Here is a 144,179-nt window from a genome sequence, read left to right on the forward strand (position 1 = left end):
AACCAATGAAAGCCTTTCTACTGCCTCTAGTTTTATTATACTGGTGAGTCTCCCTTGGAAAGGCAATTTTGTCTGTAGCAATAAGGCCAAACTAAGATGTCAAATCATTAAATATATTTCAGTCCCCTGACTCTTCAGGTGATTTCTTTCGAAAAGTTTATTTTCGTAGGAATCAATTTTTCCTCCTATTGCCTTCCCTACAACCCCATCCCCTTAGCGTTCCTCTCATGCAGGTGCCTGGCCCTCTGCAGAATGCGAAGCTCCCTGCTGTGCTCCAGACAGCACCTGCCTCTGCTTCCACAGGAGTCAGGCACTAGGTAGAAGAAAGAGCTTGTACATGAGACCCAGCTCTACCCCATCTGGCCTGTCCCCTGCATACTGTGCCTTCTCTGATACTTGAAATGAAAATACGTTCCCTGTACCACATACACCACCCCTTCCTGGCCTTCTCCTTCCCAGGTTCATATCCACCTTTGCTTAATGGAGTTCTACTCATCTTCCAAGATAACTTGTCACCTCTTATAAACTGTTGGCAATTCTTTTTGAGAGAATGTATTCATTTTGGCCTTCCTTCACCACGCTATGGGCAGAAACTAGGTAATATTCACAGTAACATGTAATATTTTGTTTGCTCATACCACCATCTACATGATGCAAAAACTCAGCTCCCTGTCAAGCATTCCCACCAAGACTTTCTGGAAGCTTCCCATGCCGTGTCTCACTGTGGCTCACATATTCCCTTGGATAGGTCTGTTCCCAAGGGGAACTCCATCTCTACATCTGTCTTGGCAGTGTTTTCTACCAAGCTACCAAGCTCCATTGCTTTCTCTCTGAAAACTGGGGTCTCCCCAGGGCCAATTATTGCTCCTGTGGCCCCCAGAGCTTCCACCCTGCTCTGAGGACACTGTAATCTCCACCAGGCCCTGTCTATACCTCCCACAACCCCATATACCACCATGTGCTTATTTTATAAATGTTTCCAAAGTGTACTCCAAGGATAAGAGTTCTGCAGAATGCCAACATGTGTTTCATAGATTAACAAGAACATGCTAGATTCCATGATTAAATAAGGAACACTACATTGTTGCTTCTCAAAGTATGGTCCTTGAACCAGCAGTATCAGCATCACTTGGTAGCTTCTTACAAACGCAGAAACTCAAGTCTCACCCCAGACTTGAATGTTAACAAAATCCCCAAGTGAATCGTATACACACTGAAGTCTGAGAAGCACTGATCTAAATTAAACAAAATTAAGCAGATTTCTTTATGCAACTTCCATAGAGCTTTTAATATGCTAGTATGTAGTATAAACTCCAAGAAGCACATAAAGTATGCAAGACGAGTGTTCTGCAATGCACATTTTCAGAACGCTTGTATTGGAACTTCACCATGCCCAATTGTACTGTGGTCTAGAGTGGCTTGGGAGATAAGATCTTCTCTCTTTCAGCCTGTTGATTATATTCCAACAGTAGTATGCTGGCAAATGTTAAATCAGCAGCTCTCCATAGGACAAAACAGTCCTGATTTATAGGACTTGCCAAATTCCATGGTGTAAATATTCCCACCATGGCTGATTTCAAGCTACCATGGTGGTGTCACTGGAGAGCGATGCATACAGTCAGCTCTGGAGAGCAGATAGGAGCCAGCTCCAGCACTACACTAGTGGAGAGTGCCTCAGCCATGTGCCTGCCCCCAGCAATTCATACATGTTTAAGTGGAGTATCTAGTCCAGTTTGTACTTCCCCCTTCCATCTCTTCCATTCACCCTTTAGTGGCAGACACCAGACTGTACTCAGAATTATCCTTCCATGGCTAAGGTTTTCTTAGTAGGACCAACTTCACCACATTCTTCCTTCATCATCCTTCCCTCAGAATGAGCTCTCCCACCAGATGCCTTATTCTTCCAAAGGAGTGATTTCTGATACACTAAACCCACCAACTTGCCAGACCTAGTCTAAAAATTCAATGCAGGTTGAGAAACATACAGAGTTGGTGCTCCCATAGCATCATGTCAAGGCTTCCACAACAGCACACGTTTGGCATATTGTGTTGTAATTGGCTGCGCTTCCCTTTCCCCTGGATACCGTGAGTTCCTCCGGGCAGAGTCCTTGTCTAAATCACCTTTATATCTACAGTGCCCAACATGATAAGTGTTTGAGGAGTGGTAATAAACACAAGAAATCATGCTTATGGGATAGCCTGAAGGTGAAAGGAGATGGTTTACTCCTATTGGGTTTACCTTCCATCCTCTGAGCCTTGCCTTTTCAACTTTATGAGCCATGAGGAGTCCACTCCTAACTCCTACTGTAGCTGGCACTTAACACAAGTGCGCTGAGCATCTACTATGGGCTAGACCCTCTGAGCTAGGCTGAGATAAGTAAGAAGCAGTCTCATTCCATAGAGAGCTAGAGTAAGAAGATGCATGGCCACATTCACATAGTAAATAAGTGGAAGGGTTGAAATAAAAACCAGATTTCCATATTCCTAGCCTAGAGTTCTTTCTTTACGGATTGCTCTTGGGAGCTGCCCTTTGTGAAACTGGTAATGTTTCTCAGTTTGAATCTTTGCTTGTGCTAATCTATGTCATTTTGGATCTTCCATAGCCTTTCTTATAGTCCAAATATTTGTGAATTGATTTACTGAAGATATTTTCTGCTTCCAGCCTTTTGATAAAACTGAAACTGGAATTACATTACCATCTTTCTTACCACAAGAAGAGAAACTGCTGGGCACAGAAGCATACTCCTGTAGTCTCAACTACTTGAGAGGCTAAAGTGGAGAATTCCTTGAGCCCAGGAGTTTGAGGCCAGCCTGGGCAACATAGTGAGACCCTGTCTCTAAAAATATATATTAGAGAAAAAAAAAAGAAACCTTTAATTTACTAATTATATTCACTCAACAAGTACATATTAAGTGCCTACTATTGCCCAGTACTGTTACAGGCCCTTGAAAAACAGCAGTGGGGAAATCAAAATGAGTCTATGCCTTCCTGGTGTTTGCCCTCTAGCAAGGACAAATAGAAATAAACAATAAACTTAATTTAAAAGTCGGTTGCCTGTAACATCAGAAAATGATAAGTGCTATGGTTTTACTATGGTCACTTTGCCGATCCCATCCAATCATCCAGCAATCTGCTTTCAGAGGAACCTTTATAAAACACAGATCTCACCATGCTAGTTCTCTGATTAAAACCCTTCAATTGTTCCCATTGCGTCGAGGATAAAGCCCATGGCTCTGATCTTTTGTTACCCCTCCAGCTGGGTCTCTTATCACAGACCCCCCCCAACTTGTCACCAAACCTGAAAGTGTGCAGGGCCCATGGACACACTATGCTATTTCATGACTTTCAAAGAATCTGCAAGAAGAATCTGTCACCCCTTCTTCTGGGTCTTCATTGAACTCTGTTCTTCATGGATCCTTTGGAATATTTAAGGAACTGTACCACCATGACTCACCTCTGCTTCTGTATTAGCCCCTAACAGCCATGATCATGTTTGTTTACCTTTATATACCTAGGACCTGTAGGTTGAATACATATTTGTTGATTGAGAAGACTAGCCAATTTGTGATACCAGGGACATGACACAGAGGGTAGCTAATTCCAGGCCAAGGAGGACAAGTAGCCATCTCATTTCTTATGTTCTGTATATTATATAGGTTAGTGAATGGCAAAATATCACCTGCAGGCCAAATGTAACCTAACACCTATTATTGTAAGTTACATTTTATTAGAATACAGTAACTCTCTTTTATTTACATATTATGTACGGTAACTTTCACCCTATCATGGCAGAGTTGAATAATTACAACAGAGACCATGTGGCCCCTGAAGCACAAAATATTTACTGTCTGCATCTTTAAATAAAAAGTTTGCTGACCTCTAATCTAGTCAGAGTTGGTTTGATCAAACTTTTAAAACGTACACAATTTACATAACTTTTCCCCTGGTTACTCCAGAAAAAGGTGCAGGATAGGCCCATAGTCAAGGATTGCTGGGCAAGTGAATATAGAACAGTCCAAAGGAGATCCATTAAAAGATACAATACCTCATGCTGAGCTTTTCAAAGGAAGGCTTTTTTTCTTTCTGACAGGATTTATACGATTCTGTTTAATATCAGAGCTTGACATGTTAAATGAATACTCCATTAAGGAGATTATAGCAATGAGCATATTAAAATGTCCTGCAATGACATTCATCACTGCTTCAACATATATTTATTGAGCACCTAATATATAAATAATCCTTATTATGATGATAATAATTCTTGTATCAAGCTCAATATTTTAAAAGTACTCCTGTAAGTCAGGGTCGACAGAGAGTGGGCTCTGAGATACAGAGTAGCCTACAGGAAGTGTCTTGGGCAGTGCTCTCAGGATTAATATCTAGAGGGAAAGAAAGGCAAACAGCTCTGGGGAGAGGAACATCTTGCAGTGTTGATCTTCAGTGCAATCACAACAGTCTCAGCTGACCCCACAGGGAAATCTGGAGCTGGAATGCTCTTCCAGAATTGTCTGCAGTTGGGGTGAGGGTGGGCTTTATGTCTCTGCAATGACTGGCCTTTGAGGAAGACTGATTGTAGGAAGGGGGCTCTTCACAGCCAAGGGCAATTCCTGGAAAGGGCAGACAGCTGTGGGCTGTAAGGTGTAAGCCATAAGCTTGCCTTAAGGGGAAGATCACGGCAGTACAATCTTAGGTCTACTATAATCTACTCTTGTGCCACCTAGAGTCCTTTTATAAAAGTTCCAACATCAGCTCCTCCAGGATTCATGGGGGCCTTCTTTTCCCGGGTAAACTTATAATAGAAACTATAGTCGGTCAAATTACAGCTTCTGCTGCTACAGCTGGTCTCAGGGCCTCAACTGATACTAATCATCTCCATCCCTATTACCCATTCTCAATTGCCTTACCCTCCATCAGCACCTCTGCTACCTAAGTGGAATGATCCAGGCCCTCCTCTCTGAGGAGTCTGAGCCTCTGGACATCATGCCTTTCTCAGGCCATGGCTGCCATCTTTGTCCATTTACCATTAAAGTTAGGCAAAGGGGTGGAAAAAGTATTTTCCCTATCCTCATTATAAAACAGTAGCCTTACCTTCTCCTGATTATCAAGGTCACTTGCCCCTGACTTGATGGCAACTCCTTTCCTTGCCTACTCCCTTTGTACAAAGAGCCCACAATGCCTGGTAGCAGCTGAAACTCGATGTTCAATGGAACTCTTGTCAAGTCCACTGGTACAAGCACATCTCCTTTGGAAATCAAGACCTAATTTTCTAAATCCACAGAGCCCAGAGTTGTGGGAGCAGAAAGCCCTAATTCCAATTCCAACAAGTAGTTTTCTGGGAATGATGATGAAATGGGCCATTTCTTCTTTTACCTCTTGTTTCCCAGACTCATGTATTCTACCTATTTGGGACACAGCATTCATTTACCACTCTGATCTTACCTCATTACCATAGTTTTACCTCTTTTCCTTCTGATTGTTAAGCACTATCACCCTACTTTTATTATTTGGGGGATCTTATGATACTATTACTGTTAGTGAAACTAGTTCTTTATTAGGGACAGTCACCAATAGGTCCTGGGAGATGCTGGTGCCCTTTTTATTTTTTTTTAATGAATCTCATATTGCTTTGAGAAAAAGAGCATCTTCTGTGTCCTCTCACTAAATATAACCACATGGTGGACTTTCCACATTAAATAGTACATAGTATTCTTACATGCTCATTTTTCTGAGACTTTTGATCCACCCTCTGCCATAGCAATTCTGGTATTTCTGCCTTACATGATTTGAGCCATCAGTTTCTTCATGCTTTTCAGAGCCATCCTAACAACATGTTAGAACCCTCTCCTGGGGGTCTTGCCAGGTTGTTAAATTCTGTATCACAGATGAGTGCATTCATATTAACAAATCCTCCCTCATCCAACTTAATGTTGCATCCCCCTCACTTCAGCACTTTCAGAATCCACTCACATATGTATGCAGCTCTTCTGGTTCCTGGAGATCCATACTCCTCCTACATTTGAATTAAGAAAAAAAATAGTCCCTTTACATGTCTAGCACCTTCTTAGCCAATTTGTTCAAACTTTGGATGAAGACATGAGATGAAGTCTGCCTCCAGGGATGCAGGTAGTAACTTCAGGAGAGGGAGCCTTTTGCAGCCAAAGGTGATGCCTGAAAGAGCTCACAGCTGGGGGCCATCAGCCAGCAGAAGTCCTGACATGTAGGGAAATGAGTTCTTCAATAGCAAAGGGAGCTGGCTCTGAATGGCACAATCCAGCATCCACTACAAGTGTTTTCCCAACACCCTCCTATATGCCTGGATGACGATAAGACCTGTCTCCCAGGAGGTTAGTTCCTGGCAGCAGGAGATCTAACAGGTATGAAACTTCTCTAAGGGAAAATTGTGCAATCAGACTATTACAACAGAAAGGGATTTCAGAATTCCATTCTGTCATAATGAGGAAACCGGCCTGGTGGTCAAGTGACTTACCCAAAGCTCAGATGGTTTATGGCTGAGACTAAAAGCTAGATTGATCTTGAACCCTGCTCCAGGCATCTTCTTGAGGTAGCTTTTAGCCTCAGTTTACCCTTTTGTAACACCTGTTCAATTCAGAGGTGGTACATAAATAGTAAGATGAAGACTTCTAGGAGCCCAAATTCCCATCCAGTAAACTACTTACACCAGGGTGAGGTGGGGGATGAAGTCCCCCATTAGGCGCATCTCACTAGTGGCACAAGCACTGCAGATGAGTCTAACAGTCAAAGCGGGTGTGGTCTAATGCCTGCCCCTGGTATGCAAGGCTCTGGCTCGTTGTCCTGCAGGGTGAAACGTTCCTATAAAAACAGGAAGGAACTTAGTGGTTGCCTTATCCAACCTCCTCACTTTACAGGGGCAAACAATTTGTCCCAAATCACACTGTGAATTGTGATAGAGCTGAGAACAAAATAAAAGCTGGAGACGGTAAAATACTTGTCCTGCAGGAGTTAAGCCTAACTGCTAGTGGGGAATAAACTTGTAACTTCTGTAACTGAGAAAGTAGAAACCCAAGAGCAGAGAGGACACACTAGAGCTTCACACAGAACTCAAATGCTGCCTCTCTCCAGCCAAAAGGCCCTAGATGGGGCAGATGGGCAGTTGCTGGTGATGCTTCACCAGAGAGAGGATGAAAAAGGAGAACAAATTCAGTTCAGTGTTTCCCATTGACTCTACCCCAACTGGTGTGTAAGTGTTTGTGTTTGCATGTGCTTACGTGTGCATGTGTGTGTTAGAGACAGACAGTGACCACTAGAGGCCCCAGAGCTGCCTCTTCCTGGGGCATTAGACCTCATGCTCTAGTCCAGCTCCAGCCAACCATCCGCAGCAGAGTCCAGACTTTCTCCTCTCTTCATGACTCCCCAGGATGGAAGAGCCCCTTTAGGATTCTCCGGGGCACATAGTCACGTCTTGATTATTGTATATTAGGGCCAGAAGTATGACATGTTTGTGGGAAAGCTCAGTACACAACTGGAGCTTGCTCAGGGGAGGGTTCCCAGGATTGGGGAAGATTTGAAGCCCTGATCTAGATAATCAACTTTGAAAAGGGAAGCCCTGGGGTTGGGGTAGGTCAAGCGTGTTTCAGTTTGTCTGAGGGGTAGCCACGGAGACCTGCAGATGTCTCCAAAGAGCATGCAAAGGAATTATAGCAAGGCAGCACTCAGCTTTTCCTAACCTGTGGCCTCCTAGTACCTGTAGAGCTACTTAGCAGTGCTGAATGGCATAGTCTGCTCTTGGAAGAAAGTAGTTTCTCAACCCTTGAAATGTTCATAAACCATATGTCAGTAACATTGCCAGTGGGGGTTCTAAATTGGGCTGGAGCCTTCAAGACATGGATGCTTAGGTGCCAGCCAACAAGAGATTCCCGAACACTGGCTTGCCTTGGTGGAGAAGCAAAGGGCAGAGAAGCAGCTCCATAAATAATACAAGCTCCTTTAGTCTCCAACTATTAAAAGTATAAGATTCTCCTCTATTTCTCACCCAGGCAGCATTGTGCTGACACTCAGTCCCACATATTTCTGCTTACAAACCCTAGGGGTTAGGATTCCACTCCCATCTCAATGCTGAAACAGTGCTTACGACTACAACTTCTCTACGTAGAACCCTGAACGTACCCCTGTGAAGTCACCAGTGATTTCTTAGACTTTCAATGTGTTTATTTATCAATTTAACAGGTATTTAAAATGACTATGATGTTGTCTCCCCTCTCTAACATGTACTGCAACTTAAGCTAATAAGACAGAGAAAATTCAGAGATCACATTTCAAGAGAATATGATGTCCTGGCTTCTGCTGACTGTGCTCATGTTAAGTGCTAGATGTTTATGAAAAGGAAGAGATGATCCCCTGGGGTCATTTCAGAGTCCTATACCTCCCTATTAAGAACGCTCAGAAAGAGAAACTGGACTCAACCAGGAACCCAAGATACCCTTACTCCCACCTTCCCACTTTCAGGGAAATTAGGTTAGGAAAAAGAATTAGCCAATCACTTTTGAACATTAAAGTAATTCAAATAAATAACTTATTAATTAAATTACTGATAAAAGGTCAATTGCTGGCAGTTTGAAAACTAGATTTGTAAGAAGGAATAAGAAAATAGAGGAGACCTCAATCAGAGTTTTGCAAATAACCAAATCCCTGGTACTTACAGAGTACAGAGGTGTCACTCCCTGCAATGGACTGAATGTTTGTGCCCCTTCAAAATTCATGTTAAATCTTTACCCCCAAGGTGACAGTATGAGGAGGTGAGGCCTTTGGGCCATGGTGATTAGGCCATGAGGGTAGAACCCTCATGAATTGCATTAATGACCTTCAAAAAAGGAATTTGCCCTCTTTCTGCCACATGAGAATACAACCAGAAGGAAGCCCTCCATAGAACGCAACCATGCTGGCACTCTGACCTTAGACTTCCAGCCTCCAGATCTGCAAGAAATAAATTTCTGTTGTTTATAAGCCACCATGTCTATGGTACTCTTTTGTAGCACCCCACACTGACAAAGACACCCCCACAGCCAGTGCCACAGGTAACGAGTTGGAGTGAATGCAGTCAGGACCCAGAATCAACTGCAGCTTGGGGTCCGGGCCAAGAAGACAGACAGTGTCTGCGGCAGGCAGCCCGGCGCCCAGTCTGGCAGTTTTATAGAAATATGGCTCCTTCTTAAAGTCATAAAACACTGGGATGCACAGGACCCTAAGACTCTGAGAGCAATTTCCTCATTTGACGAATAAGGAAACAGCTTAGAGTGGTTTGACAAGTTGCTGACGTTCCTAAGGAAGTAATTGTCAGAAGGTGACTGGGTCCCATTTTATCTGACCCCAGGGTCAGTGTGTTTAATCCATCGTATCCCACCATCTCTCTAAATACCTCTTTGGGTAAAGCTGGCACTCAGACAGCATTCTAAGGGGAAGCCAGCACTATCACCATCCATCACCAGCCTGTCTCCCCTCCTGTGACCCCCTGGCACCTCTAGAAGCAGCAGGACCAGCTCTGTCTTCTGACTCCCCTGCGGCTCTGCCCCGGCTGCCTCTTCCCCAGAGGACTTGCTTTCCTCACTCTTTAGTGTTCATCTAAATGGTTTTCTTGAAGGAAACTCACCTAAGCAAGATGATTCTCATAATTCTAAGGTGGGTGCTTTTCTGAGCTTAAGCCTCCCCAGAATTTAATGCAAAGCATCTCTCTGGGTAAAATGCAGAGCTGTTTTGAGCAGGAATGATTCCCCTGTGGCCCTTACATTCCCACACTATTCCCAAGTCACAGCCTTCAGGGTGTGACCCTTTTAAGAGATTTCCCTTCCTCGGTGCAGAGCCTCTCTGAGAAGATAAGAGCCACAAAACAGGCAGCTCCACAGACTAAGGCAGTGGCTCTCAGAAGCTGGCTTCTGCAAGACAGGAGCCACGGTGGAGGAGTAATCAACTCTCCCTCCCATGAGGCAGCTGTGCAGAGGTCGTCTCTAGAAAAGAAAAAATGTCATTACCGCCCATGGGAGAGTGTAATGACCCAAATTATGGCCTGTCAGATGAGGCAGCGCTTGCCCCAGGGAGGCCGCTGCAGCAGGCACAGCTTACAGAGGAGGTAGGAAAGAAATGTGCCCCTGGGCAGCCTGGGGGACATGGGACTTTGGTTTCAGCTGCAGACTTCTGCTTGCCCATTCTGAGGCTATGAAGCCCCCTCCTGGGAGACAGGGCTTCCTGGGCTAAGGGGAGAGGGAAGCAGGGTAATAGACACAAGCTACCCTTTAAACAAGGCCACTTGACGTGACTAGTAACCATCCTCTTCACCAACATCTTTAAATAATTCTTCTTTTATTGTTTATTACAGATTTTAATCTTCCAGAATTTTTATAGAGGATAGAATGGTATAAAAAAAATCACTGTTACTTGAAGTGATGTGGGGAGTGGAATAAAATGGAAATTGAATTCACACTAGAGACAAATAGGGCTGAGTCCCAGGCCCAGTTCCATCACTGGCAACCTTGGGCAAGTGAGTTTCCTCTCGGAGCCTCATTTTCCTCATAATGTTACTTTATACAATGGCTCTGGGGATTGCGCATCCATTCATTCAAAAGATATTTACTGAGCACTCATTCTAGGCTGGGGCATACTCTAATAAGTAAATAGTAGTGATTTTATAATAATAGTAATAGGAGCTGTTACTGCAGTTGCTGTAGAAGAGTCGTAGGGATATGCATAGATTAAGCGTCAGACACAGTTCCAAGAACATTACATCATTAACCCTATGAGATTAACGAGCCTTTGCAAAGATATGGGGATCCAGGGACCCTCTTATACTTCCAGAGGGAATATAAATAGGTAGAACCACTATGAAGGGGCATTTGACATCACCTAGCAAATTTGGCAATGCACACACCCTATGATCCTACAATTTGGTTTCTATTTACATGCCCCGAGAAGCTCTTGCACAAATGAAGTAAGAAGCATATAAAAAGATGCTTATCATAGCACTACTTCAACAGAAAACACTGAAGACAAACTAATGGCCCACAAACCAAATGTACTGTGTTTACAGAAGAAAATACTTCTTCAATCTATCTGTCTATCTGTCTACGTAGATCTTAAAACCTAACTACAAGTGTTGCAAAAGGAAAGGTACATTATGACAGCATTTATGTAACTCTGTAAAATGCACATAAACATTATCATATATGATTTTATGAGTATATCTATATGATAAAAAAAGCAGTTATGAACATAGAATGATACTCAGGAAGCTAATGATAAAAATGACCTAATTTTAATGGAAAAAAAATAGACATAAAGGATTAAACCAACTTAATGGACCTAATCCATTGCCAGGCACAGGTTTGGCACTCAGTAATAACGATTATTTCTCCATACAAAGATGATAAAGGAATCACTCTGTTGGGATTTGACAGAGGTGTAAGGAAGAGCTAGATATTGACCAAGTAGCTGAGATGATTATCTTTGACATCGACTTCTTCGGCTTTTTCCACCTATGCTTTGAGGGGAAAAAAATCTTTTTGATTTTAGTTCTGTTTCAACTCTAAGAAAATGATGATCTAAGAGAGTGTGATATATCACCCCAAAGAACTTTTCATTGTTTTAATGCCTCTGTAGACCTTTAATAAAGTGTCATTGCTTAGATTTTGGTCATATTGGCAAAAAAAAAAAATTCTTATTATTGTGTCCAAAGCCTGACAGAATGTTTCCAGGGACAAACTTCTCCTTTTGTTATAAGGTGCAAGATTATCCACAAATATGAAGTCCACTGCCAGTTTATTTTACAGGCTGGTGATGAAGGAACATTTAAATTTATGAATTCTAGTGCCACGAATTCTACAAACACTGGAAGCAGAATGCTGTTCTCATCATTTGTCAAGTGGAGTATGTTCTCAAAGATCATCTAGTTTTTTACTCAAAGTTTAGTCTGCAGATCAACAGCCTTGGCATTGCCTTGGAGCTTGTTAGAAATGCGGAAAATTAAATCCGGCTACAAAACAACTGAATTAGAATCTGAATTCTAACAAGATTTCCATGTAACGTATGCACACTAAAGTCTGCAAAGCAGTGATTTTGCCCAGAGGTTTCCAAACCTAGCAAGGAATGACATGGACTCTTTAGCATACAGATCCTTGTGCCTCACTTTCATTAATTAATATTCTTCCATAGGTCTATAACGAGGTCTAGGAATATCTTTTTTAAATTTTGAAATGATTTCAAATACACAAAATAGTTCCAAGACTATTAAAAGCATCGTTCCCCACTCCCCCATCCTCACGTTTTCTACTCGAGATAATTTGAGATTAAATTGACAACATAAAGCCCCATCACTCCTGTAATACTTCAGTGTACATTTTCTACAGATAAAGACCTTCTCTACAACAAAAGTGCAACTATAATAATAAGGCAGCTAACATTAATTTGTTACTAATTATTTCATCATGTGACACAATTTGAGCTTCGCCAGTTGTCAGTACAATGTCCTTTATAACAAAATCATCTAATCCAGGAATATGAGTTACATTTATTTGTCATGCGTCTTTAGTCTCTCTCCTTCAATCTGGAACTGTTCTTCAGCTTTTCTTTAATTTTTATGACTTTGACCACTTTTGAGGATCACAGGCCAGTTATTTTGCAGAAAGTCCTTCAGTGCAGGTTTGTCTAAAGCTTCTTCAACATTAAATTCAGGTCATGCTCTTTTCCCCAGAAATATCACATAAGAAATAAAGTGTTCTTTTTCTTATGTGCATATGTCTTATTGCATCTTATCAAAGAACACATGATTTCCATGTGTCTTTTGACTGGTGTTATTAAACATGATCTCTGACCATGGGGATGATTGCCAGGTTTTTCCACTATAAAGTTACTCATCTTTACTTTATAATCAATGAATATTTTGAGGAAATGTATCCTGAGGCTACCATATGCCTCAATACATTTTTACTCACTAGTTTTAGCATCCATTGATGTTTCCTAGCTGAATTAATTAATGCAATGATTGTTGCTATATGGTGACTTTCAAACTCCATAATTCCTTCAACATTTATCAGTTGCCATTTCACTGTAAGGAAACATTTTCTCTTCTCTCCATTCATATATCTGTATCAGGACAGATTCAAGAATATATTTTATTCATTGGGTTATAATCTTTTGCTATCCTTACATATTTTGTTGCTCAAATTGTCCTAGATTTGACCAAAAGGAGCTCTTTCAAGCTGGGTCCTGTGTCCTTTTGACATGTTTCATCATTCACTGAGCACCTCTTTATTTTCTGGCACAAAAATATGTTTTAGCTCATCTAGTACTTTCCCTATCTCAGCCCTAGAATCAGCTATTTCTCCAAGGAGCCATGGTTCCTTTTAGTGAAGAATGATGTTTAGATACCAAGATATCAGTTTAGGTGTGTTCATTGTTATTGAGGTATCACTGCTACCAGTTCTTCTCAGTGGTAAGAAATGTATGTGTGTATGTGTCTGTATCATATACACAGGTATGTATATTAATTTCTATACCTAGAAATTACATGTATCAATATATCTATAGATTGACAACTATGGATTCACATGTCAAACTCCAATTACAATTCAAGAATCCTGAGTCAATTCTAGTTTGTTTGTTTATTTGTTTGTTTCCTTTTTGTATTTCTAATTTTCTTTCCTAACAGTGAGAAGCATGACTCCCATAATCCCACATGTACTTACTTATTAGGAAAATCCCCTCAGTATGTAATCAATACACTGTTGCTGGTCACTGGCCTTTTTTTTTTTTTTTTTTTTTTTGTAATACTTGGGCTTTTTGTTGAATACTCTGTCACCTGTGCTTAGATAAGAATTTGGGTCACTATTTTTTTCTCACTGCACCTTGACATATTGTATTATAGCACCTTGTTTACCCTGACATCCTTTTCATGTGCCATCTCCTTCTCAAGACTATCAACTTTTCTAAGCCTGAGCCCTAACCTTATTTTTCTTCATATTCCCAGATCCCATCACAGACTCCTGCATGTTATGCTCCCATCCCCAGCCCCCACTGCGGAAGCTCCTCCCACCTTACTTAGGCTTCCACACCTCACATTGGGCTGCCACAGTTGCTGCTCCCCTGCAAAGACACCCCTCTCATCATCCTTCTGCACTGCCTCTGCTCTGCCCTTTAGGAACACACTTCTCACCATGCCAGGCTCTAATACCCACTGCCAGGCTGCACGATGCTTTCCTCACCCTGTTCGGGCTCTAACACACATGCCAGACTGCCATCACTGCCCCCAGCATTGCTCTTCACCCTGCTTGGGCTCTGACACCCCACACTGGGCTGCTGTAACACATTTGCCTGTTCAGGTTTCCTTCTCATCCCACTCGGACTCCAACATCGGGCTGCCTCCACCTCCACCCTCATCTCCTCTTGTGCCAAAACCTCCTCACTCCACCTGGTCCCTGCTATTCCATGTCAGATCATGGCACCCTCTCCACCAGCATAAAGGCACACATCGCTTTGGCCTTGATTGCTTGGGCCCACCCTGAATTCCTATTTTTTAAACAACCTCATTTGGATGATTCTTATGAACAAGCCCAGCAGTGAACTTGCACTGGCATGTTGAGGTCCAGTTGGTAGTTCAACCTCTTACCCATTGCCAAGATTCTCTACACCATGCTTAAGATTTCCTGTGGCTGCCTTTTGCCCAAAAACGAAGCTCACACAGTTCCATTCATGGGAAGGTCCTTTACACCTGAAGTTTTATTCCTTCTCATTTTCATCCCTATTCCTTAGTCTACTCACTTCAGACAGAGTCTAAATAATAACATTTTTCTCTAAATCTTCTCTTTTTTTATTTCTTCTTCTTTTTTTTTGTTTTTGTTTGTTTGTTTGTTTGTTTGTTTGTTTAGATGGAGTTTCACTCTTGTCGCCCAGGCTGGAGTGCAATGGCATGCTCTCGGCTCATTGCAAACTCCACCTCCTGGGTTCAAGTGATTCTTCTGTCTCGGCCTCCCAAATAGCTGGGATTACAGGCATGTGCCACCGTATCCGGCTAATTTTCTATTTTTAGTAAAGACAGGGTTTCTCCATGTTGGTCAGGCTGGTCTTGAACACCCAACCTCAGGTGATCCACCTGCCTTGGTCTCCCAAAGTGCTGGGATTACAGGCGTGAGCCACCACGCCCAGCCTCTAAATCTCTTTTACATTCCTAAAATCTCTAGGCTCATAAACATTTTCTTATATGTCACAGTTTTTATATTCCTTGATATTTTAAAGCTTTTTATTGGGAATATTCTAGGTTGTGAATGTTCTTCTCAAAATGTGATTACTGTTATAGTGACCTCACCTCCTTTAGCTTGAAATACATACTTCTACTGATTCATCCTAGGATTCATCCAATTTTCCATTCTATATATTAAACAAAGAGCTCACACTGAGCTGGCTGTCCTCTAAAACTCTTAGGCCTTTCTCTCACAAATCTCTTTATTTTATGAAAGAGACAATGGATCTTCATATAATTCAAAGTGATTTGGCCTCAATGCATAAATAAGATGACAGGGGAAATACATAAAGTCACTGGCTTATTTTTATCTTATTCTAAAATTTTGTATTTACTTACCAAAATATCATGTTCGTATTTCTCAGGTATTTATTGAGTACATTCTTAAAACAATCAAGCTTCTCAAAGTTCCCTTAATTATGGAGGTTATTGTCACTTTCGACAGAGCTACATTAAAAAGGAGAATCTCCAGATTAACTTACTTTGGGCCCATGATTTAGCAATAAGCCATTTCATTTAAATGAATTCTTAGGCATAGTCCCAACACATAAAACATATAAAAGGGATCTGCCCTTTTTGTAACTTGTAACACCATCTTAGCTTTATCCTTGTTTCCTGGAGTATTTCCCAGGTCCTCCACAGAATATAGAAGATTCACTGGATGGATTATCAAGGAGCTGCAAAATATATTGAACAGTCATTTTGCCACAAATAGCTGGCCGGAAAGTGCAGCTTCCACTACTAGCCTAATGGGTCCCCTGTCTGAGTGCTGGAAAATGTATTATAAACTCTAAACCTAGCATCTGTCAGAATGAATTGGCTGGTCCTCAATAGTAAGGTGATGATTAGAATCACTTAGAGATGTCATAGAGACAGGCCATCCATCCAACCATCCATCCATCTATTCATCCATCCCTCAAAATTATTGTAAGGAGTCAAGATCCTTAAACTGGTTGTAGAACAAATATCTACATTTTTCTAAGGAATGTCATTAGCCAAGTCCTTTGGTTTATTCATCTTGAGTCTTATGGATGGTGGACACCATCATATCCCAGATGCTTTCCTGTCATAGTGCCAGATCAGGCTTTTGTTGGGAGGGGCTGGGTGGTGGTCTCTCCCATTTGGGTAACAGCCAAGGTATTCCCTAGTTTCCTGAAACTGCAATCACATTTGCTCTTTTCTAATAAGGCATGTTCTCTAGTTCAAGGTAAGGCCTCCTCTGATATTCATCACTTATTTTTTCAGTCTTAGAGATAGTTTCCTTCACCATGATTTTAAAACTTTTGGCTGATATACATGTCAAGTTTCTATAAGAAGGGATTGACAAGGGAGGGGATATGAGCATTTATTAAATAACTGCTATGCATTAGTGTGTTATGTTCTTGCATTGCTATAAAGAAATAATTGGGACAGGGTAATTTATAAAGAAAAGCGGTTTAATTGTCTCACAGTTTTGCACATTTTACAAAAAGCATCCTGCTGGCATCTGCTCAGCTTCTAGGGAGGCCTCAGGAAGCTTACAATCATGGTGGGAGGCTAAGGGGGAGCAGGCACAATGCATGGCAAAAGCAGAAGCAAGACAGAGAATAAAGGGAGGTGCCACACACTTTTTTAAATGACCAAATCTTGTGAGAACTCACTATCATGAAGACAGAACCAAGCCATGAGAGATCCACCCTCATGAGCCAAACACCTCCCACCAGGCCCCACCTCCAGCACTGGGGATTACATACAAAATGAGATTTGGGTGAGGACAAATATCTAAACTATGTCAACTAGATAGTTTGCTAGTTGTTTTCCTACTTTGATTTATGCTTTTCTCATGGTTGGTGCCTGCTCACCTCTCAGACATAGCTTCAAAGTCACCCATGACTAAACGATCTAATTAGGTCTCTTTCATTCTATTTTCTAAATTTTAATCTAGTGTATTCCAATATAATTTTATAATTAACAGCTTATCTCCTATTTCCACTGAGATATAAGTTTGCTGAAGGCAGCAGTTATGACTGTTGGATAAGTTACTTATCTTGTGAATTTATTCATCTATAAAAGATGATGTACCATTAGGAACTCCCTCATAGAGTTATATGAGGCAGAAAATCCAGCTAAAAACACCTTTTTAGTATGTCTAGCCTCTCAAAATATGGGTAGACTCTAAGTCTAGACTTGGAAAAAAACAGAGGAAGGTGTAATTTGTAGCTGCCTATTTAATCCACATTTTCAAATTCAGGTTAGTGATTAATAAAATTGACATTAATCTAATCATTATTTCTGATTTTTTTTTGTCTATTTTCTTAATTGATCCTAAATTCAGACAAATAAAAAGATATACCAAAATATCAAGCCTGATCTCTGGCCTCTGATGTAGGCAAAGTAGTAACATAGATAGAAAATATCTGTCTTTTCACTGGGATCTCTGAGAAACAGGACATGTTTCCTAAACAAGGTGCTAAAACTTCAAGACCCACTTTTGGTGAGATTGGAATTAAACATGGGAGTTAAAAGGAACAGAATAGAAACAAGGATGACATCAAAAGTCTGGCTTTTAACTGAGTAATTGAAGTTTAGTTCAAATTAAGTTGTTTTTGTTTGGGTGTGGTAGGGGGCAATTGATGACTTCTGTAAGGAGACCCTCCTGATTCCCAGAGAGAGCACAACAGCAATAGCTCTTGCTCTACTGGCTGGGGTGTAAAACCAAGTTTGGAGTGTGGGTTCCAGCAGCAGGGACATCTAAGGAGCTCTGCTGGGTTGTCAATAATGCTGTGGTCTTTTTATCTAGGATAGTGGAAGGAAAAGCAAGATGACCAGGCATTCTTGAGACAGGACAGTGCCAACCAGCTTCTGGCCTCCAGACAGCTTGACTTTGGCCCCAGCTCTCCAGCAATTCTTCATAATCCTCCTACCCCCAACACGCATTGAGAAAGGAGATGGTGTGGGCAAGTTTCATAAAGAACTAACATTTAAGAAGGGCACAAGGAAGCAAGAAAACTTGTCTGGTCCAGGAAGACAAGAGGCATAAAGGATGTTCAGTGGCCATTGAGCAGGCATTTATGTTTGCAGCAGGCATTTTGAATAAGGAAGAACTGGGTGATCAGTCTGACAATGTATTTAGAAACTCTCTATTTTTGTGTTTTCAGAACAGCACATTATTATTTATTACATTCCAAATAGTCAAGTTGCATAATCTTCTTATTTCTTGCCACTCTGTTTTGTCTAGGTTTGAACAAATTATGTCTGTTACCGAAAGTCTTGCATAAAGAAAAAGTTGTGTTTTCAAGGAGTGTATTCAAATAAATATTTTAAAAATGCAGAAAACACCTTTGAGTTACCACTCAAGAAGGTAGTGCAGGTTCACTCTTAGCTAATATTTGTGAAGAACTTATGCATGATACATGTTGTAGAATTGACAGTAGTAATAGAGCGGGGTTTTATTTGATTTAACTTGCTCATTGCAAAGAGTCATGTATAGTCTTGTTGAGGTGCTATATAGCATTTTAAGTAAAATGGTGCTGCAGGGGAGACAGGATAGACTTTCCAATGTCTCCCAAAGGCAGCCTCAGCCTGTACCAGAAGAGTTCTGGGCATGAGAGGAAGACTGAACAAAGCCATGTGCAAGATGAGCCCATTTTAAGTGAAATGGCTGTGTGGAGAGTCCCATCAGCTCCTTTGCAAATGGACAAGTCATAAACCTGCCTAATGACTTGGAAACTCAAAATTGCCCTCTTCATTTTAGAGAATTTTTAATGTTGTCCTCTCCGATGGGCACCATTAACAAAGACACCCTTCACTCCTCCACATGGGTTGCCTGTTAGGCAAGTGTGTTTTCAGTAAGAACAGAGGGGAAAAGAACTCTCAGTGGGGGAAAGATTTGTATAGAGAGAGGAGCACTTGCTAATTTCTCCAACCCACCCAATCCATTGAGCCGGAGAGACTGCAGGGTGTGCAAACCACAGAGAAAGTAGAATTTATCTCAGCTGTGATTGCATCTTCCAACCATTTTAATCTCTCTTTCTTTTGACACTGTATAATAATACTTTCTTCAAGGAATGTTCTTTAATCTTATAATTTGAAAACAAATTCTATTTCAGCTGTCCTTCTGGTAAGCGACCTTTAATGGTTTTGCTATAGGTAAAACTGTCATTATGTTCTGCCTCCCTACTCAGCTTTCTGGATATCAAATTGCTCAGATGCTGCGGTTTTTGTCAGTGATAATATTGCCCTTTCAAAATTTCTCTGTAAGCAGGCTGAAAGGATTCATTCAGAGCAGTGGTTTCATTAATTTATTTAAATGCATTTCTCAAACAAAGCAGGTTAGTTGTTTCAAAATGTCAAGGTCTGGAAGCAGATTTGAAAATATTTTACAAAATACAATTGTCCAGGCTTTCTGGGGTAAAGACAGTAGAGACTTGTCAAAGAAGCAAACTGACATGTGGCCACATGCTCTTCCCAAAGGCCCCAGCAGTCTTGTCCAAGGAGATCAGCAGCATTCACGCTCGGCTCTGTGGCAGGATCGGGCTCCTGCTTACAAAAAGGGCTGTGTTGTAGCAAAATGGTTTTGCTGTGGATGAAAGTCAGCACTAATCTTTCTAATACAAATTGCCTCTCCCTTAAGTGAGTTGCTTGCAGCAGATTGTTTTAGCTTTGCAAAGTGACTAGGCCCATTGGATGGGAACCCAGGTGGAGTGAATTCTACTTGCTCAACTGGATGAATTGGGGTCTAGGGAGCTTCAAGTTGGAGGAAACAGAGGCACTGGACCAGGCAGAGGAAGATGAAATAGCATGTGTTGAAAACCTGCGTGAAATGCAAACAGGCAATTCTAAAGTATTGGCTGGAATATGTCATTTAAGAAAGGAGTAAAATATATCTTCTTCAAACATAGCTCTTATCACTCTGGATTTTCAATCACCCAGATGTTTTAGCTTTTCTCATTCCCCTACTAAAAAAGCAATGACTCCCTATTGTCTACTGAATAATATATAATCTTCTTAGCATGACATTCAAGACCCTCCACACTCTGGCATCAGCTTGTCTTTGAAATTGTAATTCCCATTATAACCCCCTCACACACATCGTACATACTCAAGTGAAATTAGATATCCCTCTGTTTCCTAATGATGCCAGGGTTTTTTTACCCACCCTCGTGCTTTTGTGACAGCTGGAGACCCTCTCCCCTCTTCACCCTCCTGTCAACCCCCATTGCTTCTTCATAGCCTGGCACAAATGCCTGGAAACTCACCCCATACTGCAAGGAAGGTCTTTACCTTCTGATTTTTCATGACACTTGGTAAGTCTAAGGCCCATACCATATCACAATGGACTGATTATATGATGATCTAGATATACACTGCACATTCCCTCTAGAGAATGAATGAACTCCCCACAGGCAAGACCAGTCCTTACCCACCCAGCATCTCTTTACTGCGGAGCTTCTCAGCCCTGCAGCACATCTTAGTCATCTGGGGGCTTCATGGAAATACCAACACTGGGCTGCAAATGGTCTGAGGTTGGGGTCTAGGCATTTTTGTTTATTTTTATTTTGGGGTGTTTCTTTTTTTTTTTTTTACCATCTGAACAATTTTTAAGTTTACAGTTCAGTAATGTTATCATATTCACATGGTTGTACCTCCAGAACATTTTCATCTTGCAAAACTGAAACTCTGTACCCATTAAACAATGACCCCATTCCCTCCAACCCCTGCCCCAGCCACCACCATTCTACTGTCTGTCTCCATGAATTTGACTACTTTAGATACCTCATGTAAGTGGATTCATACAGTATTTGTCTATTTATGGCTGTCTTATTTCACTCAACATAATATTCTCAAGGTTCATCCATGTTGTATACCATGCAACAGGATTTCTTTCCTTTAGTAAGCTAAATAATATTCCATTATAGTTATATGTTATACTGTCTTTGTTCATTCATCTGTGAGTGGACATTTGGGATGGTTCCACCCCTTGTCTACTGTGAATAATGCTGCTATAAACATGGATGTGCAGATGTCTTTTCAAGATCCCACTTTCTATTATTTTGGCTGTATTCCCAGAACTGGAATTACTAGATCATACAGTAATTCTATGTTTAATTTTTGGAGCAGTCATCATACTGTTTTCCACAGAAGCTGCACCATTTTATATTTCTACCGACAGTGTATAAGAGTTCTAATTTCTCCATATCCTTGCCAACACTTCTTATTTTCTGTTTTAGTGCTAGTAGCCATCCTAATGGGTGTGAGAGGTGTCTCATTGTGGTTTTCATTTGTATCTCTCTAATGATTGGTGATGTTGAGCATCTCTTCATGCTTATTGGCCATTTGTATATTATCTTTGGATAAATGTCTATTCAAGATCTTTGCCCATATTTTAGTTGTGTTATTTTTTATTGTTGAATTGTAAGATTTCTTTATGTATTCTACATATTAACCCTTTATCAGATTTGAAAATATGTTCTCCCAATCTGTAGTTTGCCTTTTCACTCCACTGATGGTGTTCTTTGATGCACAGAAATTTTTAAGTTTGATGCAGTCCCATTTGTCTATTTTTACTTTTGTTGCCTGTGTTTTTGATGACATATCCAAAAATTCACTGTCATACTCATTGTCATGAAGCTTTTCCCCATGCCCCTATGTTTTCTTCTAGGAGATTTATAGTTTTTGGTCTCATGTTTAAGTCTTTAATCCAGTTTGAGTTAATTTTTGTATATGCGATAAGAATGTCATTCTTTTGCATGTGGATATCTAGTTTTCCCAACACCAGTTGTTGAAAAAGCTCTTTTCCCTTTGTATGATCTTAGCACTTTTCACAAAGATTATTTGATCATATAAACCAGGATTTATTTATGGGCTCTCTATTCTATTCCACTGGTCTATGTCTATCTTTATTCCAGTACCATACTGATTTTTTTGATTACCACAGCTTGTAGTAAGTTTTAAAATTAAAGATTGTGACACCTCTAGCTTTGTTCTTTTTAAATATTTTGTTGTCTATTCGGGGTCCTTTGAATCCATATTTATTTTAAAATGAATTTTTCTGATTCTGAAAAAAATGCCACTGGGATTTTGATGGAGATTATGTTGAATCTACAGACTGCTTTGAGTGGGTAAGGTATTTATTAGAAGCTCCCCAGGAGATTCCAATGCATAATCTCCACCGAAAGCCAGTGATATGGTTTGGCTGTGTCCCCACCAAAATCTCAACTTAAATTGCATCTCCCAGAATTCCCATGTGTTGTGGGAGGGACCCAGGTGGCAGTAATTGAATCATGGGGGCCAGTCTTTCCCATGCTATTCTCATGATAGTGAATAAGTCTCACAAGATCTAATGGGTTTGTCAGAGGTTTCCGCGTTTGCTTCTTCCTCATTTTTCTCTTGCCACCACCATATAGGAAGTGCTTTTCACCTCCCACCATGATTCTGAGGCCTCCCCAGCCATGTGGAACTGTAAGTCCAGTTAAACCTCAGTTCGTTCCCAGTTTCAGGTATGTCTTTATCAGTGGCATGAAAATGAACTAATACAGTAAATTGGTACCAGTAGGGTGGGATATTGTTGAAAAGATTCCTGAAAATGTGGAATTGACTTTGGAACTGGGTAACAGGAAGAGTTTGGAACAGTTTGGCAGGCTCGGAAGAAGACAAGAAAATGTGGGAAAGTGTGGAGCCTCCTAGAGACTTGGAGGGCTCAGGAGACAGGAAAATGTGGAAAAGTTTGGAACTCCCTAGAGACTTGTTGAATGGCTTTGACAAAAACGCTGACAGTGATATTAACAATAAGGTCCATGCTGAGGTGGTCTCAGATGGAGATGAGGAACTTGTTGGGAACTGGAGCAAAGGTGACTCTTGTTATGTTTTAGCAAAGAGATTGGTGATATTTTGCCTCTGCCCTAAAGATTTGTGGAACTTTGAATTTCAGAGAGTTGATTTAGAGTATCTGGAGGAAGAAATTTCTAAGCAGCAAAGCATTCAAAAGGTGACTTGAGTGCTGTTAAAAACTTTCCATTTTAAAAGGGAAACAGAGCATAAATTTTGTTCAGAAAATTTTCAGCCTGATGATGGAGTAGAAAAGGAAAACTCATTTTTTTTAGGAGAAATTCAAGCCAGCTGCAGAAATTTTCATAAGTAGCAAGGAGCCTAATGTTAATCCCCAAGACCACGGGGAAAATGTCTCCAGGCCACATCAGAGACCTTCACAGCAGCCCCTCTCATCACAGGCCTGGAGGTCTGTGGTTTTGTGGGCTGGGCCCAGGGTCCCCGTGCTGTATGCCGCTTAGGGACTTGGTGACCTGTGTCTCAGCTGCTCCAGTTGTGGCTGAAAGGGGCCAACATAGAGCTCAGGCTGTGGCTTTAGAGGGTGGAAGCCCCAAGCCTTGGCAGTTTCCACATGGTGTCGAGTCTGCCCATACACAGAATTGAAGAATTGAGGTTTGGAAACCTCCATCTAGATTTCAGAAGAGGTAGGGAAATGCCTGGATGCACAGGCAAAAGTTTGCTGCAGAGGCAGGGCCCTCATGGAGAACTGCTGCTAGGGCAGTGCAGAAGGGAATTGTGGGGTCAGAGCCTCCACACAGAGTCCCTATGGGGGCATTGCCTAGTGGAGCTGTGAGAAGAGGGTCACCATCCTCCAGATCCAGATTGGTAAATCCACCAACAGCTTGCACCATTTGCCTGGAAAAGCCACAGACACTCAACACCAGCCCATGAAAGCAGCTGGGAGGGAGGCTATACCCTGCAAAGCCACATTGGTGGAGTTGACCAAGACCATGGGAACCCACCTCTTGCATCAGTGTGACCTGGATGTGAGACCTGGACTCAAAGGAGATAATCTTGGAGCTTTAAAATTTGACTTCCCTGCTGGATTTTGGACTTGGGTGGGCCCTGTAACCCCTTCGTTATGGCCAATTTCTCCCATTTGGAACAGCTGTATTTACCCAATACTGTACCCCCATTGTATCTAGCTTGCTTTTGATTTTACAGGCTCATAGATGGAAGGGACTTGCCTTGTCTCAGATGAGACTTTGGACTGTGGACTTTTGGGCTAATGCAGAAATGAGTTAAGACTTCGGTGGACTGTTGGGAAGGCATGACTGGTTTTGAAATGTAAGGACATAAGATTTGGAGGGGCCAGGGATGGAATGATATGGTTTGGCTGTGTCCCCACCCAAATCTCAACTTGAATTATATCTCCCAGAATTCCCACATGTTGTAGGAGGGGCCCAGGGAGAAGTAACTGAATCATGGGGGCCAGTCTTTCCCATGCTATTCTCATGATAATGAATAAATCTCACGAGATCTGATGGGTTTATCAGGGGTTTCCGCTTTTGCTTCTTCCTCATTTTTCTCTTGCTGCCACCATATAAGAAGTGCCTTTTGCCTACCACCATGATTCTGAGGCCTCCCCAGCTATGTGGAACTGTAAGTCCAATTAAACCTCTTTTTGTTCCCAGTTTCGTGTATGTCTTAGCAGCATGAAAATGAACTAATACAGCCACCGCTGTCTCTCTACAGTGGCTGACACAATGCCTTGAGAATAGTCATTAAATGAGAACTTGTTTTAACTCATTAATCAGTTACTATCATGCCTTTTATAACTACTTTGGTTCATGAAGCAATGTGACATTGTAAAATTTGATTTAAAAGGTAAACAACAAACAAACAAACAAACATAAAAGGCCAGCAAATGAGCCCATGATCAAAAACAGCCAGGCACTGTAAAATGATGAACGCTGAAAGCGGACCACATCTGTAACTAAGCCTTCTTCCCAAAAGAACATCCCTCACTGCAAGAAGAAAGCATGTGGCTCCAGTGAAATGAGCAAAGGGGAAGATAGACATGAAATCAGAACCCAGCCTGATCATGGCCAGCTGATTCTGAACTCTCCCAGAGATTCTTGTGAACCAGACACCAGTGGAAGTGGAAATGTCTTGTTAACCAGATATGAGTGGGATATTCCACCCAATATCCCATGAGTGGAATTTTCCAGAAGATCTCTAGCCTCCTATTCTACTCCCCAGGAAAGAATATGCAGCCTTCCACAGTTCTGGCTTAAAAATCAATATTTTCTCTTTCTCTCTTAACAGACTTCCCTTCCTTCTAGCAGCTTGCAGTGATGCACATGCTCTCTGCAGGCCTCCTTCCTTCTGGGAAGCCAGTACCCATAGAACCAAAGGCAGGGAAGTGGGTGGTAGAGACAGTGTTGCCTATTACTTCCTAGAGGAAGAAAAGAATATGCAAATATTACTATGAAAGACACTCAAAACCACTTATAAATTGTGAAACATTCTTTTACTTTAAATGTTTACTTCTTTTACTTTTACTTTTTTTTTACTTACAAAATACGCATTTTTCACAAAGATAAAAACTAAAAGCCTACTGCTAATATACTTAAATGCCCTGCCTTTCCATCCGTATTAACTGGGCAGGGTCCTGGAGGCTCCGGGAATTCACATCCCTCTGTCAATACAGCTCCCTCCAAGCTGCCTTGATGGAGCAGAGCTTACAGGTCACAGCTGCAAGTTAGTGAGCTCTCCAAGCAGAACCAGAACAATGATGCTTAGCAATTTGATTGTCTTAAAAGAAATCCTCTTGAAATACAGATCAGGCTCTCTTCTAAAAAGGGTATTAAGCCTTGACTTGGAGATAAGAAAGAGACAAAGAAGGTGACTTTCTTTGGAAGTGCCCCAGCTGGGTCTTCAGCCATTGGGAGTTTTTCTTCTGAAGATAGTGTTGAGGGAATTTCAGGAGGCTAGAAGAGATCAGGCTCCCTGGACAGGAGCCGATCAGTCACCCCAACCCACAGAGTTGCAGCTTCTTTATTTTACAATGATAGCTCTAACAGTCTAGTGTGTCCTGGTTGCTGTTGTTGTTGCCCTGGTCCTCATGACCTGGGCAGAAACAGGATGGAGTATAAATGGGTGTGTGTGGCATACATGCTCATAGAAGGAAAGTAGAAAGAGGGTAGGAAGGAGAGGAAGACGAAAGGAGAGTGAAGGGGGAAAGGGAAAGAAAGAAAAAGAGGCAAGGATGAGAAAGAGAGGTATCACTGGGGCACTGCCTCTGGCACATACAGGCTCATCTTTGGAGGGTTTGAGTTTGCTGTGGGGCTAGAGAATTCAACTGCAAACATGGCTGGAAAGAGAGAGTGTTTTCTTCTGTGTGAAATATTGATAATTTTCACAAATTTCACCTCAGGCTAAATAATCAAGATCAGTGGATTTCAGCATTTTATGCTGAAAAACATCTCTGTCCTCTCATGCACATGAGGGAATCTGCTCTCCTTACCTACCTCTCTATCTGCTCATCCTCTCAAATGCAGCTCAGAATATATCTTCTTATTACAGCCCTCACTAACCACCCAGCATTAGGCAGTGATACCACCCGCCTCCTTCTCTGAACTTCTAGAGTATTATCAACTGTAAAATTCAGTTAGCAACGAATGAGTCACGTACTACATGGAGCTATCTATTTCATTGTTCTTGCAAAGTGCTATTAAATAAAGGATGGACATATGTTCAGGTTTAGCCCAGACAGTACACGTTTACACAGGTTAGTCCAGATTAATAATTATCACCTCCTTTTACTCTCACAAGTGTCTCAGTTAGGGAAGATAAAAAACATGGTCAGCTTATTTACATGTTAAATTCTATATCATTCCAGACTCCTAATGAGAGTCTAAAAGCTCTTTGGGGCTCTCTGTCATTCTCTACACCAGTCTGGTTCCCTATATTCTGTGCCCAATAGTGTCTTTATTGTGAGCATGAACCACCCTTTTTGTTTTAGAAGATGGAAAATGAACGAGTCCTAAAAACTTGTGAACATGTTGAATAAAAAGAGGGGAGTTTTCATTTTAACTTAGGCCCTTGTTGTTTTCATTGTTTAAGATTTAAAACCCATCACATTCCAGAACTGAAGATGAGGGCAATTCCCAGACTTACATCTGACATTTAAAGATAACAGTGAAGGAGAAAGTGTCAGTTCAAAGGCAGACGGAGTGTTCTGCCTGTCCTGATGCTTGCAGACTGCTCACCTCTAGCAAGTTCGGGCAGCCTAGGCTTCCCGGTCACCTTGGGTTACTCAAAAATTTATTTATTCAATTTCATTCTTGGAGTAATATAAGTGTACTGGCAAATAAAATGAGAATTTAAATGACAAACGTTCTGAAAACAAAAATCTAGAAAATGAAATCTCTTCTCTCTTATTGAAACATTATGTTCTCCAGATGAAAGTGAAAATCACCTCTTTTGTTCTCTGTCTTCATTTTCTTCTAGTGGGAGAAATAGGGAGATGGTCCTATTATCCCCCATCTATTCATCTACCCATGGATCCATATTTATTAAGCACCTATCATGTACAAAACATGGAGCTCTGTGTCTGACAAGTGATAAATAGACACAGTCCCTTCCTTCAAGTAGCTCATAGTCTACTATGCAAAAGAGATACCAAATGCTAGTGCAAACAGTTATGTAATTAATGTCTAGGTATTAAGGATTATTTCAGCAAGAGCTTAACAGAAATTCTTACCTACACTGAAGAGTCAGAAAGGACCTCACTAAACAAGAGACATTTAGGCTGAGACCCAAAAGGCAAATAGGAATTTGGGTAGAAGAAGAACAGAGGAAGAAATTTCCAGGCATAAGTAGCAACTGGGCAAAAGCCCTCAGGTGAGAGTGACTTGGTGACTTTGAGAAGAAAAAATGTGCCAGGCTTGCTGAACAAGGTCGGTGAGGTACAGAAAAGGGGAAGACTCCACTAGGCTTGGCCCCTTACTCCAAGGTTCGGTTTCTTTCTTTTCCCTTTGATCGATTACCCCAAACCAGTTACCAAGGTCAACAACTAAACAGGTAGCTGAGTGAACATCAAAATCACTGCCAGGTCTTAGGGACTTTCAGTTTGGCTTACATCATTTTGGGAAACAATGACAAGAATTATGCTTAGTAGAACCCTGTGCCCTGGCAGTAACATTTTCGAAAGACAGGCATACCTAATCACCATCACTTCTGAACAAATTGCTCCACTTTTAAGCACTCCTCATCTCTCCAGGTCATGTTCTACTATTCTCTAGGAATAACCAACACATCAGTTATTAATTTTTGTGAATGCCAGCCTGGATGTGGCTGTGGCTTACTATGCTAAAGGCTACCAAAATAAAAGTGGAAAGGCACAGTTTCTGTCTTTAAGGAGCTTCAAATGAGCAAGGGAAATATTGAAAATAGAGTTCTGGCATGGTAGATAGAAAATAGACTTTGGAGTCAGAGGCTTGGGTTGAAATGATGCCTCTATCACTTGTGAATTTTGTGACCTTACACAATTTTATTAAACTCCCTGAGCCTCATTGATTAATTTGAAAAATGAAGATAATATCCACCTGCCTCCTAGAACTGTTGGGAAGATTGAATGAAGTAATATTTTCAGATACTGTGTGTGAATGTGTGTACAGAGAGTAATATTTTCAGATACTTTGGGAGGCCGAGGCAGGCAGATCACCTGAAGTCAGGAGTTTGAGACCAGCCTCGCCAACATGATGGAACCCCATCTCTACTAAAAATACAAAAAATTAGCTGGGCATGGTCGTGGGCGCCTGTAATCCCAGCTATTCGGGAAGCTGAAGTGGAAGAATCACTTGAACCTGGGAGGCGGAGTTTGCAGTGAGCGAAAATCGCGCCACTATACTCCAGCCTGGGCAACAAGAGTGAAACTCCATCTCAAAAAATAATAATAATAAATAAAAATAAAATTAAAAATATTTTCAGATTTTGTGTGTGTGTGTGTGTGTGAATGTGTGTACTCATTTCCAAGCAAGAAGAGAGATGGAGAAAAAATATCAACAGAAATTCTTCCCTACTCTTCAATATATAGACTAATGGGAACACAGACACATAGACAGACATCGTAATCACCATGTAAAATGTAGGTTCAACAATGCACAAAAAGATGATGAGTAAAGTAAAGGAGAGGCGGTGATGTAGAGGAAGGGACAGATTCAGGAGCCATCTCAGGTACATTCAATTATATAGATGTAAAAAAATTGAGATAAAATATTAACAAGGTTTTGTTTCATACAGACAATTTGAAATCATGTGAATCCCTGAATGCAAAATGCATTGATATGGTTCTTTTCTAAACTATTAGGTCAAATGAATTGAAGCTTTGTTCATACTCTAACCAGATGCCAGTGACATGTTAGCTGGCAAACAAACACGGCTACCTTCAGAGGTTTAGTCTTAACTTCTACAAGTTTTCAGCTATGTATGGTCTTTATGAACCATGTCCTTTCAGGAAGTACAAGTTATCTTGCATTTGGGGTGTAGGTGGGGAGAACTAATAAGACTTAGTCAATGAATGAGGGGCAAAGAAATGCTATAAGACAGAAGGAAGAGTAAAGTTTGACTTCTAGTTCCGTAGCTTCTGTGACTTGTTACCTGGCAAAACCATTTAATAAGATATCTTTAACCTGAAAAAAACAAGTTCCTCACTGAAAAGTGGTGCAAAGATGTGTTGGACAATTGTGTGACAGGAATATTATAAATGAAATTCATATGTCTCATCAGCTATTGGACAAGAGGAAAACTAAGGCTCCCTCCAAGCAAGAGATTTCAAGATGAGGACGTCTTCCCTGAACTTCTACTCAATTTCCATAATCCTCATTGTGAATACCTTTACTTTGGAACTGCCTGCATTGGTTAGCTTTTAGGACTCTCAGTGCTGCCTCCTTGTGGATTGTGAGCTCGCAGGGCTGCTGTTGTTAGTAATACTAACAGCAGCAGGAACAATAACGCTAATATTCATGTGGTCTTACTAGGTACCAAACACTCATATACTAACCCATTTAATCCTCTCCTAGACCTTTGTAGGAAAATAGTCTTATCCATATCTTACAGATAAAGACATTGAAAGGCAAAGGGATCAACTAACTTGCCCAAAATCACACATAAGAGCCAGGATTGAAACTCAGGGAGTTTCCAGCTGTCTCTGGAGTCTATGCTTCTACCCACTTACTTATCCCACCACCCCAGAGGAGAGATGGATCTTGGCTTCCTAGCTCTGCAGGTATAGCATATGGTAAGAGTGGGGGTTCTTTGGAACCCAGGACCCTGGAACGTCTTTTTCCAGGATCATCTTCTTCCCTGTGACAAACGACTCTGATAGCATCTCAGGACTGTGGTTCCAGCAGTACTTGGAGGGGCAGGCAAGCCCCTTAGAACCTCTGCTCTACTGAACTTTTCTTTTTGTGCTCCTGGTCTGTTAATCTCCTGGGACCCTGGGTTAGAAACTGCCAATTTCTGCAGCTACAACACCATTCCAGATTTTCTCTTATTCATATGACTAGGCTAGTTCTGACTACCTCTGGACTAAGAACATGTTACCTTTGTTTTTGTTTTTGTTTGTTTGTTTGTTTGTTTTTTCATTCAGCGGGAACTAACTCAGAGAAAGAACAATAAAATACAAAGTAATTTTTAAACTCATGTATCCACTCTCTAATGTCATCATAATGATGATGACCAACTATTTAGGAAGACCAGGTGGGTGTAATGTCTATTAGCAGTTAATATCAGCTAGACATCTGTGCTAGGCACTCTCCCTGGTGTAATATGTGCGGAAGAAGGTATTACTTAGAAAATCCAACTCTCCATAGCTTAAGTAAAAGTAGAGATGAATTATTAAAATGCTGCTGGATAATCTTAAAAAGCATAGAAACTGGAATACGACTAGATCTCAGGAATAAATGGAACAAGATATAACTTGGGATTCATTGCCCGGCTCATATTCCCACTCCTCTCGGCACATCCATTACTCATCTCTTCCTCACTTCCATCCTTACTTTCTTTCTTCTCTTTCTTCTTTCCTCCCTCCCTTTCTCTCCCCTTTCTCCCTCCTTCCCTCCTTTTCCCCCTTTTTCGTTTTCTTCCCTCCCTCCCTCCTTCCTCCCTCCCTCCTTCTTCCCTTCCCTTCCCTCCTTCCCTTCCCTTCCCCTTCCCCTTCTCCTTCCTTCCTTCCTTCCTTCCTTCCTTCCTTCCTTCCTTCTTTCCTTCTTTCCTTCCTTCCTTCCTCTTTCTCTCTCTCCAGGCCAAATTCTTGTGCTTCTCAGGTCCACATGGCAGGAAGAACGGCTACTCTAACATCTCCTGGACTATGGTTTTGACTGATATAGGTCAAAGAAAGAACCTCACCCAACTCCCTGGCTCCTAAGTCTGAACCTTGAGCCAATAAGCTATGGCTAAGGAAAAGAATCACTCTATCAGCACAGTGAGTCTCATATGGCCACATTAAGGATGAGGAGAGACAATTATTAGAGAAGAGGGGCTGAAGAGACAGCCCTTTGAGTGTCTTTTACAAGTAGCCACCACACCAATTAATGTACCTCGAAGTTGCCCTCTGTGAGGTGAAGTGTGCCAAGAAGCTTTGTCTAATGTACATGAAAACCACAGGCATATGCTTTGATTCACAAGTGCACAGCATGCATACATTTGGTATTCTGTAATAATAAATAATTATTGCATATTTAAGGCCTGACAAGAGCACTTAGAAATCACAATATTCCTCTAAGGTAGTAGTGCAATTGTCTCTACTTGAGAGAGAGGAAACGGAGACTGAGCTTTAGAGAAATGAAGTGACTTGCTCAAGTTTATACAGCTGGTACATTCAGGACTTGAATCAGGCTCTGTCTGACCTTAGACTCAGCACTCTTTGCCACCAAGACATTCTCTTTTTAATTGAGAAAACATAGATTAAGCACTAAGCCAAATGCCAAAATTTTATATATATATATATATATATATATATGTATAATAGAACCACCAGCTGTGTAGATACAAAATTTTGACTTTGATTCTTCTCACCCGATCAAAATGAAAAGCTGACACTGCCCACCTTATTAACTTCAAATGACCTCAGAAGGCATCCAGAAAAGAAATCCAGCTACTCAGCAGTCTTAAGAAGAATCCAACACCATGAACCTTTTTTTGCCTTGGCTTTCCAAGGAGGTCTTCTAAGTCCTTAAGAATCAGAGGTAATTCTATGACATGAACTGTCACTTACAGAGAAAGGTCAAATAGCAGCCTAACCCCTATTTGATACCACTCATGGCTCAGGAGGCATTTGCTGTGGTTGGAATTCTAAGTGCATGGCATGACTGAACTCAGGTTTTGCTATTTCTGTTTTATAGGTGAGAAAAATGAACTCGTGAATATTTAATTTGGCCTGTCTAAGACCAGAATCACAGACACCTTTCGGATAAATAATAGGGCAAGAGGTACCGGAAAATCCAGTGTCGGGTATCGACAGTCAACAGTGGGTGCTGAGAGATTTCAGAGGTAAGACCCATCCCGCTGGCCTGGCTCCTCTTTGTGCCACAGAACCCTGTCCTCTCCTCTATGGAGATGGTTATCAGACTGCCTTAAGCATGCCTGTTTCTGTCTCCCTCACCAGCCTGCGTCTTTGTCATCGTAGTATTTCCAGCATCTAGCAGCATCTAGCACATAGACACTAGACATGAAAGGCAAGGAGGGAAAGAGAGGAAGGGAAAGGGAGGGAGGAAAGAAGATAGGGAGGAAGAGAGGGAGGGAAGGAGGGGGAGGAAGGGAAGAAGGAATGGAGGGAAGGAAGAAAGAAGATAGGGAGGGGGAGGTAAGGAGGCAGAAGAAGGGAAGAAGGAAATGAAGTGAGGGAGGAAGAGACGGAGGGAAGCAGAGAAGAAAGGAGATAGGAAGGGAGGGGAAGAAGGGGAGGAGGTAATGGAGGGAAGGAGGGAATAGTGGGAGGGAGGAAGAGAAGAGGTATTGGGACATCCATACAGGCTTCTTGCAGGAGAAAGTACTCAGTCCATCCGTTTTAACATCAAGGCGAGTTTTTGAGCAAGGCATCTATAAACCTTGGTGAAGATCTAGTTGACACATGCAGACCACTAGCTCTGGCAAAGAGACAATACCCCCTGAGTGGCCACTGGACTCCTTGATCTTGGCAGAGAAGAGTGGGGCCTGTCCCTAAAGGCATACAGGCAGTGGCTGGCGCTTCCCCTCTGTGGAGGGAAGAGACATGAAAGTGGAATCACTCCCTGGCCAACATTGTTTGTGTGGAAACAACCGGCCGAGGAAAATCTTCTCAGCCTTCAAGGAGATCCTCCTAGTTATGCCAATTAAATTTCCATTTCTCATGTACCTTCAGCGACTGTCTTCAGAGAAACCTGAGCCCACAAAGCAGGCCCTCTGACCCTACCCAGAGAAAGAGTGTTAATTGTATATCTTCTAGCTGTGGGGCTTCAGTCATGTAAATTGAAAAAGTAAACCTAATTTGAGGGATATGTAAATGACAAACTGAAAGAATTAATATTTAGCTCTGTGAAAAACACAGCTTTCCTCCTCATTATGAAGGCTGATTTTTCTGTAACCAGAGGAAAAACGAATTGTTGGAAGCTCCTCAAAATGTGCAGCTGAGGATGCCTTTATATTAATGACGAAAGTGATGTTGATTAATAGGCAGCCCAAAATCCAGAAAGAAGGTTTCCTCCCTTCCTGCCAGCCTGGAAACAAGCAGCCTAGCGAGGTCTCCCGGCAGAACGAGAGCACAGTCCCCTGGGTCTGCTACTGGCTGGGGCACTTGGAATCTGATGATTCTCCTTTCAATTATACTGACAAACATGGCTAGGCTTGAACAAATTGGCCCCCATGAATTAGACTGCATTATTATAGAACTCCAGATCTTCTGAGCCTCCCTGACCATAATTAATCCGGACCCCCCTATTGTAGCCCACGGCTAGTCCAGGAAAATATTTTCTGAAAGTTTAGCTAAATAACAGTATTGATTTTTATCCTTAATACTTTCTTCTACTCATCAAATCTCTTACACGGACTTAGTGAATTTCACGTTTCTGTGGCTCTGTAGCCAGCATTGTGTAATACGTCCTTTAACACAATCAAGCAAGGGACTAAAATTCCCATCTTACAGAACAGGAATGTAAATCACAGGGAGGCAGAAGTAGCTTGATGAATAAGAACTTGAGTCTTCTGCCTCCTAGACTAGCAGTACTTCTCTCTAACAATGGCTTTGAAGATCGCCTCTGTCTAGGGAAAGAATTTCTATCTGATTTTGCCACCCTCTGGGTCACACAAGACAGGGGCAACTGGGAATGAAAGCAAAGTATTCATTTGTCTTTTTTCTCCCAAATAAGAAGGAAAGCAGCCTCCTCCTTCTGGTTCATGGTCTGCACACTGGCCACTCTTTGTTCTTCCCTATAAAAAGAGAGAGTTTACTGTCAAAGATCAGAGGCCAGACTTCATATGCTACCCAGCTCTGGGCACTGCAACCTGTCCTCAATTTCAGGTAGCCTTTAAAAGATTGGTGACCTCTGAAGCTCGTGAGACACATGGCCCTGCAGTGGATGAATGTCCTAAGCAAGCAAGAAAAGCCTTGGTAGGGTGTGGAAACATTCTTTGGCCAAGAGTCCAGCCTGCAGAGATGCAGCTATAGTGAGACCTGAAGTTTATGTACAATTTTGACAGCCCATTTTAGAAATGAATGCAAAGTTACAAAAACAAAATTTTGCATAAAAGTGAATATTTACTTATAAAGAAAAGACAAAGTATATCATAGCACGCAAATTTTAGAAAACTGACAAATACCACAAACATCATAAAATGAAGATAAAGCACACAATATTTGTATTAATTAACTGCCTAACATACTTTTTTTGGTACGTTTCCTACATTTTCAGCTGTACATGCCAACAATTTTATGACATCATTTTCAAGGCAGGGAAGGAACCATAACTTAGTCTTTTTCTCTTCATGTTTCTCCTCCACTGCCCGTCGGCATCCAGTGCCGGGCTGTGTAAGACATATTCACATGGCAGCATAGCTTCTGGCCTCACATCCTCCTGCCAGCACCAGGCAGGTCATCTCAGCAGGTGGCAAGAGCATCCTGGAAGCCATTCATGCAACAGGACAGTCAGCTACAACTTAACCTCTGCCAGGAAGTGACTTATGTGTGAATCACAAAACCCCAACTCACCGTAATTCCAATGCAACTCTCCCCTTAGCTGGATCCCAGAAATGTCTACAACTACTCCACCAAAAACAAACTAATAGGATTTGTCTGGAGAAGTTGGGGAGAAAGAAAGAGTGGCCTTAGCTGACTGCATTTAAAATATCTTAATGTCACAAATTTTGAAAAAATGATCATTTGATCTTATTGCTAAGACTCCTCCCCATATATTGAAAGGGACTCATGCAATTGCAGAACCCTAAACTGTAGCTTTATTATCTTCAAGGTAAAATTACCACTGGGTCTCTTCTTAGTCTTCCTGCCCCAGAAGCGGTGGAGAACAAGGGGGAACTCTGGAAGAAAATATCTCTAACAGATCTGGCATTACCTAAAGCACCTAGACTCTAATCCCAGGCCCAGCTGAAAATCTCACTCACGCATGTCTGGGCTGAACAGACCTTTGTTACAGTAGGTTGCCATCCTCACAGCAGATCTGGTATACATCCACAGGCTGAAGTTCTCACTCTCTCCCAGGACCTAATAGGCCCACTCACCTCTCTCACAACCACACTTTTTCTAGGAAGGAGGCATTCTGGCTGTGCGGGTTCAGTATGTAAACAATTTAGCCCAAAACTTGAATCTCTATTTGGTACCCAATGACCTCTTTTGTTTATATAATAGAAATGCATAGCTGGGCATGGTGGCTCTTGCCTGTAATCCCAGCACTTTGGGAGACCGAGGCAGGTGGATCACTTGAGGTCAGGAGTTTGAGACCAGCCTGGCCAACAGGGCAAAATCCCATCTCTAAAAAAAAATACAAAAATTAGCTGGACGTGGTGGCGTGCACTTGTAGTCCCAGCTACTCAGGAGGCTGAAGCAAAAGAATCTCTTGAACCCAGGAGGCGGAGGTTGCGGTGAGCCGAGATCATGCCCCTGCACTCCAGCGTGGACGACAGAGGGAGACTCCATCTCAGGAAAAAAAAAAAAAAAAAGAAGAAGAAAGAAAGAAAGAAGGAAGGAAGGAAGGAAAGAAAGAAAGAAAGGAAAGAAAAAAGGAAAGAAAGAAAGGAAGGAAGGAAGGAAGGAAGAAAGAAAGAAAGAAAGAAAGAAAGAAAGAAAGAAAGAAAGAAAGAAAGAAAGAAAGAGAAAGAAAGAAAGGCAGATGCATGATCCTCAGCCCTAGGGTTAGGCCCTGACTCCCACATAAAATGCAATATGTCATCCTCAATATGAATAAATACATGCACATGTAATACAGGTAGAGACATACCATTAAAACAAAAAGTACTTTAGGAGTCTCCACCTACCCGATGGTCCTCCCCATGAATTTCATAGTCTTGTTTAAGACAGAGGATTGAATAGCTGTACATCTACTGATATGCTTCTCTCTTATTTATGTCTTTAGTTAATTCAGTGGTTCTCATCCAGTACACAGGAATACTACTTAAGATTGTACATTTAAAACTTTGCATATTTTAATTTATGGGTAGCAGAAAGGTTTTAATGTGAAGTTTTAACGATATATGATTTTCACCTTACTTGTTGACTTTTGAACTTAACCACCACACAAAATGTGACTTCACAGTATTTTTGTTCATTAAATCAAGAAAGTAAATAATTTCCAATGAATAACTGTAAGATAGACACTTTGGTCCTATAACCTGGGGATGAGGAGAAGCAGAGTGGAAGTAATAGTGTGCAGCATTCTGATAAACCTCCCTAGACACAAAAAGGAAATTGCATCTCTAATCTCAGTATCTGATTAAATATGAAAGAGAGACGGGGTGGTGAGGAAACGTCACATAATCTTGGATAACTCTTGAAAGGAGGGCTTCAAAGCTCCACATCATAGGACTTTTAATTGAGATTCCATATTTCTCTTATGAATATGAACTTGTACATTACTCAAGGAAATTACATTTGGTTATAAACATTGAAAAGACAAGTTTTTTTAATTTTTTAATATCTGTGTTATTCAGATGGTAATGAAAATCAGAAATTTCAAGCTGGCAAATAACAGCTAAGAAGAGTACAGTGGGGAGACTAGAAGTCAATGTGTTTACCCAGTTATCTGGTCAAATCTCACTAAAGGCAACTCCAAGAGATCACCACCTGCTTCCTATTTTTTCCTTCTGTTTCTAGCAGATATTAAACTTAGATTTCCTTTCATTTTTATTATCAATTCTTCTTTTGTTATGGGTTGTTTAAATGTGATTTAACTCACATACGCAGTTATTCTACTTGTTTTTGATGATTGGTTTCCAATTTGATTTTATTCATTCATCCCATCAACAAATGTTTATTCAGTACCTACTATGTACCTGATGCTCTTCTAGGCATTGGAGATACAGCCAGGAGCAAAAATCTCAATGACATTCTATTACATTAAATCACATGAAACTGCCACACTTATAGGTCAATAATAGTCAAGAATCAACATTCTGACATGGGCCAACCTAATGTTGGGGAAACAAAAAACATAAATAGAATTGGTAAGGATTTCTGTAGTGTTTTAGAACCTCTTCTTAGGTTATAGGCTTTTACACAATGGGCTCTTATTAGACCCACCACACAAGGTGAACTCTTTGTATTGACTTCTTATCCCAGCCTTAAAATCTGAAGCTCATCCCAGGAAGCAGTAGGTGGCCTCAGTGAAAAAGTTACATTCTATAATTTTCTCACCCTCTCACTTCTGCTTTCATGCTTTTTGGGCCATATGAATGTAACTTTCTTATTGGCTCAATGATGGACTTTTAAAGCATTTATCATTCTTCTTTCAAGAGTTTTGTGGGTTTTTTTAATAGGAGGTTTGAGAGAAGACTAGTTTAATAATATCTGAAATAAAGTAAGCTGGCGGTGCATACTGAGAACATTTTTATTATCCTATTACTCTCAGTATAAGATATGCTGAGAGAAGACCACATGCCTGATAAACTAGACGCTTGTTCAGTTTTGATGGTTCTGGCTTTTGGTGGGGTGTTCCTTCTAACAGAATTTTAGAATTAAGTTCTCCTGAGAAATTTCAGGACCTTCTGTAGCCCACTGATGAAAGAACTTCTATGAGAGTTACAATACGCCCATATATTTCTAAAGGAAGCTATGTCTGGTATAAAAGGCAAAAGAGAAAACTGGCTTCCCAGAGATAACAGATATTTAGAGGCTCTTGCAGCACTGAGAGAGAGTGCAAAAAAATCCCTGAAGCTAGAGGGAGGAGGCTTCTCCATTTACCAGCTTCGTAATCTTTGATACATTCTTAACCTACCCAAGCCACGGTTTCTTGCGTATAAAATAAAGACAAGTTCCTCCATTCCACAGATTGTTAAATGAGAGAACATACGTTCAAGTGCTTTGAACACTAAATATAGTTTCTGCTAAATATATAGAAAGGCAATTTTCAAAATGGGAAAATAAAATTTCAAGCAAAAACAAGAGTGCAGTGGAGTGGGCAAGGGAAGGCAAGGGAAAAGGGACAGTGGTCGCAGAGCGCACTGTGTTGCTGCTGCCCCTGTGCCAGCCCCTTGAGTCTCAGTGAGGCCAGTGATGCTCCAGAATATGAGGCAAGCCAATTTGGGAGCAGATTGGACCCAGCTTCATTCAACATTACTACCAGTTATTTGATTACAATACAACCCAAGTAGGTGCAATTTACATTGACATGTCACGCCTTACATGGGAAGGACAGCTGTTCCAGGAGAAAACTAGCCTTCCCTTCTGTTCCAGAAAATCCAGCACAGCATTATGGTGCAAGATCATCAGCCTGGTAGAGTAGGCAGATAGCTAGAAATGAGCAGGAACGAAGAGCCCCTGAGAAAAGGGAGGTCTGGAAAATCTCACACCCCAGGGACCATCCAAAACATGCATGCTAGATATGAGCAGAGAGGAGGAGAAATACCTATGCAGAAAGGAACACCCCTTAAGATGCCCAGTAATCACTCACTCTGCAGCTAACTGGTCAGAATGTAGCTAGCTACATGCTGATAAGGCAGAAAGAAGGCAACAGAAAAATTCCTAAGAGATATGCAGGCAGAATACATACAGATTTGAATGCTACACAACCTTCCTGGGGTGGCAGTAATGAGCAATGCAGCCATTCGGTAGAATTCCTATCCAAAACTGGGCCCATGCATGTGCACCAACTAATAGTAATGATAAAGGAGACAGAAAGAAATTATTTAGGCAGATAGTGAGGGGGAAAGAGTCCTCGGCAGAACTTCCCTTCTAACAGAAAAGCAGCCCTAGACATTACTTCTTTTCTAGCAAAGAGCAGCCTGAAAGATGGAGCTGCAAACATAGATAAGGAAGCTGGAAGCTTGCACAAGGGGAGGCCTGCAGCTACATCAACAGGGCTACCTGGGGGCCAGGCATGTCCACCATAGGGGTCCGCCTTCCCTTTTTTGTTAGCATGTGTACAATAAGAAAGAACTAGGCAACATGGAGATGCTCAGACAGAGAACCCACCTGCATAATAAAAGATTGGGGTGGGGGGTGTCTGAGATTCACACCCTACGCAGATGGCCCTCTTGTTTTTTGCACCCTATGTAGATCAGACACTGCCTCCCCACTAGCTCACGTATAAAAACCCCTGCATTTCACTGTGGATGAGCAACTCATTTTCCCAGGACCCCTCTCTATAGCAGAGCTCTCCTCTTTCTTATGCCTATTAAATTTCTGCTCTTAACCTCATTCTTTGTGTGTCTGCATCCTTGATCTCCATGGCCATGAGACAAAGAACCTCAGGTGTTACCCTAGACGATGAAGCTGCTTCAGTAAGGAAAGGTCCCACAAGCCTGGAGTGGGAACTAGATGGGAAAACGGGGGACTTAAGGCAGAAGCAGGAAAATTAAACAAAGAAAAAAGGCGGAGACTTACAACAGAGGTGGGAACTTCAAGAAAAAATCTGGTACCATAAAAATCGAGTGCAGAACTCTCAGAGACTACTGGCTCATTCTCTTTCAGCAGCCCACTCTGCCTCATCTTTCAGAGTATCCTGTCTCTCTGAATAAACTCTCTGCTCTCTATTTTCCTTCAATAAATTATCTTTCTTTTGGAGGTGGGAGTGCTAAATTTTCTCTTGGCAGAATTTTTTTCTTCCAAGTAAGACTAAGAAACAAGGATTCCTGCACTTCCCAGTAACAAGCCTATACCAGATAGCTGCATCCTCAGCATGGTTGTAGGCCAACTTAAGGCAGATGAAGACTCCATCATAGGGTTCCACCAGATGTTCCTATTAAAGAACATCAAGAAGGTGTGGGTTCGCACCAATGACATGTTCAGGCTTGCCCTGCGCAACAAGGGCTGGCCTCCTCCCAGACAGGCACTCATGCTGTTTCCTCCTGCTGCCTCTTCTCAGTACTATTCACACTCCTCTAGTTGCTCCAAATATCATACACAAATGAGCAGGGCAGTTGTGGGAGTGGGTACGGTGCACTGCTGCCACCGACATGTTCATGATGTTTGGTTGCTAGACAACTTGCATAGGACTGGAGAAATTTGTATTGTACTAGCACATGCCTTAGAAAGGCTTAAGTAATGCAAAGGTTTGTCCTTTTTTAAAAAAAAAAAAAATCTACTGACAAGTTGCTCTAATTACTCAAGGAAGTGGAGAAAGCAGCTGCCTCACCAGCCAGACATTGATTTTTTTCAGATATTTCAATGTCTCATGATACAATAAAACCATAAGGTTTTTTAATAAGAATTAAAAAAAAAAAGAAAAACACACTCTGATCTTTTTAAAGATAGAGTCCCCAGACGGCTAGACAGAGAATTTCTAGGCAATTGGAGAAGGAAGGATCAGTGAACTTGAGCATGAATTCATAAAGAACAGCACAGAACCTGTATTTATACACTGCTGGTATTTTAGGGTTTGCGTTTTTCCACAGCAAAGTGGGAACAGGCCAAATGAAGAGAACACACTGGTTTGCAAACAAAACAGCTTGAGTTCACATCCTTGTTCTACCACCTCCTCAGAGTGCGAGTCTGGGCAAGTGAAACCACTTGGCAGAACCTCTGTTCTTCATCTGCCAACAGGTAATAAAAATGCACATAGATTCAACACACACAATCCATAAAGTGTCTGAATATAAAAGGGCTCTGTAGATGTAAATTCATTCTCCATCATACATAGTATCACACACAGTCTTCATATCAACTCTTTGAGTTGGATTTTTGTTGAAGAAACTGACCTGCCCAAGGAAACATTTAGGCATAAGTGGCAAAACCATGGTACAAACCTAGATCATTCTTATGTTGACTACATGTATTTCTACTATACTACTATGGCCCTCACAGTAATAGATCAAGACTGTGTAACTGGTATAAGGGTGGTGGTTTTAAATAGAGTGACCAGATGTCACCTTCCTGGAGAAAATGGAGATAGGCTGCATGAAAGTGTTATCCAGGTATTTAGATGATTCATCACCTGGCCCTGGAGTAGATTAATGACCTGAAGTCATCTTGCAAGTGATGTATTTTTCTCATCCTTTGGGTACAAAAGTTTCTTACCAATGCATCATAGATTATTGCAATATCCACTCATGAGGTTCAAACACTATGATATCAGCAATGTAATGAACTAGGATGATCTGCCTGAGAACTAGATTATAACAAATGGCTAGAGAGTTGATGTTGCCTGAGGTAGTACAGTAAAGGTATATTGTTGGTCTTACCAGATGAAAGCCAAACTACTACTAAAGGTCTGTACTAAGATGCATAAAGAAAAGGGCAGGTCAATAGCTGCACACCAGGTGCCAGGGAATGTGCTGATTTGCTTCAGCAACGAAATCACATCTGGAATAGCAGCTGCAATTGGAGTCACTATCAGATTGTGTTTGTGATAATTCACTGTCATTCTCCAAGATCCATCTGTCTTCTACACCAGCCAAATAGACAAGTTGAATAAAGATGTGGTAGGTAGGCCAGGTGCAGTGGCTCACACCTGTAATCCCAGCAGTTTGGGAGGCCAAGGCAGGTGGATCACGAGGTCAGGAGATCGAGACCATCCTGGCTAACACAGTGAAACCCCGTCTCTACTAAAAGTACAAAAAATTAGCTGGGCGTGGTGGCGGGCACCTGTAGTCCCAGCTACTTGGGAGGCTGAGGCAGGAGAATGGCGTGAACCTGGGAGGCGGAGCTTGCAGTGAGCCAAGTTTGCGCCACTGCACTCCAGAGCCTGGGTGACAGAGGGAGACTCCATCTCAAAAAAAAAAAAAAAAAAAAAAAAAGATGTGGTAGAACTCACATCTTACTTCCTTCAGGTCTTTGGTAGTGGCACCAATCTCTGAAATTTATCCAGGCATGCATTGTGCTTTAAATCAGCAAGCAGTATATGGTGCCGTTTCTTCCTTAGCCGTTTCATTCCTTATCCTGAGATAAGGGTTTTGAAAGTGGGAGTGATTTCTCCTATTGTCATTCCTAGTATTCCACAAGAGAAAGTTTTGATTTACCCACAACTTTGGCCCTCTCCATTCCAAAGAGAGGACTGCTTCCACCAATAGGTACAACAATGTTTACTTAAACTATAAGCTGACAGATACTGGCACTTTGGGTTCCTCCTGGCACTAATTCAACAGTGAAGATGGAGGCCACTGTATTAATTAGGATAACTGATGCTTTTAAGAGGATATAGAGTTTCTACTACTACATATTAGAGGCAAGGAGGCATTTACATGCAATTCAGGAGAATCCTTGGAGCATCTCCTAGTACTCCAGGACCTACAATTAAAGTCAATAGAAACTTTCAACAATCCAATACAGGCAGTACTATTAATATCCCAAACCCCTTTTGGAATGAAGTTTTGAATCAGCCTATCTGATAAGGAACCACAAGCAGCTGAGGTACTTTGTAGAGGCAAAGGAAATATGGAATGAGTAGGGGAAGAAGGTAGTAATAAATAGCAGCTAAAACCATGTAGTCAGTTGCAGAAACAAGGATGATAATAGTTATTCATACTTTTTTCTTATTTTAAGATGAATATGATTTGGTACATAACAACCAAATGTTTTCTCTTTTCCTCTTCTATTCATTCCCCTACCAAGTAACATAAGCTATGGTTAACTTTATATCTCAGAATCTAAGTCATAAAATATCAAAAAGGAATGTGACTCAACAAGAAGAAGAATAGACATCACCCAAAGATGAATAAAAGGAATTTGTATCCACTTTTTGGGAAAAGGATTATGTGTTTTTAGCTGTATAAGAGATAGTTGCATTATATTAGGCTGAAGCACAGTTTTTCCATTATCTTCATTTGGAGGGTAAGTATGTTTAAAAGAGGTATATATCAATTTAGCTAAACTGAAACTATGTTTCCCAGATTCCCTTCCCTGCATAGTTTCCGTTACTATAGCAAAAGGAGACAGATTGCACAAGATTTGAAAGGCAGAATGAAACAGCAGACATATTCATGTGCTTAGAAGGTCAGTGCAGGGCAGCTGTTGCAGGTCATGCACATCATTGCTGACCTGCTGGCTCACCTGGCTGGTATGGGGCAGGGGCCAGGCCCACAGCACCTCCAACTCCCGCTGCATCTCTCCCTTCAGGACCAAGGGCATATTTCTCTATGTGATAAAGGAGCCAGCTTTTACTACAGATCACCTGCATCATCAAAACTGGAGCCATGGAAGTAATGAGAGACTGATGTGTATTCTAATCTGTTCTGTGGGTTCTGGGACATCCTCACCAGTCCTAGCTTGCCCTTGTATTCCTCCAGTTCATATCCATCTTTTCTTCCTGACTGATCACCCTACTGCTTTAGGCTCTAACAATATACACTGAACTAACAGTGTTTCATATGTAACCAGCTCCCACGATCGCATACATCCAAATTCCTACAATAAATCTCCTATTACCTAGAACTCTTAGTGTTTCCTCTCTGATCTGCCCTAACTACAGAGTACACAATTTAAGTTGCAAAGCTGGAGCTCACACCCACCTTATCTCTAATACTGATTCCAGGTGCCTTCCACTAAACAAATGCTGCCTCCACCATAATCATTCGGGGCCACATTACCAGAGGGTATTGGTGGTTTAAAATGAGGTGTTGGCCATCATTCTCTCTCTTTAGGAAATGGAGACATAGAAGCTGTATGAAGAGCTACAAAATGGTAAGATGATTAAATGTCTGGTTCAAGAGAACAGATTAATAATCTGAAGTCAGCCTTCAGGGGAGGTCTCTGGGAGCAGGTCCTATCCTAGGGACTTCCTTCAACTGGACCATTCAGCACTTTCAGTTGCAAATTGCTTAATAAAGACAGAAGGTGTGTTGATCGAATTTTCAGATGACAGAAGGGTGGGCCAGCTAGCAAAAATGCTGAGTGATAGAATCAAGAATTCAAAAGATTTGACAGTATGAATAATGAGTCACAGCTAACAAGATGAAATTTAAGAAGAACAGATAGCAGTTTTTACCCTACTCAGCCCTAGCCTGGATAGTGGTGGTGCTAACAGCCCTCACTACACTGGAAGATGGTGCTGGGATATCACTTGAGCTCAGTGTAGGCAGAAGCACAAGATGCTAATGAGAGGTTTGCTTTAAGCAAACCCTCCAGAGTTCAAAAACCATCTCCACAAATACAGACTTAGAAAGACTAGGCTTAATAGCAGTCTTTGTGAAAAAGACATTGAGCTCAATATCAATCAATGCTGTGACGATGAAAGTATTCATTAGTACTTGGGCCTCATTATTCAAAGTATGCTGTTTCAATACAGGTTGAAGATAATTTTACTACTTGGCCCTACTCAAAATCACATAGCTGAGGTTTCGGATACAATGCTGAAGGCCACATTTTAGTGACAAAGTAGGATTTGACTAATGTGGTGTGGATATATAATTAAGTCATATGAAGAACATATTAAAGAGAGTGATCATAAGAGTTGGTTTTAAATAATTTGAAGTTTTCATATAGAAAAAATAGAATTTTCTTCATATTTCTAGATGACAGGTGAACAGAAACAATAGAAAGGAGCACTTCTGCTCACTATAAAGAGGCACATAACATACTGGTTATGTCTGGGCTCTGGAGCCAAACCACTTACGTGAGAGTTCACAATCCACTCCCCAGCCCTGTTGCAAGTCACTCAGTTTCTCTGGCCTCAGCTTTCTCATTCATAAAATGAGGAAGAAGAGAGTAGCCCCTCATATATTTGTTGTGGGGATTGAGTGAAAACAAATAGTATTTACCTCAAATAGCTGTTGTGAGGATTAAATGAGGCAACATATACTTGTTGAGCTTTGAGAAGAGGTCACATGGTCCAAGGTCAATAAATATTCACTAGATTTATTATTATAAAAATGTGCATTGTGATGTTTATAGGTATCCCCAAATAGAACACCCTGCAATTGAGCAAACTACGTCCTTGCCTGCATGTGTTTAAACTAAGACAGGCTGTTCATTGATCAGGGATATTGTAGAATGGTGTTTCTCACAATTTTATGTGTGTGTGAATCACCTTTGCATCTTATTAAAATGTGAGATCTGAATCAGCAGGTCTAGGGTGGGGGCTGGTATTCCGCATTCCTAGAATGCTCCCAGATAACGCTGAGGCTGTCCAGGTACCACACTCTGAGTAACCAGGTTGCAGAGGAATTTTTGCACTAGGTGTGAAAAACAGCCTTAAGGTCCCTTCCATTCTAGAACATTCAGATTTTGTGATGTTATACATCTGTGAATGGTAATTGTGTTGAAGCCACATTGTAACTGAGTTATCTAGAGCAAATGACCTAACCTCTTACCTTGCTTTGATAGATTCTGCAAAGCATTTTTGAAGAAATGAGTACTTTTAACAGCTAAATCCAAAGTCCTCAGATGGAAGCGGAACTACTTCAACAGAGGGTTTCATTTCCTAATTGGCTAAACATCTGTTCCAGTTCTGAGCACAGATTTATCTTTATCAAATACTGATTGGTCTCTGGCTCCTGCCGGCTGCTGTGTCCTGGTGTGTCGGGGAACAAAGCAGGGCAGCTGTGGGAAGTCAGGAAGCCTCAGGAGGAAGGCCACGAAGGGCTGAGAGGCAGAAAAGGAGAGGCATATGTTTCTGGCAAGCACAGGCAATAGAAAACTTGACTGGCTTAATAGCTGGATAGAACCAGATCTGGGACTAAGAAGAATCTTAAAGATCATCTGATCCATTGTCCTTCATTTTCAGACAGTGAAACAAAGGTTTTGTGGGAGGTGATGATCTTCCGGAGGTAACACGTGCAGATGATGTCAGAACTGGAAACCAGGCCAGCTAGGTCCTGGTCCAGCGCCCAACCCCAGCCATGCCTGCCTCACACCTCCTCCTGAGGACCCCCACCCCGGGAATGCTGCTCAGCCTTTCCACAGCAGGTTTTCTTCATGCTTCAGTTGCCCCCAGGGTACGGAGGGTTGAGGAAGATTCTGAGGTGACAGAGAGCAATAAACTATTGTTCACTCAGGTTAATTTCTCAGGTCGAAGCTGCTCCAAAAGATCTAAAAAGTATTTCCACATCATTCACCTTGCTCTCTGTCTTTGCTTTACAAATATGTCAAACAGCAAATGGGACCCAAACACCTATGGTCTTGACACCCTCTCATGAGCCAAGGGCCAGAGTTAAGCCCTGGTTCTCAATACTTCTCCCCTGTAGTCTCCTGGGTTCTCCCCTACATCCTTGCCCTTTTCTGTTTGTGCACGGTCCTCATCTCAATAAGAATCAGAATTAAAAGGTGTTCTGACATTAAAAGGCATCCCCACTTTTCTTTCTGTGAGGACTGGGTCACAAAAGAGCAATGGGGTAACTTAGAAGCTTTGGAGGAGAGAGGGGAAGCTTTCCAGAATTATTTCAGATCCAGAAATTCCCATTTCCCCCAAATTCTATGTCTTCCTGCTGGTTGAGAGCTTGGACACTTTTGGAAGAGAATCAAAAGTCATGAATCCACACTAACATGAAATGAATAGCATCAAGACCTGTCCTGAGAGGCTGGCCTCTAGGTGACCTCCACTTAACTGCTAAGCCTTTTCTACATAGGAAGGTTGTCTGTTTGAGTTTTTTACAATGTGCTGAGAACTTATGAATGAAGTTTTCCACTCCTGGCTTCCTATATTCCATACAGCAGTTCAGGAATGAAATCTTATCTCTGCATATGACCTAATGTTCTCCAGCACCATGTGGCTCTACTTCTCACTTTATAAATTTGCTGAAGAAAGAATCAACAGTAGTAGCCATCCATCATTTAAACAAAAGAAGATGCATTACTTTTTGCCATAAAGTTGTAGCAACAGATATTCAACAAAAGAAGAGTCCCTAACTAGTGGTATTATTGAGCGTCTTTTAGGATCATGCATTTATTAGCCACTATGACTCAGCTCTGATGGTCCAGCCTCCAGAGTACAGCCAAAATTAAGAATTCAGAGGCTGCTACTCAAAGATGAGGTGGCGTATGATTCTCTGTATTGAGTTGTTTGGGTAATTTTTCAGTTTCCATAGAGCTGAAGGGCTGCCACCCATTTATAAATGTAGCCAGGTCTGTGATACACAAGGGTGGGCAGGGAAGCCAACTGCAGGCAGCAGGAATAGTTTGAGCAAGCTATTGGCATTGTCACATTGATTATCACCTATAAGGCACTGGAAAAGCAGAAGGGGCTGAGGGGAACAACACATTGCTCTTCTCTGTCTTTTGCTGAGACATCTCTCCAACATCAGTTTATATTGAAAACTGGTTCCATGTTTAGACCAATGCACTAGAATACATGGCAGAGTAAACATTTTACCATACAAGTCGACATGGCAAATGAGTTAAGCATTGGAAACAGATCATATGGACCCTTCAAACATAACCTAGTAAATCCTGCTGCCAGCCTGCAGTCCTGTGCTTGTTACCCCTTCTTCAGCTTCAGCATCACAATGGCAGGCAATAACAGAGCCAATGTCAGAACACAGCACCCCACAGAGAGGAGAGCTCCCCAGAGGTTGAGTAAAAGAAGGATGTACGTCAATGTCTTGGGTATGACCAGCTGGGGCCGGTGTCATGGGTGGTAAAGGAATTTACCAAGATGAGTGTAGGTAAAGAAAGGCAGCTTTATTAGAGAAGGTATGAAAATATGTTACAAGATTGCAATGGGCAGCACAGCAGAGAAGAGTCTCCAAAGAGGCAGGGGCTGGAGGGAAGTTTTATAGGGTCATGCTTGCTTGGGGGATGACCAGAACATACAGAACAAGGCCATGCAGCTGGGGCTACTTGTGGACTTAGGTCTTGTGCCTGTCGGTTGTTTGTGATTAGCTGTTTCTTACAATAACTGTTCATTGTTCTCCCCCACCTGGGGCCCTCCCCCACCTGGGCCCCTTCCTCATTGTTGCTTACTTATCAGGACTCCACAGTCAAGACTACAGCTGTCCTCAGCAGTTAGAAATTCTCTTCAGGGTATTTTTCATGGAGGCCTTGGTACTTTTCCACTGCCTCAGAACAGGCCAAGTCCTAGGGGATGACCACAGAGAGGGAAGATTGTGTAGAAAGATCAATGAGAAATGACCACTCTGGTTTTGCTTGTGGCTGCAAAGTTAGAACTAAGAGCCCTCTTATCCATATTTGCATGCAATTTTCTGAGTTTGCTTTAATGGATATGACATTTCATTAATTCTGATTCATTGTGTACTCAAGCCAAAACACATGCAGTTTAGCTCCATTTACTGACAGAAAATAGATGCTGAAAAATCCTAAGTCAGAGTAATAACTGAAGGTGTGTAATTACTCATTACCCAATCAGCTACGAGGTTCAGGGAGCAAGAATGGTTTGGAGATAAATTGCAACTTTTGTGAGTGAATCTGACAGTCTGGGTTACTAGGTGTGTTTCTTGTGATTAATGACACAAGGAAGAAAGGTTTAGAAAAAGTGTTTCCACTGATTCTGCTACTTCTAGGCTGACCCTTAAAATGTTTTTACCAGTTACCAAGGAAAACATAAATTACAGTAGCAAAGTGTGAATTTTATAAAAAAAACATTAAAAAATATTACATCCATAACTTCCTACTCCAATTAAAAAGAAACTCAAAATAAGTTTTAGGATGATGCCAGAATGGGTCATTCAGCTACAGATCTCAACTTTCTCAGAAAATGCACTTACTAAAGAAAAAACCAACACAGTTGGAGCTATTTATCACGGTCAATTAATGTAAAAGTTTAAATATAGCCCAGTTGCTGCATGGGTTCTGACACTGTTCAACATTTCTCCAACTTTTATTATATATTAGTATATTAATAAAATAATAAATTATTCTAATTTAATTTTCTAATTATTCTAACTTTCAGATTTCTAGGGGTCAAGTGGGCACTTGGCAGATAACTCATGAAATGGGTCCCAGAGAACCTTTCCCAGGTTCCTCTCCTCCATTCACATTGTGATTGGGAATGCTGTGTTAAGATAACCACAGACACACACACACACACACACACACACACACACACACACACACACAAACCCCAAAACACTAAGAAGCAGAACCTGACAGTATCCTGCGCACTGACAAATGGAAGAGCCTGATGGGGCTGAGATGTAGGGAGAAGTCTAATTCACTAGGGATTGTTGAGGAAGGTTTCACACAGAAGGCAAGGCTTGCATCGGTCCTTGAGGATCAGCTGGGATAGGTTCCAGAGAGACAACAACTTGAACAGTACGGTGGCAGAAATAACCCTGATTTAGGGGAGAGGAAGTATTTCAGTAAGTTGATGGTAAGATAATTCTTATTCATAAAGATCAGATGAAGCCCCATTGGGGTCAGAGGAGGATGGAGTGAGGTTCTGAATGTGAAAACTGTGAATTGAATGCAGAACCACACGAGTTTGACTGGAGATATTCACACTCTACATGGTTCTTCAGAAACATTGGTCTCAAGCCCTCTCCTTGAAGGATTGGAGTGGTGGGATGATAGAGTCAGGAATATCTGTTCTGTGTTCATGGTAGTGGGGCAATGATTAGAACCTCAACAAGAGGAGTGGTAAAGGCAAAAGAGAGGTGTGAACCAGAAGCCACGAAAAGGGATCCAGGGACTGGATAAACAGGTACATGAGGTGAAGACGGGAGATGTTACAGCTGGCTCTGAGACCTTTAACCTGACCAGGAAGTCAGGAAGAAGAACCAGCTTTAAAGTAAGAAATACTTTTTTTTTTTTTTTTCAGGGAGATGTGCTATAGAGAATGGCAAGTGTGGGACAGCTGTGCAAGTAGGCGTCTGGATCAGGAAGCTGTGAATGTGGGACTGAAGCAGAAGTGAGCACCCAGAGGTAGGTCTGGGCACAGACAGTGACTAGCTCGGTGTGGTTACATTGAGTCCAGCACCACATACACTTCCCTCAATACCACTGCTGAAGCCTCCTATGTGCATTCTTCATGGGCAGGAACTCCTTTCCCAACCCATCCTTACTATGCAGCCCTCATTCTGAACAAACACAGGACGGGCAGCCAGAAAAGATGTCAGCATCTATTTATGGAGGACAAGTAGAGCCATGTGTGGAGAGAAATGGTCCTGTTAATATTCTGTTGAGAAGGTCCAGCAGATGGTCCAATGGGGCAGATGTGGTTTTAGGAGTCACTATAGTTGATTTGTGATTAATGTAAGCATCGAATTTGAGAGTCATAGGACCCTTTGAGAGCATTCAATCGGGTGTTTTAAAACATTTTTAGTCATGGAAATCATTTTAAAAATGAAAATTAATATGGAAATGTAAACAGCTAAGCTGCTCCTGTTGGGGGCTGGGGATGGGAGTTTGCAGAACCCAGGAGACACCTCCATGAAGTACTGTTTGTTCTGGTGCAGCTGTCCTATCTTAGAAAAGGGGCTACTGAAGCCAGATTGGGGAGCCCAGAAAATACAGCCCTACTGGGACTGTGACACAGAGCTACAGGCCCCCGGGCTAGGACTACCACACTGCTCCAGAAAAAGAGGGAGGGGCCCCAGCCCTACTCTGTATTACATCACCCCAGGATATATACAATAGAATATTGTTGAAAGTCCCCTTAAAAAGTCAATAAAAACACACTGCATATCTTTACCAACCATAAAAAAAATTTTAAAGGGCAGAGTTTATCCTCAGAGATGGGACAGAGGCCAGGAGGAGGGAGTGTCAGGTCAGGGCAGGTACTCTAGGGTTCAACCTCTTCTCCAGTGCCAAATCACAGGGTGAAGCCAACATCCACAGAATCTGCCAGGTGCCCCAGGGCAGAAGCGACACGTCTCTGGTTCCCTTAGCTCCACCAGGTTGTTTTCAGCATTCAGCTTCCAAGTAATCTTTGTGCATTTTGTAGCAGATCCCTCCCTGCAGTATCCCTGCTTGAAATTTCACCCCCAACAAAGTGTCCTGCAGAGCCTAGCACTGCACAGCTCTGGCTTCAGGGAGAGGTTGCCTGGGGGCTTCTCCCATTTTGAGAAGAAAGCAAGAGTCTAATTTGCTGTGAACTGTCATGAGCAATAAAACGTTCATTAACTTTAATTGTAAACACTTTAAGTCCCAATCATTGCAATGAAAGCATAAATTGAAAAATCAAGAGTTAAGTACCCTTTTAAAATTTCATATCTTCTATCTTCACCTGGCCTTTTAAACCAGACAAAGTCAAATTAAACAATGCATAGAGTGCCTCCCCGCAACTCCATCTGAAAAAAACCTCACCCACCCGACTTTCAAGGTCCAACTCAGATAGATGCTCTCTCATTTGGAAGGAATCTGCCCATTCGTGGTACCCAAAAGCACTTTTCTGGTACTCCTAATAATGGAACTTATTTTTGTCTTGTATTGTGTTTTATTTGTCCCAATTAGACTGAGTTACCTGTCAACAGATACCATACATCTTTCTCATCCCCATCATTTCAGCTCCAGCAGTAGTGTCTCCTGTGCATAGAGTGCTCCAAAATAATTGCAGATGGATCAAATGAATGGCTTATTTTTTGTTAGAAAATGTATTATGAAATACTCAAAAATGCATGAATTTGTTTAGCCTATATCTGAAACTGGATTACACATCATTCTGAAGAATTCTAGTAGCACATACGTCATTTTGCTTTGCAGTCTGACACCTAACACTATCCAGTTATATATTTGCTACCTTGATATTTACATACTGCAGTGGAGTACCTAAGTTAAGATACCCAATTTGACACATTAATTTAAATTCTTCCTTGTTTATGCCTATGATAATTCTTTAGTTCTGTATAACTAGGCTTTGAGAAAAGGCATGGTCAATGACTTCTGAAGAAAGAATATTTGAGACAAATACTTAAAATCTATGTGTTTTAATTCAAAAGCAGGTATCCAAGTCATCAAAAATGTCCATTCACTTTTCCATGGAAAAAATTAAGTGGTTATGTGCCCTGATTTGGGGAACTTAACCTGTTAGCCAAATCAAATGGCACAAGTCACATAATTTCTGCTTTATTCTTACTGTGATTAGAATAGCAATTGAAATGGCCCCTCCATAGATTACAAGGTCTTCATTTGTGCAAATGATGACTGACTCTTTCTGCCCTCAAACTACTAAGATTAATTATGTACAATGCCTTGACTGAATGATCTCTCACAAACCAGCCTACTTTTGTGCTGGTATATCTAGTCCTACAGCAGAGTCAGTGAATGTTATCAGAATAAGAACTGTGCTGCTTAGAAAAAAAGAAGGCAAAATGGCTTTGTGATATGTACTTGGGTAGGCTGAACTACACTTCCCAGAGTTCCCTTTATTGTACATGTCTGGATAGAATAGGCACAAGGGAGATTCTCAGGAAATTTTGGACACAGGGTAGAGGGAAAACAGCAGCCGTTTTGTAGCATACATACATGGTTACTGACATGCTGATGTGCCTCAGTGATGTGAAGCAGCATCAGGCCCAGATATATCTGTTTAAGTCTATTACAAAGGTCCCCAGCTTGTACAAGTTACCTCCTCACAAAAGGCAGAGGCAACAAGAACAGACACAGATTTCAGTGCATCATTGTGGGGATCTAGCTTATGTTTGTAGAGTTTCACCTGTGCTCATGGTATTCCGGCCTGCTTGTGATCTTCCTTTCCTGACTGTCTGCCTTGGACTTCAAGATCCAGCATGAGAGGTGGAGACAGTCTAACAAGGACTATTTAACCAGCCCCCACAATTAAAAAAGCCAATTCTTTATAATAAATCCGTACATTGATAATTGATGAATGATAGATAAATAGATAGAAAGATAGATGATAAATCGATTGGTCTCCTGGTTCTGCTGGCTCTGCTTTTCTGGTTGAACCTCGAATGATACAAAAGCTTCTTCAGAATTCCATGTCATGATGACCACATGGAGCTATATTTGCATATACATCATACTGGCTGGCTATCTTTTTATATAACTTATAAATAAAAATGTGTAATTGGATAAAGAAAAAAACAATTTAAATTCTATCTTTCTGATGGATATTTAAATTCTATTTTAATGTATTTGGAAAACAGTTCTATATTCAAATCCTGGCTCTGCCGTTGTTTTAATCTGTGTAAACTTGGAATCAATGCCACTTAATTTCCAACACTCGGTGTTCTTATCAGTACAATGGGGGATAACAATTTTCCTGCCTTATAGAGCTAATATGAAGATTAAGTGCCACAATATATGTTAAATTCTGAGTGCACTGCCAAGCATAGAAGGCACTCCCACAACCTTCCTTCCTCATCTTTTAAATCCTACCTATTGTTCCATTTCTTACCTAAAACCTTTCCCAAAAAACCCAGCCTGCAATGGCCTCCACCTCCTATTCTATGGTGCCACCGATGTTAACATCTTTATGTTCTATATTCTGTGTACCTCATCAGTCTGATGTTATGTTTTCAGATCAAGGAGCAAGTGTTATACTTCCATATCAATAAAAAGAATTGCAGTTGGTTAGCACTTTACCTCTCATTGTGTACTGTGACATATATTGCCAACTTGGACCCCCACGGTGAGAACAGTTAACATTTGTGGATATGATAAAGTGGCTACAGTCTGTAATCAAGGTATATTTTCAAAAGCATTAATCTTATTTTATTGCTTGTAGTCAGGAGCAATTTGAATGTCTATGAACAAGGGAAAGCTACTAACAGATGGGCTGGTTATTAAATAAATGCTGATAACTCAGCCAATACCTGACTTGACCCACAGAAGTTACATATCCAGATTTTGGAAAGAAGCAAATAATAAAAGGGTGGTGTAAAGTAATATCCTTGGTTTAAGGGTATAGCTGAATCGACCAGCAGTATCCTTGTGACCTGCACCTATTGTAGGACAATTCTGAGAAGCTGCAGAGTGGAATGTTGTCTTCCTCCTAGCATCAATATGGGGTCCTCCAGGTGACCCAGTATCTGTTACCTTCTTCCAAGGCAGAGATACCAACTTTTGTGGCGATTAAATCCCCTTTAAAATGTCAAGAAATGATTTTTCTCTAAATTTTAATATGTATTGATTTATACATTCTACTTAAAAAGATTCTATGAACTGTGCAATTCTTTTAAGATAATTTGTATTTTATAAATCACAAATTTATCGACAAATGTATGCATTTCAAAGATTAGTACATAAATGTGCAAGATTTTTTTTTCTGCCTGATGCTGCTTCCCATCACTGAGGCACATCAGCAGATCAGTAACGATGTGTGTATGCTACAAAACCAGAAAAAAATAATATGTGCCAGAAGAGTATATGGATTTGCACCCCTTGCGAAAGGCTCCATGTCCTTCTGGGGTCCCCAGCACCCTCACTGGAAACCAGTACTCCAAGGCAAATTACCCTGACCTGAGGTGCCTAAGACTAAATGAGTAGAAATACACTTTTTAAGCCACTTAGCAGTGTTCACATCAAAGGCCACTGAAAATGGATTAACCTTGGATTTGAAAGAATTGTTTGCCAAGGATCAAGGACTGGTTGTAAGACTGAAACATGGAGTAGGGATAGATGGGCAATTCTCTCTGTACACAGGTGTAAAGAGTAACATAGCCAAAAGATTGTACTAAGCACAAATCCCATTTAACATCCTATGAATGGTAATGAAAAGAAATTCAGTGAGAGCCTTGTGTCTCAATTGACTTTAAGTCTTTTGCTTTTAAAACCAAATTGATAGAAAGTAGAAAACATTTGGAGGCTTCAGGATTAGACAAAGAGTGGAAAGATAAATTCAGTGTGAAAAGTATTGCATCATGCAACTGGAGAAATTATTCAATTTTTAAAGAGTGACGAACTCTGAAACATCAGCTATGTCTTAAAACAAGAATTACGGAATTTCCATAGAACATTTCCTAAATCCTTTACCTTTACAGACAGCTCTAGGGAAAATAGTTAATAAAATGTTGGGCTTTGTCATTAAAAGGACCTGGAATCAAAACAGGAAATAGACTCCTGCCCAATCTGAACGGTCTGAGGCACTCACACCTAGATCCTGTTGATGTCTGCATTACCACATTCAAAAACTAAAAATTCTAGAATTAATCATATCAGAGAAAGGAGCCTAAAAGTTTCAGTCAGTCCGAGAAATCCACATATGAATACATCAGCTCTTCTAGCCCTTTCCCTCACTGGCATAACACATTGCCATGGCTTCAATATCATATCAGCATTAATATGTGTAAAATAAAGATCCATTTGTTACATAGTGGCTACAGTCTTTGATGAAATGATTTGCATTTGTATATTCCTACAAGATTAGTTTTTATCCCCCTGAGAAGACTAGACCTCTCACCAGATCTCAAATAAGGAAGGTAGGTCTCAATTCTCTCTCAGAGAAAAAACTGCACTGGAAAGATTATTTTTAATTTTCCTGAGTCTTAACTTTCTTTTTGACAAACACTTTTCATCACAGGCCATTATTTGCACAGGAAGTACATTGTCTGTCATGGCAGACAGAGAACTAGGCCTATTCAGATATGGAAAACAATATGCATTCAAATTCCTATTGAATATAATCAAGAGGGCTTGTTTCATATTATAGAGTGATGATTCTGAACCAACTCTGAGATCTCTGGAGCATCTTCTCAGGCCTTCTCAAGACATGTGTGGTCTTGAGAGGGCTCATTAGATTACCTTACTTGACCTCTCAACTTTTTCAGTGAGTGCTCCACCATAACCTAGTATTACATCTTTTTAATGGCCTCTGTTCTCCGACTGGCCCAAGAAACTCCCTGGGAATATGATATTGTGAGCTAGTGACCATTTTGACTGCTCAACTCTCACTATATGGCAAAAAAAAAAAAAAAAAAAAAATGCGTTAGCTAACAAAGAAGGTGAAAGCTGATGGATTCCAGGCCCATTCTGTGTATCTAGAACTATGTCAGGTATTAGAAAGTCTAGAGAAGAAGTGGGGTGAAGGGAGGTAAACACACAACAATTACATACAAACTTCCTCTCTCTATGCTGTGGATATAAACGGAGTTCTTCTAACTAAAAAGTCCTCTTCTCAAATTTCTGGAGATCCTCAGAGTTGTCTAGGACTCTAAAACTCTTCTCATCTAGTTCTCTAAATGTCTTCCAGCATCAACTTGAACTCCAAGTTCAGGGCCAGATCCTATCAGCATAAGACTTGCTATGTATGGCATGCTCAGAGAAAGGTGACTGTCAGGCAGAAGCAGAGCTCAGGGAGGCCTGGTAGTGACAGCTCAAGAGGGTGACTGCAAACTGCTTGATGAATCTTGCTGAGATCTGTCTTTGCTTTTGGACCAAACTTTCATTTAAAAAATGGCTGGGTAACACATTCAACACAGAGATGAGCACACAGATTGCCCTATCAAATGGTTTCGGGATAATGAAGTCTTGAAGGATAAAAGAGGCCAATGAAGTATAGCCAGAAACAGCAGAAGAGGCAAGGGGTGCAGGCTTCCCTGTTTTGCCTTGGTAGTGGTGAAAAGCAATAGGAATGTGGATTATTCAGTCTTACCGAGCAACAGATGGAACACTCAAATCGAGTAATTAAAGGAGGGATTAACAAAAGATTCTCTGTAAGAGAGCAGGCAGAATGTAGAGAAGATGCAAAGGACATTGCAGTAGCCTGGGGCTGAGAGTGAGTCTTCCCACATCCAAGCCTGAAGTGTCCAGGGGAGAGGACAGGTATAGGAACCTGGAGAAAGAGAAGCAGTGTGGAAGAGCTAACAGGAGCTGTGACCCTCCTGCCTAAGACCAGCGAACCTCAGGTGACCCTACAAGGCAGAAAGGAAATAATGCCCATAGCATGCACTCTCCTTCCTCCTCCTTCAGAATTCCTTCCAGGGTCCTCACTGGCTGAACCCAACCCAAAGCCAGAGAAAGAAGGAATGGGAATGAGGGGGTGAAGGGGGGCAGGATGGAGTCAGTCCATACAAGCCGGCCTCCAGGAGCACACAGCATGGATATGGAGGAGGGCTGCCAAAAAATGCAACTTGAGGATCAAATGGAAGCTATCCAGCCTGGAGATCAGGGAAGGACCATTTGTAAAAAATCCTCAGATAATCCTAATAGTGATAACCTGAGACTTATGCTAAAGTATTATACATGTATTCACTCATTTAATCCATTTTTTTAAGGCTCAGCTGGTGGAGTTGCCACCTTCTCTCTAGCTGACTGATTCCTTCCCTGAGGTTGCTCAGAGCCCTCAAAGCATGGGACCACATATTTACCAGGAAGAAGAACTGCAGCTACAAATCAGAAGTGAACATCACACAGCAAGGAACGCCTGCAGGAAACTAGACTGCAGCAACCATAGTTCAAAGCATCAATTCCAATGCAGAAGGGCAGCTCTGTAAAGGAGCAGTGGTTTAAAACCTCCACACATCTGCTGCCACTGTGGAGCATGTATTTGGTTTATTTAACACAAAATAGACTGTTCTAGACCATTCTTTTCACACTAGTTACTTTAAACAGTATGTTCTGGGCCACAAAGCCCCAGAGAGCAGTCACATATTGTGAACAATGTCATGTGAGCTTGGTCCTGTGTGGGACACAGCCAATAGGGAGTAGACATCAAGGGCACTGGCACTGTTGAGAAGTTGACCCCAGAAATGAAATCTTGATGGTGCGTAGCAAGGGCTGAATGGAAGCCCGAGCCCCCTTCAGAGCCATGCACAGGAGAAGACGGCAAAACAAGATCGACAGCTAAGGCTGGCCTCTGAAGCATGATGAGAAGCTCTTCTAGGAAAGGCAGCAGATCCATTTCTTATGTATCTGAAAAGGAAAATCTTGGCACTCCAAGACTAAAGCAATGTCGAGCAGGAAGTCAAAGAAGAACGATGAACTCAAGATAGCTGGTCTTTTCATTTTCCTGTTTCATAAATAGTCTTTGGGTTTCTGCAATAGGCCAGGAATGGTTCCTATTGTCATGACTAGAGATATGGATAATGCAGCTGGCCAGAGTATAAGCTGTGAAAACAACTCCAAGAGATGCAATTTACATTATCTCCCAAATCCCTGGACTGTATTTGGTCCCATGTTTGTGACTTTAATAGCCTGCATACTCACTGAGCAATGGAACATCATAAACTTCTTTTCAAATGAGAAAAATCATAATTGTTCTCAAAAGCATATATTCAATACTGAAATTAGACTTGCTTGACAATTTAGATGGATTTTTTCCACTGCCTTATGCTTTCAGTTTCCATGAAAAACTTTCTTACTCAACCTCCAGAGATTCCAAGCTTTTGCCATATTGCCCCCAAAATTATTAACATTTTAATCTTGCTTTAATTAACTCTTGCTCCAAAGGGATAAAACTGACAGAATTGGAGTTTGCAAACCAGAAGCTGAAAATCTGGCACACTTGATTAGCAGCTCAAAACAACTGTGGAGACAAGGGCAAACCTCTAAGCAAACACAACCACAAGGAGAGGAGCTGTATGAAAGCTCTGTCAGTTCTTCCCCTCCACCCACTCCCCACCTGCCAGAGCCTGTCCATCATTATTCCATAGTTGTGGAAAGCCAAGTCCCAGAACCCGAGCTCAGGAGACTCTCATTTGACAGGTAAGGGCACCAAGATGTTATCTATCTCTCAGAAGCTGAAGAAGCCAACACAGTTCTTCAAAAGATGTAAAGTATTAACAGAATTGACACTCTCTCCTCCACTTCTCTTTCAGCACACCATGTAATCTCCTCTCCTACTAACCTGGTTTTTCACTATTAGTCTCCCTTGCTGGTTCCTTTATCTTTCCCTTGGCTTCTTAACCCCCTGTGTCCCAGGGCTCATTCTTTGGTTTTTCTCTTTCTCTTCACATTCATTCCCTTGGTGAACCCATTGGTCTTCTGGCTTTAAACAGAATTTTTATATCAGTAACTCCTAAATCTACATCTTTCTTTTGGAAGATTCCCCCCCACCCAGATAGCTACATATGTACTTCTCAATTTCCTCCAATTGTTTTCAAATGCTACTTTTTATTGAAGACTACATTGACTACTTAATTTAAAATTTCATTCCCTTGCTATCCTTCAGAGAGTAGAAGTAAGAATGTTCAATATCACCATCACTATTCAACGTCATATAGGAGGTTCTAGCTAAGGAAATAAGGCAAGAAAAGTAAATAAAAGGCATCCAGGTTGGAAAAGAAAAAGGGAAATTATTTCTATTTGCAGATGACATGATTTTACATATAGAAAATTCTAAGTCCACAAAAAAATCTTTCAGTGCTAAAAAAAGAGTTGAGTTTTATTTTTATACACTAGCAATGCATGACCCAAAAATGAAATAAAAAAAATTTTAATTACAATAGCACATGAAAAATGTTTAATATTATTAGTCCTTAGAGAAATGCAAATCATAACCACAATGAGATACGTCCCATATCATTAGGTGACTATAATAAAAAAGATAAACAATAATAGGTATCGATGACAATATGAAGAACTTGAACCTTCATACATTGCAGCTGAGAATGCAAAACCATGCAATTGTTTTGGAAAACAGTTTGACAGTTCCACAAAAATGTTACAACAGAGTCATCATTTGACCCAGGAATCTCACTCCTTGGTATATACTCAAGAAAATTAAAAATTAAAAACATGTGGCCATATAAAAACTTGCACATGAAATCTTTAGAAACCTTATTCCTCATACCCTAAAGGTAGTAACAATCCAAACGTCCATCAGTTAATGAAAAGATAAACAACATGTGACACATCAATAGAGTAGATTATTATACAGCCATTAAAAGTTACAACAGGGATTAGCCATGAAAATATTATGATAAGTCAAGCTTGCCCAACCTGCAGGCTGCAGGCTACATGCACCACAGGACAGCTTTTTTTTTCTTAATTTTATTATTATTATCCTTTAAGTTTTAGGGTACATGTGCACAATGTGCAGGTTTGTTACATATGTATACATGTGCCATGTTGGTGTGCTGCACCCATTAACTCGTCATTTAGCATTAGGTATATCTCCTAATGTTATCCCTCCCCCCTCCCCCCACCCCACAACAGTCCCCAGTGTGTGAGGTTCCCCTTCCTGTGTCCATGTGTTCTCATTGTTCAATTCCCACCTATGAGTGAGAATATGTGGTGTTTGGTTTTTTGTCCTTGTGATAGTTTGCTGAGAATGATGGTTTCCAGCTTCATCCATGTCCCTACAAAGGACATGAACTCATCATTTTTTACGGCTGCATAGTATTCCATGGTGTATATGTGCCACATTTTCTTAATCCAGTCTATCATTGTTGGACATTTGGGTTGGTGCCAAGTCTTTGCTATTGTGAATAGTGCCGCAATAAACATACATGTGCATGTGTCTTTATAGCAGCATGATTTATAATCCTTTGGGTATATACCCAGTAATGGGATGGCTGGGTCAAATGGTATTTCTAGTTCTAGATCCCTGAGGAATCGCCACACTGACTTCCACAATGGTTGAACTAGTTTACAGTCCCACCAACAGTGTAAAAGTGTTCCTATTTCGCCACATCCTCTCCACACCTGTTGTTTCTTGACTTTTTAATGATCGCCATTCTAACTGGTGTGAGATGGTATTTCATTGTGGTTTTGATTTGCATTTCTCTGATGGCCAGTGATGATGAGCATTTTTTTCATGTGTCTGTTGGCTGCATAAATGTCTTCTTTTGAGAAGTGTCTGTTCATATCCTTTGCCCACTTTTTGATGGGGTTGTTTTTTTCTTGTAAATTTGTTTGAGTTCATTGTAGATTCTGGATATTAGCCCTTTGTCAGATGAGTAGGTTGCACAAATTTTCTCCCATTCTGTATGTTGCCTGTTCACTCTGATGGTAGTTTCTTTTGCTGTGCAGAAGTTCTTTAGTTTAATTAGATCCCATTTGTCAATTTTGGCTTTTGTTGCCATTGCTTTTGGTGTTTTAGACATGAAGTCCTTGCCCATGCCTATGTCCTGAATGGTAATGCCTAGGTTTTCTTCTAGGGTTTTTATGGTTTTAGGTCTAAAGTTTAAGTCTTTAATCCATCTTGAATTAATTTTTGTATAAGGTGTAAGGAAGGTATCCAGTTTCAGCTTTCTACATATGGCTAGCCAGTTTTCCCAGCACCATTTATTAAATAGGGAATCCTTTCCCCATTGCTTGTTTTTCTCAGGTTTCTCAAAGATCAGATAGTTGTAGATATGTGGCATTATTTCTGAGGGCTCTGTTCTGTTCCATTGGTCTATATCTCTGTTTTGGGACAAGTACCATGCTGTTTTGGTTACTGTAGCCTTGTAGTATAGTTTGAAGTCAGGTAGTGTGATGCCTCCAGCTTTGTTCTTTTGGCTTAGGATTGACTTGGCAATGTGGGCTCTTTTTTGGTTCCATATGAACTTTAAAGTAGTTTTTTCCAATTCTGTGAAGAAAGGCATTGGTAGCTTGATGGGGATGGCATTGAATCTATAAATTATCTTGGGCAGTATGGCCATTTTCATGATATTGATTCTTCCTACCCATGAGCATGGAATGTTCTTCCATTTCTTTGCATCCTCTTTTATTTCATTGAGCAGTGGTTTGTAGTTCTCCTTGAAGAGGTCCTTCATGCCCCTTGTAAGTTGGATTCCTAGGTATTTTATTCTCTCTGAAGCAATTGTGAATGGGAGTTCACTCATGATTTGGCTCTCTGTTTGTCTGTTACTGGTGTATAAGAATGCTTGTTATTTTTGCACATTGATTTTATATCCTGAGACTTTGCTGAAGTTGCTTATCAGCTTAAGGAGATTTGGGGCTGAGAAGATGGGGTTTTCTCGATATACAATCATGTCATCTGCAAACAAGGACAATTTGACTTCCTCTTTTCCTAATTGAATGCCCTTTATTTCCTTCTCCTGCTTGATTGCCCTGGCCAGAACTTCCAACACTATGTTGAATAGGAGTGGTGAGAGAGGGCATCCCTGTCTTGTGCCAGTTTTCAAAGGGAATGCTTCCAGTTTTTGGCCATTCAGTATGATATTGGCTGTGGGTTTGTCATAGATAGCTCTTATTATTTTGAGATCAATACCTAATTTATTGACAGTTTTTAGCACGAAGCATTGTTGAATTTTGTCAAAGGCCTTTTCTGCATCTATTGAGATAATCATGTGGTTTTTGTCTTTGGTTCTGTTTTTATGCTGGATTACGTTTATTGATTTGCATATGTTGAACCAGCCTTGCATCCCAGGGATGAAGCCCACTTGATCATGGTGGATAAGCTTTCTGATGTGTTGCTGGATTCAGTTTGCTGGTATTTTATTGAGGATTTTTGCAGTAATGTTCATCAAGGATATTGGTCTAAAATTCTCTTTTTTGGTTGTGTCGCTGCCAGGCTTTGGTATCAGGATGATGCTGGCCTCATAAAATGAGTTAGGAAGGATTCTCTCTTTTTCTATTGATTGGAATAGTGTCAGAAGGAATGGTACCAGCTCCTCCTTGTATCTCTGGTAGAATTAGGCTGTGAATCCATCTGGTCCTGGAATTTTTTGGTTGGTAAGCTATTAATTATTGCCTCAATTTCAGAGCCTGTTATTGGTCTATTCAGAGATTCAACTTCTTCCTGGTTTAGTCATGGGAGGATGTATGTGTCAAGGAATTTATCCATTTCTTCTAGATTTTCTAGTTTATTTGCATAGAGGTGTTTATAGTATTCTCTGATGGTAGTTTGTATTTCTGTGGGATCAGTGGTGACATCCCCTTCCTCATTTTTTTTGTGTCTATTAGTTTCTTCTCTCTTTTCTTCTTTATTAATCTTGCTAGTGGTCTATCAATTTTGTTGATCTTTTCAAAAAACCAGCTCCTGGATTCATTGATTTTTCGAAGGGTTTTTTGTGTTTCTATCTCCTTCATTTCTGCTCTGATCTTAGTTATTTCTTGCCTTCTGCTAGCTTTTGAATGTGTTTGCTCTTGCTTCTCTAGTTCTTTTAATTGTGATGTTAGGGTGTCAATTTTAGATCTTTCCTGCTTTCTCTTGTGGGCATTTAGTGCTATAAATTTCCCTCTATACACTGCTTTGAATGTGTCCCAGAGATTCTGGTATGTTGTGTCTTTGTTCTCGTTTGTTTCAAAGAAATCTTTATTTCTGCCTTCATTTCGTTATGTACCCAGTAGTCATTCAGGAGCAGGTTGTTCCGTTTCCATATAGTTGAGCAGTTTTGAGTGAGTTTCTTAATCTTGAGTTCTAGTTTGATTGCACTGTGGTCTGAGAGACAGTTTGTTATAATTTCTGTTCTTTTACATTGGTTGAGGAGTGCTTTACTTCCAACTATGTGGTCAATTTTGGAATAGGTGTGGTGTGGTGCTGAAAAGAATGTATATTCTGTTGATTTGGGGTGGAGAGTTCTGTAGATGTCTATTAGGTCCGCTTGGTGTAGAGCTGAGTTCAATTTCTGGATATCCTTGTTAACTTTCTGCCCCGTTGATCTGTCTAATGTTGACAGTGGGGTGTTAAAGTCTCCCATTATTATTGTGTGGTAATCTAAGTCTCTTTGTAAGTCACTAAGGACTTGCTTTATGAATCTGGGTGCTCCTGTATTGGGTGTATATATATTTAGGATAGTTAGCTCTTTTTGTTGAATTGATCCCTTTACCATTATGTAATGGCTTTCTTTGTCTCTTTTGATCTTTGTTGGTTTAAAGTCTGTTTTATCAGAGACTAGGATTGCAACCCCTGCCTTTTTTTGTTTTCCATTTGCTTGGTAGGTCTTCCTCCATCCCTTTATTTTGAGCTTGTGTGTGTCTCTGCATGTGAGATGGGTTTCCTGAATACAGCACATGGATGGGTCTTGACTCTTTATCCAATTTGCCAGTCTGTGTCTTTTAATTGGAGCATTTAGCCCATTTACATTTAAGGTTAATATTATTATGTGTGAATTTGATCTTGTCATTATGATGTTAGCTGGTTATTTTACTTGTTAGTTGATGCAGTTTCTTCCTAGCTTTGATGGTTTTACAATTTGGCATGTTTTTGCAGTGGCTGGTACCAATTGTTCCTTTCCATGTTTAGTGCTTCCTTCAGGAGCTCTTTTAGGGCAGGCTTGGAGGTGACGAAATCTCTCAGCATTTGCTTGTCTGTAAAGTATTTTATTTCTCCTTCACTTATGAAGCTTAGTTTGGCTGGATATGAAATTCTGGGTTGAAAATTCTTTTCTTTAAGAATGTTGAATATTGGCCCCCACTCTCTTCTGGCTTGTAGAGTTTCTGCCAAGAGATCAGCTGTTAGTCTGATGGGCTTCCCTTTGTGGGTAACCCGACCTTTCTCTCTGGCTGCCCTTAACATTTGCTCCTTCGGTTCAACTTTGGTGAATCTGACAATTATGTGTCTTGGAGTTGCTCTTCTCGAAGAGTATCTTTGTGGCATTCTCTGTATTTCTTGAATCTGAATGTTGGCCTGCCTTGCTAGATTGGGGAAGTTCTCCTGGATAATATCCTGCAGAGTGTTTTCCAACTTGGTTCCATTGTTCCCATCACTTTCAGGTCCACCAATCAGATGTAGATTTGGTCTTTTCACATAGTCCCATATTTGTTGGAGGCTTTGTTCATTTCTTTTTATTCTTTTTTCTCTAAACTTCTCTTCTGACTTCATATCATTCATTTTGTCTTCCATCGCTGATACCCTTTCTTCCAGTTGATCGCATCAGCTACTGAGGCTTGTGCATTCGTCACGTAGTTCTCATGTCATGGTTTTCAGCTCCATTAGGTCCTTTAAGGACTTCTCTGCATTGGTTATTCTAGTTAGCCATTTGTCTAATTTTTTTCATGGTTTTTAACTTCTTTGCCATTGGTTCAAACTTCCTCCTTTAGCTCGGAGTAGTTTGATCTTCTGAAGCCTTCTTCTCTCAACTCGTCAAAGTCATTCTCCATCCAGCTTTCTTCCATTGCTGGTGAGGAGCTGCATTCCTTTGGAGGAGGAGAGGTGCTCTGATTTTTAGAGTTTCCGTTTTTTCTGCTCTGTTTTTCCCCATCTTTGTGGTTTTATCTACCTTTGGTCTTTGATGATGGTGACATACAGATGGGTTTTTGGTGTGGATGTCCTTTCTGTTTGTTAGTTTTCCTTCTAACAGTTAGGACCCTCAGCTGCAGGTCTGTTGGAGTTTACTGGAGGTCCACTCCAGACTCTGTTTGCCTGGGTATCAACAGTGGTGGCTGCTGAACAGCAGATATTGGTGAACCGCAAATGCTGCTGCCTGGTTGTTCCTCTGGAAGTTTTGTCTCAGAGGACTACCCGGCCATGTGAGGTGTCAGTCCGCCCCTACTGGGGGGTGCCTCCCAGTTAGGCTACTCGGGGGTCAGGGACCCACTTGAGGAGGCAGTCTGCCCATTCTCAGATCTCAAACTCCATGCTGGGAGAACCACTACTCTCTTCAAAGCTGTCAGACAGGGACATTTAAGTCTGCAGAGGTTACTGCTGCCTTTTGTTTGTCTGTGCCCTGCCCCCAGAGGTGAAGCCCACAGAGGCAGGCAGGCCTCCTTGAGCTGTGGTGGGCTCCACCCAGTTCGAGCTTCCAGGCTGCTTTGTTTACCTACTCAAGCCTCGGCAATGGCAGGCGCCCCTCCCCCAGCCTGGCTGCCACCTTGCAGTTTGATCTCAGACTGCTGTGCTAGCAATGAGCGAGGCTCCGTGGGCATAAGACCCTCTGAGCCAGGTGCGGCATATAATCTCCTGGTGTGCCGTTTGTTAAGCCCATTGGAGAAGCACAGTATTAGGGTGGGAGTAACCCAATTTTCCAGGTGCTGTCTGTCACCCCTTTCTTTGACTAGAAAAGGGAATTCCCTGACCCCTTGCACTTCCTGGGTGAGGCAATGCCTCGCCCTGCTTTGGGTTGTGCACGGTGCACTGCACCCACTGTCCTTCACCCACTGTCCGGCACTCCCCAGTGAGATGAACCCGGTACCTCAGTTGGAAATGCAGAAATCACCTGTCTTCTGCGTTGCTCACGCTGGGAGCTGTAGACTGGAGCTGTTCCTATTCGGCCATCTTGGCTCAACCCCCCAGGACAGCTTTGAGCACTGCCCGACACACATTCATAACATTATAAGTTTATTTGCAATTTTTTTAGCTCATCAGCTATCATTAGTGTCAGTGTATTTTGTGTGTGGCCCAAGACAATTCTTCTTCCAATGTTGCCCGGGAAAGACAAAAGATTAAACACCCCTGAGATACGTGAAAGAAGCCAGATACAATAGGCTACATATTATATGATTCATTTATTTTGAAATGCCCAGAACAGGCAAATCCATAGAAACACAGAATGTGTACTGTTAGTTTCCAAGAACTGAGGGAAGCAGGAAATGAATAGTGACTGCTCACAGGTACAGGGTTTCTTTGGCAGATGATGAAATGTTCTAGATAATAGTGATGAATTAGCTGGGCGCAGTGGCTCACGCCCGTAATCCCAGCACTTTGGGAGGCCGAGGTGGGCGGATCACAAGGTCAGGAGATCGAGATCATCCTGGCTAACACGGTGAAACCCCGTCTCTACTAAAAATATAAAAAATTAGCCGGGCATGGTGGTGGGTGCCTGTAGTCCCAGCTACTCGGGAGGCTGAGGCAGGAGAATGGCGTGAACCCGGGATGCAGAGGTTGCAGTGAGCTGAGACTGCGCCACTGCACTCTAGCCTGGGCGACAGAACGAGGCTCCATCTCAAAAAAAAAAAAAAAAAAAAGTGATGAATTATATACTTTAAAGAATGAATTTTATGGCACATGAATATCTCAATAAAAACCACATGATGAAAACATGAAATGCATCAGGAAAAATAGTTGCATTTCTACACCTTAGTACACCTGTTTCCTTAACCCATGTATGGTTTACTTTTCTGTATCACTTAATCACCTCCTAAACTATTACATAAATTACTTATTAATTTTATTAAAAGACCATCTCTCCCCACTACAGACACTACAAAATAAACTATATAAGGACAGGGATTTTTGTTTCTTTCACTGGTATACTCATTTCCTAGAATGGTGCTTGGCATAGAAGAGGCTCTCAGAAATTGTGTTGACTAAGTGAGCAGGATGAAAGACCTTTGTTAATGTCTTTAGAACAATCCCATGTTCACTCGGAACAGAAGTATAATTGCAACTAAGCCTATATGGTAAAAATCATCAGGTGTTTGATTTACTTATTTTCCTTTCGCTGTCCTTTTCTTCCTCCAAGCATGACTGCTTGCACATAGTCATTTTGGTAGAGGGCAGTCACTCATAATTGATTAACTTCATATCCTTACCCATGGGGGCTGCCTGCAAGATGAATGAACTTGTTTTTCTTTTAAAGAACAATGATCCTTAGGTCATGCAGACCTCTGTGGTGGCATCCAGAAGTTTGATCACAGAAGGACACAAGCAGCTTTCATCATTGGGGGATCTCACCTCCTGCATACCTTCCTTACTCATAAAAGCCCCCAGTTATATTCAAAGGCAGGTTAGATTTGAGAGTTTGCCTCTCTCTCCTGCCCTCACACTTTGGCCAAATCAAATAAACCTTTCTCTACTCCTAAGCCCTGATGTGTCAGCATTTGGCATACTGCACATTAGGTACTCGAGCCTACCTTTTGGGGTTCTACCACACAATGATCACGTCCTTTCACGAAAGGAAACTGGGAAAAACACAGCTATAGAAACATGTTGGTGGGGCTCTTACAGAGGTTGTTTGGGGGTTTGGGGGCTCATTTTATTTTGGAGGATTTCTGAAAAATCCAGAGCATGCTGTCTACTATCCCCTGAATATACAAGGCTCAACAAATAGGTAAGCTAATATTTAATCAGCATTGTGGTCTGTCATACGCTAATTACTAGTGATGTAAACATGACCTCCAAGCAGAACTCCAGTGGTTTAAAGCCCCAATCCAGACTGTTCTCTCAGCTTTAAAGGCCCTTTCCACTTCTTCTCTGCCTATCCCACTTATCCTTCCATGCCCAGGCCCCTTACTCCTCTTCCAAGAAGCCTTCCCAGCTGCTCAAGTCTACAATGATTTCCCTCTTATCTGACTACCAGGCAGGATTAATGTGACTTACAGCCTGGCACCAATGTGCATCCATGTGTATGTGGGCGTGGGTGTGTGTAACCATGACACTCTCTCATTAAAAAAAAAAAGAAAGAAAGAAAACAGCAACTAGCCGTGAGCTGGCATGCAGTAGGTCCCTAACTGAAATGTATGAGTAGAAGGCAGTTGAAGATGGTGATTTGTATGTGTTGTGTTCAGGCAATGCAGGAAATCAGTCCTTTGACAGCAAAAGAAGAAAAGAAAAAAAATAAAAGAAGACGAATCTTCATGGTTTGCATAAAAGTGTAACTATTACAGGTGGCCCAATTCCCAGTTACTTTGTTCCTGACACCAGAGACCTGTTTTTCAATCAAAATTGCAGCAGCTGTGGAGCTGTAAGGCTGGGCTGGCACCTGGGTCAGAGGTTCCCCATTAGTGCTGGCAGATTTTTCATAATCAAGACACTTCTGAAATGCTGAACCCTACGCAGTGCCAAAGGTTAACGATTCAGTGTGCAGGGACTGAAGCGCAAAGCAGGGCATCAGACAGCTCGGAGAGTGACGCCACCGGTGGACCTGTTCTTGCTGCTCCAGTTGCATTCTTGAATCTATTGGACATTTGCCTCCTTGCCGAAGAGTCATTCTGCAGAGAACACTCATTAAGCAGGCTGCATTAATCCTGTTTTTCTAACCCTGGTTCATGTTTACGCATTTGACAGTCAACATTTTTGAGCAGTCCCTCTGTACACCATTGAGTCTGGTTATGCACACGCAAAGAGAATTGGAGAGTGAAGGGGTCACCTGCTGAGTTCAGTGTAAACTGGCAATCTAGACAGTTTTGCATAACAATTACAACTTGCCTGTTGTTGCAAAATATTAGTGGTATATGAGAGACTACTTCATTCCACTTCATCCCCACTGATGTGGGCTGTTTCAGATCATGATTAGTGAGCAAAGTAAACTAAAATTAATTTTGATTAAAGTTTGGTGACATTCCTTAAGAAAACTGGTGATAACTTGTGGTGTCAGAGCTGGGGATAATTGTTTCAAGAAATCAATCTCTCTATAATTCATTAGACTTTTATATCTCACTGCTTTTTTTTCCTTTCAAATAACATTACAGAGGATGTTTTATAAAACATATACAGCTCCTCGGCTGTTCTTGGATATCCTACTGTCATTTAAAACTCAATATATTCCAAAGAGAACTAGCCAATCCCCTCCTTCCCCTGCCCCATATCATTTCTGGCCTTCTTTGTTTTTCCATTTCTACTAATGATTTCATTCTGTAGCTTAAAAGCTTCAATTTCCTTCATTCAAAATACCAGCTTAGCCTTTTAAGTCTAATCAAACTTGAAAAATGGTTCCTATAGAACAGGAAACATTTCCTATGCTATAGTATACTATAGGGTTCTCCAGAGAAACACAATCTATATATATTCTATCTGTAGCCTATGTATATATATCCTCTATAAACACACACGTGTGCATGCATATATTTATATCCTGTATATAAATTTCCTATATTTTATATGTATATCCTATATATAAAGAAATTTATTATAAGGAATTGGTTCATGTCATTAGGAAGGCCAAGTCTAAAATCTACAGGGCCAATGTCATAGTTTAAGTCCAACAGCCAGTAGCTGTGATAGAGCTGATGAAGAGCTGATGTTTCACTCAAAAGGCATTCAAACAGGCTAATCCTCTCATATTTGAGAAAGGGTCAGCCTTTTGCTCTATTCAAGCCTTCAACTGATTGGATGAGGCCCACCATATTGTGGAGGAAAATCTGCTTTACTCAGAGTATTGATTTTAACTTTAATCTAATCCATTAACACCCTCACAGAAACTCAGAATGTTTGACCAAACATCTGGACATCCAGTGGCCCAGTCACATTGACCCATAAAATTAGCCATCACAATATGGCTCAAAGAAGTAGTATTTTATCCCTTCTTCTTGGGTGATCTCAGAATTTCTTCTACACTGTTGAAGAGACTTGGCTAGCATCCCTGCCTTCAGTCTCTCTCCCTCTCTGCTCACAAGAGTACTTCCAGACTAGTCTTTGACGTAATTGTATTGCACTACAGATAAATCACACTGACCTCTGACTTCCTGTCTCCACCTGGCTTCTGCTCCAGTTTCTCACTCCCAGAGACCTCCTTGATTCCAGCCTATAGTTTTTCTTCTTTTCTGGAGTTTTAGAACTTCTTGAAAGTGTGCTGGAAGCTAGGCCTTCCTTGAGTTCCAATGTGACCACCCTGTGCATTTAGTTTTCCAATATGAAACTAATACAGCAATATATATTTATTGTGATTATTGTGTATATTTCTACAGATACTAGATATTTCTCCCTTTATGGTATATATTTCTCTGTATATATAGTCATATACCTATAGGAAAATACACAGATAAAGTCTGGAAACAAAGACCACTCAAATGAGAACAAGCAAAGATCATTCAGAGCTTGCTAGAGCAAGGACATTACTTCCAGTTCAGAGACACTAAAGGTAGGCAGTGGAGTATAAAAGCTTTATAATGAACAAAAAGGGAAGATTCAGATATGCCACTACTGGAGGTTTTTGGCATAAGGGAAGCTGGAGGTAGGCTCACTAGAATCAGGGCATCCTGTGTAATTGGAAAGGAGAGCGTATTTAGCTTTCCCTGGTTAGTTCTAAACTGGAAACAGGGCAAAAGATAGTGCAGCTGGCAGTTATTGATTCAACTCCTGACTGTTTGGGGCTGATTGCTACAGAGGTTGTGGTTTGTCCTTCTGGACTGATTGCTACAGATTGCGAGTCAGAGTTCTATTTTTATATACAGTCTGGCCATTCTCTATTTGTAAAATCAGTTTCTCAAGAGAGAGACGAGACAGAGAGAAATTCTGATGAGATTAAGATAGTATTAGATCAAGGCTTAAACCACCCAATCCTGTCCTAGAACACTACAATGTGAAAGGTCTCCGAGTGAAATAAATACATCCAGAGGGTAAGGTGCAGCTAGATCATACTGACACCTGATGTTTGGTCCCAAGCCCTAACATATGGCTCTAACGAGCAAGAGGAAGGACTGTTTTTCCTTGTGCTGGGGAAACCAAAGGCCCTACCTTCTCTGCTTCTCCTAAGCCTGGATTGGGATCTTGCCTCCTACTACTTTAACATAAGGAAGGAGAGTCTGTGACAGGCTCCTGGCACCAGAGAGAAGGACAAAGAGAAAAAGATCACAGGAGAGAATACTTCCCCAATGGCAACAGCTTCTGCCCTCTTGTCCATGCCTGCTTTCTCATATACCCACTTCTAGGAGGAGAAGAAGAATTAGTCAGAGATACAAAGTGTCATTTTAATTCTGGCAAGACAAAAGCAAGAGAAGAGTCACCCCTATCTGAGCAAAACCTTATAATTACACAAAGTTATTTTACTTCCTAATATATTACTCAATAAAATATGCCCAGATTTGATTCCGCCAGAGAGTCTAGGGTGGTTTAAACTCCCTCTTCACAAAAGCTAATATATAAATTAATTTTTGCGGTTTTTCTGGGGTTTTTTTTGTTTTTGTTTTTGTTTTTTACTAACAGCACACACTTTTCCCTTGTCATTTTTTCTCTGAAAAGATAGTTTGTTAAGGTTTTACAGAACTACATTATAGAACTAAACCAAAATTTAAGCAATTCCCTACTATGAACATTTATGGTTTTTTTCCTAATTTTCACTATAAAAATAATGTAGTACTAGGAATCCTTATGCAATAGTCATTACACAAATCTCTGATTATATCCTAAAGAAAAATTCCTGGAAGTGGAATTACTTACTGAAAGTTCTGGACATTTTAAGAATACATATTCTTAAGACTTAATACATGCTTCCAAATTACCCTGCAAAAATGATTACGCGAAATTACACCCTCAACAGTAGAGTAGAAGAGAGGCCAAGTTACCAAAACCTCTTCACAGCTTTTCTCTTTGCAAAGTAAATAAATGAAAAATATATTATTTTAAGTTCACATTCTTGTTGGTCACTTACATTTCTTCGTTTAAAAATGGTTTATAAACTTTATATATTTTCTACTAAGGTACTCATTTTTATGTTGATTTATAAAAGGGCATTTAACTGAATTGGAATTAATTTTGTTACCTGAGGTAGAAATCTAACCTGAGTATTCTTTTCAAAGGTAAATCAACTGTTCTGGTTCTAATTGTTGAATAATTAATTTTTCCAAGGATCTGAAATACTATCAAATCACATGAATGTATATGTATTTTAGGGATGTTTTAACACTTTTTGTTTCATTCATTTTTCTATTCTGTCTTTTACAATACTTTTTCCTCTTGAAAGATATCACTGGATTTTTCAGTTTTGTACATTGTCATAAACAGTAGGGCAGGTAACATGTATGTCTTTTACACAATTTTCTTAAATAATCTTCACTCATTCTCCTAGGTGAACTTTAGAATAATCATATCAATTTTTAAATAAGCAAACACTGTGAGTTTATTTGAAATTGTGTTAAAACTATAAATTAATTCGCAGAAAGTTGACATGGTTACAGATCAGTCTTTCCTATCTATGCGTAAGGTGAATCTCTCCATTTATATAAGACATCTTTTATATTGCTCATTAATGCTAAGTGGTTTCCTTATACATCTTATCCTTTTTAATTAAGATTTCTTTTTGGGCTAGGCATGGTGCTCATGCCTCTACTCCCAGCACTTTGGGAGACTGAGGCTGGTGGATAGCTTGAGCCCAGGAGTTCAAGACCAGCCTGGACAACATGGCAAAACCCCATCTCTACTTTAAAAAATACAAAAATTAGCCGGGTGTGGTGGCACACGCCTGTAGTCCCAAGTACTTGGGAGGCTGGGGTGAGAGATCACCTGAGCCCAGGTAGGTGGAAGCTGCTGTGAGCCATGATCTCACCACTGCACTCCAGTGTGGGTGACAGAGTGAAACCCTGTCTCAAAAAAACAAAAAAAAAAAAAAAAAAGAAAAGAAAAAAAAAAGACATTAGATTTATTTTCCTTGCTCATGTGAATAACATCATCATCTATTATTTTTCTAATTGGTTAATGTTAAATTATGGGAAAGAGAGTGCTTTTTAAATGTTTGCTTTCTATCTTATCAACTTGCTAAGCATCCTTATTAGTTATACGTCAGGTGTCCTAGGCAAGAGACCCTAACATCAACAATAAATATAATTTTGCTAACCTGTTTAACACATATTCAGTATTCTGCATATACTACAAATAATTGAATTGTTCCCTTTACGTGAGCAAATTGCATGCAAATTATATCTCAAAGCTATGAAAAATAGGAGAGGGACGAGAGGATAAAAATGCAAGTTCCTCTTGCATTTTTCTGTCCTGTCTTATTTCATTAGTGAAAACTTCCAGAACAAATTTTAATGATTGTGAACATGCTTATCACATTCCTGTTTCAAAAGGAGTGCATCTAGTGTTTAATCCTTGACTCTGCTAGTAAAGCCTGGCTGGCCACACATTGCAGCACTTCCATTGCTCCCTCATTAGCTTAATAATCTCGGAATTGGAAATGTGTGTAACCAATAAGCAAAAGGAACGGATTCTCGGTCTGTATTGTTGCCATAGGAATTTTTCTCCCACATTTTAAGCTTACTGGTTTATTAATATACACAGCCTCTAGTTCAGTGGTTCTTAATCCTTGCAGCACACTGAACTCGCTGGGGAGCTTTTAAACTAGTTGATCCCTGGGGCCTCTGCATCAGGATTTTTTTTTTAAAGCTCCCCAAACAATTCGAATATGTAGCTAAGTTTGCAATCCACTGTCATCAGTTTTCAGACTTAAGTAAGCATAAAACTCAGCTGAAGAGCTTGTTAAAAAAGGCAGAATCCCAAGACCCAGCCCTTCCTTCCCAAATTCTGATTTAGTGTGTCTTAGGGAGGGTCTTTTATCTGTATTTTAACACATATTTTGAGAAACACCTCTTTTGATTATTATCTCTCTAGAGGACTGCAACCGTAGCTACATATGAGAATCATCTGGAGAGCGTTGACTGACTCCGGATCCTTGCGTGCCCACTTCCAGGCATTTTCATTTAACTGCAGATGAAAATTCCAGTTCCTGGAGTGCTTTCTTTTCGTCACAACCCCTTCCTCTACTTGCACTACTGAAAAAAGCCCCTCACTTGATCTGCTTCTGCCCGGAACCCACATATTTAAATTGGGGTTTATATTCTCTGAGCAGATAAAGAAAAATAAGTAGTAATTGGGTGAACTAAAACATTCTCGATTTCTTTTGAAAGCAAATTTTTCTGTGAGTTCTCCATTTAGTGTAGCCTTCTCCTAACTTTGCTTCAGGGCTATGGGTATGCCGCTTGTCCTTCCAAAAATAAAGGTATCAGCCCCAGCCCATGCTCAGGATTTCCAATCAACTACAGATCTTATCATAATTAATCCAAAGGCATCTCAGACATCATTACAAGTCACAGGTTAATTCACACTTTTAGGCTATTAGGCTTTTCCATGTTTTTCTCAGAATGCATGGATATTTTAGTGGGAAGTACTGAGACTGAGTCACCACTTTTTTTTTTTTTTTTTTTTTTTTTTTTTGAGACAGAGACTTGCTGTTGCCCAGGCTGGAGTACAGTGGCTTGATCTCGGCTCATTGCAATCTCCGCCTCCTGGGTTCAAGCGATTCTCCTGCCTCAGCCTCCCGAGTAGCTGGGATTACAGGCACGCACCACCATGCCCAGCTAATTTTTGTATTTTTAGTAGAGACGGGATTTCTCCATGTTGGCCAGGCTGGTCTTGAACTCCTGACCTCAGGTGATCCACCCGCCTCGGCCTCCCAAAGTGCTGGGATTACAGGCTGGAGTCACCAAGTTTTATAAAACACTATCTTGTGGGGAAATCACAATTTATTTTTGTAACAAAAGTTTATTGAGGGCCAGCCTGTGCCAGACACTGTGTTGTTTCCTACAAATGTTATTTCTCATCAACAAGTCCTGTATTTTTTCTAATGGGTAAATTGGAAAGCCAGGACTCAGGCCAGGACTCAGGCCAAGGTCTTTCTGTTGCAGTACAACTGTCACATGCTTCTGTGGCTGAGGGGATGGTGTGTAGATGGGCAACGGTTCCATCATCCTGTGGTTCTACTGCACATGGAAACTCTCACCTGCCTGCTGCACTAAATGGAGCGAGGAGGAAACTGATCTGAGCAATTCAGACAAAGTGGAATTTGTTTTGCTGCAAATGATTCAAATCATTAAATTCAACAAATACCCATTAAGCCTCTATTATGTGTAAGGCTCCACAACCCTTCGCAAGCACCAACTATAAATTAGATTTGGTTTATGTGAAATCTTCCCCCGTTATTGCTAGGCTGAAACACCATATTTTCATTTCTGTTCCACTTATTCGCTCTTTTAAAAAAGAGATATACATTCTCTCAACTGTGTTAAGATCAGACATCCCTGATGAACCAACTTCTATTTCAGAAAGAAAGAATAAGGGCAGGGTGTTGGTTTCATGAAGCAGCAGAAAGCTCTGCAATGATGATTCTTCACTGCCTCTCTAATCCCTCTCTAAACTGTCCTAAGCTGCTGGATCGTGTCTCTCCTGAGCCCTCTGCTGTCTGGGAATGCTGATTTCTCATTATCCCAAAGTGAAGACACCACAGCCCCATCTGTTCAACCTCAGTGCTCTCCATTCCCAGCTTGGCTTAAAAATGCAAATTCAAAGACGACTTCCCCACCTATGAGGTCAGTATAAGGCCTCCTGGGTCACTGTGTCCTGCCTACCAGAACAAGCCATATAAGCAACTCTAAAATATGCCCCACCACTGGTGCTAGGCAGTGCTTTCTTTCCAAGGTGGTAATAATAAGGGGATTATGGTTTAATCAGATCTGATCCAAATGCCTCTCTGGATCTCCCTTTTGAATATGCTCCATTGAGACCTTGCTTTTGCCACACGATATGCAGAAAGACAATAAGGAGCTTAAGACAGACATATATCTAAGCCCCCTCTGAACTAGAGAAATCAAAATTGCAACAAATTCCTCCCAGTCCTCAGAAGCCTGAGGCATCAATGGAGACAGGCTGGGGAAGATGATTTGTTCTGTATCCACCTGCAACCCCTGTAGATGCTGTAAATAATAAGAACTTGCTCTTTGACCCCCTTCCACGCCACTGAGATCAAAAAGCCAGGCCCAGAGAAGGTGCCCAGAGTGGTGCATTATTAGCTCCTTATCTCAGCTCACTTTATCCAGGCATCAGGAATCAGATATATGAAATTTAGCTCAGAGAATTCAATCATCATGGAAGAAAATAGAAGTCAAAGACTCTGATCATTTATTTGTTCAATAGTTCTTTCTTGAGTACCTACCCTCTCCCTACCGTATGTTCGAGCGCCTTTCAAAAGATACCTAAGTCAACTGCCTTTCTAAAGATGGAGAAAAACAGTAGGGATCATTCATGTCTACCCAGGGCTTCTCACCACGGTCAGCGGTAACTGAATACAAGGCCATCTCTGTCAAGATGGACATACTTAGGGCTTAAAAATAGTGCCAAAGGAATATGAGGAGAGGGAGGCCTCAATATGCAGGCTCCCTAGTGAAGACGGTTTGATCTGTGGAGAAGGATGGGCAGGAGAGTCAAATGACAGAAAAGAAGGCCTTTGGATGGTTACTTTGTCCCCCAGTGTAGCTCCCTGACTCAACTGCCTGCTACAAAGAACTAAAAAAGCTAAATTTAATGTCTTGACTTAGCAGGAAGAGTCAACAAAGTAAATAATTTCAAATCAGGGAATAAATAAAGAAGAGGCTTTCAGGTTTAAAATAATCACTGAAGCCAACTTTAGTTTTAAAAATATTTAGAACTCCTATCAATACAATGGAATATTATTTGACCACAAAAAATGGAGTAATGATATATGTCACAACATAGATGAATCTTGAAAACATTATGATAAGTGAAAAAAACCAGTCATAAAAGACCACATATTGTATAATCGATTTACATGAATTTTCCAGAATAGGGAAATCCATAGTCACAGGAACTAAATTAGTGGTTGACAGGAGCTAGAGGTGGGAGAAAATGGGGAGTAACTGCAACTGGGTATGGGTGTCTTTTGCGGGTAATGAAAATGTGCACAGGTATGTTTATTACAGCACTATTCACAATAGCAAAGACTTGGAACCAACCCAAATGTCCATCAATGATAGACTGGATTAAGAAAATGTGGCACATATACACCATGGAATACTATGCAGCCATAAAAAAGGATGAGTTCACGTCCTTTGCAGGGACATGGATGAAGCTGGAAACCATCATGCTCGGCAAACTATTGCAAGGACAAGAAACCAAACACCACATGTTCTCACTCATAGGTGGGAACTGAACAATGAGAACATTTGGTCACAGGAAGAGGAACATCACACACCGGGGCCTGTCGTGGGGTGGGGGAGAGTGGGGAGGGATAGCATTAGGAGATATACCTAATGTAAATGACGAGTTAATGGGTGCAGCACACCAACATGGGACATGTATACATATGTAACAAACCTGCACATTGTGCACACGTACCCTAGAACTTAAAGTATAATAAAAAAAAAGAAAATATTATAAAATTAGATAGTGGCAATGGTTGCACAACTCTGAATATACTACATATCATTGAATTGTTCATTCTACATGAGCAAATTGCATGCAAATTATATCTCAAGGCTGTGAAAAAATAGGAGAGGGATAAGAGGGATAAAGAGAGTGGCTTATAGAGTCATTGTTGAGGCTAAAGGTCAAAATATTGATTAACTCTAGAATTCAAGTTACATATGCTTGTTAAAATTTCTACGGCACTCACTAAAAGAAGAAAAATAGAGTGTATAACTTCTAAGATGAGAAACATAATAATAAAACATAAAATAACTCAAGAGTAAGGCAAGAAAGAGGAAAATATAGAACAGACAAAATAAATAGAAAAATTAGATGCTATATGGCCAAGTGCAGTGGCTCATGTCTGTAATCCCAGCATTCTGGGTGGCCAAGGCAGGGGGATCCCTTGAGCCCAGGGGTTCCAGACCAGCCTGGGCAATATAGTGACACCTCTTCTCTACAAAAATATATTTTAAAAAAATTAGCCAGGCGTGATGACATGCACCTGTAGCCTCAGCTACCTAGGAGGCTGAAGGGAGAGGACTGCTTGAGCCTGGGAGTTCGAGGCTGCAGTGAGCTGTGATCACACCACTGCACTCCAGCCGAGGTGAATATTTGCTTAGGACACCCTTAAGCCTCCCCTTACCTTGGGTCTAATATGTAATCAGTAATGACGCCTTTTGATGCTTCTCCATGTTACCATTCCTCTCTGTGCCTATCTCTACCACCCTAATTTAGGACTGTGTCACAGCTTATCTTGGCAGCAAGACCCTGTCTCAAAAAAAAAGACGCTATAAATAAAAAACACAAATAAATATGTTGAGTATGAATATATACATAGAAATCAATATATTGTGTAGGAATATCAGTAATTATGAAAAATATTGACACATAAAATATTATAGTTAAAAGATAAAGATCAAAGATGATAAAAATAAATTCAGTTTTGTGTTATTTATTTAAATTCAGTTTTGTGTTAGATATGTCCTACATATCTAAGACATAGGATACCACAAGACTGAAAGTAAAATAATGAAAAGATATATATACCAGATAAATATTAAATAAATAAAGAATATTGTATCAATATCAGACAAAATTGACTCAGGGAAAAATATAACTAGAGAGAGAAAAAAGGTCACTATATAATGTTAACAGGTTCAGTTTATCAAAAAGTCATAATCACTCTTAATACATATACACCTAATATATATCCTGAAAATATTTAAAGCAAATATTTCTATACCTATACAGAAAAATACACAAACTACCACGTTAAAGATTTTGTTTAACAACTATCTTGGTAGCTATTAGCCTAGGCAGAGGATAAAACCATTAAGAATATCAACTGAAATGATACTATTAGCTGCCTCACACAATGGACATTTCTAGAACATTCCACCCAACAATTAAGACAATGAAATATTTTCAACCAAAATCAACAATATATTGGACCATAAAGAAAATCTCAACACATTTCAAAGGATTTGCTTTCATGCTAAATTCACAAAGCAATTAGCTAAGAAATAGTAGCTAAAAGATAACTAGGAAAACTTCACGTTTGGAAATACAAGCACCCCCTCCTAAATCATTCACACATCAAAGACAAAATCATATTACGAATTCAAGAATATCTAAAACTAAATGGTAATGCTATGTAGCAATTTCCTGCATTATGAAATGCAATTAAAACGATCGTGATAGCAAGACCAGAATCTCAAATGCTTATGTTGGAAAAAGAAAAAAAGTTGAGAAGTATTGAACTAAGCAGCTGTCTTAGAAAGTTAAAAAAAGAACAGCAAATTAAACCCAAAGCAAGTAGAAACATACAATAAAGATAAAAGCAGATTAATAAAATAGAAAAGCAATATACAAAAGAGAGGGTAAAACAAAAGCTAGAAGTTGGCTCCTTGTGAAAAGTAATAAAATTAACAAACGTCTAGCAAGATTGATCAAGATAAAAGGTACAGAACACATGAATAAACAATATTAGGAATAAAAAGGGGAATTTAATTACCAATGCCACCAAAACTAATATGATAAGAACAGATTATCAGGAGCTTTATGCCAAGAAAAGGGAAACTTTAGATGAAAATTAACTTTAACTCACCAAAATTATCAAAAAACGTAAGGTGAGCAGAAGGGAGCATTCCAAGAGGGCATTGTCCGAGAAAGACTTGAAGGTAGAAATGGCGTTGGCTTTGTGGGGGACAATCACTGATTTGTTCTATAAGAACTAAAATGAAGTCTGTGTCACACCCCTGGCTAGCTATTATGGGAGATAGAGGAAGTCAGCTTGAATATTACCCGTAAAGTGCTTACAGCATGGTGGAGGGTTTAAGGAATGTACATGATATGTAATGGAAGGAAATGGAAGTTATTCGCAGACTCGCTAAAAATTTAGTGATGACAGGACCTAGGTTTTGTGTTGGACTATGTCAGGACGAGGATAAACAGAGGATGGAGAGGCGGGGTGGAGGGCGCTAAACATGAACCTGAGAAATTTGGACTTCTTTCTGGATCAATAGAAAACACTGATGTTTCTGTCTAAGAGAAAACCATGGCCAAGGTTTAAGATGTATCAAGCTAATGTAGATACACACATATGACAAATGGGATTTGGAAATGTTGAAAGATGAGGCATGGTGGCCATTCTGGAAAATATTGTAGTAGTCAAGATAGACTGTGAGATGGTCCTAAATTAGGGTTGTAGAGATAGACACAGAGAGGAACAGCAGCATGGAGAAGCATCAAAAGGCTTCATTACTGATTACATATTAGTCCCAAGGTAAGAAGAAGCTTAAGGGTGTCCTAAGATGTCTAGCCTGAGCAAATAGAAATTAAATAAACTTATGACTATTTGTTCAGTCATTTTTTTTTTGTTTTGAAGGAATGACTGGGAATTAATACAATCTTTAATGTGTCCTAATTTCTCAAATCAGGTAGCATGTGACCTATGGGAGAATACAAATGTTAGTTCAGATATGAAGACTTGGCCATTCTGGCAACTGGACCTTGGCTAAGAAGTCTTCCAAAATAGGCCAATCAACAAACCAGCAGTGTGAAGGTTACATTCAAGATCAAGGATATGTGAGGGTGGACATGGTTCCTCAATGCCTCTCTTTGATCCTCACCAAAGTCTATTGCACATAATGTGGGGAGCACTGAGTCAGATGCAGAATTCTGGGGCCATTGTGCCTGGGTGCACAGGGCCTTCAGCCAGCCAGGGTCCACCCTATTATCATATAAAGAACTTTGCGCTGTGTATTTACTGCCTCACTGGGCTTAATCCAAATGTCAGTGAAACAGATCCAGCTGTGAACGACAATAGCACATAGCAAGAGGAAATGGCTTAATCAGAAAGTCAACTCAGGAAGAATTTTACAGAGGGTGTGAGGTCAGACCTCTTGGTTTTCAGATGATAAAACTGAGGTTCCAAAAGAAAAATATTTCCCCCAAGGCCTGTAGCTTTAAAAGGATGACTGACAGCTAGGTCATCTCCTACCAGGTAGGCTCTTTCCCCTCCAACCACATGCTGCCTCTGGGCAGACAGATTCTGCTTGGAGCTCCACGAACCACTGTGGGGCCTGGTTATTCATGCTTTGTGATGCAGCCTGCTTCCCTAGGTTGTGGGTTATTCTCGCACCCTTTCCAAAACCCTCCCCAAAACTCCTTTCTGGATCCTAGGGTGGAATTCATTCTACAACTCTGAGGATCAGGATCACGGAGCTCTAATTTGTGAGAGAATGGCCCTGGGTGGCACAGCAGTATATGATATATTCTTTGCGTGAAGAGCAAGGTAAGAGTCACTAAAAGGCTTGGCAGAGCAACCATCAATACTCGCCCTATGTGAGATACAAATGATTCCCATTGGTGTAGCACCTGCAAACTGTAAGCAACTTGAGGACAGAGACCAGTCTTCATGTATCTATGGGCCTGACAAAGACAAGCGGAAGGTGTTCAATCAACTAAATCTCAGCTGATAGGCTACGGGAATGCAGCATTCTAGATAAGTTTACTGTCATAAAATAAAATTGTGCCTCCATTTTGTATCCATTTTAAATGGACAATTTTTCACAATGCATGACACCCACACTTCCATCTCTTCTACTTTTTTTTAATAACTTGTGATCACCAAGTTGCGTATCTTTTTAAAATGAACCCTGATGTAATACAGGAGGAAGATTGAACGGCTTCTGACTTTGTTCATGTGATAAATAGCCCCAGACAGCTGCTCTCTTTTGAATTTTTCTGTCTGCCTTGGATGGTCTTCCTGTCTCTCTTATGCAATCTAGCTTCAGCTGCCACTTCTTGGTGCTCCTTTCTTCCCTCACTCAGGTATCCCAGGCACCTCAATATCCGGAGGCTGGAAGAAACATCTCATCTGCACATTTTGAGAAGAAATGGAGCTGCACAAAAGATACAGTCACTAAAACCATCTGTATAGGTCAAGAGTGGGATTAATCCTCATCAAGGGCAAAGTCGTCCCTCTGGGCAGAGTAGCCCCATACTGGAGGGCAATCATACACAATAGGGAAGTTAAATTTAGTTCAGTATAGAGATGGTCTCCCCTGGAAAACAAAGAACCAGGGTTTTTTTTATCCTTTTTAAATTTTGTTTTATTTTTCAACTTGTTTGACTAAACTGTTCCCTCACACTTGAGAGATACAGACCAGACAAGCCCCTGTTTTTCTGTTGTAGCCAATATTCTCATTATATATATTGCTAGATTAACATTGCCTTATTGTAGTTTGATACTACGGTAATACATCAGCATTCTGTATACCCTGATTATCCAGAACACAATTTAAACAGAAAGCTGTCTGTTGCCTGGATTAAGGAAGACATAGGATTATCTTCATTGCTCTCACCCAGAAAACTATATATAATCAGTAAAGACATTAATTTGTCATAGTATTTATTAAGCTTCTACTGTGCATCACGCACAGCATTATCTAAGAAGATGCTGCCGTCTAAGAAGAACCAAAGTGGGACTGCTGAGTTGGCCACTGAGGGCTTTACTGCCAGGTGTGGCTGATGGAACTGGATGTGGTTTTGTTTGTTTTTAAAATCTTCTTGGTCTGTACTATGTCAGCTCTTCCTTCTTCTCTGTTCCACATTCTAGTGACACAATGCGGGGATTCTTCTCCTGAGGTTAAAGAGAGTACCGGGGCAGCAAGATGCAGCATCGAGGCATCGGGACCCAGAGCAGTGGGCAGATTCTTAGAAACAGGCGAGTATTTGAAGAAAAGAGAAGTGTGAGCTTGAGTTCTGAGACAGGCAGCAATAAGGTAAGCTACCTTGCTGTTCAGTTTGAATCACTTCTTTGGAAAATCAGGTTCCATGATGTATTTTCAAGATTGAAAATTCAATCACCTTTGCTGTCTGACTTCATTTGACCTGGCAGAAAAGAGGATAAGGAAATGGTGGGGCTTGCAACTGTCGCTCTTTAGAGACAATAAGCTCCCCACAGGCAGGAACAATGTCCTGTTTTTTTCCTGCATCCTCTAAACACTGAAAGCAAGGTCAACTTTGCACTGAGTAGGTGCTTAATAGGTCTCTTCTGTCTTATTTTTTTAGCTACACCTATATATAAAAATATTTTTAATTTCAAAGTATGTACATCACCTTATAATATTCAAAGTACTTTCCCACACATTAGCGCCTTTGAATCTTACATTACAAGGCTACCTAGTTTAGTGAACCAGCTGGACTTGGCAGTGTGCAAGCCAAAGGTAACTTTCTTCTATCTCACTGCTGATCCTTTACACCTACTCTGTAGAATCAGTCTTCCCTGTCAGATAAAATCCTGGACAGTTCCTACAGCATTTTCAGTTACTTCATGATTTGGAAAGTCCCAGTCAAGTTTAATATTAAACTTTCAAACCCTCATTCAATATAAAGTCTCTCCTGTTGCCAAGCTTTGGTTTGTCCCAGGCTCAGAAACCTACATCCTACATCAGCAGAGTTGGAGGGGCGTGGACAATTTCAGATTTGGTTTGCTTCACCTCCTCCCCCACTGACCGTTTCTGGCTTCTCCATAGTAATCCAGTGTTGGTACCCTGAGTGTAGTAATTGTCCATATGTTGGACTTGATCCTTTCTCTCCCAGGTTGCTTTTGTGGGTATTTAGAAATTCTCCTCCATCCCCCATTCTCTGACTGCAGTTCCCTAGTACAATTTCTAGCTAACCCCACAGGATGCTCCATGGCTTCTACAGCTAATAGTGCAGTCCTTCTGCAGAGCCCACCTCACCCCCAAGCAGGATGCCTCATGGCCAAGGTTCTTTTGCAAGATGGCGCATGGCCTCCTCTGTCCATCAGACTCTACATTGGCCCACAGGAAACAAGCACGTTTGCCCCACTGTGGTGGGAGGGCAGCTCACTCTACGGTAGCCCTGTCTTTGCTCGGCCACCACAAGGAACTCCAGCCAGCTGCTCACCTGGGACTTTCTCTGGTTGAGCCACATCCCAGTACCTCTCCCTCCTAAAGTTCACTAGCCATACGTCAAGCTTTCCTGATCTTTGTGTGAAGCCCCTTCCCACTCAGGTTTGAGAGGAGGAAGGGGCAGAAGACAGGACAGGAGGGAACGTTCTGCACACTAACACTCTATCTCCAAAGAACTCTCCGCCTCTCCACTCTCTCCTAATTCTTTACTTAGCCTCCCACAATATAACTTGGAGGAAGGTGATAGCCAAGATTGACCAGCTCATTGTGGAATCACCCTTTAGCGTGGTTTCCCAGTTTTGGGTCAGAGAACACAATACCAAAGTCAAGTTAACAGGAAATGTCCCTATTTTAACGATTCGTTTCAAAAGGCAAAATTGAAGAGATGAAAGAGAGTAGCCATTAATTTTTTCACTTCCGTCTAACAGGTAACGGAAATAGGCTCCGGCCTTAGTTTACACTGCCACGAGGGGGCAGTATTGAGACTTAAACGAAAGTTGGCCTCAATCACCACGTCTACTGCCCAGAGCTCTCTGAGCCCCCTTGCTTCACAATATGCCCCCTGCTCATCCTCTCCCAATTAAGCACAAGACAAGAGACCTTGCCTTCAGACACCCTGCTGAGCCCTGAAACTGGGCACAGCTGAAGGTTCATAGGGAAAACCGTACAGGCTGAGTCTCCAGCTATAAGCAACCCTAGAACTAATGGTGATAATAATTGAAAACAGTTACATAGCACCTCTAAGCTCTGGTCTAAGCATTTAACATCTTTTAATTAATAACTACATAATCCTTAAAACTATTCCCATGAGGTAGACACTGTTATTATCTGCCATTTTACAGATGAGGAAACTGAGGTACTGAGGGGTTAAATAGATTGTCCAAGATCACTCTATTAACTTACAAAGGCAGGCTTCTAGGCACAATTTCTGATGCTTTAATTCTCAGACTTTAGTTTGCCTGAGAATCACCTGGGGAACTTGTGGAAACACAGATTTCCAGTCCTTCCATTTAGATACTGACTGTGTATCTGGCTTGCAGCCATTTTAACATACCCCCTGTGATTCAGGTGAAGGTCTGTATGCACTAGGGCCCGGTACATCATTTATCCAGAGACAGACTTAGAACTGTCCTCATAACTGTGCGACACCATGGTAAGTAGGCCAAGGATGGACCCATCAGCAGCAATGTGCCAAGGAGAGTCAGTGTGAAGGGCAACTGGAAACTTCCTCAATTCACTCTTTTCCTCTACTTTCATAGTACTGATTGTTGAATAAGTGAAATGTTTGTTGAACAAATGAACCTGTTCCCAGGCCCCTGAAGAGTGTGAAAAGAAGTTTACTTTTAATATAGTTTAAAAACACTCCGTAATCTAAAAAATAGCTCACACTATTAAACAACTTCAGCAAATCTTCTGCACTACCTGCCAAGGTCATAGTTTCAATCTCACCTTCAATTATTGATAGATTGCCTGATAATTTGAGAAGAGAGAAACAGACTTTTTTCAAGATTTGGAAAAGGAAAATCCTTTTAATAAGAGATTCCATCCTGATTACATAGCTCTTATCAGGAAATCCCTTGAAAGCTGAATTCCAGAAGGTAACTATTAAAAATGCCATTGAAAAACTGGAAATTATCTGCTTACACAGCTTAGAACAGACCCAGGAGGGATAGTATATTTGGTGCAAAACAAGAATTAAAGATTGTTCTTGTGGCCAGAACTGGACTGGAAGTTTTGAACTACTTTTGCCCCCACAACTCCACTTCTTTTCATGGTTTGGCAATAAAATGTTCAAGGAAGCAGATAAGAAGGCAGGACGCTGGCCATTTTTGACTGAGGTAATGAATGTATTATTAATGATGCCACCAGTCAAGATTTTCAATAAGAGTGAATCAAATTGTGTTATAGAAATAAAAAAGGCTCAAGCCTGGAGCAGAGCGTGGCCAAAGGACAAGGAAGAGATGTAACAAGGCAGGAGCCAAAGACTGGACATGGATTCGCCTCTTCTAATGAATACCTAGACATGGGGGTCCTAAGGCTCTGGAAAGACTAAGTCCGGGCCCAGTGCTTCAAAGTCAAACTCAAGAGTTACATCAGGAGAAGCCACGTTGCCTAAAATCTACATTTACCTATTCTTCCTACAGGGGTCCAAAAATACCAATGGACTTCTGCCAGCAAAATTTCAACTTGCTCAGCTCTGGCCACATGACCCTTGAAAATGGCCCAACCTATCATCTGATTTAGGACTGCTTATTTCTTAAACTTCTTCAGCTCACTCTGAATGAAAATGTTTTAAGAAGCACTTCCAAATGTAAGACCAATTATGCACATCATGGGAAATTGATTTGCCTGTGTTCCTCCATCCCCCCACCCTCTGCCTACCCCTTCACTCAGTGTTGGATTTCATATCCCTTCACCACCACTTTTGGCTACAGGATGGGGGAGAAGACTTCCAGGCTTTCAGGCTGACCTTGGAGAAGTTACTGTCTCCCTGGGACACATAACAGACATTGACACAACAAGTGAAGGCCAAGCAGAGAATGACCTTGCTACTTTTTGTGTCCACTTGGCCTGGCTTTCAACCACTGGAATAGGAAAAAGCAGCCCCAGCAGGATCTGTGGGTCACAAAACCATGCTGGTTCTTCCTGGTGGTACCTTAGGACACTTCGTTGATAGAAAATTCATAAATGGTTTGTCTAATGTCTTTACCAAGTATCGAGAATAAGCTACAAATCAGACATTATTGTGATCTCTTGTTTCTCATTATTAAATACAGAAACTACAATTTTAATATATCTTGTTGAAAAGAACCATTTAAGCTAAATATGAATATGGCTTTTATCTAGGATTAATGAACTGAATATTTTAAACTGTCCAATTAGGAAAATGTTTGCCTTTGAGGCACTAAAATAAAAGATTCAGGTTCCCCCGACCGCTACTCTCAGATCAACACCCCAGTGAAAGAAAACGCTATGTAGGTATATACACATTAATTTTTCTTTCTACTGAAATATGTGTTTATCATACATGTATTCATCACCTTTCATGAATGCTGTCAGATGTGGAAAATCAGCTTTTGCATTTACTAACTCCTCCATGGGAAAGAGGTCCCTCATGTGTTTAACAAAAAGGAGCTTTATTGTTTATGAGATTGAAAAATAAATGTTGCCATGGCTTTACGATCTGGTGATTGGTAATCAGTTTTCATAAATGACCATGAATCACTTCTGTGCTGGCCGGGCTTTGTTTGGAATATGAGATGGCTGTTCTGTCTTACAAGTAAGGAATTATTAATGTACCCTCCCTGGAGGGTTTCAATTTCACTCGTACAAATAGCTGTATATCTACCAAGTGTATGTTCAGTGTGCCTATCTATGAAATTTAAAATTATATGCTTTGTGTAAAACAGAATATATAATAGACTCTGAAATTGAATAAAACTTATTGGGCTCATTTTTTATCCTTCGTGACATTTTTCTAGTAAAAGAGTTCAGACAAAAGACACTGCCACCAAGGAGCCAGGAATGCAAAGTCCTGTCCAATTTAAATAATCACTCCTTTCTGTCATGTTTTACAAAGAGATGTATTCAAACATGCTCTTTGGGCATTTCTATATTCTGTTCTTGGTTTTCACAAATATGAGCAGGCAAAGATCCCCTTTACTCCTTTTGTATGTTTTCGCTACTTTAAAAAAAGTATAATCTTGGCGATTGTCTCATTATAAAAATGAGAGGGCATTCTTCTGAGATAAATAGGACAGAGGCCTGGCTCACATGGATTTTAATTTAGTTCCAAATTTCACATCCCTCTTCTTCTCAACAAATAAGGTAAGAAATAAAGTCCGAGATAATAAGGAGTTCATGGCGAATCCAATCATGCCACCCACCTTTCTAAAATCCTTCAGTGGGATCTGGCACGGTGGCTCACGCCTGTAATCCCAGCACTTTGGGAGGCCAAAGTAGGAGGATCTCTGGAGGCCAGAAGTTCAAGGACCAGCTAGGCCAACATGGCGAAACCCATCTCTACTAAAAATACAAAAATTAGCCAGGCATGGTGGGGCATGCTGGCAATCCCAGCTACGTGAGTGGCTAAGGCATGAGAATCTCTTGAATCCAGGTGGCAGGGGTTTCAGTGAGCCAAGATTGCACCACTGCACTCCAGCCTGGGCCACAGAGTGACACTCTGTCTCAAAAAGAAAAAAAAAAGTCCTTCATTTGTTACCTATATCCATATGGCTCGAACTTGTTAGCATGGCCTACAAGGCCTTTCCATGATCCACCCCTTGAAAAACCTTCCAACTTTCTGTCTCCCACTCCCCTTTACTGATACCTCTCTAGGCATCTGAACCTCTTTCATTCTGGGAATGCAGCTCTCTTGCTCTCTCTCTCCCCTACCCCCAATCCCATCCCTCCCTCCCTCTTTCCCTTTCCAGTTGGATCCAATGTTGTTGAATGCAACACTACATAAACTCTTTGCTAGTGGTGCTGGCTGGGCCCTGTAGGTGGGAAAATCTTATACCCACACAAGTTCTATGTGTTTATTCCTGTGAAAGGAAACTGCTCACCTCCCAGGATGAGAGGGGTCCAGTGTTATTATCTTGCCACCAGTGGCCACTTTATATTTTCAAGGAATGGTGCAATTTGGGTGTTCAGCACTGGCCTCTGTTGCTGGCAGGCTGGACATTGGTGGTGGGAGTAAATAGATTAGCCTTGGTAACTCAGAATCCGTGTTGCTGAACCCAGGTGTAGCATTCACCTCTGCCATAATGGCCACTCTGTTCATGTATCCCTCAAGCCAGCACTGAAGAAACTGATGACAGAGGCTGGCTGCCATCATCCAGCTGAGTCATTTTGCCTATTTGGTTGTTTAGTGCCTCTTCTTTTGGTGATCTCTGGTGGGTACAACATGTGCTATAAAAATCTTCACACTTCATGACAATTCGCATTTGTCCATGCACATGTTATCAACCCAGACTTCGTTATTGATCTTCCAATCTGTTTCTATTTGCTACTGCCTGTGAGGCCATATGTATTAAACCTTTTCTTTTTTCATACAAAATAGATGGCCAAGTGCATTATCCAAAGCTCTTACAATTAAGAGAATTTTCTCCCACTGCTCTTTTTCAAGGATACCTCCAGGCTGTAATGAGGTGGCTGTCCATTTTTGGTTTTTACCCATGTAACAAGTTGACCCATTGGTAAGCAAGATCAGCCTTTTTCCTCTTTCCTCAACTGCTTGCATGAGATCCCCCACACAGTCCTAGGCATGAGCCAAGGGATAATCACTAATGCAATAGTAGTGGATGCCACAGGGATCTGGGCTACCTGCTCAGGTACTTGCTTGTGTCCTCTGGTCCTGTTCATGCCCAACCCGGGATGCACCACTTCCATCTTGCAATGGATTGTTGTGGGTCTACCCAGCCTACAACTTGGAAAGTCTGACAGGACTCAACTGATGATGGAGAGTTTCAGCCACATGGTCACCTGTTGCCCCATTGTCAGGCATTCTGTCACTATCAGGGCTCAGTAGTATACTAGGAGCTGATTTTTGTTCTTTTTTAAACCAAAACCAAAAAACACACAAACAAAAAACCATGATTCTCCATTGCAGGTAGCATGCCTTTACTCTAGAACCTCATGGGCCTGCTTTGGGATTCCATCACTAGAGCTTGTCACAACCCCTAGGTGGCATCTCTTGCCACCACCGATGCCTCCAACACCACAGAGTCTACTGGATCATATGGCTGAAGTGGTAGGACTGCAGAAACTTTGCCTGTTCTGGGCCTTCTTAAAGCTGGTAGGCTTTTGTGTTACTTATGTATGGGCCAAAGCAATATCTCTATGTGTAGAATACACTACCAATGGAACTGAAAAGTCCTACCAGCACTGTTGTGCTCCCTTCTTCAAGACAGAAGGTGCAGGATGCAACAATTCTCTTTTCCTTTCAGAGGGATGTTGTATCATGCTTCTGACCACTGGGTTCCTAAAAATTTTATGAATATAATAGGTTCCTGAATATTTGCAGAATTCCTCTTCTGCTCCCCATGAGTCTTACCATAGCTTTCAGTATGCCACCTACCTCTTCTTCTTCCAGCCCAGTCAACATGATGTCATTGATGTAATGGATAAATGTGATGTTCTGCAAGATGTCCAGAAGTCTTAGATCTGTGTCATCCATTATGGTAGCCCCTAACCTCACGTGGCTGTTGAGCATATAAAATATGACTAGTGCAACTGAGAAATGGAATACTTAATTTGAACTAATTTTAGTGAAGTTAAATTTAAAGACTGAAACCGGCTAGGCGCAGTGGCTCACGCCTGTAATCCCAGCACTTTGGGAGGCCGAGGGGGCGGATCACAAGGTCAGAGATCAAGACCATCCTGGCTAACATGGTGAAACCCCATCTCTACTAAAAATACAAAAAAATTAGCCGGGCTTGGCAGCCTGCACCTGTAGACCCAGCTGCTGGGGAGGCTGAGGAAGGAGAATGGCGTGAACCTGGGAGGCGGAGCTTGCAGTGAGCCGAGATCACACCACTGCACTCTAGCCTGGGTGACAGAACAAGACTCCGTCTCAAAAAAAAAAAAAAAATAAAAGACTGAAACAGTGTAAAATTTTTTTTGTTACACATAACTTCATCTTTTGTGTAAGATTACATGGCACGTTAACCATTTCATGGAATAATATTACTATATATAAAGCACTTATGAGGGGCATGCATTATTTCTAGTATTATATATAAACATATCACCAACTGAGCAGATGTCAACAAATTCACTACAATTTTTTTCCAGGTATAAGCGTAATATTGCGTTTTTAAAAATATTTTTTGTAATCAGTAAATATCCCAATAATACCAATATAAAATGTAATTGATAATTAAATTAAAATGTTTATTATTGTTTTTATTATAATGTAACTAAACCATTTTTCTAGTTTAAAGAAATGAATATAGGTAATTTTTTAACATGAAAATGAAGGCGTATTATTGATGCAGATTTGAAAGAAAATGCAAAAGCTGCTACTACAACTGGAAAGGTAAAGAAAAAAAAAAGCCTGGAAGAAAGTATGTCACATGTTTTATGATGCATGGTGACTGCAATTTGTTGCAGCCAAGCAAACCAAAAAAAAAAAAAAATGTGGTTTGTTGTGTAACAAGTTTTTCGAGATAACAAAGTAAAAAATGCTGAGACATTTTCAGCCAATATACAATGAATTTGATTAGGTTTCTCCCAAGAGTAAAAAAGGCAATCAATAGATTTAGTTACCTGAATTAGAATTAAATATCCAACAATAATTTTGTAAGAGTCTTAATGGGATCTGAGAGTATAACTTTGGTCAGCTATAAAATATCTTAGATTCCTACATAAAATAGAAAATGATTTCTGAATGTAGAGATGGTAAAAAAAATTACTATTCCAGTTATAAAAAGTTTATTTAAAAATTATGAGAAGCCAGGCATGGTGGTGCTCACCTGCAGTCCCAGCTACTGTGGAGGCTGATGCTGGAGAATCACTTGAGCCCAGGAGTTTGAGACCAGCATGGGAACAGAGTAAGACTCCATCTCTAAAATAAAAATTGTTAATTAAATAAAGAATTTTAAAATTATGAGAAAAATATAAAAAACATGTTTTAGAAATAGTAAAAGATCATCAATTAAGCAATAAAACAAGTATCAACAGAATACTAGACCTTTCTAACACTATCAAAAATAAATTGATTCAAATTTGAAAAATTGCGAGTACTTTTATTTAGCTTTATATGAATCACACAATATTAAGAGACACAGCCCAATTAATACGTTGGTATATTTTGTCTCATTTTGACTTCCAAATGTATAAACAAATGTCAATTTGCAACCTAAAAAATCAGACTCATCACATAGACTTTTAAAATGTTTTGTAACTCTCAAAAAACATTTTCACCTAAATATGAAAAATTCGTTTCCATCACTAATCCAAGTTTGACTTTACACTACTGTTAAGTTACTGGAATTTTAAAACAAGACACTGATGTTCCCCTTATTGATTTGTCCCACTATCTGATACATACTTGAAATATTCGTGTTCAGTTTTCTGAAGCAAACTTTAGGAAAATCATCATTGATATAGTTGTTAAAACTATGCAGTGTATATGTGCAAAAGCTACGAATTGTCACCAGGTTATAGAATATTTGAAAGAACTAAAAAACAATAAAATTAATAATCTTATATCGGATGAGTAATGGAAGAGTTGTACAGAAATTTCCTGAACTATAATCTCCAAATCCAATAAACTGTAAACTTCTCAAAACAAAAAGAATGCTTGCCAAATATCCAGTAATTAAAGGCAACAAATGGCAATGCAATGTACATTTTCTCACTGATGTTACACTGCATCTGAATAAACTGACTTTGAGGCTCTATGGAAAGCAAAAGTGTATTTGTGACTTAGGTACACATATATGCAAATTTATGCTAAAATTAAAAGTTTTCATAATACAAATCAATAAGAATTTTTATGTATTTTTCCAACATGAACCAATATGGAGAAGATTTTAATTGTAATCAATAGTATTAAATAAATTGATTACAAAAACTATGAGAAGAACTTGGTGAACACTTTTTGATATTGATAAATATAGGTCTGCTTTTCAATTTGTGCACTAACCCTTTGCATTCCATTTTAATAATACTGAGTTGACAAAAGAGCTAATGAATTTCACTAATTTTAGCAGTCTTAATTTTGAAACTGATACACATTTGCTTCAAAATCAAATCAACTCTTTAAAAAAGATACATTCATTGTATCAATGTGGATGCAAGTATTAAAGAAAAAAATATTCTTTTGGTAATTGATTCAGTTATCCGGTATTTTTAAAGCACGTTGGAAACAATTGGGCATGTGAATCTACTTTTTCAAAGATAAATATTATGAGCTCACATATATCCATGAACATTTAGCATCAGAACTGAGATATGCTATGAGTGTAAAACACATCAGAAATATGGAAGACATTGTACCAAAAAAAAAAAACTCACTCACATTTTTATGTTGGTTTTATGTTGAAATAATGTTATTTTGGAAACATTGGGTTAAATAAAGTATATTATTAAAACTAATATTTTCTATTCCCTTCCTTTTTCAATTTGATTACTAGAAAATTTAAATTATACATGTGGCTCATATTTTATTTATATTGGACAGCACTGATCTAGAACTCCCCAGACCATATTTTGATACAGGGCAAGAGAGTTAGCATAGACCTGGAACAAAAATGTAAATGCATGAATTTATCCATTCCATATGATATGAATGTGAACTGTTTCTAAACTATTTTTGTGATTGCAATACAAAAGATCCAATCACCAAATCAATGGCTGCTTACCATATACCTTACCATAGGCTGTATTAATCTGCTCTAGAAAACACAACACGTTTGGCAAGGCAGCTATTATTGGGACTACAACGTGTTGAGCTTGCAATAATCTACCATCATTCTCCAAGTTCCATCCAGCTTTGTCAGGACCAGATTTATGAAATAAATGGAAATATGATGGGAATCTACCATCGTCCTCCAAGTTCCGTCCAGTTTTTGAAAGGACCAGATTTATGAAATAAACGGAGTTATGATGGAGACCACTACTTCTGCATCCTTTAGATCCTTTAAGTATGACACTAATCTCAATCATCCCCTCTATGATGTGATATTAGTTTTGATTCACGATCTTGACTACAGGGATATGATAGGGTAAGGGGAAGATCCTAGTCTTCCTTCTTTCCTCTGTAGTAGGTCTGACCACACAGACTAATGCCCCGATACGGTTCTTGCACCAACTGCGAAGTATGTCAAGCACAAATGTATATTAAAGAAGGGGAAAATAACCACCTGACCTCGTACAGGACTTCATATGCCTGCCCTCCAACAGGAGTATCATATAATTTAGGTCTTCGGGTATCAATATCAACTCATATCCATGCTCAATAGTCCTTGGTATGCCTTGGTGATCCCCTTTCCTCAGTGCAGTTACTTATATAAATGACCTTAGGTGTCTTTGTAGAAGGGCTTGGGAAACGTTACTGCAAGTCTATGCCATGATGTTGCCGTGGTCCTTCTTCCTAGGGACTTAACCACCCCTCTGGGCAATATTCTTAGCTCTGGTTGAACTCTAACAAAACAAACCTACTGTGGTTGGGCATTTAACCACTATCACTTTAAACGTCAGCCACTATCACTATTAAGTCTTAGCTTGGTTCTTGATTTGGAGATGAGAGCTTCTTTGTATGAAACCAAAGATGCCCTCTGGCTTTCTATTGCATTTACTCACCTTCAACTCTTCATTATCTCACTGTAAAGGATCAGTGGAATTTAGCAATAGCCTTCCAATCCTACCACGCTTATAGATACTATTTACTCATTTCATACATTTATCTCAAAAACCTGATATATCCTGATTGCTGGTACATTTCCTTCCCCCAGTTCACCATCTCATTTCATCACTAGTGAAAGTTTTGACAAGAGGAATGTTATCTTTGGCCAAGCGCTGTGTGCATACCAGTGATTGGTACACAGGCTAATCACTTATTGTCAATCTGATATCTAGAGATCTAAAGCCCCATTTAATCACCTGCTTTTCTTAGACCACGTCCAGTACCAATTTTCACAGGTTGAGCTCTTTGGAAGCAGATGTCAACAAGGAGAGATGAAGGTTTTGATGAAAAACATTGTTCCTTGGAGAAGGTGCACTGGGGCTGGGTCTTGGAATGTATGATTGAGATAACAGAGAGGCATGGAGAGAATGATCTATAGATATTTCTTAAACAGAGTAAATAAAAATAAATCAGTGCTTTGAGAAGATGGATTTTGTGAACAGGATAGATGTGGGGAGAAAGAAAATGGAATTAGGGACTGATCACGTATCAGTGGAATCCAAAGAATAGACAATTGGACAACAGCAGCTTGAGAGTTGAGGTTTGAGGAACACCCACTTATGAACCACAGGAGAAAAATGGAAGGAGCTAATGGTGAGTGGGGAGAAGAATCTAGTCAATGCCTTAAGAATGCCACAGAAGAAGAATTTTATATAGGCAGCTCATCAGTAAGGCGAACCTACCACAACTCCCATGAGCCAATTTGCACAAGTACTACACTGATACTTAATTTTTCTCAATTAATTTTTTAATGTTTTCTCATTCATTATTTATGACAAATGTGGTTGCCAGATCTTTGATTCTGCCTTCCCTCAAGGTTAGAGCTTATTTCTTTAAATACACAAAAAGAGAAAGCATGTCTTTCCTGAGGAAGTCTCTGAAAATGAGCTGGAGATAAAAATATTTTAGTGAATTATCTTTTCCTGGCTACTGCAACAGCATATCTAGATATCTCATCATTACCAATTTGAGGGGTCAGTAATGCAGCCAATGGCTTGTGTCCAGGACAGAGACCTCCAGAGATGCCCTATGGGTTTGCATCCTTCTGCTGTGATCAGAAATAGGCCAACTGGCAGCACCGCAAAGCTACGGCTCCAGCTGTAAATACACAAAGTCCACTTAGGGGAAATGGTAGCTTATTATTTTCACGTTTAATAAAAGTGTGCATCGCTAATCCTCTCTAAAAGCTTGAGCAGCCATCTCCCTCCAGCATTTTGGAAACGTACAGCCATCAAAACCCACATGCCTCACACCCAGGTTCACTTTATTATCCAGCCTGCATCTCTCTCTTTTCTTCCTAAATCTGTCCTCCAAAACCCCAAACCAGGTCCCACATGGTCTAGGTCTTTTCAACAAAAGTTTCTCTCACCTTCTTGCCTTACATCAAATGTGGCTTTCTCCTGGGGTATCCCCTCTGCTTCCCTCACATCTTGAGACAGATCATTCTTGCACATTCTCTGACAGCTGCTCAATGCTATTTCTAGACGATTTCCCACTGTTTTCCTGTAGAAGGTCCCCTGCTTCTTCCAAGCTTGTGTCATTCTGCTTATGGGCCATTTTCCCGCCCCTCATCATCATCATATTTCCAGTCCTGTATCACGTCTCCATCAAAAAAGCCTGCGGCAGCTGGCCCCCAGGGCTCTCATCTTAACCCAGAGCCCTGGGGCCCAGGCTTCCACAATTGCACTCACTTGGCCCAGTCCTCCTCACCTGGGCAACTTCTCTTCTGTTTCTCTTTCCTCTGTCTACATCACGGAGAATTTATTTTTACCAACAACCACTCTATTTCTGAAACAACAACCACAGCAAATTCAGATGTTGCCTTCTGAGCACAACACTCTCTTAGCATGATCCCTCTCACACCTCCCACAGTCAACCTTCTGCACACAGAACCTTCCATGGAACCACCTCTTGGTCTCTGCAAGTGCACTCCTGTCTTCACTTTCTTCTCCAATGAGTTTAAACTCTGTGGTCCTCACTCAGTCCCTTTCTTACTAATGGCCTCAACTGTCTTGCCAATATATATTGGCAAATTTGGGCTACCATCACCTCTTTTCCAGACGAATGAAGCAGCTTATCAATTGATTTCCTGGCTTCCCATGGATTCTCCACTCAAGTCTCTAGGATGATCTTTTTTAACTGCAAAGCTGATCACATCACCTCCCCACTTTAAACACTTCAGAGGTTCCCCCATCCTGATTGCTTACAAGGACCTGCCTGATCTACCATTGCTTTAATCTCAAGCCTCATCTCTTCAACACTCATTTATTAACTTCTGTTCCCATCCTCCTGTCATACTCAAATGCTTTCAGTTCTTAGAATGTGTCTTCTCTGCCATTTGCCTCCCCTCCTTTCCCTTCCCCACTTTCCTTTCCATCCACTCCCCTCTCTCACTCATCTCTTTCTACAGGATGGTCCTTATCCCCAGAATGATTTTTTCCCTCTCCACTTTCCCTGATTTCTCCTATTTATCCTTCAGATATCAATCTCTCCAGAAAGCATTTCCTGACCTCTAAGTTGGGATAGCTTTCCCCTGCCCTTAGCATAAACTATCTCGACATTATGAAAGTATTATTATCTGAATTGGAATTGCTATAGTTCCTTAGCCTTACACACATGATCACCTCCATCACTCTGTTCGCCATCACATTTCTCACCTTGCCACTCAGGCTCCTCCCACAGCAGAGCAAGCCACCTTTCTCTCCTCATCCACCATCTCTCGTGTAAACTGCATTGTTCATATTTTCCTGAGCTCACCCGTCCTCTCCAACCACAGTACTCTCCTGAACATTTCTCCATACACCAAGCTCTTTGATGACTTCATATCTGCATGATTTTTCTTCCTGCTTAAAAAAGCCTGTCCTCTCTAGCAGGAGACTTTCGAATCAGCTTAAAGATTTAGCTCAGATGTCAACTATTATATAAGTCCAGTTCTCTTCTCTGTGCTTTCTCAGTGCTCTGCTCAGAACTCTCAGAGCACAGAGCACTGTAATTCCAGACATAAATGTGCATGTCCCACTGAGACAATGTCCTGAAAGGCATGGCTATCTATTCAATGTTACATCCATGAGGACTTGTGTGTAGGGAAGGGAGGAAGGGTTTCAATAATCATTAGACAAGTGTGGAATGGTTCACAAACCTCTCCTCAAGTTCCACAATTTTCATGATTTTCCCAACTTCAGCTATGCTTTTCAAACAATCACAATTGTCAGAGAATCACCCATTAAAATGTATGTGCCATTTATTTTGCTTCTAACTAGTCAGTATTTATACACAAAACTGTCTAAACTGCATTGTTTATGTTTTCGTGAGACCACAAGAATTTGCTAAAGGCAAAGTTGGTTGTTTTGACCAGACATTTCCATTTTTTCACAGGAAGATGATGATACAATTTTATTCTAGAACAAACCACAAGCCTAAATAAGAATTTATTAGAACAAAATTGTTGTTTTGTACATTTGTTATTTCTTCTCAGCCTACCAAATCTACTATCATCTGAATGAAAGGTGTGAAAATGAAAAAGAAACAGCAAAAGAAATTTGACCTTTACTCTAGAATTTGATTAATGATTCTAACTTTCTTGGAAATGGTGTTATTTCACTAAAATATTAAAGCCTTTGGATTGTTATTTACTGAGCCTATAAACAACACATTTCTAAATTGTATTTGTTTTATGACTCACTGTCTTTTGAAGTAAAATTAGTTCACTGAAATTACATCTCATACTGCGTAGTAGCCAAATATACATTGTCAATGGATCTAACTTGATACCCTGCCCTCTGACTTTTACAATGAGTTCATAAAATATTGGGAAATCAAGGAAGATGGGATGAGTGTTGTGGGAGAATTCTGCTTGCCCTTTGCTAGAATTTAGCAGAAGGTCAAAGGCAATAAAGTATTTATTTTTCAACCAATAAACATTTGTTGGGTACTTTCTAGGTACTTTGATATGTCTGTAAACTTTGGCAATACAGCAGCAATTAAGGGAAACACCACCACTGTCCTCTGAGAGTTTCCAGTCAAAAACGGGTAAGAGGCAGCTAAATAAGAAGCTACAGTAATGTATGATAAGTATTATTGCACAGGAAGGACAGAGTATCATAATTGCCCTCCTGAAGCTTATAGTCTACTGGGAAACACTTACTAGTCTTGTGGCTGTACAAAATTCCAGAGTTTACTTAAGGATTCTGGTGCAACCAAACTTGGGACATAGTAGACTACAGTCAGGAGAAGCAAAAGGGTCCAGTCTCAGGCTGCCATTTTATGTTGCCATAAATAACCAGAACACTGAGATAGCTGGTCTGGCCCAGTTGTTAGACTATAGGGAGATTCACTGTTCAAGACTGTTGGGTGGGAAAACAGAAACAAGAAGTGAACATTCCCTGGCACTCAAACCAATAGATGCCAATAGGTTTGGTTAAATTTTCTTTTAGAAATAAATGGAAATAATTAAGTTATCAAACCCTATTGTGTCTAACATACAGTAAGTATTCAAAAATATTTATTGGGTAAGTAAGTGAATAACTTTACAGGCTTTCCAAAGGCAAAAGCAGTCTCTTTATGTCACTGATGACAATGCTTGTTATTAGACCCAGTACTATATAATGATTTGTCCCAGAATACAGAAAAGCAGTGAATGTTGAGTTTTTCAGGAAGGCTGGGACCTTAAAGTCACCACCTTAGAGTAAAATACTCCAATAGAACAGCTACAGATGGAAAGTCAGTATCCCACCTTTATTTGTCCCTGAAGACAAGAGCCTATAAACTTGATCCCTTTGGGTCTCCTGCATTTCTACCATTCAGGGAGAAACTACCAGCTGCATTTACAACTAGATTATCCCAAACAATGCAAATGTGTCTTCATTACATTTTACTAAATTTTCACTCAAATTTGATTTTCTCAAAACAAAAGTGCCTTGGGATTCTAAAAAGGACCCATTTTCTGTACAAATGTTGGAAGAATCTGTCAGTGGCATGATACTTTTTAGAATATCCAAATCAGCTATGACCTCAGTATAAAGCTGTTCTATAATGGATTTGAGATGTGTAATTTCCAGACTTTACTTGGCAAAAAGATCTCTGTCTTTGCCAAACCACTTAGCAAGTGTTCCCATCACTTCAGTCTGTCATGGGTTGTGTTTAATAAGGCGTGTGCTTCCACAGCTACCCCCACTAGGCTGATAGGAGCTTGTCACCTGCTAGATGGCTGCAATCACTCTTCTCAATGATAAGGAGATAGAGGAGCATTCTGCATCAACAATGAAATCCTGCGTCTTTTAGGGCATTCCAGAGATGGTTCTCAGAGGCTATGACCTAGAGATACAGGGCAATTAGAATACCCAATGGAATAGGATAGAAGATGGACACAACACAGATGTCATAAGAGCTACCTACTTTTCTCAATCCCAGTGAAAATTAAAGAGCCAGCAGCTCAGAAGTGTTCAAGAGATCATTTTGTTTTAGCCTGGAGATTTTAAACAAATACAACTTTATTTCAGCTTTATAGATGAGAAGGCACACATAAAGAGAGAACAGGTGTATTGCCCAGAGACAGACAGCAAATCAACAAAATATTTGAGTATAGAAACCAAACCTCTTACCTGAAAATAATCTTCACTAGAGCTCTCAAACTTTTCCACCTAAATATCTTTAATTACAGAAGAGGGTATGCACTCAACCCCAAGGGAAGGAAATAGGAACTCATAGCAGCTGGCCATAAGCATAAAATTTCTCTGAAATCACATGTTGCAATTTTTAAAATTTTTGCAAATTTTGTATTCTACTCAGTGAAGCATCTGTTTGGTTTAATAGAAAACCATTTTTCCTCAAAATTACTAGACAAAATTGGTGCTTCAAGAAGATGCCACGTTTGTTCTACATCTTTGTATATTCTCAGGGATAAGGGCACCCAAGTTCAAGCAACATGCCTACTGCATGAGAATGTAACCACAGTTTCTCTGACATTCTTCACTCACTCCATCCTAAAACAGTCTTATCATACAAATGGCATTTTGCTGCCTAGACTTACCTCCTGAGATGTAGTCATGGTGGAACAAGACAAGGAAAGAACCACTGTCATCATGCAGTTCTTGCTTTTTAACCTCAACCCTCCAGCCTTGAAAGATTTTCCCCAACCCTATGTCATAACACCACTGGATTGGTAGATGAGGGTGAAGAAAGAAAGTCATGAATCCCAGAAGAAACTACCTAAATAAATTGGCTTCTCACCTTCCAAAGTTGTACATAAGTGCAAAAACACAGAAAGTTCACAGTATTAATAACTATGAGTTGGTCGGGAATACAGAATCAGAAGGTTCTAAGGATCCTTGTTCCATTTGCTAATTTGAGCCTCTTCTCTTGGGAAAGGCAATATTCTATATAGTAGGAGTCAAATTCCTTCTTTCAATATCAACTTATTTGTCTTTTCTACTGTATTTTTGTTATAATCATTGCCAAAGTTACTTTAGATGTAAGTACTTTACTTTAGATGCAAAATATTAGACAGAAAGAAATGTACACTAATAAGTTAAGCCACTGATGCCATGTTGCATACCTTATGTTCAGTCCAAGACTGGCTGCTCGAATTTTTAATATTGTGGCATTGTACAGATATCACACACCTACCACTGTAAAGTCAGGTGGTGGTCCTTCCTCTATTGGAGTATTCTAGGAGACAGCACCTTTGATGGCTAATTTTAAGTGTCAATTTGATTGGGCCATGAGGTCCCCAGATATTTGGTCAAACATTATTCTGGGTATGTGTATGAGGGTATTTCTGGATGAGATTAGCATTTGAATCAGTAGGCTGAGTAAAGCAGATTGCCTTCTCTAATGTGAGCAGGCTTCATCCAGTTAATTGAAGGTCTAAATATTTTTCAAAAGGTGCAGTAAGAAGGAGCTCTCTCTCTCTCTTTCTGCCTGTCTTTGAGTGGGGACATCCATTTTTTCCTGCCTTTGGACTCAGACTCATACTAGATCTTACACCATCAGTTCTCATGGTCCTTAGGCCTTTGGACTCAGACAGGATCTATACCATTGACTCTCCTAGGTCTCCACTTTGTCAACTGCAGATGCTAGGACTTCTCAGCCTCCATAATTGAAGGAGCCAATCGTTTACAATAAGTCTCTTATAATAAATATATGTACACATTTAACCCTTAAACAACACAGGTTTGAACTGTATGGGTCCACTTACATGTGGATTGTTTTCAACAAGATGCAGATTAAAAATGCAGTACTCAAGGGAGGCAAAACCCTTCTCTATGAAAGGCCAATTTTTCTTATAAGTGGGTTCCATGGGCTGACTGCCAGACTTGAGTATGCACAGATTTTGGCACACGCAGGGGGTCGTGCAATCAATCCTCCATGTATATCAAGGGATGACTTTGTGTGTATACATACATATGTCATTAGCTCTCTTTTCTGAAGAACATTGACTAATATAGCACCCCACTCCCACTCTCTCCACTAGATCTGGAGCTACTCAGAGATGACTTGCGGCCACTGACTACATCACTGTCATTGCCACTGACTACATCACTGTCATTGTCTCAGTTGCAATTATATAGTAAATGTATTTTTCTCTCATTTTGAAATGTTTCCTTTAAAATGGAAGCATTTACTTGATCTGTGCTATCTTTTATGACTGTTGGGTAACTGAATTTTATGGTATATCTATTACTAATATACTTGGATCCCACAGAGGAATTTATGTGTGTTTCTTAAGTTTAATAAAATATTATGCATATGTTTTTTTATGTTTTGGCAAGATTTCCATTACATTGGCTTCGTGCAGTTTATGCATTTTTTATTTTCTATTTTAATATAGACTCTGTTCCCTGGGATTTCTATTAGTAATGCTGGAAGACTTGGAGCAGGCTTTTAGAAGTAAAAGTTGTTATTTTAACCCTTCCACAATGCATAATTAAATACATGGCAGTGAAGGATGATACCGTACATTTAATAGATGAGGCCAATTACAGTAGCAACTTTAAGGAAAAAAGTTAGAATTCTAACCCTAGAGTTTGAACCTTAGAAGGTCAGCTAATTACCCATCTCCCCAAACTTACAGCAATGCCCAGGCAACCACATGATCTAATAAAGGAAGCAATGACTAGAGGGCAATGTCTCCAATATTAAGAATAAACTAATGTCCCCAAAGTACTTGGGGCAGGGGGCAGCAAAGTTCCCATAGATTAGAAAGGGGCCACCAATGTCTCCAAACATATCCTATGGGCAACAGTTCCCTGATTGCTGAGAAGGATTTTGTCTGAGCTCCCCTTCACCAATCTGCCTTTCCCTCACCCCATCCAGACCTTTCTGTTGCCATATGACCTTTGCATAACTTTACTAGTACTATAGCTGCCCCCTCCCCCAAGCCTACTGCATGTCCCACAATAGCGGCTCCCTCTTCTCTTTTGCATTCTGTACCAAAGACCCGGAGGGAATTCCCTCCCACTCTGACCCACATAGACTGTGACTATGAATATGTCACTGTGATTTTGCAAGAAGGCACCCCTGGATATCAAGCCTTGAGCCAGGTCAGATTCTACAATCATGTCATCAGACCCTATGCTGGGTGCCAGTGATGCACAGGGCAATAAGACAGAGTCCCTGACTTGGAAAGGAAATCAGACATAAATGGCTCATTTCAATGAAAGGTCATGGGGGCTCGGAGGCATATGGTGCTGAAGCTTAGAACAGAGTCACTAACTCAGGCCTGGAGTTCAGGAAGGGCTTTCTGGAGACAAAACCTAAACTGAGTCTGAAGGAAGTTGGGAATATGAATGATACAAGTAAAAGGCTTCCTTAACCCTCTCATACTGTACCATCTCCGACTTCTAATTTGCTTTTCCAAAAATAGCCCAATTATACAAAACCCAGGTCCCAAAGCCACAGGGCAATATGTTCTAGTTCCTGGAGTCCTCAGTGGTCAAGACCCCCACAGGATACCATCCGGGAAATCACCTGTTTGATGAGACTAACACACACACACACACACACACACACACACACACACACACACACACACACTCCTGCTCTCCATCCATGGGGCATCATCTCAGTCTGCAGCATCTCACAAGGGCGCTGTGTTTCCTCATTGCTGCAAGTAATGAGGCTTAAAAATGGCTTCTTCTTTTGTGGGGGAGGCAGGGATATGGGACAAACATCTCAATGCCTGAGAAGAGAAGTTCTAGAAAGACAAAGTAAATGATGCTCATATGCCCTGATTGTGAAGGGTATATCTTCCAATCTTTAGTGAATGGTTACTGCACCCAGTTCAGATTTTCAATCCCACAGCCTACCCTGCGTGGGAAGACAAAGAGCCTCAATTTCCAGGTTTATAAATGTCAAAGATGGGATATTCTCACTAACATTGTGGTGAGCATTTATGTGTTCATTAAATGTGATTGCTGCCATAATGATATACACCTTAAACTCCTTTAACCATTTAAGAGAAAACTTAAACTTCAACAAAACCCCATAGCACAGCATTAAGACCCAGTTTTGTATTTTTTTCTTTTTCCCTTTTAGCAAACCAATTACAGTGCTGGAGTGGGTGAAATACCCCAAGGAATAGTTTATAAGATCACATAGTAATTGGGCCAATTTATAGTAGGTAACTGAGAAATGCCTAAAATTGTCATTTCTCCTGGTTAGGGCTGAATAGGAAAGAATGTGATTAATAAATAGCTTAAGCAGCAAACAGAAGGTAGTTACAATGCACCAATGCTCTGGGGAGATGAGGTATTGAGAAAATCATTACAATAAGTACAGGCGGGTGTTTTGCTTAAAAATTCTGAAACAACTTTTCAAAACATCACATTAAGGAGATATTTGGGCTGCAATTGCTTTTTAAAATTTTATTTAAATGGCCATTTGATTAAAAGATCAAACTCTAGATATCTTAAGGTGAACTGAAATCAAGGAGGATTTTTCGGGGTGCATGAAAATCCAGGGGCTCAGGGCCAGATCTTTGACCTCTTCCCACAGTTCCTGTCTAGAAGACAGGGCAGGGCATCAGCTCAGAAGCATGTTGTCACAGTCCCTGCTCTACAATTCCATAACCCAGGAAGGTGAGGAGACATCATTTGGGGAATGATGGGCAGAGTCAGCATGTCTCATTATCTATCCTGGCCAGAACCTCAGGCTCCCAGGGGCCTTTTGTTTTACACAAGTTGTTCAGGAAACACACCTCAGTGCTGTATGAATGTCATTCTTCAAACAGAAGAGTGAAAGCTCCAAAGAGGCAGACCTCTGGCCTTGAGAAATTAAGCCCTTCCAGTGGCTTTGGCTTAATTGTGAAGTTTAGGATAAGCTTATCCTGGGCTTCCTTCAATCATTCTTTCTGCCTCTTTTGCTTCCTCAGTCTCTATAAGGGACATAAGTTTATTTTGACCATCTAACATCCTTTCTCTTTTTCTGGAAACAATGCCTCCCTTCTTTAGAATTGTTTCTCCCCGACTCCAGGCTGCTCTGAGGGGGCTGTCAACCACAACGTTTTCCCACTCTCCATATGCCAGCCACAGGAGAGTCTCACAACACAGGCATCACCCAAAGTGGTAACCCCATCCCTTGAGCCACAGTGAGAGGCTCCAGGATGATGTTATAACCCAAGCCACCCCGGTCAGGAGTTTTCCTTCAGGTTTTATATTTGAGTGTCTCTTATTAAATGAGTTAAGAGCTTGGACGATAGAAGCCTGAAGCTGACTCTAGTCCTGTCTCCTGCCCCTATGGTCACAGGGTAGAAGCCTGTCTACAGTTGAAAAGAGTCCTGACTGGTAACTCCTTTTCTGTCTCCTCTTGCCCTGTTCCTATCTGGCACTTCTTTCCTTCAGAGCTTTCCTCTCAAATCACTGTCAGCTAATCCCCACCAGGTTTACCTAATTATTTGTAAATGTTAGTTGCCCTAGCTACAGTCAGCTACAGGCCCACACCAAGAAGAAGTACATATATCCAAAGAGCGTGAAATGGTAGAGTGATTAGAAAACAGGTAATTAAAGAGCTAATCCCAAGTATACAGTGGATGCTCATCTTCAAGAGCGGAAGACTCTGCAAGACGGGAAAGGTAACTGGGAACCTCTTCAGCTCCATCATGTTCTACTAGGTTCAGAAAATAGAAGAGACCAATGTATGGAAAGTACAAAAATACAGACTTTTTAACAATATAGGTGGAGATTTTTAGGAGTCTGATAATCCTAAATTAGAAAGTTCTCCCATGAAGGATGAGACCCCTGTTGACAGAAGTATTCAACTTCTAAGCAAGGATATTTCTTAAGAAATTTACACAACGGGGTGTAAGAATAAATCACCAGCAATGGATTCTAAAATTCTAGGAAGAATCAAAGCAATGGCTCAAAGAGTGGTATGAAGCTACATGACACATTTTATAAACACCCCTACCCATCCTAGTGAAAGCAGAGAGCAACAATGGGCACCCATTCCTTATAAGGAGGCTGCTTAGACTCTAGATTCTTGAGGCTCCCTGGTGCCTATCTGTGTGCAGGAAGGAAGTCTAGCTGGAGATGCTGAACATGTTGGGCTGAGTATGCTTAGGGGCAAGTAGCTCAAAGTGCAGTAGAGACAGAACACCACTAGGTCAGTCCCTAAAAGCCACCTTGGCTCAGACCCATGAATAAATAACCAGGGCAATGGTATGATGTTAGGTAACCTAAAAAAGAAAAAAAAAAGAAATTCCTCTTCTGAAACTGCTGTTCTACTCATTATCGATGCCTGAAATTCTAGCATAGAGCCTTCACAAGGCTTTGAACACCATTGAGAGTCAAACAAAGAGATAGAGCAAGAGATCCTGAAATGGAATCATAAACACCTTAGTTGAAGAATTATAGAGCAGAAGAGCTTGGCAGGGTAGGAATAGCATTTCTTCTTCTCCACACCACTGATCTAGCTCAGGCCTCAGTGTATCTTAGTAAAATTCTGCGTCAGCCGCCTAACTAATTCCTCAGCATTTCCTCCTCCAAATTGCAGCCACAGTGAGCAATATTTCAAAAATGCAGACCTGACTAGATTTCCCAGCACCACTTAAAACCCTCCAATGCTCCCCTCATTGACTTCAGATCAAAGTCTTTGATAGTTAGCACCATCTAGAAGTTCCTCAATGATTTAGCGCTAACTCTCCACCCTCAGTTCTGACCCTTCTTGCCTCACATTGAGTTTCCATGGAAATCCCAATACACCCATGCACTCCTTGTTGTTTCTCATCTCTGTATCTTAGTTTGAGTTGTTGCTTCTACCCAAAACATCTTTCTAAGCTTGTTTATATTAATAATTTATAATTACTGTTCAAGAGTAAGCTCATACTCTTGGTTTTCATACTCTTTCTCCTCCCACAAAAGCCCCGTAGCTTCACCAAGGGGCAAAGTGTGATGGATCCAGAGGCAGGGTGAAAGAATAGTAGGAAAAGGGCATTGACAATATTAAGTGCTTCTTATGCATCGGGCACACCATAGGCCCTCTATGTTTAACTCTTACCAATCACATAACCATAATCTAAACCACTTAAGTGTCAGGCCCTCTCAGAGTCCATGTCCCAACTTGGGGGCTATTAGAAATATGTCCTTTTAGGAGAAAGACTCGTCTGAGATTTTAGAAGCTACCTTGTTCTCTAGAGTTCTCAGCATTTGCAGAAGGCCAAAACCACTCCAGCACAGTAGATGGAAGCCATCACCAAGAGGCTGATTGGCAGCCACCAAGGAAGCCAGCTGCTCTGAGAATGGAAGCCAGGGAACACAGCATACTGAAGTGCTGTTCTCACTCCCATTTAATGAACTTTGGCAGAGCTGCATCCAGCAGCACTGACTACACCTAAGCATGGCAATGCCCTGAGCAGGGCAGCCCCAAGTGAAGAAACACACCATAAGGTTCATGCTTATGTGAGTCAGTCTTGAATTGATAACATAAACTAACTGATAATATAAACTAGTGAATTATAAAAGTCAAGAAATCAAAAAAAAAAGAATAAATAAAAGTATTTCTTAGCTCATGCCATGAGTGTAATTGAGCATCTGTTTTGTGCTTAGAGCTGGGGGCTGGGTAGGAAGCCATGCAAGGTTATTGCAGCTACAGTATCCCAGCTCCTTAGGAGCCAAGCCAACAATGGAGGTTGAAGTAACATTATACTTATTGTGTCCACAAGGCCACGGATCAATGAGACCCAAAACAATGATAAAAGCAAGCCGTTCTCCTTGACCAGGGCTCTTCTTGGATGCATGGGTGCTGGCTTTCCCTGCAAAACAGAAGGATTAGGGAGGGGTCCACTACTGGCCAGTCAAAATGACTTCTTCAGAGTTCTTAGGAGAGAAAAATTAGAATCTGGTGAGAGATGCCAGGGCCATGGGAGCATTGAAAAAAAGCAGGATTACTTTGATGAAATCTGGAGATTAATTGTTTTTTTCTACAGAGAAAAAAGAAATGCATCAATACTAGGTTTGTATAAACCAGGATCCACTGCATGCCTTCCTTAGATGCTGATGGGGACCCAAATATAAAACATAGACTGATTATTGAGGCATTTTTATTATGCTTTAACTGTATACCTTTTAAACCAAGCCTTCTTTAAAATTCAATACATGTAATTTTTTAAAATGAAAGGCCTTTCATAAGATGAACTCAGGTTAAACCAGGTTCTTAGAGTCATTGCAATCACTGTCATAAGGATGAATTAAGAAGGTTGTTCTGGTCTCCAATGTAATAACACTTTTGACTGCCTCGTAAATTGTGTGATATATGGTAATTTGGCATCTAGTATTTGATTGGCTTGCTCCTCCAACCCTTACTCATAAATTAATGTCATCATGAACACAGACAAGTTCTTTCCTACTTTCTCTGGTTCCTTTTAAAATAGCTATTAACCCTTGCTCACCAGCAAGACAATATTAATTTAACAACAAAAAAATGGCAATGTGAAGACTCAGGAATATATCTAATAATCCATGTGACTAGCTGCAAACAGAAAATACCTGTTTTCTTCTCAAATAATCAAAAGGCAAGTTTTTAGTATGCTTTCCATACACTAGGCTCCATGGAGGTTTATAATTACATGGAGCCTAGCCCAAGCTCTGCTAAGACTTCACATCTAGTTGGGGAGACAAACACCTTGTGGGAAAGAATTCCACAGATTTCAAGGTTTTAATGGATATTCTCTAGTTAGTCTAGTTAGGGAGACAGACAGTTAAACAGCATCTTTAACACTCTGCTGTGACTAGGGAGTAAGAGTGATACAGGAAGACATCAGAGAGCACCAAGTCCAGACCGTGAGGTCAGAGAAAGCATCTCAGAAGTTATATCTAACCTGAGATAGAGCAGAGGAGTAGCCAGGCAAAAATGTGTCAATCAGGTTGAGGGCAAAAGCTGCGTGTTCTTGGAGGTGAAGAAAAATGAAAGTGGGAATGAACATTGTTTATCTGAAGAAATGCATGAGGTTTAGAAGGGACAAAGCATAAAGGGCAAGGAAAAACTGTGAGAGATATGGCTAGAGAGGTGCAAAATAGTCACGCAAAGAAAAATCACACAAACCATTTGTTTAGATTTTATCCTAAGCTCAATTTCTGAGCAGGAGAAGTTCATGACATGATTTGCAATTTTTAAGGCTTGCTCTCACCATGGTAGTGAGAATTGGTTTGGGTTGGGGAAACCTGGATGTTTGGAGATAAATTTTAAGAAAGTTGCTATGGTAATCTGATGAGACATGATGGTCACTTAGACTTGGGAAAATACAGGGGAAATGGAGAGAAATTCTTAGATTTGGGGTGTATTTTGGAGGTAGATGCAGGAGGATTAGATGATTGATGTATGTGACAACCGATGGAGAAAAAAGGGTAAGTGATGATACTCCTATTTCTAGCTTGGACAAATGTGTGTAGGAGGGTCATTGACTGGGATGAGAGCACTGGAGGGGGCTCATATTCGTGAGGGAGATTAGATCAGTTCTGGCTGTATCGAAGATGAGAATTTCTCTGTAGAATTCCCCACTGGAGATATTGGTAGGCAGTGAGATTTACGGATCCAAAGCACAAGAAAGATCTGGGATCCCAGGACAACCTGCTTTTCAAAAGCACAGTCTAGAAGGAGGAAGGTGCACTAAGGCCATGTGTTTTCAGAGCCTTGAGACATGGAAACAGGGTGTGATGTCAAAAAGAGGAAATGTTCACATACAGTTGTGGGAATCTGAAATAGCCTCATGGAGGTGATATTTGATTTAAGACCTTTAAAGATGGTAGGATTTCAGTGAGTTGTTAGAGAAAAAAGTAGGCTGTTTCAGGCTGGGATACCTAAGCAAAAGCACAGAGTGAGAAAAATGAATGACACTACAGGGAATTATGAATATTTCATTTGGCTGTGGTTTAAGGTCTGTTTGTGGGTGAAGAGTGGGAAACGTGGCTAAAAAATGATTGAGGCAATACTACAGAGAGAATTGACTGAAAGGCCGGAAGACTGGACTCTATTCTCTAAGTGATATGGATTATTTGGGGGCATTTGAACTGAGAAATGAAGGTCTTCATGAATTTCACGACCACATCTCATCTTTCTGAGCCTTTACAAAGAAAGTGGGACTAGAGAGGCACCAGTATAAACTGGAAAGATTTTGAACTCAAAGAGCTCTGTGTTATAATCCTAGCTTTGGCACTCAGAAGCTATTGAAGCTATTGAAGCTATGTGACCCAATTAGTTCCTGTCTCCTTGGGTATAAAGTAGGCAGTGTGATACCCAGTTCTCATGGCTGCTGTGGAATGTGAAGATCATAGGCTTAAGGAGCCTGGTGCATAGGAGACAATTAATACATAAAGAACGATTGTTGTTGGAATGTGGTGGTTGTAGTAGGTGTAGTTCTGTTGTCACCTGTTCCTTGGCCAGGCTGGCCCCTCAGAAGTATGATGTAGTAATAAAAGCAGGCATTTCAGCTGGGAGAGGGCTGGAGAGAATCACATTTCTGCTCAAAACAAATGCAACACAACCACTTCCTGGTAGACAGGAGAGAAGTCCTGAACTAGGAGTTTCCATTGCTCATCAGCCCAGGCTCACACATTTTCACATGTCCCATAAACAACAGAAAAGGGCCTACAAATGAGTGCCTGGGGCCCCACCATCTAAGTAACTGTCAAAGGCATGGTTTCCAGGGAACCCTGAATCTGAATTTGGGGATACGCCCAGAAGTGGATATTTAAATAAAGCACCCGGACTTTTTCTCCCAGGTCCATAATGGTGTCATCAAATTGAACACATGGTCAGGTGCGGTGGCTCATGCCTGTAATCCCAGCACTTTGGGAGGCCGAGGCAGGCAGATCACCTGAGATTGGGAGTTCGAGATCAGCCTGACCAACATGGAGAAACTCCGTCTCTACTAAAAATAAAAATAATAATAATTAAAAAATTAGCCAGGCATGGCAGCACATGCTTGTAATCCCAGTTACTTGGGAGGCTGAGGCAGGAGAATTGCTTGAACCTGGGAGGCGGAGGTTGTGGTAAGCCAAGATTGTGCCATTGCACTCCAGTCTGGGCAACAAGAGTGAAACTCCGTCCAAAAAAAAATTGAACGCATAAGACCAAGGGAGCAACTATTTTCCACACATCAAATATTCTATGTAGCCTGCCCACAGGGGTCTATGAGTCAAGTCTCATCGAGTACACCCTGTTAGAGAAAGCCTGGCACAATAGGAATTTGTGAGTGGCATTTTATTTCTTAGTGGTCAATGATAAACTCTTCTTTTTGAGAGCTTGAGAATAAAGAAGGGTCCTACTCAGACCTAGGGTTTAAGAGCATTTGAGAATGGAGCATAGTAAAATAGGATATTCCAACAAGAAGAATCTTATCTTCAGAATAGGCAAGGGAAAGAGAAGCCACTGGAAGCATTACACATTAATTGTCAGGGTCCATGTAGCTTTGAGATGTTACACTACCTGCAAGCTAACAAGTTAACTTGCCACCATTTCATGGCTGCTTTCTTGAGTCAGAGAAAAAAGCCATTTTTTACTCACAACAACATCAGTAGCCAGAGCATCATCACGGTCACCGAGCCCCAATTACCTCAGGGCCAGCACAGGTGAATCTGGATGAATGCACACAAAGTGAGATGCATCAGAAGAGAAAAATACTAACCCTGGGAATGAGTCACTTTACAGCAGTGTGTAAGAAAGCCTGCTCTCTTTCTCGGAGGAGATATTACCTCATCCTTCAAGGATGCTTGCTGCAAATAAATTTTGAGAAATGGCCTAGATAAAGAGTGGTCAGGGCCTTGTAATCTTGGCATACTCTGCAAGATGTAGAGGAGTGCAAGAAACCCATAAAAGAGTGTCTCCTAACACTAAGCCCTACCCCACCAGGGCTGGCCTCCAGCTGTGTAACTCAGCATCCCAATTCATTCTCTCTCCTTTCAGTTTTTCTCGGAAAACTAAGGGAGACCCTTAAGACTCATTAGTGTGATGCCATTCTAAAGGTGCCTATATGTAATCAATCCCCTTAATAAATACCTAATGACTGTTTTATTATTACCAAGGGTCAACACACACCCCTGCCCCTACCCCCACACAAACACAGAGAGAGAGAATTAAATGATTGAGAAAGAAATGATTGAGCTCCTTTTCAGAGCTGTCCCTGGCTTTATAATGCTGAAATCAAAATATTCCAGCCCTGGGGAATTCTCGAGGAGTTCACAATTTGCCACATAAATCAGAGTAATACGGTAAATTGTGATATGCACAGTGACACATGTGGAGTTCGATTAAGTCTTTTGTTCTCCCTGGGGAAAGGAAGAAAGGTTTCTTTACATGATATAGCCATATGAAATTATCTGTTTTTTTTTTAATATTGCACATCTTAAAGTCATATCTGGGGTTGTTTTGTGAAAAGTGAACTGATGAATAATTTAGAATAGTATCTTAGCACCTCTCCCTGCATATAAAAAATGTAATCTGACTTAATTGTATGTTGCCATGATAACATTAAGAAAGTCCCCAAGGGGTAACTGGGACATGCCCAGCTTAATGAAAAGTCAAAGGACATTACTTGAATTTCTATGAACTCCGTTTTCATGCTTGCACTGCATGTTTTTCAGAATGTGGCAGTGGCCTCCCTCTCCTGAGAGCGTGGAGTGCACAGCAGTGTCTGTGGTGACTCGCCTTTGCTTAAAGAGCTAATTAACTGCTTATCATGATTTTCTCATTTGGAAATCAAGAGGCTTATGGAAATGCTTTGGAACCACAAGTTAGGATTCATGCAACTTCATTACTCATTGAAGTTGGAACTCTTTTAGTCGTTTTTTTGGGTTTTATTTCCTTTTTTTTGGTCTTTTTTTTTTTTCTTTCCTGATGCATCTGTAACACTCTAAGCCATCCCAGGGTTGAAACTGTGTGCCTACAGAACAACAAAGCGAGTGCCTGGAGGGAGAAAACATCCAGCAGAAGCCAGAACTACCAAGGCAAAAGATGTCTGTATTCACATGAAGACAAACTCCACTCAGGGCTGGCCAGAGCATCGAAGGATTAGGTCACCTTATATTTATAGGCAGAGAACTAGAAACTGTACAAGTCAGTCAGAGTCAACAAACACTAGGCAAGAATTGGGGACTAGGAAGGGTCAGATGGTTCACAACATCAGGGTTCAACGAACGAAGACAGGAGCAAGAGAGATGGTCAGAGAGAACTTAAGCAATGGAAAACTCATGGCCACTGATGGTCCCAAAACAGCCCCAAGGTTCTCCCCCAGGAGAACAAAAGACTTAAGATAGGCGGGCATTTTGTAACCCTCCCTCCTTTCTCAGTGGCTAAGCCTGTGTTTTACACAATAATTGTCATTTGTTGAATACATGTAAAACCTGAAGGCTATTCAACACACCTCTGATGCCTCCCCCTCCCCTCCCCTCCCACTCCACACACATTCCAGCCTTGCCTCCTGGGTCCTGCCTACAGCCCTTTGTTCACTCTGTTCCCTCCTCCTGGAATCCTTCCCCTTTCCCTGCTCTCTCCTCCTCTCTGCCCATCTAGATATCTGTTCTTCAAGGCGCAGCTCAATTGCTAGCTCCCCTAAGAAGACTTTCTCAATTTCTGACTGCCTTTTTCTTCATCAGAATTCCTTATTTCCTCATCTCTGCTCTCATGACACTTAGTTTCTATTTGTATTGTAAGATTTATTGCACTTTCTGCACTGTTTGGGGTATGTGTGTATGGTTTCTCTGTAGCTCACTAGGGTGAGATTATTCCTTGAGGACAAGATCCATGTCTTTTTTTTTTTTTTCCTGTTTCTATATGACTGAGAACAATGCTTTAAACTTAGCACATGCCTCATAAATTTATGCTAAATATCAGGCTGAATTTAAGGTAAACACTGACCATCTTGGAATGGAAGCATCCCTCTGAATTTCCCAGAAACCTACAATGTTGGAATCCACAGGGAAAGTTGTGCTCCGCAGCCTGAAAGCTCACTGGGGTTGCAGAAAGAGCTAAGGACAGCAGCAGAACCCCTTTGTTTTGGTCACACTGCGAGGAATGTGTTACAGGCAAGAAAGGAGGAAGGTATGAGAAACTCAGGTACCAGCCTCCAAGGCCCGCCCTGTCTCTGGCTGCAGCTCATCGTCTGGCATTTGGCAGTGGGTACAGACCAGACCATTACTGTGATATGCAGTAACACATCTGGCCCAAAGTAAACGCTCATTTTGCTTCTTAAATGTCATAATGTTTGTTTTCACTTGAGCTGCCTCTTCTTGAATCGTGGCACTTAAATCTCCAAACCTTTCCAGGTGGTGGTCACAATAAGTCCCTGCTTAGAGTCTCCACAAATGACAGATGTGTTCACAAGTGCGTAGTTAAGACAAAATAAACAAATGGTATCACGCTACCCAACTGCTCAAAAGACCCATAGCTTCCCCCAAATCCAGGTGGCCCTTGAGATATAGGTCTGCCTGGTTCACGGAACTTCTTTTTTTTTTTTTTTTTTTGAGGCGGAGTCTCGCTCTGTCGCCCCAGGGTGGAGTACAGTGGCGCGATCTCGGCTCACTGCAAGCTCCGCCTCCCGGGTTCATGCCATTCTCCTGCCTCAGCCTCCTGAGTAGCTGGAACTACAGGCGCCCGCCACCGTGCCCGGCTTTTTTTTTTTTTTTTGTATTTTCAGTAGAGACGGGGTTTCACCGTGTTAGCCAGGATGGTCTCGATCTCCTGACTTCGTGATCCGCCCGCATCGGCCTCCCAAAGTGCTGGGATTACAGGTGTGAGCCACCGCGCGCGGCCAAGAGTACTATTTTTATAAAGTAAAGAAGGTCCAGCAGGGCGCGGTGGATCACGCCTGTAATCCCAGCACTTTGGGAGGCCGAGGCGGGTGGATCACGAAGTCAGGAGATCGAGACCATCCTGGCTAACACGGTGAAACCCTGTCTCTACTAAAAATACAAAAAAAAAAAAAAAAATTTTTTTTTTTTTTTGAGAGACATGCTGAGGCCAGACCTTTCACCAGCAAATGTTAGGAGAGAAGACAGGGTTCAGGGGTTAGAGTGTATTTGAAGGTCATGGCCCTGGATGGACCAGACAGGCAGACAAGCATCTTCCTTGGGTCTGCATGTATTCTGTAGCACAGAGGAATGGAGAGTTGGTTCCCTGAAGCCAGCCTGTCACATTAGGAGCCAACTGCTGTCTATGACACCCGGTGATAGAAACAGTCTTAAGCGAAAGGCACAGCAGGTAAGTGTAAGGTAACTCATGTTGTTGTTAGCTCTCCACCAGAGTTAGAACATCCCCAGCAGCCAGGAACCAGCATTGTGTCCAGTGACAAGGTGCTTCTTCATTACAGGGTTAGTGACCTCAAGGAAAGATCCAAATGATGGCCCAGCCCTTGAACACCATTGTTTTTCCAATAACTCAGAAGCATTTGGACCATGACAAGCCTTTTGAGAAGCCCATGCCCATGATGGGTCCATCTTCCATGGACAACTACAGCCAGCAGGAAGCCTCACAGTGCACTATCCACTGTGGCCATCTACACCACCTCCCTGGCTATTTTAGGGCTACCCAGCTCCAGATAAAGGAAAACTCTAATATCGCTCTGATTCATGATCTTCCATCTATCTCACAACTAATGGGCTAATGCTTTTCAATAATTCCCAACTATTTAGAAGATGCCCACTTCTCAACAGTTCTCCTCAAACACTAGTGGACCTCCTCCCAATTGTGGTCTGCTTGCGCAAGTGACCGGTCTAGGACAACATATCTCTCCACCCATCCCCTCTGTCATCTGTGGAACCAGCAGTGAAAAAACACTGGGGAGAGCCCTGACCCTGTGGGAACTCCAGGTCGAGGACCTGGTTTTATCCGCTCTCGCCGATGAGTTAAATTCTTTGGTTCCTTCTTTAATCCATTTCTACTCAACTCTGACTAATTTTATCACAAGATTTTCTCTGAGGCTTTATAAAGCAAAATGTTTTCTTAAACCTACATGTTGAAAGGTATTCTCAATGGTGCCAATTCAAAGGTGTTTGGCAGAACATTTTTTAAAAATATATCCATCTACCTTTTTTATCATTTCACAGGTTTTCTCTTGGCTTCTGAACTTTCTTTACTATTAATATAGGTCCCATTATTAAGTCAAAAACTACAATGTGCCTCCTTTCCTGGATAAGAGGAGTAGAAAAGAGAGAGGAGCAAATATCAAAACTGACAAACTGAAATTTCGAAAGGATTTGAGATCATGGTAAGATCAAAGTAGGCCCCTTTATAGTCACATAAGAAACTGAGGAATTAGATACCTTTGGATAGGCAAATACTATCTTTGTGAGTTTGTGACAGGCAATGACAAATAATAAATAGCCTTCTCTGGTGGCAGATACAAAGTCTTCATTTCTACCTAGCATCCAAATTTGAACATAAATGTGAGTACTGAATATTAGAGACACCAAAGCTAAATGCTTTGAGTGACAAGTCATAATAATAATAATACAATCAAATAACATTACTATGTGTTTACTTGTATAATCATTACAACAATTTTATAAAATGGATCTCATTTAACTCATTTTCCAGATAAGGAAACAGTCCATAAGGATTAAGTGGGTTTCGCAAATTTACACAGCAGTACAGTGGCCCAAAGTTCTGATGTCCAGAGCCTTTCTTCCATTCCAGGACACCATCTTATCTCTTCAGTGCCTCCTTGACCAACAATCAAATCTCCCATCTAAATAGTCCTTGGCAATAGCTCAGCCTCTCAAAAGGCCAAGTGTAGACTGCTGTTTGGAAGAGGAGAGTGCTTTTGATCCCAAGTGTACATGTCCATTCATGGGTCTTTATGTTTGAAAAGTTCTGACAACATCACTAGTCTGACTCTGAATTTGATTTGTTTTCTAAGTAATGGTAGAATCAAGGTCTGCTCCCCAGGAACTGTTTAGCCATGGAGTCAAAAATCCCTTGTTTCAGTTACTTTTAGGATAGCTCTGAACGCAGCAGCCAACACATAACCTCTAAGACAGATGTTAGAAGAGTTCAGCGGTCTGCGCTCACCAAGCTAATGAAGGTGGAGTTCAGTTTGAAGCTTGTATGGAAAGTGATGGAGTGTTAAGTCAAGGGCACTGCTTTGTAGTGACACAGATCCACGTGTAAATCTGGGTGCCCTCCCTGATGAGTTGCATGAAGTCAATCATGGCTCTTCCCCTCCTATGTACCTCAGTTTCCCTTATCTGTAAAATAATGAAAATAATATATTTCTTTTAGGGTGAACCTGAGGATTAAATAAGATAACATGTGTAATATAGTGGGCACATACAAGGCTTCAATAAATATTGATACATGTTACTTCTTTTTTTTTTTTTTTTTTTTTTTTTTGAGACAGAGTCTTGCTCTGTCTCCAGGCTGGAGTGCAGTGGCATGATCTCAGCTCACCACAACCTCCACCTCCTGGGTTCAAGCGATTCTCCTGCCTCAGCCTCCCAGGTAGCTGGGATTACAGGCACCTGCCACCACGCCCGACTAATTTTTGGTATTTTTAGTAGAGATGGGGTTTCACCATGTTGGCCAGGCTGGTCTCAAACTCCTGACCTCGTGATCCGCCTGCCTCAGCCTCCCAAAGCGCTGGGATTACAGGCGTGAGCTACTGTGCCTGGCCGATATCTGTTACTTCTATCCATCTTCCAAAATAAATTTAAAGACAACAACTGACTTCTAACCAAATTAATATAATAATTATAGTATTAAAGTTCAGTTCAAAATAACTTGTATTTTATTCATATTACACTGAAGCAAAATGACAATCCATAACAATTTTTAAATGCCCTGTTTTGTTTTATTGTTTAAAATATTTATCAGATGTCATTCAAATATGGTAGGGGCTGCTACAAGAGGCTCCATAAGTCCCTTTCAGGTCTGCAGGTAGAAGACAACCTGAAAGACTTGTCCAAAGGAGTCTCTTGTCTACCCCAACCCTGGTTCTAGATTTGTGTCACAGTAGTGAAATTAATTACAGAGTGATAATTAATTATCTGTAATGGAATGAAATGGAATAGAATAAAAAATATCCTAGTACATCCTACATAGTGAGGTGATTGTTTTATGAAATGTTTCATTTTTATAGACATGCATGTACATCTACATATGTATATGTGTACTAGATGTCACTATCAAATATATTTCTTACTTAGAGTCTCAATCTAACACGTTTGAATGCCACCTCTTTGAATGGTACTCCCAAGGCCCCAGTTTCAGGTCTTTCTCAATGGCTAGAAGGTTCTAGAAATTTGAGGATGGCCTGGGTGACATGTCATGGTAGCACCTTGTGAAGTTGAGTCTGGGGCATGAGAATTGGGCTCAGCTTGCTACTCATGATGTTCTACTCTGTCATCTTAAACTATGTCCACAGAGTTGGTCCATCCAGAGACAAAGATCAATGGCTACGGGATGGATACATGAAGTTGTCAGAGCAGAGGTGGCATAATTCTATTTGCAAACAGCTGCAGTGTAGGCACAGCCTCTGTTATGTGTTAAGCACTTGTGCTCATTCCATTTTCAGGAGACTCTGCCATTAACTCAATAAAACACATTGTCCCTCCACGGATCTCCAGCTGAGACAGGGCTGAGGGTTGGGGAAAAGAAGAGACAGGGAGAAAGTTTTCTTTGGCATAAATACTAACTTATCCAGTCTCTTGGGATTATTTACTTCCCTTAACTAATGGTCTATTATCTTTCTTTTATATCTTCTTCTTGTACCATAAAGGAGAACAGTTGAACTGTGATTTTATACTGAGACTTGATACCGCATTATCTTCTAACAGTTCTTGTTTTTTTAATTCCTACTTGTCCTCTTCCACCACTTCTCATTTCAGATATCTATGGCTAAACCATGATATATGTGATTTACCTTTAAATTTAGTTCCAGAAGTAATATATATGCCTACTTTTTAAATATAATTGGATTGATTTTGGTTACAGTTGTAAGGAGAAAATTTCAAAGAGACACCATCAGATCAGATAGAGAATGTGTTAATATAATCAGAGCTTCTAAGAAAAAGCAATTTTGACAGATTAGGAATTGTATCTTTGTGTGGCTACTGCCCAAGTTGTCAAACCCTCTTCCCATGGTGACAGCAGCCTCCCTCAAACTTCAGGAATGCCGTCTTCTCATCACATTGTGAAAAGCCAGCCTGGAGCTATATTTGGACCTTTCTGTCAAAGAAGACTAAGAAAGAGGAAGTAAAGATCCTACTTGAAGTTTGCAGCAACTGTTCATGGTGATATTACTGCAGAGGCTCCATTTTACAGATACAGAAGCTGAGGTATAAAGAGAAAAAAATTACTTAACTTATCCTTCTGAGAAAGGGGTCTCTGTTCATCATGCGAATACTGGCAATGTTGCTGTGTCTCAAATTTGTCTCTATTTCAAAAATCCACCAGTGACTAAAAAGGTCTTAATATTAGCTTGAAATGTGAAATTACTAGTAAGTAAAATCCATCAGAGAGGACTGGGAGCCCATCTCCATAGCTGTGGAAGATGTGGGAAGGCAGATATAGCCTTTCCCAATCTCTGCACAGCCATGAGGGATGCTGGCAAGAAACTAGCCACCAGCCTAGGGAAAAAGAGCAAAGCAGCAGCACTGAGTGAACAAAGCAGATATTTAGTGCTTATAGATAATATCCAACTCCAGCATCAGCGAGAGCTTGGCCGGGGAGGGCATCTCCTAGGAAACCATCAGATAACACTGGGAGAGACAGGCTTTAACATAAAAAGAGCTGCAGGGGAAACAATACACGTTAGCTAGAAATGAACTGTGTTTCATAATGCAGCAGTCATTTCCTGTACAACAAACAGGCCTGCACTGCTCACTTGGTTGCATCTGTGCTCAGAGCAGGGAATCCTATGCTCCCGGCACTCTGGAGGTCAGCACCCCCATCTACCAGGCGAGGCGGGAGAAGCCAGCCTGGCCAGGCCAGACAGAGAGCAGACAACTCACCTTTCCAGTCAGCCCTGGGCACTGGAGGCAACAACAGTGATCATAACATGCAGAAAAAGCATGATACTGGGACGGAGGGACCAGGCTCTAGACCTGCAGGGTGACATGCATGGCAGCATATGTAGTCAACAGAGCCCCAAAGCCCTCCAACCTTCCCTTTCTCCACTGCCCATGACCTCATCTTTCCCCTGTCTCTCCTCCTCCAAACACACAGGAGCACACACACACACACATATACATACACATATGCACGCATGTACACACATGCATCATACATATGCACATATACATAACAAACACATACACACACATAGAGTCATGCCTCACTTAACTACAAGGATATGTTCCAAGAAATGCATCGTTATGTAATTTCATTGCTATGCAAGCATCACAGAGTATACTTACACAAAGTCAAATGGTGTATAGCCACTATACACCTAGGCTGTATGGTGTAGTCTATTGGTCCTATGCAACAAACCAGTACAGCATGTGACCACTGCATACCATAGGCAGTTGTAACACAATGGTAAGTATTGGTGTATCTAAACATACCTACATAGAAAATGTACAGTACAAATGTGGTATTATAATCTTATGGGACAACCATCATATAGATGATTTCTGATTGACCAAAACAGTATTATGCAGCATATGGCAGTACATACACACACACACACTCACACAAACACACACGCACACGGTCACTCACACTCACATGCCTTTCAGAGGCCTGCTCCACTTTAAAAAACTACTTCCAGAATTCATTGGGAGGTTATCTCAAAAAAAGTAAGCTCCTTTAAAGATATTCCTTCCTTCATTCGTTCATCTGCCTGTTTGGTCAAGGGAAGCATGTGTGGACGTGCCTATCATCTCCTAGGCACATTTCTGGAATGAAGCCTAGGGCAGCTGAACATCTCTTGCCAAGCACCAAGTCCCAGGTCAATGCCAGCAGAGCCAGAGGTAGGACCTGGGAACATTAACCTCTCACTGATAACTGCTTAAACTCTTGGTTGCCTAGCAACAGGTGGTAATAGCACAATCACAAATAAATATACTGCAGAATAATCTCAATGTTGTCATTTAGCTGGGTTTTTAATGGAAAAAAAAAAGCTTCCTTGGAGAATTGGAGAATTCAAAGGTTGTTTCCATGTTGCTGTTGTTTCCTTGCTGGACGTGGTGCTCCTATCTGGTTAGGGACATGTTTCCATCCAAATGCTTCTCCCTCCCAAAGGTGCCCTTTTGAGAAAGCGCATGTAGGCCTGCCCCGGTAATCGAAGACATCAGCCATCATAGCTCTGACCAGCTCACAGGGGCTTCGATTTTGGCTCTGTCCTGGTGACCAAAACTTTCTGAAACTCATCTGAGCTCCCTTCAAGACGGAATGGTTTCTGAAGTCAAGAAAGTATGGAACCAAAATTGCCAGGGAATTAAAAAGAGACAAATCATTGTCATGTCCATTAAAAGGAATATAAGAAGTGTGACTTTTTTTGAAGGAAGAGGTTAGAACCATAGACTCGCATTCTGGTAGGAGGATTTCAGGGTATTCATATTCATTTATTACAGGAGTGGAAAGTGCACGGGTTTAAGATCAGACAGATCTAGCCGAATCCTAGACTCGTCACTTAAAGTCTACAAATCAAGCCTCAGCTTAATACATAATTCAAAAAAAGAAAATCATCCTGAAAGCTATCCCACCAAACTGTTGTAAGGATTAAGTGAGCTAAGTAAGAGAACATGCCAATTCCAGTCAGGACACATAGTACGTGTTTAATAAGCACCCCGTCTACCGCCTTGCTTTCTACTGGACAGAAATGGCAATGCCCTTGGTCCTCTTCCAGTTACAGTAGCTTTAGTTGCTCAAACAGGCTCCTGCTGCATTAAAAGAGAGCTCTAATTCAACCTCCTCACAAATGCAAACTGACTGTTCCATTAGGACACATTAGTAATGCTCCCTGGTACTAACAGTGAAAGAGTCACACTCTACATTTTACAAACTCTTTAAAATACTCTCCTCTCTCAATCTGTCACAGCTACTTCTAACTAGAAATCCCTCCCCTCTCTCCCCTCTCTCTCATGGCCCCCACTTGTCCACTGTCTCTTTTATTCCACTTCCACCTTCAGCCCTCACCCTGGACACACTGACCTCCCCTTCCCCTCTTCCTGCTAAATTTAGAGGCGAGCTGTCTCCCTGGTGTGAGAGGTCCGGGGGCTGTGGCAGCAGGGTACAGAGCTGATCTGGAGTTGGCTGTCGGCAGTGAGGGAAGGACAAATGTCAGGGAGACCTGCTCCCTGGCCACCCTCCCTCCAGCCCCAGCACCACTCCTCAGCAGCTTCTCTTGACAGGCAGGGTAAAAGGAGGAGGGCATGGGGGCCTTTGAAGTCTGGCTGCCTGTCACCAGAGCTCAAAGAGACCAAGGGCTTGTCAGAGCACAAGTCACTGGGGCTCTTTCCCTTTCCTAATTAATTCAGTTGAGTCTGGAAGGAAAGGAATTGTGATATGCCCAGAACTGAGTGGAAAGCACAGCTTACCGGTGCAATGCTGCAGCGTCTTAAATCTTTTCCAAGTGCCAGACCCCCAGCCTTGGCAGGAGAAATTTATTCACCCCTCCCACAGCAGCATCCCCTGGGCAGCTGACCCTGAGGTGGCCATCTAAAGATCCGTTCCTGTCCAGGCATGGTGACTCACGCCTGTAATCCCAGCACTTTTAGAGGCCGAGGCGAGTGGATCACCTGAGCTCAGGAGTTTCAGACCAGCTTGGTCAACATGGTGAAACCCCACCTTTACTAAAAATACGAAAATTAGTTAGGCATGGTGGCACATGCCTATAATCCCAGCTACTTGGGAGGCTGAGGCAGGAGAATCGCTTGAACCCTAGAGGCCGAGGTTGCAGTAAGCCGAGATTGCACCACTGCACTCCGGCCTAGGTGATAGAGCGAGACTCCATCCCAAAAAATAAAAAAATAAAATATAATAAAAAAAATCCATTCTCCTGGCTTGATCCTTGGTCCATGTGCTGGCCAATGTCAGAAATCCTGTCCCCAGAGCTTTCTCCCTTCCTCTGGGCTGTACTTCTCCCCATCCTTCAAGTCTGCCTTAAAGCACCAGTCTTTAAAACGGAATGGGTGAATTTCATGCCTTTTCTGAGAACATGTTTGGAAAAGCACAAATCCTCTGAAGATGAAAAGAGGTGTTGGAAGAATTGCCAGAAGAAAGAGGAGACCCCAAAGGCAAATGTCCTTAACTCACCATTTAGCCCATTCTCCACCTCAGATCACTGTTCTGATTCTGAAGTTGTAATGTAACTAACCTTATTAAGTCCCTGCTGTGCAACTTGCATAGCTGCACTCACCTATGCTCTGTCCTATAATCTCTCTCCAAGGAGGGGCCAGCAAGAACAACCCACACTCTCTCATCACCCAGGCCCACATACTTCGAGTCTTCTTAAAGAATACATAGAAAGGCAGAAAGCAGAAGGAGGCATCAGGAATAGCTTCATTTGCAGTGCTGGAATGGCATCAGGTCAGCACTCAGAAATGGAGGGGAGAGGCTGGAAATGAGAGCGCTCAGGGTTAAAACCAGTGTTGGCTGAAGACACTCTGAAGATGATCACCGAAAGAACTTGTTAAAGTCAAGCACTTGTAGGGAGAACCTGACCTTCCTTTTCCGAAAGACACTTCTTGGATTAGGGTGGCAGCATGTACCCTAGGGTGGCAGTGTAGACAGCATAGGATTAGAATTCAGAAGTCCTGAGTTGTGGTGTCAGCCCACTCTCCAATCAATGAGATGGTTCTAAGTCACTTCATCTCGCTGAGTCTTATTTCTTAGATCTGTAAAAATAGAGGGCAATAGGCACCTGATCTACCTCACAGGAGAGGTGTGAAGCTCAAGGTCACTGGTGGATGGGGAAGAGTTTCGTAACCTGTGATTTAGGAGTTGTGGTCATACAGTTGGTGTCAGTGGCAACACTGACAATACAAAGCTGCATAGAAGGATGTGGAAGGGCAAGTGATCCCTTTAAGTCATAGGTTGCAAGGTAACATGAGGTTGAGGAGCCAGGTGTAGGTTTGGCAGCTGCAGCTTCATGCTTCATGAGAAATACCAGTACATGGGGCCTGTTGGTCACATTCCTGCCGCTACCCCATGTCATTAACATTCTTATAATCAAACCAGCAGCACAAGGGTGGGGACAATTTGTTCATTCAGTGTAGTGTGTCCAGGTCTTTTAAAGAAATACAATATATGCAGTAAATTTCTATGAAATGCTGGGGTGGACAGGTGTTCTATCATTATATAGTATAACAACACATTTCAACATTTTATGACTCTGAATCTGAGCCTCCTTTCTCATTCAATGGCTACTTTTCACTAGTTTGACCTTAGATGAAGTGTGCAAGGGTGTCATTCTAAGAAAATCAAACACACAGTCATAAAATGGTTGAGTTCAATGTTTGTCCAGGGTCCTCACCACCAGGACCAGATTTCCTGATAACTCTACAACTGTCCAGGAACAGTGGCTGTGTACAGACCTAAAACAATGCAGCCTGATCAGATATTTTATAATATGTCCAAGTTCGAAGAAATGGGAGCATTCTGCTTGTGCCCGTCTGTTACAAATTACAAGCAATTGCTGCAGCCAAGGCATTCTCTTCAGCCAAAGAGTTTCGGCTAGCAGAGGACCACACGCTTGAACAGAATCCTTAACTGCAGCTGAAGCTCAGAAGCCTGTGACTGGTCTGGCCTCTGTTAACCTCTAAGCTGCAGGCCTCATGTCGAGGAAGAAAGCCAGGCTCTGGGGACTGGAAGTGAGTGAAGAAGCGAAAGAATAACTTGGTAACTTCACCTGACAGTGTAGCTTCCTAACTGTGCCTTCCCATTGCATATTTTATTCACAACATGATATTGTGTATATGTGAAAGCTCCAGTCACTGAAGAACATATAAGTCACCAAAAAGGAGAATCATTCATTAGTTCAACAAATAGTAATCGAACATCCAGGATGTTTCAGAAGCTGTGGCAAGAACTGGGCTTCTAAACATAGAGGGGTGTCTAATTCTTCCCTTATGAGTTACCCACAGACGTATACATAGAATGCATTAACCAGGTCTCATAGCAGAAGAATAAGGAGAAGAGTGTGTAGAGGTGGCCCTCAGCAGAGGACACTGGCAGGCTGACTCCACTGTGTCACCCTCCGAGGGGCTGCCAGGCCAGCTCTTTCGGCTTGGAGTTGTCCCTCTTTCTGCAGAGTTGGGGGATGATAAGACTCTGCCCAGCTCTCCTAAGGAAGCCACTGTAAGGACTGCAGAGATGGGCACCTACCAGGACTTGTGAGAGCACAGTCTGACTTTATGTCCTCGTGTAGAACAACGGAAATGAATATTTAAAGGTATGGAGCCATAAAACCGTGGGATATGAGAAAAACATCAGCCTTTGAGACCCGGCTGCTCCATGCTGCTTCGTAATATGCACGTTTATAGCTCCCCAACTGCCTCCTGCTCATTCACAGAAATGCCACACCCGAAAATTGGCATCATGCCCTTCACCCTCAAAGTTTAAAAGTCACGGAGAGCAGTTCTCCTAATTGTAGAGCTAAGTGGAGCGGAGCAAAGGCACAGCTGCTGCCCCCTGGGCCTGCGCGGGCCCCGAGGAGCCAGCCACGCCCCGTCTGCCTGTGGCTCAGCACGTGTGAACGTGGGTGCCCAGGGCAGTGAGACAGGACGGGAAGCAGACTTTGGGGTGTGGCGATGGACCTGTCAAAAGGAAACTGGACTTCATGTTTTATTCTTTTGTCAAGTACTTTCCTCATTACAGTACAGTAGTTAAGAAAATATTTCAACTAAAGCTGTAGCTCAGTGTTTTCTTCCAGATTTATATATTAAAATACTAATCTTTGGGGGTGTTTTCATACAGACCCATACTTGCATAGATCTACACACAGACACAGGCACACACGCTCACACATGCGTGCACACTTCTTCTAAATACATGCCACATTTACTTTCATTGACACACCCAGTAAAACTCCAGTTGGTCCTAACTCTTCCCATGCTGTCTGGATCATCAGAACACTAGCATTTCAATGGACAAAGCTCTGAGATGGACAGCCTCTGTCTCCCGCAGCCTTTCCAGGCCATAGTTGGATCAGGAAAATCAGTGATGCCCACTACTCTGGCTCACATTCTGTGCAGCAGTGGCCCCAGGACTCCCTCTAGGCACTGGCCCCAGGGAGCTCCATCAGGAAGATACCCAGCAGAGTGAAGGTTTGGAGCAGCCTGACCAAATAATAAATCTTTCAGAGGCACAGGCTACAGCTGAGAACTTGACTGCCAGGAAATATCATTTTTCCCCCTGGAGCAGTCAAGCTGAGAACACAGCTCCCGGCTGCTGAAGCAGGTGGACCATTCTCTAACACCAGAGTCCTTCTGGAACACAGGATTCAGAGAGGGAAATGTGGGCCCTGTTGTCTCCAGGTGGGAGAATCAAGGAGGCCCAAAGGCAGGGATTAAAGGGCACAGAGGAGAAGGCTGAGGCTGCCAAGCAGAAACCCCTGCTCAAAGAGACCATGACCATCCATGGCTGCTAATTTCAAGCTGTCTGGCAGAAAACAGGAAATCCCTCTGAAGTAGGTGCTGTGCCCCGTGTTCAATTCAGCCGAGATAGGGCGTGCCGGGTACTCAGACCCATGCTCAGCTCCCTGGAGACAGTTTCTGTCCTCCAGAAAACTACAGTCCAGTGGACCAGGCACCCTGATGACAGGATAAAGAGTATGAAGAGAGAGACATGAAATTTCAAGATGCATGACCTGGGCGGAAACTTGACTTCATCTTCAAAATTCCAACTCTAACTTAGGTGCATATTGCTCTTGACTCTGGGGAGTTTTCAGAATAGGATTATTTCAGCAGAATAAGGGTGAGTGCTTCTCCTTGCTCCTGAGATTCCTATTGTTTCTCATCAGGACGCCACAGCCCACAGCTGACTCCAGGGACAGCAGTCCAAGACCAAAGTTCATGCAGGAGCTACGCCAGTTCTGGGCAGAGCCAGCATCCCCCTTAAAGGCTGCGAACTTCCTGTCATGAAAGACTCTGCTGTAATAGTCATCGTTGCCATCATCGTCATCGTCATCGTCATCATCATCATCATCATCATCATCCAGCAATAGCCAGAGGAAGATTATTAAGGACAGACACTCGGTCTTTTTCTCCTCCACACCCTTGACAGAGCCTGACCCAAAGTAATGTTCAACAGGTGTCTATGAGTGAATACATAGAGTGCTTAATGAGACATATGTAGGGAAATGCAAGTATTCCTAATTTTCCTGTCTTCCAGGATCACCATAGTCTTCTCTATGCAGATAAAAATAATTGAGGACCTCTTCTGTGGCTGTAGAAAGACCATGACTCCCAGAAGGTTCCCCTCTGTTAGGACTACAGATTCCCCTTTGTTAGGACTGCTGTGAGCCCAGGAAAGGCATGTGCTCAGGTCCCCCAGGGGCAGCTCTTCCCTGCTGGCTTCAGAGCAGTGCTTGGAGCCCTTCCCTGCTGACCTCTCGTTTGTAAGGTCCCTCCTGTGCCCCATGCTTCTGCTTAGCTTCTCCCAACATGTGGGCACCCTCTCACCTTTTAGTCCCTACATAAGCCTGGCACTTAGCTGTGAAATGTAGAACTTCATGCCCTCTGAGGATAAACCAAGAGGAGACAATGCTGAGAAGGAAGGCCTCCAAGGTGAATATCGGAACACACTGCTTCCAGTGCCAGTCAGCAATGCAATCCCACGGTGGGGAGCAGATCCCTTCAGGCAGCAGCGCCCCTGACTCCTGCACTCAGGAATACACCCTCATGCCCCAACAAGCTGCTGGGCACTCCCAGAGGGCAGTTCTCTGGAGTTCTCTCCTCCCTTTCTCCACAGGTCCAGAGTCTCATATCCTGTCATCCACAACTCTAGGGAGCCCAAGCAAAAATCGTTAAGCTCAAAGTAACCCTCCCAGAGCTTTTGCTCTGGCCACAGGGAGGGCAGACAGCCCCTCCATCATCAGGAAGGACAGTTTGAGGTCCTCTTTCATCACCCTGTTCTTCTCTCCTGCTTTTGTGTGACCAAAGGGCTTACTAATGCCCCTTCAAAGATAGGTTCTACAGCCAACCCAAGATCATTGAACACCTGCGTGTGTTTGTGACATTTTTTGGCTGCATATTTGTCTGGAATCTGCCACAAGTGGAAGGGGAGAAAAAGCTGGCAGGGTCTTTGCACCCCAAGCATCGCAGTGCCCAGGCTCAGTGACCTTTCTTTGCCACCCACCACCCTTTAGTGTCTGCCCTGCTCTGTGCAGAGGCTCAAGGAGGAGAACTGTCAGAGCAGACGCAGCCAGGAGCAGGGAGGCAGCGGCAAATATCTTCCTGTCACTGACATCTTAATAATCACCAAGTTTTCAAAGAAACTTCCAACCACAAGGAAACTTCCAGACAAAATTGACTTCCAGTGAAATGCATTTACCTCACAGTTCTTCTCCACATGTACTTTATGACAGCATCATGAGTCTCCTACCTGGAGTTGAAATATTGTCAGCTTGTACGAGTAAAGCAGGATGGAAGTGAGTTTGTATTGAGAAAAAAAAAATGTCAGTCAGGCTCCTAATTGCCTCTGAGCCTGCTAAGGAGGTGCAGGGCCCCCAGCCTGCACCCATGCTACCCTTAGCAGCCGCCGACCTCTCAGAATGGCCAAGTCAGAGGCCACTTCATGGCCAGAGGGTACAGTCTGCACACTGCACACGTGGCAGTGGGGTGCTCACCAGCAACCCTGACCTCATGACCTCGGTCCTCCTTACTGTGCAGCTCCCTTAGGGAGCAGGAGGACCTGCAGAGGATCCCTGTCTGCCCCCTTTAGGAAAAGGTCTGAAGTCATTTACATGTGAGTGAGAAGAGTGACGGTTCCTGTGTCCTCTCTCCTTGGGATACGCTTCCCCAGCCTGGACTCTGTTGGCAGCAGCAAGAAGATGGCAGATGGATTTGAGAGGGGAGACCTGTTCCTTTCCTCCTTTGAACCTCTTCTGTTTTTCTGTTTTTCTTTTTTTTTGAGACGGAGTCTCACTCTGTTGTCCAGGCTGGGGTGCAAGGATGTGATATCGGCTCACAGCAGCCTCTGCCTCCCGGACTCAAGCGATTCAAGTGATTCTTCTGCCTCAGCCTCCCGAATAGCTGGGATTACAGGCATGTGCCACCATGCCCAGCTAATTTTCGTATTTTTAGTAGAAACAGGGTTTCACCAGGTTGGTCAGGCTGGTCTCAAACTCCTGACCTCAAGTGATCCACCCGCCTGGGCCTCCCAAATGGCTGGGATTACAGGTGTGAGCCACCGTGCCCAGCCTGAACCTCTTCTTAACCACAGTCTTCCTCTCCCAGGTGTCCTGGTCAACTCTTCGTCCTTTCCATAACAAATGTTGCTCATCTTTCAAAGCTCTTCTCCCATCCTCCTTCAGCCACAAACTCATCCCTAACTCTCCCAGGAAATAGAAACGTCTCCCTTGCCTGGCTTGACTCCTGTTGCTCAGACAGAACTGGCCCAGCTGAGGGGCCCGGGAAGGCCTCTGGCTAGAGAGGACCCATCACATCCCTCCTCACCCACCTGGCCCTAGAGCACTGGCACTGTACTTTCTCCCTCCACCTCATAGTGCAACCATGCACGGGGCTTCTCACACATGAGGCAGAGCACATAATTCAAACCTGTGCAGTACAGAAAGATGGAGGAATGGTGTTCCTTTGTTTGTCTTAGAGAAACGTCGCCATATGGAGAAAACGCCCCCCAACCAAGGCCCACACCCAGAGCCTTGTTCATTGCTGCTGGTGGAGGCTGGTGGCTCGTCGGTGCTGACTACAATAGCTCCATCTCCTGACCTGCTCTTGTTCTTAAAGTTCATGGCTTTTCTGGTAGCCACAGGGGACAGGACCATGGTATTTGTCAAGAAAATTACACTTGTACCGAGGGACTGAAAAACAAAGGTGAGCAAAATGTGCCATGACGGGGTACTAGAGGCCCCACAAGGGCAGTTGTCAACAGCTTCTATCTCCCACCCCCAGTGAAGCACTCCACAGGAACTTGGAGGATGGTGAGGGCATCACGGTAGGGAGACGACTTGGATGGCGGAGGAGGAGCTGAGGATATAGAGGCTTTAGCTAGGCTGGGGACTTGGGGAGTGGTGAAAGATAGGAGGCTACCCGGGAAAAAGCCCAGGGCATTGAGAATTGAGAAACCTGGGTTCTAGTCACAGTGTGGGTCTGACACATCATAAGGCCTCAGGCAAGTCCATTCGCCCCTCAGAGCCTCTGCTTCCTTTTCTCACTGTTGAATGAGACACTGGCCAAACACACAAGAGTTTCAATGCTTTACAAGAAAAGAAAACATTGTCCAGACCCAGGGATGGGTACAGGGAGTGCTTATCATGCGTGTGGAGACCATGAGCCAGACCCAGAAAGTGTCACAGAGGGAGAAGGGTCAGGGCTGACCATGCCTTAGGAGTTGAGAGCTGAAGTGGGTTCAGGCAGGGAAATTGCAGAATTGAAGGTGAAGGAAGCTGTCCTCTGAACTAGGTACATGGGGCTGGATTTGCAGAGACATCAGGCTCAGAAATGCACACTCAGGCTTCCTAGCATGGAAATCCTAAGTTCATCTGGAGGACTAGAGTGGTCAATGAGCCAGGAAGTGACTGTGGAAAAGCAAAGAGGATCCCCCAAAGTTGCTGTGCAATCCCGAAGCTGGGGCCATTTGTGTGTATCTCTTCCCAACTCAGTGTTCAGTGACTTCATATGAAAAAGTCACTGAAAATCAGCTGTGGGGGTACGGCAGTATTTACATAACGGAAAACTGCAAACTAATTGGGGATGGTTCTTCACGAGCTGGTTATTAGACATTTTTACCACTCCCAAAGGACATCTCATTTTAAAGGGGGAGAGAAAAAGCCAGCCAAAGAAAACAGAAAGCAGACTCAAAGCTGGAGGTGCAGAAGCTGGAGGGAACAATGCCCTGAATGCAAGGCAGGAGACATGGCCCAGAGGAAAAGGTCTCCTTGGTGTGGACTGGGTCCAGATGAGCCATCTGCACTCTCTCACTAGTGCACTCTGTGACTTCAGACACACGCGTTGGGACAGCTGGCTAGCCCCAAGCCAGAGGGGAAGATGGCCTCAGTGGGGGTGTCTATGCTGCACCACCTGACCAGGCTCCAACCATGACCTTGGCCTCACTGTGATAGTGATAACATGGACTTTCTCCTGACTTTTTGTCTAATTTCTTGGTTCTTCTGGAAAATGAAAGCATGACCAAAAAGCTATTTTCACAACATCTAAATTCTACTCTGACAAAATTTAATGATACATGGTAGAAAAACTTCATCTTTCCTGGCACACAGACATGCTAGCAATGAGAAGGAGTTAACGTACTGGCCAGATTGTACTTAGACCCTCCTCAGACACTGGCCACCCCAGACTTATGACTGTCATAGTGCTGGGAGCCTTCTTGACTTCTCCCAGAGCTCAGGGCTCATTCTCTGCAGAACTCTGTCAGGCAGCAGTTACATTATGTATCTGCTCAACTCTCAGGCAAGAAACCATTATGTTCACGGATCATTATTGACATCCTGACATTTGTCACCTCCTTTCATAGCAGTTAAATCTTGCTTTATCTGTAAATGTCACTATGTCATTTATTCATGAAAGGGGTCACATTCCTGAAATAGCATGCTTCAGTTTAAAAGGGGAGCTTGGCTTTATTCGCAGTGGGTAATCCTCAAACAAACTTTACTGCTGATAAATGCTTTTTTATTGGACTTTCTTGGCCTTAAATGACATCCTCAAATGTAGAATGCAATTCTGGGTTCGTGGAAATAAAATCTGAATGTTGAACAAGAGAGAAAATTGTTGAGATTAGAATAACTGGAGCTTTTCTGTGGCCACATGTAGTAAGTTGGATGTAAACAGATTTGAATTTATTGAGAGTAAGCCACAATTTTAATATGATTGTTACACTTCTGGAAACATGCCGATGGCCTTTTTGAATCATTTATGCCACAGAAACCTCAATGAAATCAGGGGCCTTTTAACCTTCCTGAGTTTATCTCTTAGCTGGGGACATTAGAGAGGAGAAATCAGCGAACTTGATGTGCTTAGTTCTCCAACCTTCAGATTCCAAGGACACTGGGGAGATGATTAACTCATCTCAGAACTTAAGTTTGCAGGAAATAGTGTTTCTTTTCTTCACAAAGTTTGTTCAAAGTTCACTTTAAGTAGGGTAATTACATAATTTATTATCCAAACGTACACCTTTCTAAAAAGAAAAGAGGTTAAAAAATAAATAATAAACAGCTATTGGTTGATCTATTAATACATCAACCATGAACCCAGACAAAACAGGCATATATCTACCCTAACTGTAAGGCTTTATCAACTGTGTTGTATCATTGTTTTGCTTTACAGGTTTATATTCACCAGCTGATAATTAAATATTATCCCAAAAAGGCTTTTCTCTCTGTGTACAGGGTCCCGCAGCTATCTGACTTCGACTCATTTTTCTAACCCAGTGATTCTCAAAGTGTGGCTGGCCCATGGACTGAAATGGCCTGAAGAGGGTGTTAAAAAAAATGTAATCACCTAGTCTCTAGTCAGATCTACCAAATCAGAATCTCCAAAGAGGTGGCTCAGGCACCTGCATTTTAACCTACCTCCCAAGTTCTTCTTCCACTCCCTGAAATTTGAAAGCCAACTGCTCTGATCCAAAGCTCTGGCTTGCTCTAGCTACCTCTGTGTTCTGGTCACACTGCAGTAATAAGAAGTGGGTGGGTAAATTCTGCTCTTTTTGCCTAGAAAAGTAACTTGCAGATGGGGCGTGAGCTGAAAATACATTCTCTGTTGTGCACAAATACGGAGGCCGTGACACTTCCCGCATGATGCCATCAAACCTCATCCTCCTCCCCCGCACAGAGTCGTGCATGTAACCATTTCACACCCACGAGGTGCAGGCTGCATGCATAAATACAGTCTCAGAGTAGCAGGAAGATAAGAAAACAGTAAGATGACATTGGCTTCATTGCAAAACGTGATCGAATGCAATTAAAACTACTCACTCTTAGGAGAGAAAAGGGCCTGGGAGGAAGATTTCTCCAGGCACTAATGAAATCTTTTTTGAGTGTCATATGGCTGCAGTGACAAAGATCACAGACCACAGCCAAACCTAAGCTCCTGCTTCCACTTGTAATCACAGGCCAGGGTCATGGTCACATGGCCAGCACTGACTCACATAACATCCTCATTAGTTCACCGGCATCATCACAGCCCTGGTAACTTCATACCACCGATGGCCACTGAAAGGGACCAGGAGGGTGCTCAGCTAAATCAAGGCAGCAGGGGCAACAGATAATCAGGGCACACTTTAGTTGTGGGGTACGTTCATGTACATTTTTCATTATCACCTCCCTCAATTGAGTTGGGATTTCCTGTGCGCCCCGTGTGCTAGGCACTATGACAGGCCCTGATGTCACACGTTGCATCAGGCACAGGCTGCACGGGCCAAATGGGTAACGGCCAGGAGAGTGTCACTCACACACTGTCGGCAGAGTCTGAGGAGCACAGAGGTGTGCCTCCTGGGAGACCAGGGACTGACTCCCTGATGGAGGGACCTCAGGACCAGTGCTCACCGAGCAGAACCGGAAGGAGGCACTCACGGAGGAAAGGTGAAGGAGCAGAGCAAGGACTGGTTACATGGGATGCGTGGCCTCCCCCCTCGAGAAAATTCCAGTCCAGCAGAAAAGACACACCAGGCACACGGAGATAAGCCACCAGCAGCCGTTGTTCAGCAAGGTCTTGTGTGGGGACTAGTTTTTGAGAGACAAGGGCAACGAGGCTCAGAGAAATGAAGTCACTGGTTCAAAGTCACAGAGCAAGTTAGTGTCACAGCCAGGATTAGAATGTGGGTCTCATAGTTCCTTGTTCAGTGTTCTTTCCTCTACACCACAAAGTGGGAAGTGTTCACAGGCTAGTTAAACTCATCCCAGGTAATACTCTGCTCTGACTAAACATCATCACAGCCTTGGCAACTTCATACTGCTGATGGCCACTGAGAGGGACCAGAAGGGTGGCCAGCCAAATCAAGGCAGCAGGGGTGGCAGATAATCAGAGCTCTCCTATGCACGCTTACACAAGCCATTCTTCCCTCGTGGGACACTCTCCTCTCTTCCTTACACTTTGTTTATTGATCTTATCTTTTAAGAACATTCCAGCCCACAAATCCCATGGGGTACCCTAGAGATGGCTGGCTGTTCTGAGCTGTCTTGCACTGAAACAAGGGGAGGAGGTAGCCTTTATCCCTCCCACCCCCATTGAGTCCTTGAATGTGGGTTGTCCTCAGGGAGGGGGCCTGATCTTGGACAAGATAAGACCAAATATTGGAGAGAACTGAGGACGGTCAGCCAACAATGTGTCCAGCAGATGGGAAAATGAGTGCCTCAGTGCTGAAAGGGAGATCTGGGCAACACGTCACAGCATCCACTACTCCAGCTTTGCTGCTCCACACAAAGCTCCCCTAACAACCTCAGCCCCACCCTGCTCAGCCCCAATCCTTCCCTCCTCTGACCTCTAGGGTCCGGTCTGTGTCATTCACTCTGCTCTTATAGTCTTTCTTCATTTCTCCATTCTCCCTTCAACAAGGATTAACATACAGAACCTGCACGTTAGGCCTTCAAAATGAAGAAATAAATATGGTATAGTTTCCAGTCTTTAGTGTATAATAGCCCTGCTTGACCAGGCCATTTGTACAAACCAGAATCTCTCCTCCTCCACTGAAGCAGGAGTCTCACCCTTCTTCTTATGTTCTGTCGCTCCAAGTCTAGGTGGGGCTGAGCCAAGGACCACACATGACCCCAACCCCAGGGATAGTCTTCACCTCTGATGCTCTCTGCCTCTGCAAGGAGCACCTGGCCCCTGGCCCTGCACAGATCACCTACCTGGGCAGCATTTGCTGAAGCACCTTGGACCCTCACATCAGCTGAGAATCCTTCACCACCACTAAGCATGGGGCTCAGCCTTCCTGCTGGGCTCCAGCCTAGGCTCATAGCCACTGTAGATCAATAGTGAGAGTCCAGGGAGGAAGTCATCATATGCCCAGGAGATGCTGATTGAGAGCCAACTGTGAGTCCACCTTAAGAATGGTAAAATCACCATCCTGGCTAACACAGTGAAACCCTGTCTCTACTGAAAATACAAAACATTAGCCGGGCATGGTGGCAGGCGCCTATAGTCCCAGCTACTCAGGAAGCTGAGGCAGGAGAATGGCATGAACCCGGGAGGCGGAGCTTGCAGTGAGCCGAGATCACGCCACTGCACTCCAGCCTGGGCGACAGAGCCAGACTCCATCTCGAAAAACAACAACAACAACAACAAAAAGAATGGTAAAATCTCAGGGCCTCTCCATTTGACCTTCAGTACCTCAACAACCAAGCAAGATCCCTGATCTCACCTTCAAATATCTTGGTTCTTAAGCTTCCATTCCCATTTAAGTGGACAAATTCATCCTCAGTTCTTCCCATCTGCTCAGAGACTGACATTCACTGAGCTTTAAGGTAAGGAGAGAAAGTTTCAGTTAAAATTTCAAGCCCATTTTTAAAAAGCATAGGTCCAATTCTTCCCACTCACCAGATTCTGCCAACTCACCTGCTTTCAGCAGCCTTGATAGCCCTCCCTGAGCTGGGTGCTAGGAAGAGCCAGGACACAGTTCCTGGTCTGGGGGAGTCTAGTCTAGCTGGGAGGCAGAACAGATGTCACAGGGCCATGATGGGGCAAAACTAGCCCAGTCAGACTACCTGGCACCCATTCTTCTCAGATCCAGGCCTCTTCAGAGTTACGAGATTTATTTGAACAAATGTCCTTGTCTCACTGAATCTCAGTTTCCTAATAAATGGAGAAAATATTGGCCTGTCAGGTTCACTGTAAAACTGAATGAGTGTGAGTGTCAAGCACTTCATGCAGGGCCTAGCACACAGTAGGCCTGCACCTTCATAACTCTCCTTCTTCCACAAAAGTGGAATGTAACTGTGGTCGTCTGCTCCCACTCAGGAGGAGGATTTTCAAACTGGCACATCTTCTGCCTTGCTCTGTGCCTGTGAGAGAGTAGATTAACCTCCAAATGCCTCAGGTTCCTCATCTGTGGACAGTAATTGCTGTCCCTGTGGCTACCCAGCTCCAGTTATCATTGAAAGCAAAGCACAAGGTACGTTTCAGTGTGTCTGGGAGCTGGCTGGGAGACAGTTTCCAGAGAGGTGCAGGGTGGGGTTCTATTATGACCACTGGGATTGAAAAGACAGCTCTATTTTCCACTCTGTCTTTCTATTAAATTGAACTCCAGCCCTGGAAATTAATATCCCCACTGCATTTGAGTGAGGTGAGGTGGCTCTATTTTTACAAGCGCAGCAGCATCAAGCCCTAGTCTGGGATGCTGTGACCTTTTGCTGGGCTCTGCATCAGGGAATCATAATTCAGGGCCAGCCTCAGCTATGCAAACCTCCACAGGCCTTCTATGACATGAGTGCTATTGAATATTCTATAAAATCTCCTTGGAAAACTGGCCCACATTTCTTTATAATCTCCCCAGACTGTTTCTGAAGTCTCTCTATAGACATTTTTACTCTAAAAATCCATAGTGTTTCTTAATAAGAATCCAGGCCTCTCATAAGGGATTGTGGAAAGGATAAGGCTGGATCGGTCTGCAGGAGAGGTTGAGGTGGAGCCACGGCAGTCACTCTGTTCCTGTTAAGCCCTTGGATGAGGCTTCAGAGCTGAGGAACCTGTCAGCAGGATGCAATCACTTCCAGTGGATGGAGATGAAGGAAGGGATTTAGAAGTGGAGCCATATTCACCCCCACACTCCACTGGCTTCCAAGCTCTCCTAACCTCGAGTAGGAGAAGATAAGGGAATAGGACCAAACACCTGTGTGCCTTCTGAGATGCTCCCGACTGTCTCTTTCTCTCTTTCTGTTGGCTGGAGCCCACTTGTGCCAAGCTTTCCTCCACTTTTCCACTCGCATGAAGCACAGTATCATGAGCATGGGATCTGGCTTGCCGAGCATCCACCAGCGGCTATAATTTCCTCTGGATATAACCTTGACCAGTGAGAAATGGAACTGGAAAGTAATTGGACAGATAAATATCCTCTTTTCTTCCCAATGTGGATTACTTCAAAGCGTGTTTTTTCCTCACCAACCTTCCCATGCAGCCCAGTGCGCCAAGCGGCTGTGCCTGTTGAGGAACTAATGTGTCACTGCAAGGTTCACATAAACCTCTGGCTAGCAGAGGGGCAGGTGGCATTGCATTGCTTCCATCTTTCCTTGATTCACTTGCCTCTTCCTGCCATCACCCTCACCACCTTGAGCTTGTACCTCCAAAGTAGGGTGTTATTGCTTTAATTCTTGCCACAAACACTACCTTTCAAAAGGACCTGGGCTACCGTACATGTGGCTTTGCCAAGAGTGAAGATCAACTAAGTTGGCAGAGGGCTCTATCAGAGGCAGATGGGTCCTTTGGTGATCCTGGGGGACAGAACTTCTCTATGACTAATCTCCATGCCGCACCACCCCCTTTTGCCTGGCACAGGCTTAGCATATGGTAGAGATTCCATAAGAAGCTGAAATATGTTGCATTAAACTGAGCATGTTAGAACCAGAAATAAACCTGAGCCCTTTCCCTAAAAAGGTTTTCTAATCAGGAGAATGAGCTATGAGCTTCTGCTAGCACTGCCCCTTGGAGTAACTGCATTTTCAAGAACCCTGTAAAGGATCATGCACCGTATACTGACCCTTCAATCTTTTACAACTTTTGAAACTCTTTCACAGGCTATAGTTTATCAGATTCTCATAGAAAGTCTCCAAAACAAACAAAGTAGATAGCATTTTATTTAAATTGACATTTAACACCCAGGGAAACCAAGACTTGCAGAGGTGACATGATTTTCCCAAGCTCATACAAAGTCCAGGCCCTTTACTGTGGTGCTATCATACTAAAACAGGTAGAGGTCCCAGGAACCAGTTCACGTGCTCTTACATACTAATTGCACAGACAAGAGAGACCATTCATACTGCCTGGCATATGCCTTTTGTCTAAAGACCATAGTTGTATTCATGTCTTCAAATGAACAAAGGGAACACGGTGATCCCTCTGGAACACGGTGAGCACAAGCCTCTCTTTGTTCTTCTCTACATTGCTAAGTTCATCTCAGCCCTCAAAGAGCAGCCAGGCTTCCCAGCATGGTATCTGGTCCTGATCTTCCAAGGAGCAGCATTGGCAAGGGAGATAGATCACAGGAAAAGAAACACATTATAACTTCCATTCCCCAAACCAGGCACTTTGGACTCCAGCAAGCACTGGGTGATGCCACTGTTTCTATCCCACTGACCTTCTGTTGCAAGTGTGGGGTACACGTGCAGAAGGAGGCATTGGTCTCCCTCAAACCCCATGCTAACCCCTCCCCTTCTTCTCCAAGGTCCGACAGCACTCACAGTTTCAGCACACAGCTTAGTGTTGATCATATAACTCCTAAAATTGTTTTTCCTAGTTCTTATTCCACAAGCATTAACCTCTTACTAGTTGCCAGATATTAAGGATATAATAAATAAGGCATCATGCTTTCCTTCAAAGAGATCACAGTCTAGAGGGAAGACAGACACCTAAGTAGACAATTATAAGACCGTGGGAGGACAATAGAGGCAAGAACATCTACTCAGAAGAGAGTAACTAACTCTCCCTGGAGTTGGGAGAGACTTCACAGAGGAGGTGGCGTCTGAGTTGGAATCAGTGGATGAACAGGAGTTTGCCACAGTTGACAGAGTGTCAGAGGACAGAGCTTGTACCAGTGCACATTAGGAAGAACCAGAACCATGGAGGCAGCCAGAAACTCAGACACTAGAACAAAGTGTGAGGGGAACGGTAGGGGACAGGCTGAGGCCAACTCATGAAAGGTGTTAAACGCCAAACTGAGGAGAAAGTCTTTCCATGTCCTCAGAAACAGGGTTGGTGTCCTTTATAGTTCTATCCCTCCCAGACCTAGCCCAAGGCTGATAACCTAGGAGTGGTCCTCTCCCCACCACACACACTTGGAGCTGGACCACTTGAACCCCTCAAAGAAGAACTAAGTGCCTCGGAAGACTCTGGATGGAAAATCCAGCTTCATCTCCAAGGCTCCTTCCTGGTAGGAACTGTCCCTGTGAAAATGAGAACTGGAGGCAGGATGGAAAAGCTCCCTCTTGTCCTGCTGCTGTGGCTTCCCAGGATCATATAAGCCCAAGTTGCCTGTCGTCAGCCACCAAAACCATTTTTTATTCCAAATAAAGAAAAGGACCAGCTGTCTGTCTGCCTTAACTTCCGCCTGACCCAGGAGAAAGGAAAGAAAAAGACAGACAGACAATTAAAGACAGAGCTTTATGAGCAAATATAGAGAGATACAAAAAGGAATTGGGCCATGAGACATGGAAACAAACAGCAAGAAATAGAGTGAGACAAAAAGACACAGGGCCAGCCCAGAGAAAGAAGCAAAATACTTTTTAAAAAGAAAGCTGAAGAGTTCAAATAAAACTGGGGGAGTTATAACCATTTAAAGTGATGAATAAATTCGGGACTGAAAGAAACAAGATAAGAAGATTATCCTCTTCCAACAGTTTGGCCACCAAACAGAAAAAGAAAAGAAACAAGGAAATTCCCTGAGTAATGCCATGCTGGCCAATGCTGGGGACTCTCTCCATCCAGCATTTTCCTGAGGCCAGAAGCAATGTTGGGCTCTGGAGCCAACTGTTTGCCAAATGCTAAGTCCTGAAATACCACCTCCACCTCCTGCATTCAAAAGTTCCTCCCCCAGGAAGGCAACTAGGGCTGGATTCTCCTTTTACTGGGGATACAGAGGAAAAGCACTAGTGTTTTACAGCGGCTCTAGTTACCTTGGAAGTACTCAGAAGAAGGTGCACACTTGCATTTTTTTTTTTTTTTTTTTTTTTTCCACTGTCTTTCAGAAATCTCAGTCCGGCTCACTAGCATGACTGGTTCCAACTTCTTCAGCACAAGCTCTTCTCAATTTTCCTTCTTCAGAAGCCTGTGCTCTTTACTGGCCTCCTGTCGGGGGCTCCTGCCTGCACACTCTCTGCCTGAGCCTCCTTGCTGCACGGCTCAGTGCCAAGCTCTCTGTCACCTCCCTGTCTGCATCAGGGGCCCTGTCATTTCAGTGGCTCCTGGGATGCTCCAGTGGCAAAACCCCAGGAGATACTCAACTCCCGCTGTTCTTCCCGGAAGGAACTTTAACAGATACAATGATCAGAAAAAAGCAAAACAGACACAGGAAGGCAGAAAAGGCAGATGAAACTTCTATAACTTATATCACCAAACATGTTGCCTCCTCTATGTGGTAGACACATTTACATGCATTGTCTTTTGTTGATTCAGTGCAATTCTAAAATAATCTGCTCCACTTGGAGCACAGACGCAAACCCACAGACGTTAAAAGGGCCTCTGAATCTAAAAACATCTGTCAAAGAGCCCATAGGTTGTACTCTAAAGAAGAAGTAGCCAGCACTTTGGGAGGCCGAGGCGGGTGGATCACGAGGTCAGGAGATCGAGACCATCCTGGCTAACACGGTGAAACCCTGTCTCTACTAAAAATACAAAAAATTAGCTGGGCGTGGTGGCGGGCGCCTGCAGTCCCAGCTACTCGGGAGGCTGAGGCAGGAGAATGGCGTGAACCCGGGAGGCGGAGCTTGCAGTGAGCCGAGATCGTGCCACTGCACTCCAGACTGGGCGACAGAGCGAGACTCCGTCTCAAAAAAAAAAAAAGAAGAAGAGGTAGTACCACCTTCATGTCCTTCCCTGTGACCTAAAATCAAGTTTAAAAATAAAGATGCCTAGGATGTCTTTCCTGATCCCAGGGCTAGTTAGTAATTTTAAGTCCACAGACAATGGGTATCACTAAAAGGAGCAGCATTGAGAAGGAGGAACCAACAGGAATAGTTTAGGATAAGAGCTAACTGGCACTGTTTCATGCTGGAAGGTGTCACTATATTATAGCCCTACAAGAAAATAGGTTCTCCTAAAGATTGAGAGAATTTAGAGCTATGGAGGCACCACGTGGAGTGACAGCTTCATTTTACAGATGGGAAAACTGAGGCCCAGGGATGAGACACCCTAGGTAAAATGGTGTCCTGGCTGCTGTTTTAGGAAGCAGGGAGGAAGCAATCCATCTTTTCAAAAGAGATCCAGAAAGTATGTGCAAGTCTAACAAAGGAGACTTCTGTAATCTGAAATATATACACTTTTGCAGGCCAGCTCCTTCCCCAAGGACACAAGATAGGCAGTGTGTCCAGGCACCAGGGAGAGGGGGACAGAAATCCAGTTGCACAGAAGTTGTACAAAAGGCAGGCAGCTGCGCTTAGTGCAGGAAGCTAGCACAGCCAGTAACAGCAGGTCTGTCTGCCTGAGATCTGGACTCCTATCTCCGGAGACCTAAAGAACTAAAAATCACGTATGGCCAGAGGCAGGGAAATCACCCAGCAAGCCTTGGGCACGCTACTGGATTTGGGCAGCTCCTCTGTTGAATTTTAATGAAGTAATTAAGAGCTAGATAATAGAGATGGGGCTCTGCAGAGCAACACTCACAGACCTAACCTCTTTGATATGTTCCTTCATCAGGAAGCAACTCTATCACTAGATGGCTTCATTAATATTCAGGCGTGCTCTCTAGCTCTTAAAGTGATCTATGCCAAAGTTTGTTAGTCTTTTAAATTACCTGCCGAGGACCGCCCCCCACCACCCCCGATAAAAAGGAAGAATGAATGCATTCTAAAGAAAGGACAATGTCACCGAGGGTGCTAGAAGAGATAAACCCTGCTCGTATTTCCTTTTCAGAAAGTAGTCTGGATAACCAAGAAGAAATAATTATGGGACACCCTCAGTGCAGACTGACGAGGAGAGATGGACTGGGACAGAAAAGATCCAGAGAATGGCAGCCCAAGAGAGCGAGCAGCCTGTTTTCACCAGGGATACCTGTCTTTTAGAGTTGGCCTCATGGCAGATACCTTGACCACTGGACAGCCCAGAGGTTAACTCCTTAATCCAGAATAAAGATAAAGAAGCCTAATGCTTGGGCTCCAAATGGCCCAGAGAACTTTGTTCAGAGAACCCTAAACTTCTGCCCAAGAGGTAGGTATACCTTTGTCCCCAGGGTCAGGGAACAGAGAAGGGCTGACTCTCCTTTTTGCTCACCTGGTATATTCTCCCTGTTCCCTTTGCCTCCTTGTTCGTCAAGGCCCATATGAAACCTCCTTTCCTGCAGGGAAACTTCCTGTATAATCATGGAGGTTTAGAGGTGGGACCTCAGATTTCAGCCTACCCCATCTTCTCTCCCGCTCCTGTATTATCACTTTAAATAATTCCCAATTAAAAAGATCCAGCTTCTCCATGACTATTGCCAAGGACAGGAAGATTACTCTTTCACAAGTTCAGTGTCAGTCATTTCTTGCTGTAAACATGTACTAAAAGGAATTCTGTTTCCCAACTACTTGAATGCATTAAAAATAGCTTTGTGGTGTGCCTATAAGGGAGTAGCATGGGGGAACCTTATGGTGAGAGTCTAGTTCTGTATCTTGACTGTGGTGGTTACATGAAGTCATTCATGGACCTTCCCCCCTTCCCGACACACACACACACACACACACACACACACACACACAAGTTCATGCAAACCTGGTGAAACCTAAAAAAGCACTGTGGATTATATCAATGTTAATTATCTGGTATGGATACGGAATCACAGTTATGCCAAGTGTCAAGAATGGAGGAGGCTGTGTGAAGAATGCAGGGGACATTCCCATGCATGTCTTTGCAATTTCCTGCAAATCTATGGTTATGTTATTTTAAAATAAGAAGTTAAAACAAAATAGCAGACATCTTTTGAAAGCATGTGTGTGCCATGCACTGTTTAAATACTTTTTAGGTATTTAAACCTGAAACCACCATAGAAAGTAGGTACTACTATTTTCCCCATTCTACAGATGGAGACACTTACGCACAGAGAGATGAAGTCACTTTCCCAAGATCACACAGCTAGTGGGTGGTGGAGCCAGGATTAGAACCCAAGCTGTCTGATGCCAGAGCGTCCCTGCTTGGCTGGCACTTTGCCTCATGACACTACAGATCTGGCAGGAGGAAGATGAAGTAAACTTCATCACTTATTTAATACACCATATTCATCACTATAATCAATCTGTTAACAACTCATATCTCTACAGAATTCTGTCACTCAGAGGGGTTTCACACACTCCATCTCACTGGAGCCTCACAACAATCCTGTGAGACAAATTTTTATTTTCTGTAATTCCCAGATGAGAACACTGAGGTTCCAGCCCTCGGACACCAAGTCTTAGGCCCCTGCCACCTGACATTCCCAGTCTTCTGCTGCTTTCTTGCAGCTATCAGAAAGTAACCCAGCTATTCCAAAATGACAAGCCTTCATTAATTTTAGTCAGCCTTCCCCTGGAAACAGTAACCTGAAATGCCCACTCCCTTGAGGAGATGGCTAAAGGAAGAGGATGGAATGATGCGCATTTAGGCATCAGGACTGGCTGGCTTAATGAGGCAGCAGAAAGCAGGCTCTGGAGTCCCACCCCCTGGAGAAGTCCCAGGGTATCCTCTTACTTTCCAACAGTGCAGTG

General features: G+C 41.9%; 1 long non-coding RNA gene and 1 pseudogene across 2 annotated transcripts; one reads left to right on the plus strand and one right to left on the minus strand.

Moving 5' to 3' along the window:
• Nucleotides 1–19,599: 19,599 nt before the first annotated feature.
• Nucleotides 19,600–92,196, minus strand: LOC129531803 (uncharacterized). Of its 2 annotated transcripts, none has more exons than XR_010130045.1 (3): nt 92,103–92,196; nt 90,707–90,830; nt 19,600–20,055 (listed from the first exon to the last, which is right to left on the minus strand). It is a non-coding gene; the product is annotated as an uncharacterized lncRNA (long non-coding RNA). The 2 variants fall into 2 exon arrangements; XR_008677214.1 differs by lacking the exon at nt 19,600–20,055 and adding an exon at nt 48,248–48,663.
• LOC109025638 (nuclear transport factor 2-like) lies at nt 38,789–40,762 on the plus strand (annotated as a pseudogene).
• Nucleotides 92,197–144,179: the final 51,983 nt, after the last annotated feature.

The sequence above is a fragment of the Gorilla gorilla genome, chromosome 12 (genome assembly GCF_029281585.2).
Source record: "Gorilla gorilla gorilla isolate KB3781 chromosome 12, NHGRI_mGorGor1-v2.1_pri, whole genome shotgun sequence".
NCBI lineage: Eukaryota > Metazoa > Chordata > Mammalia > Primates > Hominidae > Gorilla > Gorilla gorilla.